Genomic DNA, 144,179 nt, shown 5'->3' with positions numbered 1-144,179 from the left:
AAGATAAACTGAAATATCACATGGTCCTAAGTATTCAGACCCTTTGCTCAGTATTTAGTAGAAGCCCCCTTTTGATCTAATACAGCCAGGAGTCTTTTTGGGAAAGATGCAACAAGTCTTTCACACCTGGATTTGGGGATCCTCTGCCATTCCTCCTTGCAGAGGTTAGTCAGGGCTCTGGCTGGGCCATTCAAGAACAGTCACGGAGTTGTTGTGAAGCCACTCCTTCGTTATTTTAGCTGTGTGCTTAGGGTCATTGTCTTGTTGGAAGGTAAACCTTCGGCCCAGTCTGAGGTCCAGAGCACTCTGGAGAAGGTTTTTGTCCAGGATATCCCTGTACTTGGCCGCATTCATCTTTCCCTCGATTGCAACCAGTCGTCCTGTCCCTGCAGCTGAAAAACACCCCCACAGCATGATGCTGCCACCACCATGCTTCACTGTTGGGACTGTATTGGACAGGTGATGAGCAGTGCCTGGTTTTCTCCACACATACCGCTTAGAATTAAGGCCAAAAAGTTCTATTTTGGTCTCCTCAGACCAGAGAATCTTATTTCTCACCATCTTGGAGTCCTTCAGGTGTTTTTAGCAAACTCCATGCGGGCTTTCATGTGTCTTACACTGAGGAGAGGCTTCCGTCGGGCCACTCTGCCATAAAGCCCCGACTGGTGGAGGGCTGCAGTGATGGTTGACTTTCTACAACTTTCTCCCATCTCCTGACTGCATCTCTGGAGCTCAGCCACAGTGATCTTTGGGTTCTTCTTTACCTCTCTCACCAAGGCTCTTCTCCCCAGATAGCTCAGTTTGGCCGGACGGCCAGCTCTAGGAAGGGTTCTGGTCGTCCCAAACGTCTTCCATTTGAGGATTATGGAGGCCACTGTGCTCTTAGGAACCTTAAGTGCAGCAGAAATCTTTTTGTAACTTTGGCCAGATCTGTGCCTTGCTACAATTCTGTCTCTGAGCTCTTCAGGCAGTTCCTTTGACCTCATGATTCTCATTTGCTCTGACATGCATTGTGATCTGAAAGGTCTTATATAGACAGGTGTGTGGCTTTCCTAATTAAGTCCAATCAGTATAATCAAACACAGCTGGACTCAAATGAATGTGTAGAACCATCTCAAGGATAATCAGAAGAAATGGAAAGCACCTGAGTTAAATATATGAGTGTCACAGCAAAGGGTCTGAATACTTAGGACCATGTGATATTTCAGTTTTTCTTTTTTAATAAATCTGCAACAAAGTCAACAATTCTGTGTTTTTCTGTCAGTATGGGTTGCTATGTGTACATTCATGAGGAAGAAGAATGAACTTAAATGATTTTAGCAAATGGCTGCAATATAACAAAGAGTGAAAAATTTAAGGGGGTCTGAATACTTTCCGTACCCACTGTATATAATATGAGGCTTTTCTTTGGTACACTGTTTTCATACGGCAGCTACCTATTTTTACAATTCTAAATAGTACTGTGCTAATTATAAGTGTTAGAAAAAAAATAAAAAAATATAAAAAACTTTGATATATATACTAATAAACCACAGTGCTCAATACAAAAAACAACGTGGTTTAAATCCACTAGCAGTCTATAAATATATATATATAAATATTCAGATCTGTGCAAAACAATAGTCCATGCAAAAGGTAAAATAAAGAAACACAAAAACAAATAAAGTGATAGTAAAAGAATGGTGAATGCAATCTCCCATTAATAACTGATGTGCTTAACCGCTTCCATACAGAGCAGTTAGACCCCCTTCCTGCCCAGACCAATTTTCAGCTTTCAGCACTCTCACACTTTGAATGACAATTGCTCAGTCATGCTACACTGTAACCAAACAAAATTTTTATCATTTTTTTCACACAAATAGAGCTTTCTTTTGGTGGTATTTGATCACAACTGGGGGTTTTTTTTTCGTGATATAAGCAAAAAAAGAGCAAAAATTTTGCAAAAAAAACACTTTTTTTTAGTTTCTATTATAAAATTTTGCAAAAAATTTATTTTTCTTCATACATTTGGGCCAAAATTTATACTGCTACATATCTCTGGTAAAATTAACCCAAATCAGTGTACATTATTTAGTCTGTGTGAAAGTTATTGAGTCTAGAAGCTACGGTACCAATTACTGAAAATTGATCACACCAGATGTACTGATGGCCTATCTCCTTTCTTGAGGCCCTGAAATGTCAGGACAGTACAAATACCCCCCCAAATGAACCCTTTTTGTAAAGTAGACAGTCCAAGGTATTTAGTAAGAGGCATGGTGAGTTTTTTGAAGTTATAATTTTTTCCCACAATTCTTGGGAAAATGAAGAAAAACATTTTTTTTCTTTTTTTTCCCAAAACGTTGTCAATTTATAAGCTATTTCTAACACATAGCATGTACACAGCAAAAATGACACCCCAAAATGCATTCTGTTACTCCTTCTGAGTATGGTGATACCACATGTGTGAGACTTTTACACAGCCTGGCCACAAAAAGAGACTCCACGTCCAAGTAGCACCATAAGGCGTTTTAGGAGCATAAATACACATAAAACTTTCTTACTACCTATCACACTTTTCAAGGCCCTAGAGCACCAATACAATGGAAAAGTCCACAAAATGACCCCATTTTGGAAAGCAAACACTCCAACGTATATTCTATGAGGCATTATGGGTCCTTTGAACATGTCATTTTTTTCCACAAGTTTTTGGACAATGTGGGAAAAAAATAAAAACTTTTTTTTTTACACAAAGTTGTCAATTTATAGGATATTCCTAACACATAGCATGTACATAGCAAAAATGGCACCCCAAAATACATTCTGCCACTCCTCCTGAGTATGGCAATACCACATGTGTGAGACTTTTTCACAGCCTAGCCATATAGAGGGGCCCAACATCCAAGGAGCATCATCATGCATCCTAGCCACTTGCCTAGGCCTATTTTTGACATTTGGTGTTTACAAGCTAAAATCAGTTGTTTTTGCTAGAAAACTACTTAGAACCCCAAAACATTATATTTTTTTTTAGCAGAGACCCTAGAGAATAAAATGGAGATTATTGCAATATTTTTTATCACACCGTATTTGCGCAGCGGTCTTCCAAACGCAATTTTTTGGGAAAAAATTCACTTTTTTGAATTAAAAAATAAGAAACCAGTAAAGTTAACCCAATTGTTTTCCATAATGTGAAAGATAATGTTACGCCGAGTAAATAGATACCCAACATGTCATGCTTCAAAATTGCGCACGCTCACAGAATGGTGACAAACTTTGGTAGTTAAAAATCCCCATAGGCGACACTTTAAAAATTTCTACAGGTTGCTATCTTAGAGTTACAGAGGAGGTCTAGGGCTCAAATTATTGCTCTTGCTCTAACGATCGCGATGATACCTCACATGTGCAGTTTGAACACTGTTTACATATGTGGGCGGGGTTTCCGTATGCGTTCACTTCTGCGTGCGAGCTCGCGGGGACAGGGCGCTTTAATTTTTTTTTTTTTTACTATTTATTTTATTTTTTTTTTTTTACTTTTACACTGTTTTTTTTTTAAAAAAAAATTGATCATTTTTATTTCTATTACAAGAAATGTAAACATTACTTGTAATAGAAAAAGGCACGACAGGACCTCTTTTTTGTGAGATCTGGGGTCAAAAAGTCCTCAGATCTGCCCTCTCTGCCTCTGAAGGTACAAAAAGTCCTCAGATCGCACAAGTACACTAAAAGATAAAAAAAATAAAAAAAAAATTAAATAAAATGAAAAAAAAAAGGGACCTTTAAACTGGTTGCTAGGCAACAACGTTTGCCGTAGCTCCGGTCCTTCAAGACCATAGAGTCGAGTGAGGGCAAGCTTGCCCTCACTCGACATCCTGTCTGTGAGGATCTGGGACCGGATCGTTTTCCCCGCTGCCGGCGGGTCCGGTAAGCGGGGAAAAGGACCAGAATGCGGCGGGAGGGGGGGGCACCTCTTCCGCCACCCCGGAAGGGTGATCCTGCGGCGAATCCGCCGCTGGGACCACCCTTATCGGAAAGCCAACTGTCCACCGTTTAAAAAAATACCAGGGTTATGGCAGCTATCTGCTGCCATAACACCGGTATTTAGGTTTAAACGGAGGACGTATATAAACCTTTTTGGACTTAGGCATGGTGGCTGTATGAAGGGTGACAGGTACTCGGGTACTTTGCTGGGCAGGTGACAGGTACTCTGGTACTGATGAGCAAGTGGCAGGTACTCGAGTACTCCGATAGGCAGGTGACAGGTACTCGGGTACTCTTATGGGCAGGTGACAGGCAGGTGATAGGTACTGATGAGTAGTACTGATACTGATAGGTGATACTGATACTGTACTGATGGGTACGGATGATCAGTACTGATACTGATAGGTGATAGGTACTGATGGGTACTGATGAGTACTGATGAGTAGTGATGGGTACTGATGAGCAGGTGGCAAGTACTCGGGTACTTCAGGTGTCAGGTACTCCGATAAGCAGGTGGAAGGTACTCGGGTACTCTGATGGGTAGGTGACAGGTACTCGGGTACTCTGATGGGTAGGTGACAGGTACTCGGGTACTCCGATGATGGGTACTCGGGTACTCCGGTGACGGGTACTCAAAGTACCAGAGTACCTGTCATCAGAGTACCCGAGTACCTATCATCAGAGTAGCCGAGTACCTGTCATCAGAGTACCCGAGTACCTATCATCAGAGTACCCGAGTACCTGTCATCAGAGTACCCGAGTACCTGTCATCAGAGTACCCGAGTACCTGTCATCAGAGTACCCGAGTACCCATCATCAGAGTACCCGAGTACCTGTCACCAGCCCATCAGAGTACCTAATAAACAGGCAAAAAATTTGGGGGAGCATACCCATGTATTTCCAAAGCTGCTGCAGCTATGAACCAAAAGACATGTATATTAAAAAAGAATAGCGCGCAAATGCAAAAGAAATTACTACCAAATCTGAAGAGAGTCCATAAATAAAAATGGGGGTTTGGTCCCACCATATGGCCATATCGTGCTCAAGCCCACTACTGCGTCAAAGTACCCCATTATCAGTGGGTCCTACACTATCCATGAAAAAGAGATGAATCCAGCCCTTCTAACCCTTGGAGATAACACTCCTTGCTGGGGAAGATGTGCAAATGCACTACAGGGGACTCCTCCCAAGGAGTGTTATCTCCAAGGGTTAGAAGGGCTGGATTCATCTCTTTTTCATGCATAGTGTAGGACCCACTGATAATGGGGTACTTTGACGCAGTAGTGGGCTTGAGCACGATATGGCCATATGGTGGGACCAAACCCCCATTTTTATTTATGGACTCTCTTCAGATTTGGTAGTAATTTCTTTTGCATTTGCGCGCTATTCTTTTTTAATATACATGTCTTTTGGTTCATAGCTGCAGCAGCTTTGGAAATACATGGGTATGCTCCCCCAAATTTTTTGCCTGTTTATTATGTATTCGGTCTGACCAGACTATCGAGGTTGAGCAGCCCTCCCCACCCCCCACACACACCTGTACTCAATCAGTGTCCACCATCGAGTGGATATGGGAGGAGTCCCCTGTAGTGCATTTGCACATCTTCCCCAGCAAGGAGTGTTATCTCCAAGGGTTAGAAGGGCTGGATTCATCTCTTTTTCATGGATAGTGTAGGACCCACTGATAATGGGGTACTTTGACGCAGTAGTGGGCTTGAGCACGATATGGCCATATGGTGGGACCAAACCCCCATTTTTATTTATGGACTCTCTTCAGATTTGGTAGTAATTTCTTTTGCATTTGCGCGCTATTCTTTTTTAATATACATGTCTTTTGGTTCATAGCTGCAGCAGCTTTGGAAATACATGGGTATGCTCCCCCAAATTTTTTGCCTGTTTATTATGTATTCGGTCTGACCAGACTATCGAGGTTGAGCAGCCCTCCCCACCCCCCACACACACCTGTACTCAATCAGTGTCCACCATCGAGTGGATATGGGAGGAGTCCCCTGTAGTGCATTTGCACATCTTCCCCAGCAAGGAGTGTTATCTCCAAGGGTTAGAAGGGCTGGATTCATCTCTTTTTCATGGATAGTGTAGGACCCACTGATAATGGGGTACTTTGACGCAGTAGTGGGCTTGAGCACGATATGGCCATATGGTGGGACCAAACCCCCATTTTTATTTATGGACTCTCTTCAGATTTGGTAGTAATTTCTTTTGCATTTGCGCGCTATTCTTTTTTAATATACATGTCTTTTGGTTCATAGCTGCAGCAGCTTTGGAAATACATGGGTATGCTCCCCCAAATTTTTTGCCTGTTTATTATGTATTCGGTCTGACCAGACTATCGAGGTTGAGCAGCCCTCCCCACCCCCCACACACACCTGTACTCAATCAGTGTCCACCATCGAGTGGATATGGGAGGAGTCCCCTGTAGTGCATTTGCACATCTTCCCCAGCAAGGAGTGTTATCTCCAAGGGTTAGAAGGGCTGGATTCATCTCTTTTTCATGGATAGTGTAGGACCCACTGATAATGGGGTACTTTGACGCAGTAGTGGGCTTGAGCACGATATGGCCATATGGTGGGACCAAACCCCCATTTTTATTTATGGACTCTCTTCAGATTTGGTAGTAATTTCTTTTGCATTTGCGCACATCAGAGTACCTGTCATCAGCCCATCAGAGTATCCGAGTACCTGTCATCAGAGTACCTGATGGGCTGGTGACAGGTACTCGGGTACTTTGATGGGCTAGTGACAGGTGCTTTTTATTGGGGGGGGGCAATCAGTGTGGTTGGAGTGCACTGTACTTGGTAACTAGCTGCTACCACAATCTCCTCCTCACACAGGATCAGTGTGTGAGGAGGAGAACACGGTGACAGCTAGTTACCGTGTTCTCTGATGACATTTGTGACCGGCTGTGATTGGACACAGCCGGTCACGTGGTAAAGAGCCAATTTCATTGGCTCTTTACCTAGATCGGGGATGGGCTCTGTCTGAGGGACGAGCCTCGTCCCCGATCACCGCGCTGCGTGCCCCCGGGGGGCGCGCATTAAGGAAGGAACGAGCGGCTCGCGCTGGAGCCGCTCATGTGATCGGCTGTGATTGACACAGCCGATCACGTGGTAAACAGCTGTAGCGGACCCCCAGAACCCCCTAGGGCCTAGTAATGACCTTCAGAGGCAGAGAGGGCTACATACCTCCTGTGGGTGTGGATTGTCAGGCATGGTGGGTAGTGATGCAGGTAAAATAAATGTTGGGCGCCAGTCACTTTTATGCTGAAGTAAAGGAATCGTTTATTTCTTCTCAACAGGACAAGAATAAACTGGGGGAGAGAGGGGTAGGGTCCAGGACACCCTTTAAGAACAGTCTATTAGGCAGACTCCCATTGCAAAAGACAGGTATTCAGACAGCAGTACAGGATAGCAGACCTTGAGAATCATTAGGTATCCATGAGCTTCAGATTGATCTGGGAGACATCTTCTCTCCACTAGACACAATCCCTTTTTGGTGGTCTGTACTGTCTGGACAGCTGTCCTCCATAAGATACAAGCAGGTTACTCACACAGGTTACTGGATGTCTGTGAATGATCTTTCCCTTGTGGGTCGCTGGCTCTCCTCAGCAGAATCCCAGGTATCTGACCAGGCCTCAGGCTTCAGGCCTAGTCAGCAGCAAACAGCAGCACACACCCTTCCCCAAGGGGGGTCCGGGCGGGAAGAGACCGATCATTGGACCTCCCATCCTTTAAATAAGATCCCCCACAATGCCGTAGTGACACTGTGATTGGCTGAGGGACACATGGACATTAACAGTTTGTTTAACTGTAATTCTCACTCTAGTGCCAGAGGCTACAGTGCCACCTACTGACGGAAGGGAGAAACGCAGTCAAACAGATTAAGAAGGGAAATCCAATTAATCATAGAATAATTACAGCCAAGCTAAGTAAGGCTCAGCAAACTAAATTTAACAGCAACCTTGCATAAAGACAAGGGTGCTACACACTCGACCTGCCAAGGAGACTACGTCCTCGGAGTCTGCCGAGACAGAGACTCTCAAGCCTGAGAGTGGATGTCCTGGTAAAAATGGATGGGTAAGGGTAAAAAAGGAAAAGGATAAACTTTGGTGTACAAATACGTGTGGCATTCTACACGAAGCAAAAATATGAAACAATATGCACATTACAATACTTCCTAACTGGCTAACTGACTGTCAGTACATCCTACAATGTTATAAGGCAAAAACCATACTCACCAAAGGCACTGTCTCACCTCAGCCGAGAGAGAACACTGTGGGTATGAAAAATTAGCAACATACTCATAATATCAATTACTATACTATAGACATATATACATCTAAAATGTTGTTTAACCTCAGCCGAGGGAAACAAGATTTTAATAAGCAAACACATTTTATCACATCCTAATACTCTACTCAATTTACCATGAATATATACAAAATATTTGCATGTCAAAGAGAAGGTGCCTATCTCTAGGGGTAGAAGAAGAGATAAGAAGCCCCCCAAATAAGGGCACATCCCCTGAAACATACCAACACATCAGAGAAAATAATCCACTTTAAACTACTTTAATAATAGTATAGAATTTTACTGCTCACTAGGATTGACACTCTCACGCCATCTAGTGGAGAAAAACAGAAAACACTTTGCATCATCAGGAAAAAAAACTTTTCAGTCCATGAGTTCCAAAATGCAGGTGAAGGACTTGCTGATTTCTTATAGCACAGCATACCTGACTAACTAACTTATATTACAAGGTCTCTGTGACCCCAGAGTCCCAATAGTCTTAGTGTGGATTACAAATAAGCTCTATACACCAACCATTGTCTTTGCTAGCGAAGATCATTTCTTGCTGGCTCTGTTACACCAAAGTCCAGCAGGCACTTTAACTTATTGCATAGGTTTCAAAAATAGGAAAACACACTCCTTTCTAGGAAAGTTCGAGTTCAGTAGTTTGTACCAAACTGATGATAGTGTTGCAAACAGGCAACACCAATAACTGAAAGATAGCATCAGCCATTTTCTCCAGGGGGCTGAGGCTAGTTTTCTTCACACCTGGATGAGAAGCATGCTGACCATTCAAAGCATAAGCCAGCAGGTACTTTACTTGAGCTTGTTTGCATGGCTACTTCCAGAAACAACACAGCCACACAAAAATTGCAGAGGACTATCATCATCATGAACTTTGCTGATTCACTTTTCCAGAGCAAACAAAGTCCCACTGCACATGTAATTTCATCTCACCTTTCTCATAGCAAGACACACTGACAATAAAGAGTGACAGGTCAGCATGTCACTTTTCAGGGCACCTCCTGTAGCTGCTGGCAATTCAGAGCACAGCCCAGCAGTAGCATAGCACAGACAGGAGTGTCCCCAAAGCAACTTTCAAAAGAAGAACAGCTTCTGGTGAGACAGATACAGCTTCAAACTTGACATCACATAGCTGTATCCCATAGGATTTTGACACAGAAATTCAAGCTTTATACATTACCAGTAGTATTGTGGATCAGGCAGTTGAATAGGCTTCCCAGAAGATCCAATGGTGGTGATGTAATGCCTTGCATCAGCTTGATTGGGCCTCCTTATAATGACACAATCCGGGTATATATGACAACCATAGTCCCAGGTTTTCAGAACTTTAGTGTACTGTTCTGCTTGTCTGGATGACAACTCAGAGATTTTTCGGTATGCAGGAATTCTCAGATAATCTCTGATTGCACTGTCAATCCATTGAGCCCGCTTGTCTTGAATTTCAGCTACAAGAGACTCTGGCACATAAGGATACAAATAGCCATATTCCTCAGCTATTTTCTTCATGACAATTCGCTGAAACTTAGACAATTTTGACAAGATTCTAGGGTCTCCATAGCCAAGCAACACAGGCGTATCTGGAGCACATTTGACAGGATACCCTGCGACTGTATCTGGTCTTGGAGGGACACTTGCAGGACCAGATTCATGACTTGTAGGCAAAGGCAAGGTAGGCCTAATACTGGAGGTCATATTGGGTGAATGGACATCCTCCTTTGTAGGCTCAACTTGCGGTTCAGTCTCACTATCAGACCAATTTTCACATAATGACACAGTGTCAGAGAACAGTTCTGAGATTCGGTCAGACATTATATCAGAGTCTGACTCTGCGGAGAACTCTTCAGCTGGGAGCAGGTTAGGCCGGGAAATTATAGCAACAGACTCTCCTGACTCCGCTCCCAAGGAAGACACTGGCCTCACAGTCCCAACAGGTACGCCACCCTCACCCACATCAGGCTTACCAGGTTCAGGCGATTTCTTTTCCGGTGATCCCATCATTAAAGCAAGTAGGCGACCTCGACCGCGACCACGGCGGGAGGTCACTGGGATGTCCGGCATTGCAGCGGTCACTGTAGCTGAAGAAGTAGAAGGAACAGGAGCTTCAGCAGGTAGAGCAACAGTAGTAGTGACCACTGGAGCCGGTCCGGAATCGGCAGTTGCAACACATTTGAGCCAGTCCACTTGCAGCACCCGGGGTGATAGGGCCGGTGAGACTACTTCCAGGAGCGATTCCCCACAACTTCCGCAGGTGATCCAGGGCCGAATACTAGTAGCCAGTCCAGAACATTTCACACATGTCAGCCCGATCGCTTCGTAGCCTCCAGCCGTGTACAGCACCAGGTTCCCTTTAGGTGTGTACCGCACCCCGGTGTCAGTGATGACTTCCTTCAGCCCAGCGGGGCTAGAACCGATGCCTGGCACAAACACTCTCAGGTCAGAAGAGGGAATTCCAAAGTGCGCCATCTTCACGGCCAGGTAACTGCGCACACAAGCGCGGTTTAATTTCCTCCGCGTGGGAACAGCGACCCCTCCCCCTGCCAAGGGATTGGTCCAGCCGTTCAGCAATATCTTCAGCGCCAGCCTCTTTTCCTTTGCGGCGCCAAAAATCTTCTGGAGTCTGCCTGAACCCCTTCAGCCCTGGCGTAAAGTGACAAAAGACCAGGCTGACACTCTCCCCAGAGCAAAGAGACAGTTAGGTTCTTCCCACGTTGTTAAAAGGACAAAACACAGTCTTTGAGGTACAAAAGATGTTACTTGCCACTCTCCCACGGAGCCAAACGGTGATTCCTGCGCGGTTGCTATAGGCGACCACCACAAAAATACCGCTTCGCCCCACATTGGGCGCCAGATGTAGCGGACCCCCAGAACCCCCAGGGCCTAGTAATGACCTTCAGAGGCAGAGAGGGCTACATACCTCCTGTGGGTGTGGATTGTCAGGCATGGTGGGTAGTGATGCAGGTAAAATAAAGGTTGGGCGCCAGTCACTTTTATGCTGAAGTAAAGGAATCGTTTATTTCTTCTCAACAGGACAAGAATAAACTGGGGGAGAGAGGGGTAGGGTCCAGGACACCCTTTAAGAACAGTCTATTAGGCAGACTCCCATTGCAAAAGACAGGTATCTAGACAGCAGTACAGGATAGCAGACCTTGAGAATCATTAGGTATCCATGAGCTTCAGATTGATCTGGGAGACATCTTCTCTCCACTAGACACAATCCCTTTTTGGTGGTCTGTACTGTCTGGACAGCTGTCCTCCATAAGATACAAGCAGGTTACTCACACAGGTTACTGGATGTCTGTGAATGATCTTTCCCTTGTGGGTCGCTGGCTCTCCTCAGCAGAATCCCAGGTATCTGACCAGGCCTCAGGCTTCAGGCCTAGTCAGCAGCAAACAGCAGCACACACCCTTCCCCAAGGGGGGTCCGGGCGGGAAGAGATCGATCATTGGACCTCCCATCCTTTAAATAAGATCCCCCACAATGCCGTAGTGACACTGTGATTGGCTGAGGGACACATGGACATTAACAGTTTGTTTAACTGTAATTCTCACTCTAGTGCCAGAGGCTACAGTGCCACCTACTGACGGAAGGGAGAAACGCAGTCAAACAGATTAAGAAGGGAAATCCAATTAATCACAGAATAATTACAGCCAAGCTAAGTAAGGCTCAGCAAACTAAATTTAACAGCAACCTTGCATAAAGACAAGGGTGCTACACAGCCAATTTCTATTGGCTGTTTACCTTGATCAGGGATGGGCTATGTCCGAGGGACGAGCCTCATCCCTGATCGTGCCGCTGCGCGCCGCCGGGGGCGCGCACTGGCAGCTAGAACGGGCCGACGTCATATGACGGCGGCCCGGATCGGTAAAGGAATGTTGCCGACGTCATTTTACAATGACTCGGTATTGAAGGGGTTAACCAGTGCTTCTTGCTCCAAATTGGTGCTTAAAAACGAGTGTTCCACTTTCCATTAGTGTTCAAATTCAATCACCATGCCATCGCCAAGTGCTCCCCCCTCTAGGAATAATCTCACCTGAGGGAGTGTGTTCTCTTCACTTAAGTGAGATCAATGCACACCTTTTAGCCTTCACTGGCTTAGAAATCCCCTGTTGTTACTTCCTCACACATGGCTCATGAGGATCCATGATATCCAAAGTGCATGCAGAAAAAACAACTAGCAGTGCTTATATCCTCCATACAGACTTCAATTTATTAAATAAATGCAGGTTACACACATTGCTTAGGTGCTTCTAGCGCACAAAGCTAAAACAAGTGCTGTTTCAAATCAAATCAAAGTTTTGAATATGCCGCTACCCATTTTTAACTTTATTTTAAATGTGTAGCACCCTCTGTGTGTGAACAGTGTAGATAAAAATTTTAGTTGGGCTCCTCTTTAGGCAGAGAAGCCAGGGTTAATTTGTTTAGAGTTAGTTTGACAGAGCTCTAAGGGCCGAGTCTCCGTCGTTTCCCTCTAGCTTCTAGAACTGCTGGAGAGTTCTAGAACTTAGAGGGCAGAGGGGCAGAGATGGAGCCTGAATATTTATGGAGTCTCCTCCAATCCCTGGGTGAGGATGGCCCAAAAGGTAGAGAGATAGCCCATAAGTATTCTGGAGCCTGACCATGTGGGGAGAAGAGTCCAGGGTCCTGTAGCCTTGAGGGAACCCCTATGCTGGGCAGACGGAAGGAGCCAGAGGAAGAGAGAGAGCAGCAACAGTGGAAGACTAACACCCCTTCAGCCTCAGCTATGCTTAGCTGAAGCCATCCTGGAAGCCATTGGAACCCGTTCAGCAGGAGGTTTGTTGGACACATGGCTGGATAAGGCGGTGATTTCCTAAGGTTGAGTCTGTGTATAGCAGCAGTGTGATGCAGAGTACAGGGGGGCGGGGCACAGAGCAGGAGAATTGTGTGTATAAGGCAGCAGAGTGATCCAGGGGAAGGGAGGCAGAGAGCCAGAGAATTGTGTGTATTAGGCCTCATGTACACTACAGCTGCTAAACTGAAGTTTAGGAGTAGTTGGGTGTTTTTTTTTTTAGCAGCCCCTGAACTCTCCTCTATGTTATCTTATGTGTACATGTACACTCAGTCGTTTATAGTTGTTTAGAGGCAGTTGAAGTTACTGACATTTTTTTGAAAGCAGCAATTTAAACGCCAAATGCTTGCAACTGCGTGTAACCGCAGTAAACTGTTTGCGTTTGTAACGAAACCCCCGGGTATGAAAGGGGTTACAGTCGTTTAGGACATTTCATTCCCGAACACAAAGGCAGCTACCAGACACTCCACTCAGCCGAACAAGAAAGCCATACGAATAATCCCCCCCCCCCCCCAAGTACAAGATGAGGCTCTGTATTGAGGGTCAAGCAGGAATCAGACTCTTTATTGAAAAGGAATACACGCTTTATATACACGTTAGAAGTAATGCAGTCACTACATGAACAATGACCCAAATCCAGCCCCCAACATCACACAATGGTTACATAACGAGCCCCCAATACACATTACTCTGAGTGTCAATACATCCCTTAGCAGACAACAGGTGAGTTCATTGGCACACTTAACAATAGGTGAATGGAAAGCCACCTCAGACAAGAATATCACAATTTACTTATTCAGACAAAAGCAATATCGTTAGACAGCCGGTCTCCACATTAAACTTCCTGGAATGCCCATATTAGGAGTTGTACTTCCTGGTCAGAGGCCTCACAATGTACAGGGAATAAAATCTTCATATTTCAAGAGAGACATCATTCCTGAATATCACTGTCCCATTTGGAGCAATCCAAACTATATCCCCAGTGCCCCCCAGTTTCCTGGTCACCCCGCGCCCAAAGTGACTCCCGTTACATTGTTTATAAGCGTTTTTAATCGGGAAAACATTTCTGATACTTTTTGAACATGTAAAAATGTTCATAAATACAAATTTCACCACATGCTGTTGCCTGCATCAATGGATGAGTCCAATAGCACTGAACTCTGGTCCTCTCATGCAATTTTTTATGTCTTTGGAGCCTCAACAACAGAAACACCATGAGCATTTGCATTTCCTCATACATGCTCATGATGGAATGAGTAAATTTAGTCCTTATCCACCAAAGCTGCTAAACTTAAGGCAGTAGTAAACCGCAGTTTAAAAAAAAATCCCCTGCAAGACAATGCATTGCATAGTAGCACATTATGAGATACTTAACTTAAAACAAAGCCATCCAGTGGCGCACTGTCACCGCTGACAGGGATTCCCCTGGTCTACCTTCTGGGTTTGTGGCCTCCGGCTACATGAGTGGCCGGGGCCGCGATGATGTCACTCCTGCAGCTGGCCCAGCCCTCAGTTACAGCACAGAGCTCTGAAGGTCCGGCACGGTATGCCTTCACGTCACCGGCTGCATGCATTGTGAATATCTCCTAAACAGTGCAAGTTTAGGAGATATTCACTGTACTGTACAGTACCCACAGGTAAGCCTTATTGTAGGCTTACCTGTAGGTACAACTTTAAAAACTGAGTTTACTACCACTTTAAGGGCCTGTTCATTATACGCGATTTGGAATCACAGTGATTCTGCTGCAATGCCAAATCGTTGCAAACCGAGCAATGAAAAGTTGAGTGCAGCCTCGGTCACCGCTGGCCATTTTCTACCCTCTGCCTGTATAGGAGCAGACTTTATCTCTGCCACTGCAGCTTTCAATGCACCAGGTGGCCGCTCCCCGGCCCGCACTACCTGCATGCATCCTGGCTCAGACATTCGGGCCTCTCTCCATTTGCACCCTGGATCACTGACGGATTGCATAGAGTCCAGTTGCATAAAGAACCTCAGCACTCCTCTTCCTCGGCCCATGAAAGGTTCCGACTCCGCAGCCGACAGGGCATGAGTGACCCCCAGGTCTCCCAAGACACATTCCATCTTCTGGGCCGACCTCCACACTCTTCCGCCCACAGCAGCAGATTGCCACACACTTGCATCTGCATGGTCACATTCAGACACTGAGGACATACCAGGCCCAAATGTTCCACGCCTCCTCCTGTGTACAATGCCAGTCTCCCGTCGGGCACCATCCACACCCCTGTATCCTACAGGGTTGATGTTGTCGGCTCTCCGGTCTGCTCTGCAGGTTCTCCGTCAGCACGTGGAATAGCCTCTGCGCTCCGGCTCACTCCAGTACTCCCCATCTTGCTCCTCCACACACGTCTCCCTCTCAGCCCCACCCGAAGGCAGAAGTAATTTATAGACTTTACTTCCTTCCCCAGAATGGCTGTGCGTGAGCGGCGTCTCCACCCACGACTCCAGATTGGCGGTGGCTCCTCCAGCTAGGCAGATCTTTCCAGCCCGCGCTTTTCCACGTGGTACAGTAACCCCTCCGATGCTGCTCCATCTCAGCTTAGCCTGCATGGAAGATACTGTAAAGCGGACCGTGCCTCTCAGCTTGCACGCATCTGCCATCCTTGTCTGTACCAGGACTCCAGCTGCGCCTCCATCACTCTGAGCCAGCTGACCCCTTTTGCTATGTAGTAGAACTGTCCCGCTGTCAGGCATTGCACGGTCGACACTCCTATTCACAGCACTTGTACACACAAGACATACTGTACATTGGATGCACGATCAACATTTTCCTGTATAGCTCTGGCACACACATGGCCTGGGCTGCCCTTTTCTCCATTCACACTTACACCTTCTCCTGTTAAGCAAACACAGTCCATTTGTACAGCAAGATGCATTTCTCCCATTCTCCAGCACATCACTTGGGTAGACAATTTGCAATTATGACAAAGATTTTTCCGTTGCCATTGGCAACCATCACTGTGCATTTGATTCTTCATCCCACTCTCACTATCTCCTGTAAAGCAGGCCTCACACTTCTCTTGAGCATTAGAACACAGTTCTTGAGAGAAAAATGACATTTTTGAAAATTGTATTTGGTCATTGCCGTTAGCAACCATTCCGGTAACCCAGGGCAAAATCCTGGATGAGCCCCCAAATGTAGCACTTCCCCCCTAGAGGGCTGCTGAGAATTACACTTCTTGGATCCCCTGGGTTACCATTAGCAACTGACAGTAGATAAATGGCATAAAAAGTTCTTGGCTCAGTTAATGATCAGTCCAGGGGATTTGGTTTTTGTGTTTTATTTAGAACTGGGATGGGAGAAGGGATGAGTGGGATACTCCAACTAGTAACTATGCACAATTCTGAGGACAAATGACTGTAGAATGCGGCAAGGCCGCTGCTTCACTCTGCAACTGAAGTGAAGATAAATTGACTGTTCCCGCTTGAATATTCTCTTCAGGGTTGACAACTTTACTCTCACTGCCTGTGTGCTGACACCCGTCCGCTGACTCTAGCCACTGGAGTGGTCCCCTTCCTGGGCAGACCCTTTGGCAAGCTCCCCTGTACTCACGGACACTGTTTTTCCAGAATCGCTCTGCCTTCACCTCCACAGTCAGATTCCAGTGGACCTCTGGGTTCAGCCACACTTTCTGGTCCACTAGGCCGACTGCCTATGACCACCATCCACAGCAAACAGGAGGAGAGACAGTCGTGACCAAACCTCATAGGACCTGGCTTCCCGCCCAAAGGCCCCCTGTCACATGTGCCCTTGGCTTTTATAACGTATCCCAGGATGCACCACTATTTATGCCAACCCACTGAGATAGTTACAAAAGCCTGTGTGTCACTGGCTGGGTTTCCTCCACTGTCCAACAGGCTCCCCTATTGGATACAGTGGGGACACTCCCTCAGCCCAGATGAATCACACCCTGGACACATGCACCAGGCCTAACTACTAATCAGGCTCCCCTAATAAGCAGACAGAGCAACGATATTTTCCGTGTCCAAGCACCTACCTAGGAGGGTGCTACACTAGAAATAAAAAAAAAAATAATTAAAAATGACATAAATCTTTCCCTTCGTTTGTAGACGCGATAACTTTTGCGCAAACCAATTAATATACGCTTATTGGGATTTTTTCTTACCAAAAATATGTAGCAAATATGTACAAATTTGCCTAAAATTATGAAAAAATTTATTTTTATTTTTTTTATGGTGAATATTATATAGAAGAAAGTAAAAAATATAGTTTTTTATTCAGAGTTGTCGCTCTTTTTTTATTATAGCACAAAAAAAAAAATCGCAGAGGTGTTCAAATACCACCAAAAGAAAGCTCTATTTGTGGGGAAAAAAAGGACATCAATTTTATTTGGGTACAGCGGTGCACGACCATGCAATTGTAGTGCCGTATCGCAAAAAATTGCCTGGTCATTAAGGGGGTAAAACTTTCTGATCCAGAAGTGGTTTATTATTGCAGAAAGAAGGTTTGATGGAGAATAACAGCCTCCCCTGTCAGCCTCCCCTGTCAGGCAGGGGAAGCTGCACAAGCTCCCTGTGCATCCCTCCCTTCCCTCCAAAGATTAGGAGCACCCGGGGCAGGCTCTTCACTGAGCATCCACACTGCCCTTCTTGCTGTTTTGGGGCCCTTCTTGCTGTTTTGGGGCCCCTCCTAGTGTGGCGGAATGCCAGAGCCAGGTCGCAAGTGCAACTGCTGAAACCCTGATAGTTCCGCCACTGGCTGGCATCTGGTGAAATCTGGACACAGGATTGAAAGTTCGGACCCAGAACTACAGAATCCAGAGAAAACAAAAAACACAGCTTTATCCGCTCAGGCGTGATAGGCTTGAACTTCCCATTAACCCTTAATGCAAATCCTGTGTCAAATTCGACTCCATTTTCTAAGTGACATGGTCTCGCTCTGTCACACAAGATTGAACTACAAAATACCCCCAAATTTAAAACCACTTTTTACTCTGAATAGTAGGTACTCCCATTTACTTCTGAGTCCCTATGTAGCAGCTTTCTAACCAGAATGTACTATGAAGTGCCCTCACATTTAAAACCATTGATTTCTACAAATAGCAGATGCTCCCATTCACCCGTTCTGAGCCTGTAAATTAGGGTGACCAGACGTTCCCGGTTTCCGGGGACAGTGCCCGGATTGAGGACACGGTCCCCAGATTCAGGGCCGGATTCAGGGCCGGATTAATGTAGACTGGGCATCCCATGCTGGCTGAGAAACCGCCTGGTGGCTCAAACGCAGACGCCCCCTGCTGGATGATCTCACTGCCGCTCCTGCTGCTGTTCAGTGGAGGGCTAAGAACAGGAGATGAGTAGATGGGGGGGGGGGGGGGTCTGTTTGTACACAGGTGAGGGCAGGGTCAGAGCTGATGCACCTGCATGGAGAGATGGAGAGTTTAGCTCTTGTGGAGGAAGGACTAAGAGGTGGCAGCAGAGATAATCTGTGAAAGAAGGGTGCAGAGGTGAGCTATGGATGTGGGGGCAGAAATGTCCTCTGTGCATAGCAAACCTCTGAACCCTGCACTCTATGCCTAACACCCTCCTGTATATTATGTAGTCCTGTGCCCTGTGTATTATGTAATCCTGTGCCCAGCGCTCTGTGCATTATGCAGTCCTGTGCCGAGCATTCTGTGTATTATTCAGTCCTGTGCCAAGTGCTCTGTGTATTATACAGTCCTGTGCCCAGTGCTCTGTGTATTATGTAGTCCTGTACCGAGCGTTCTGTGTATTATTCAGTCCTGTGCCCAGCGCTCTGTGTATTATACAGTCCTGTGCCCAGTGCTCTGTGTATTATGTAGTCCTGTACCGAGCGTTCTGTGTATTATTCAGTCCTGTGCCCAGCGCTCTGTGTATTATGCAATCCTGTGCCCAGTGCTCTGTGTATTATGTAGTCCTGTACTCAGTGCTCTGTGTATTATGCAGTCCTTTGCCCAGTGCTCTGTGTATTATATAGTCCTGTACCCAGTGTTCTGTGTATTATGCAGTCCTGTGCCCAGCGCTCTGTGTATTATGTAGTCCTATGCCCAATGCTCTGTGTATTATGTAGTCCTGTACTCAGTGCTCTGTGTATTATGCAGTCCTGAGCCCAGCGCTCTGTGTATTATATAGTCCTGTACCCAGTGTTCTGTGTATTATGCAGTCCTGTGCCCAGCGCTCTGTGTATTATGTAGTCCTATGCCCAGTGCTCTGTGTATTATGTAGTCCTGTACTCAGTGCTCTGTGTATTATGCAGTCCTGAGCCCAGAGCTCTGTGTATTATATAGTCCTGTACCCAGTGTTCTGTGTATTATGCAGTCCTGTGCCCAGCGCTCTGTGTATTATGTAGTCCTATGCCCAGTGCTCTGTGTATTATGTAGTCCTGTACTCAGTGCTCTGTGTATTATGCAGTCCTGAGCCCAGCGCTCTGTGTATTATGTAGTCCTGTACCCAGTGTTCTGTGTATTATGCAGTCCTGTGCCCAGCGCTCTGTGTATTATGTAGTCCTGTGCCCAGCGCTCTGTGTATTATGTAGTCCTGTGCCCAGTGCTCTGTGTATTATGTAATCCTGTACTCGGTGCTCTGTGTATTATGCAGTCCTGTACACAGCACTCTGTGTATTATGTAGTCCTGTGCCCAGCGCTCTGTATATTATGCAGTCCTGTGCCATTTGCTAATAAAAAATATATATATATATATATATGTCCCTGGATTTTATTTTAAAAATCTGGTCACCTTATTGTAAATAGCAGTGTACTAAAATATAGAATTATATAAAAAAATATTTTTTATTAGGCTAGCATCACATAAACTAATCTGACAGCAAAATTTCACTTCTATCTTACACTGGTAACTCTTCCCATTCTTACATCCTGATTACCTATAATGTGTGAATTCTGGGCCTTTAGATGACAGGGAGAGGTTGTTCCCTCATCTGTACACTAGGTGGAGCCTCAGGCTTGGAATATATATATACAGTGCTGAATGCTGTCTTGGCCCCCTCTATTTGAGAGGTGGAGATCTCCTTGCTGATGTTTCTGAAGCAGGGAATGACTCTTCTAGCTGCTCTGTGAGATCCCCAAGGGCCTGTGTTGACATGGTTGCAGCTTGTGTTAATGACATCAGTTTGAGATGTTTCTGGAATCATTCAGAATTAATTGACAGGTTTATTGCCTCTGCAATTGACCTCTATCTGATCTGCATTTCACCTGTTTGAAGTGGCCCTTTGCAGGGGACAGCCCATGAATTGAGGAGGATGAAATGTGTCCCCGATATAAAAAATGAGTCCCCCCACCCAGCTCCAGCCTAAATGTTTGTAAACATAAATTGACGTCAGTGCCTGGTGAGAGGAGGAAGGAGGGTGAGGGCTGAGGCACGGAACAGGGTGCCTGAATAAGATGGCTGTGGATGCATTTTGAGGGCTGACCCCTCTACCACCTACCCCCTCATACCTGACCAGTACATCTAAATCCTCATAGACCTAACTAGTCCACCTACCCCCTCATACCTGACCAGTACATCTAAATCCTCATAGACCTAACTAGTCCACCTACCTCCTCATACGTAACCTGTCTACCCAGCTCTTCTTACTTGACCTGACTGTCCACCTACTGTACCTTCTCATACTTGACCTGTCTGTCCATCTATCTTCTCATACCTGACCTGTCCATAGTGAGCTCCCAGGGGGCCACAGCATGACATCCCAACCCCCAATGTCCCCCCTGTGACTGCATATGACTGTTGGGTGCTAAAGTATTGTCATGATTATCAATTTGTTGCCTGTGCATTCTACCATTAGAGTATAAGCAACAAATAAACAATGGCTGTGGCCTAGGGATCTGGATAACTCATCAGCAGATGTAACACAATGCCAAGGTCCAGTGAGTACAATTCAGGGAAAAAGTAGGGATCTGATACTCTGTGCTTTACATATTTCCCGATGTAGCACTGTCCCCTTGAGGCGCTGCTGGATTTCTCACCTTTTTAGGTCCCTCTGGGTTACCGGTAGCAACTGCATGCAGAATCTTAACACTTTACTCTCTAGCTTAGTCAATAAACAGTCTAAGGCTTGTTGTTTTTATTTTATATGGGGATGGGAGAAGGGAAAACTGGGATACAGTAATCCCCCGCTACATCGCGGTTCAGTTTTTGCGGTCCCGGTAATTCGCGTTTTTTTTTTTGAATGTTATTTTACTATATAAATCATTAAAAATGAAATATTTTTGTGTTTTTCATAGCTCTTGCTCTGTCTCTAAGTATCTTTTATGTGTTTAAATGAGTTTCTATTGTTTTAAAAGTGTGTTTAAAGACCTTAAAATGCTTCTACACGTACAGTGACAGTAAAAAAAACATGCCTACAATGCATTTTAATAGGGTTTTTCTATTTCGCGGAATTTCACTTTTCGCGGCTGGGTCCGGAACGTAACCCCCGCAATGGAGGGGGGTTTACTGTACTCCAAAACTTGAATTATTCACAATGTTGAGGACTTCTATCTGAGGATGTGGCTAGGCCGCAGTTTCACCTTGCCACTAGATGAATCTGAGGTAAAGTTCCTGAAAAGACAGCTTGCTTAGCACTTTTCTTCAGGTTACTCGCCTAGCACCCCCTTGCTATCCACCAGCTGACTCCCGTCCTCTGACTACTCTATTCCTGGGTGACCCCCTTCCTGGGAAGGCCCTTAGACATGATTCCCTGTACTCACAATTCTGTTTTTCCAGGTTCGCCAGTGTCTCAACCCCTCTCAGTCAGCTCTCTTGGACCTCTGGGCTCAGCTCCGGCCTTCTGGCTCACCAGACTGACTGCCTGTGACCATACACCAACTGCTGCAGAGGAGAAGGCAGCCACCACCCTCCTTCCAGGACTCTGCTCACCAGCCAAAGACCCTGAGCACATGTGCTCCTGGCTTTTATACCACATCCCACAATGCACCGAGACTATCAGTCTGTGCCAATCACTGGGGTTGTATCAAAGCCTGTTTACTCATTGGCCAGGTTTCCTCCACTGTCCAATGTGCCTCCCCATTGGACCAGTTGGGGACACTCCCCAGACTAGATGAATCACACACTGAGCACATTGAGCAGACCTAACTCACAGATTCTGCTCCATGTTAAGCAGAAAGCAATATAGAATTTACCTTCTGCTCCTCTGATAGGCAGACAGAGCCAAAAACTATATTCACTCTCTAGCACCTACCTAGGAGGGTGCTACACCTATCACCTGTACCTTACTTTATTGAGTCTCATGTCAGAGGGAGCCCATTCACTCCACATCTGCTTGGCTATGTTACTTAACACAGGCCTGGCATTGCAACACAAAAGTCAAGAAAAGGAAAATGACGGATATTAAAAAAAACAGTGTGTGCATTAAAGGAGTACTGCCAAAGCTCATTTGGCTGTACTTCTCCTGTGGATCACAGGAGTGCCATTAGTTCTGTACTTCTGTGACCAGTTTTCAGCTGACAGCCTGACGTGTTGGCGCCGGGCGGCGCCATTTTTAAATCTATGGCGCCTCAGGAACAGGTAAGTGAGACTCCTCCACAGCCGCACTACCTGCCATTATGTGGGGCTGTGGGTATACTACAAGAGATGCAGTGCTGCGGGGATGGTGCACCTGTACCATGCCCGCAGCACTGCATCTCCTGTAGTATGCCCGCAGCCCCACATTCTCCTGTACCATGCCCGCAGCACTGCATCACCTGTACTATGCCCGCAGCCCTGCATTCTCTTGTACCATGCCCGCAGCCCTGCATTCTCCTGTACCATGCCCACAGCCCTGCATTCTCCTGCACCATGCCCGCAGCCCTGCATTCTCCTGCACCATGCCCGCAGCCCTGCATTCTCCTGCACCATGCCCGCCACCCTGCATTCTCCTGGACCATGCCCGCAGCCCCGCATTCTCCTGTACCATGTCTGCAGCCCTAGATTCTCCTGTACCATGCCTGCAGCCCTGCATTCTCCTGTACAATGTCCGCAGCCCTGCATTCTCCTGTACAATGCCCGCAGCCCCGCATTCTCCTGTACCATGCCCGCAGCCCTGCATTCTCCTGTACCATGTTCGCAGCCCTGTATTCTCTACTGCATTTGGAAATGATGATATTTTTTGAAAAATACAATGAATTACAAGGCTGTAGAGAACAGTGCGCCATTGCAAAATTATATTCTGAGGTTTTAATTACATTATTTTAATATAGTGAGTCATGGGCCAGTCTAAGGCATGAAACTCCAGGGCTGAAAATGAGTCCCACTCCTGCCCTACTAATGCTCTTAGTGCCCGCATCACATTCAAATCGCAGGGGTTGTCAATACAAAGTTAATGACACCCCTAGATTAGTTTGCATATTGCAGTGCGAACTGTCAGTTCGGACATGAATCAGATCCCATGCGATCCGATTCTGCTGCGGACCCAAAAAAGGGTCCTGTGCGAGTTGTGTCCGATTGCGATACGAATTCAGCCACAATCTGTATGGCTGAATTCGCATTGCACAGACATCCCATGTGATTTTTCAGAGCAGTGCCCTTCCAATCACATACGATGTCTGACATCGCACTGATGTGAACTTGGACTAAGACTTCAGAAAAGGTAAGCACTAAAAAAAAAAAAGCCAAAGTTCTGAAAAGCAATATTTAGTTATCTCTTTTCATAATCTGGCTAAGCAGCCACTGTCAGGTCTTCAAGCAACAACCCTGCAGCCTCCTGAATGCCCCTTTTTATTCCTATGCTGAACAGCGGCCTGCTCTTTTTTCCTCCCATCTGCTCTGGTAGACTGTCACAACGAGGTGATCCGGTCCGCAGCAGAGGAGACACAGCGCGCGCCAAGCAGAGAGATGGGACTCCAGTAACAGTCCAGTCCCGCCTCCCGCACATGACCCCGTTAGGTCAATCACAGGGCGGAGCGCAGGGAGAAGGAGATGGCGTCAGTATAAATGAGTAAAGACAGAATAACATTGTGAATGGGCGGGCGGCTTCCCCGGCAAATGTGCGCTCTATCTATAGGTAGCGCCGGCCCTGCCTATGTGCATGAGGACCCGATTTAAAAACATGATGAGTTTTCCTCTGATAATAAAAAAAACACTGAACAAAAAAAATCTGGCAGAACGTTGCACTAACACAAGCAATTTTGGTGCGGACTCCCCCCCACCAGAACACACTGATCAGCACTCGCAGGCATTGTCTGCAAGTGCTGATCTTTGTTGGACTTACAAACAAGTTGGACTTACAAATGAGTTCCCAGGATGGAACTTGTTCATAAATAAGGGACTTACTGTATTAAGGAAAAAAAAAAATTCTTATTATTTTGTCCCTTAACAATTACCACGCATAAAAACGTGTTTTTAAATGCACTTAACCACTTCTGGACCACCCATTGTATATAAACGTAATTAATTTGATGTTAAATACCGGGGTTAGGACAGCAGCTAGCTGCCATAACCCCCAGTATGTTTTATACAGTGGGCGATTCGGCGTCCGATAAAAGTGGTCCAGGCGGCAGGTTCACCACAGGACCACTGTTATAGGCAGCAGGAGAGGTGCCCCCCCCCCCCCCCACCACCACTTTCCGGTCGTTTCCCTGCTTTACCGGAGCCATCAGTAAAGGGGGAAGCGATCCGGTCCCCTGGAGCGGTGGGCAGGAAGTTGAGGGCAAGAGGACCAGAGCGACGTCTGACATCACTTCCACCTGAACGGGCCATTTTTTTTTTGGAAATGTAAAATTAATGTAAAATTAAAGTGTAGATGTGAGATCTGAGGTCTTTTTGACCCTAGATCTCACAACAAAGAGGCCCTGTCCTGCTTATTTCTATTACAAGGGATGTTTACATTTCCTGTAAAAGTGATTTAAAAAAATAATTTAAGGGGACAGTGTAAAAACAAAAAGTAAAATAAATAAGAACATTTTTTTTTAAAGCGTCCCATCCTTTCGAGCTTGCGCACAGAAGCGAACGCATACGTAAGACGCGCCCACATATGTAAGCAGTGTTCAGACCACACATGTGAGGTACTGCCGCAAACATCAGAGTGAGAGCAATAATTCTAGCACTAGACCCTCTCTGTAACTCTAAACAGGTAACCTGTAAACATTTTACGTTGCCTATGAAGATTTTTAAGTGCCGTAGTTTGTCGCCATTCCACGAGCATGTACAATTTTAAAGCATGACATGTTAGGTATCAATTTACTCAGCGCAACATCGTCTTTCACATTATACAAACAATTGGGATAACTTTACTCCTCAACCTTGAAAATTTATGCTCCTGCGCTTAAGGGATTGTTGTGCTACTTGCTCTTTTAAGGACACAACTGCGCTGGTTTAGTCACTATTGTGGCTGTGCTGCCACTCCCAACAGGTCGGGGAAACCCAGATAGAACTCTAAAAAGAAAAACTACAGAGGGCGCACAAACCTATGCAACAATTAATTTAAATGAAAACATATACATCATACTCACAAAGGAGATGAAATAACAGGCAAAATGTAAAAATGTGAGTCCACCAGGAGTCTCCACTTTGGCATAGTCCACCTTGTGAAAACTGTAGTGGGATGAAAACCTCCAAATATAGCTTAAGCGTTTCGGGGGTGTTTCCCCCTTCCTCAGAGCTCTGACTATATGATGTGAATCTGAAGACTCTGATTCACAGAAGATTGGCAGATCCTTGTTACGTAAAAAAAAAAAGAAAAAGTAATAATAAATAAAAACTAAAACCATCCCCACCGACCGAGATATCTGCATTTGAACAAACATGCGTAGGGCATGCACGTGTACATAAACGATGATTGCTTCACACGTTAGGTGTCACAACAAACGTCAGAGTGAGAGCGACAATTCTAGAAATATAATTCATTGTTAATTCTAAACTGATGTCCTGTACGGGCTTTTAAATCGTCACCGATGGAATATTTAACCCTTTCCTTCCTTTTTGATCAGTATGATTAGAGTTGTAATCAATTGGATGTTCTGTGTTCTAACCATTGCAGTGTACCATAATGGTTTCTTTACTGTTTAATTAAAAAATAAAAAAAAACTCGCTTTTTTAAGGGCCAGTTTCCACCACATGCAATCCAGAATGTTTTTTTTTTCTGCATCAAAAACGCATGGAAAGTAGGCTATATGGTTTTCAGTGGCATAGTTCATACCAGTGCTTGCAGTTCCAGTTAGGGTGGCCACCTCATCCTTTTAAGCCAGGACACATACTAATTACACAGGTTATGAGGCTAATATAATGCACATAAGGGTCATTTCACACGAGCGGTATGCTTGGCGGACTCCATTTTTCTCAGCAGGGATAAATCTGCAGATCCCCGCTGAGCAGGTGGATGACAGCAAAGTCTCCGCTTACTTTGCAGAGACGGAATTGTCAGATCCCCGCTCTCCTCTATGGGAGATTGGATGAAAACGGACCGCCTGTCCGTATTGATCCAATCCTATCCAATCCGATCTTCCAGATGGATGGAAAATAGGGTTTCCATCCGTCTGGATTTCACAGACAGGATCGGATCGGATAGCAGCGGGTGTCAGCGGACATGTCACCACTGACATCCGCTGCTCCATAGGGATACATGGAGCGTCCGATCAGGTCCGCCTGAAAAGACTGACAGGTGGACCGAATCAAAAAGCCCAAGTGAAAGGGGCCTAAAGCACTAAGTGAGTTTAATTACCAACTTAATCAACCACAAAACCTGTGCAATTAATGTGTGTCCTGGTTTAAAGCGATGAGGTGGCAACCCTAATTCCAGTGCGTTCCAGTTCCAGAAAAAAAAGTAGAACGTGCTGCATTCTTTTCTGCACTGGACTGAAACGTTTTAAAACACATCAAAAACGCACTGGAACAGACCTAAACGCAACAAAAATGCACTGGAACACACATGCCCTTATTTAGGGCCAGTTCACACCACATACAGTCCAGTGCGTGTTTTTTTTCTGCATCAAAAACGCATGGAAAGTAGGTTATATGGATTCAGTGGCATAGTTCACACCAGTCCCTGCAGTTCCAGTGCCAGAAAAAAAAAAGTAGAACATGCTGCATTTTTCCTGCACTGGAACGCTGTAAAATTTTCATCAAAAACACACTGGAATGCACCTAAATGCGCTGGAACACACATGTCCTTATTTAAGGTTAAGAAAAAAGGGGGGGAAATGCTCTTGACTGCATCAAAAACGCATCAAAAACATGCATGCAGAAAAGGATCTAGAATGCATCTGGACTGCGTTTCTATAGTATGAACTAACAGGCTGTCTGTACCTTATCACTGCAGCTACCTGATTGTTGATTTAGTGTATTAAAATACTGAGGTTACTACTTTGCTAACAAACATAAAATTTAAACAAAAAAAGCTGCCAGCACACCAACTGACATCAAGTTGCCACAAAACAAATATAATACAAAGTGCAGCGCTAAGTGATGATGGATACATTGTTACCAATATATCAAAAGTGAAAATATGAATATATAATATTAATCCAAACAATAGTGCAATAAAGTCTTTAGATAGAAGATAAATCAAATGAAAAAAATTCCATGAAGAATTCCAAACAGTGAAGTGTGAATCTTCCAATATTGTGCAGATGATAGAAACCAAGTGAAGAGCCCACACCAGCAAAAGGGAGATATAGATATATATATATGATATATGCTCACCAGACTCTGTGGACCCAGGTGCCTTATAGCAAATGGGTCTAACACGCTTAGTAAGGGCTTTTTCACACTGTGAGTCCGTCAAACGGACTCGGTTTATCTCAGCAGGGGATCGATGCGCCGATCCCCCGCTGAGCAGGAGGATGACAGCTGTTCTCCGCGCTGTGTACGGAGACACAGCTGTCAGTTCCCATGCATCTCTATGGGGGAATCGGATGGGAATGGACCGTCTGTCCGTTCTCATCCGATCTGATCCGCTGGAGGGATGGAAAATAGGGTTTCCATCCGTCCACATTTGACGGATTGGATGTCAGCGGACTTGTCTCCGCTGACATCCGATGCCCATACCTGCCAACTGTCCCGTTTTTCCCGGGACAATCCTGGCAAATAGGAGCCTGTCCCGGGTAATTTACATTGTCCCTGTTTTTTTTTTTTTTTTATTTTGTTCCACACAGTGTCGCTCTCACCCCAGCTAGGAGTTGTAGTTCTGGCAGCAGGTTGTCTCTCTCTCGGTGCCCGCTCACTCTTCCCGCCTGTCGCAAATTTAACGTGTCACCGGAGGCAGGGTGTCAGCATGGTGCACTTTTTGAAATCCGCCAGCAGGGGGAGGTAGAGCACCTTCCAACAAGCAGACACTTTAGAATTGCAGGGAATTGTGATGAGGATTTTAAATTTTAGGCAGAAGTAGTGCAGCTGAATGGGAGAATTATTCCAACTCTGCTACTTTGGCCTCAAGTTTTCAATTCCCTTTTCAATTTCCTGTAATTCTCTCTTTATGAAGTAGACCCTATATTCTGATAAGTAGGCGGAGATTAATTATGCAGAGCGGGCGGAGCTTCGGGGAAGTGGGTGTGGTAAGTAATTGATAGCCGTGCTGCAAAGTGTCCCTGGAAATTTTTTTCAAATGTTGGCAACTATGGATGCCCCATAGAGATGCATGGGGGGACCATTCAGATCCACCAAAAAAACTGACAGGCGGATCTGAACGGTCCACCTGTGTGAAAGGGGCCTAATAATCCACGGCTCCTACAGTATATGGTGGTCCTGGGATCAAGTGATCACACTATGATGATAGATCTCTGGGAATGGATGACTCAGACTTCCAGGGAATCCATTTTCCATATATAAAAGATGATGACACCAACATAGTGTGATACTGCTTAACCACTTTACCGCTAAGTACTGTAATAGTACTGCGGCAAAGTGGCTCGTTCCCGTCTGACGACGTAGACCTACGTCGTCAGACTCCTCCCCTGTAGGCGGCGCTCGCGCGCCCCCGGAGGCGCGCTCCCGCTGTTTTCACTCACAGCGGGAGTCGGGCCAGGGGAGGAGCAGCGGCGATCGCCGCTGCTCTGCCCCGATCGTCGGGGATCTAGTGTGGAGATCCGCCCGCCTGTGTAAACACAAGCGGGCGGATCTCCTCAGTGACAGGGAGTGACAGATCGGAGTGTTCAGCATAGCTGGACATCCGATCTGTCCCTGTCTCACAAAGTCACCTCCCCCCCCACACGTCAGTAAGCACCAGGCATACATTAACCCCTCCCTCTCCAATAAAGTTAACCCCTTCCCTACCAGTGTCATTTTTACAGTAACAGTGCATATTTATAGCACTGATTACTGTAGTAATGTCACTGGTACCCCCAAAAGTGTCAAAAATGTCAGTCAAGGGTCCGATCTGTCCGCCGCAATGTCGCAGTCCCGCAAAAAAAATCGTAGATCGCCGCCATTACGCGTTAAAAAAAAACACCAAAAATGACAAAAATCTTTCCTTTGTTAGTAAACGCAATAACTTTTGCGCAAACCAATCAAAATACGCTTATTGCGATTTTTTTTTTACCAAACATAGGTAGCAGAAAACAAATTGGCCAAAAATTTTAAAAAAAATTGGTTTTTACATCTTTTTTGGGGGGGAATTTCATATAAAAAAATGTGAAAAATATTGTTATTTTCTCAAAATAAACGCTCTTTTTTTGTTTATAGAGCAAAAAGTAAAAATCGCACAGGTGATCAAATACCACCAAAAGAAAGCTCTGTTTGTGGGGAAAAAAAGGACGTCAATTTCGTTTGGGTACGGCGTCGCACGACCGCGCAATTGTCAGTTAAAGTTGCACAGCGCCGAATCGCAAAAAGTGGCCCAGACGTAAGACAGCAAAATGCTCTAGTGGTAAAGTGGTTAATAAATTGCTTTTTGGAGAAGAAAATGTGTAAACAATGCCCAGTGCTCCCAGTAATAGTAATAATATGGGAATTACGATCACTGCCTTGACCCCAGAGGATAAGCCACGTTTTCAAGGTTGGACCTGTGTTTCACCACAAGGTCCCATCAGCTGTCTATTGTTTTACTGGTGGTGACTCATGATTCTTTGACTCAGTAACTGTTCTGGAGACTCACATGATTCTTTGACTCAGTGTAGTTGTGTACTCTTGACTCAAAACTGTTGTAACTTTGTATCCAGTTCTTTATTATCAGTGTGCTGTGAGCTGGCTGATTGGTTGCAGGGAGGGGCAGAGATCTCTCACTTTAGGCTCATATTAACAGACCTGTCTCCTATTGAGTCAATAGTGATTAGTGAACGGTTTAAAATTAATCCGTTCAGTCAGATGAATGGATTCATCCAGTTCACTGAAAAGAATCGATTCAAAAGAACGATTTATTCATGAACTAACTTATCACTAACTGTGTGGGGAATGGATCCACTGGATGAAAAGAGAGATCCGTTTTTCTGCTGAGCTGAAACACAATATCTCTCTTTTACTTCCTGACAGAGCAGCGGTCTGCCTTGTTTACATAGGCAGACCGCCATTCTGCCTTTCCTCCGAACGATTGGCGGGTCCCGGGCGGCCATTGAGTCCGCCTGACCCGCTGATTGGCTCCTGCTGTGTCCAATCCCATGTACGCGATTTTCGCAGCCCTGCCGAAGTATATATGCGGTGGGCGGTCTGGAAGCGGTTAATGCACGTGTATGTGTGAACAGGCCTTTAGGCCTCACTCACACCATGGTGCAGAGACATCAGTTTTTCTGCACGCCTTCTGCAAGGGCACAAAAAATAACAATGGTTCTCTATGTGCCCTGTGCACACCACAACACTGGTATCATGTGCAGATTTTTTCTGAGCAGGAATCTGCAACGCGTATGCAGTTTTCTTCACAGGAAAAAATCTGACAACCTAACCTGGGAAGAAGCCTAATGCCTCGTACACACGATCAGATAATCGGACGACTTATCGTTCGCATTTTGTTGCATGATGCTAGTATCGAATTCAACAATGCGTACAAACGTATGATTTTTCTTCGTATGATTCTGGAAAAGCTTCCTGGTTGTGTAGCTACATATCGGATAGCGCAAAACAAAAACAATGGCAGGCAAGCTTTTTCCGGGTTAGTGATCATGCGTGGTCTTTGTCTATCGATTTTTAGAGAATGCATACTGTACTGATTAAACGATTGTGGTTCGCTAGGCTATCGTATGACAAAAGTTTTCATGTTTGTCCCTTCGGATTTTGTTAGATGAAATGTCATGATCGGCTGTCAAAATCTGTGTCCTAACGATCAAATTATCGTGCAATTTTTTTCATCCAATTATCTGATCGTGTGTATGAGGCATAACCATCAACATTGGTGTGAAGAGGGCACATAACTGTTGTGCATGAAAACTGATGTCAGCATGTATAAACACTCATGCAATAAGGCCTAATGCATACAGGGCATTTTTACAGCTGCTTTTAGGAGCGTCAGACATTTTTTTTGCAGCTTAACAACGCCCCTCCATGTTATTCTATGGCCTTATGCACACACAGGCTTTTAGGAGCTGTACGTGGCATAGGCGTTTTCAAGCTGTAAAAAAACCCAGGACCAGTGCGTTCTGGTGCAGCAGCGTTAACCACTTGCCGACCGCCCACAGTATATTTACTGCGGCAGTCAGCCCCTCACAGGCAAAGTGACGTAGTACTACGTCGCTAGCCCGTGAGCCTCTAGGGGGCGAGCGCGCACCGCCGTAGGCGCGCTCCCGCCCCCCCCCCCCTCGTTCCTGCACATCCCCGCGCGTGTGACCGGCGGACCCGATGTCCTCCGGTCACTCAGGATCGTCCGCTGCAGAGAGAGAAAGGCAGGCGGCTGATGTAAACAAAGCCGCTTGTCATTCTCCCTTGTGTAACTGCAGAGATCATACGATCCTGCTATGTAGGATCATATGTCTCCGTGGTTACATGAAAAGCCACACCCCTTTACAATTAGAAGCACGCCCCTAGGGACACATTTAACCCCTGCATCTCCAATAAAGTTAACCCTTCCCTGCCAGTGTAATTTTTACAGTAACAGTGCATATGTATAGCACTGATTACTGTAGTAATGTCACTGGTACCCCCAAAAGTGTCCAAAATGTCAGTCAAGGGTGCGATCTGTCCGCCACAATGTCGCATTCCCGCAAAAAAAAAAAAAAAATCGCAGATCGCCGCCATTACTCGTTAAACAAAAAAACAATAAAAATGACAAAAATCTTTCCCTTAGTAAACGCAATAACTTTTGCGTAAACCAATCAAAATACGCCTTTTGCGATTGTTTTTTAACAAACGTAGGTAGCAGAAAACAAATTGGCCTAAAATGTTAAAAAATTTAGATTTTTACTTTTTTTTTGGGGGGGGGGGACTTTCATATAAAAAAAATTTGAAAAATATTGTAATTTTTGCAAAATTGTCGCTCTTTTTTTGTTTATGGCGCATGATCAAAAAAATCGCACAGGTGATCAAATACCACCAAAAGAAAGCTCTGTTTGTGGGAAAAAAGGGCGTCAATTTCATTTGGGTACAGCGTCGCACGACCGCGGAATTGTCCGTTAAAGTAACGCAGTGCTGAATCGCAAAATAGGGCCTGGTCAGGAAAGGGGTAAAATCTTCCGAGGCTTAAGTAGTTTTAAGCTGTAAAAAAAACCCCATGGTCAGTGCGTTTTGGAGCAACAGCTTTAAGCTGTAAAAACGCCTGACGCTGCTAAAGGCTGCATACAGCGTTAGGCCACATCAGACATTTTTTAAGCTGTAGTAGTTGGATTTGGGAGTGGAAAATATAAGAGGGCAGAAAAAGGCTGCTAAACACACATTAACGCCAATACAAAACGCTTCTAAAAGTGCGTTTTTACAGCTGTTTTTTCCTGGCGTCAGAACTGGCTTTGCAGCTCCTTTTTTCAAACACCTTGTGTGCATGAGGCCTAAAATTGATGTAAAACTGATGTCTCTGTAAGTGAAATCTGCACAGTTTTCCCATTCATTTTCATGCACATATGGTGTAAACGTAAACGAGCCCTAAGTGTGTGCTAAAATCATTGCATGTGATATGAATCTTGTATACAATGTCGTCATTGTCCTGCGACATGTCTGTGGTGGAGATGGGAGGGAGGGCGTGCGGTGAGACAGACAAGCAGAGTGAGAACAAAATGAAAGCTATTTGAGAAAGGAGAAAGGCACTGAGGAAACGAAACTGAGGTGGGGGCAGGGAACTTGTAATGTATAGGCGTAGCCAAGAGCTTCCACCCTCCCCAGCCGCCTGTAAACACTTGTACACAGCAAGCTGCACAAGTGCCTGTAATCCTAGAGACTACAATCTGATTAGAGCCCTCAGTCCAAGAATCAGACATATATACTGCATATAAGAAGCTCCAGTACACATCAGGTGGTCACAGATCCATAGTCAGGATTGACAAGAAGGAATCTTCCTTCCACAGGCTGTCGTTTCATATGTGACCGGTTATTCCTCATTATTCCTCAGTCCAGTGTCATCTGGGAATATGGCGAAGTGGCCGATGTACACATGTGGCATCCTGTCTTTATTTCTGCTCATCGTCAGCATTGTGCTACTGGTGGCCCACACCTTCATGGAGATGGTAGAAACTGAGGTCAAGCAGGTGAGTGCTTTGTCTATTGTGTGATTGCGTAAAGCTGACCAGAGACATTACAAGGTTTGCACAATATCCTCGAAGCTCACCGCACACATTACAATCTGAATGCACAATGTAAATCTGCAAACGGCTATGTAGTACAAGGGTCTGCCTGATCGGATGCAAATTGATTGGAAGCATCCAAGAAATCCTCATTACATTTTGATCAATCTATTCAAATAAGAATAATCCATAGTCAAAAACTCATTTGATCAATATGCCACACTTGGGGAAGTGGACTTTAATTGCTATTTAAAGGATAAGCTCATCTTTCCAAAAAAAAAAAAAACAAATGCACATTTTTATTTTGCATGTAAAAAAAAAATGCATTTTTGTTTTTGTAATTGAGCTGTAAAACATTGCCCCCACGATCAGTAGAACGTGGGTATAATGCCCCGCTCCTGCAGACTGTCTGGCTGTACCTCTGATACGGCCAGGCAGTTACACTTTTACAGGAAACCTGAATGAACTACCACAATGCTCAACAGCGCTGTGGTAGTTCATTTTGAACTACAAGCCGTTAAGGTTGTCGGACCTTGCAGTTTTCCCATTTAAAGAATTATGTGGCCAGAGCCCCCTCACAGCCACGTTTATTGCAGATTATGAAAGCTATTTGGGGGGGGGGGAGAACCCCCTCCCCCCTCCCCCCTCCCCCCCCTCGCTAGCTGTCAGACTGGGGGAGCGGGGCCGGTGAATCTGTAACAAGGTACATGGTACAATAGGGGTGTAACACACATGTCAGGCAATTTCTGGTGGCACTTGCACCTCTCCTGCAGCTGCGGCACCCCCCCCCCCCTCATCTCTACCCCTCCTTTGTCTCAGCAGTCCGCAGTAGAGAGGAGGACAGAACTCCTCCACCAGATCCTGTGCTTCTCCATGAAGCCGTTGAGATGCTCATCTTAGCAGTCAGCAGCAGGAAGGACAGAACTCCTACAGATCCTGCTACTCTCTGTGTAGCCACAGCAACCCTTTGTCTCTGCCTCCCCTGGTCTCAGCATTCTGCTGACTCCAGCCCTTCTATTGTCCTCCTCCAGACCCTTCACTTTCTGCTTCCCAGCCCCTCCCCCCCAGCTTCTTCTCAGCAGCAGCACAAGGTAAGGGGGGTGCACTGTGATGTAGGGGGAATCTTGACTTTGGATGGTCGGGGGCTCTTAATATCTGATGTAAGGGTGGGGGGTGGTGGGGTGCTCTGGACTTCTAGTCTTACAGACCCAATCAGCCATTTGAGGGAAACTATAATGCAGATGCGGCCCACAATAAAACTTAAAAGTTTGACACCCCTGGTGTAACCGGTTACTAAAGGTAAACTTAAGATACAATTGTAATTTAGAATCGTAATTTAGGATCCTAATCTATCAATCACATCTCTGTTTCCACCATACAATCTCATATTCTGATCAGTTAAAATACGATTTTATTCAGAAACAGTGTATCTTGGTTCTGCCGATCAATGCTAAACAATTGATTATTTTCCACCCTGCCTTGATAAAATGCAATACACTGAGGAGATCCATCCAAGAAATACGAGGTTCATTTGACGTCCACTTCCTGAGGACTTCTAGTGCTTCTTTTTTGGCTTATATTTATCAGTTTCCGGTAAGCGGTACCTGCACCGTTATTTCATCTGACGTGCTGTTTTGCTTATATACGGACTTTCCCAACATACAATCAATTTATGTTTTTCACTCTATAGCGCAACTTATTTCTATCTTGATAAAATGCAGCCTGAATTGATCATAAGGGAAATTGTGGCTATTCATTCAGTTTGTCATTCAATACTTTTGATGGAATCACACATCGATCAGATAAAAAAAAAAAAAAAAAAGTGTGTATGGCCACCATAAAGCAGATTGTAAAAGGATTATACAGTCAGACTGTAACATGCAACTATATATTATAGGGGGCCTGTCTGATTTGGAATGAAACGTAAAGAGGAGCTGTATAATGACTAATACCTGTAGCTGCTGACTTTATAAAGACATTTACTTGTCCAGGGATCCAGGGATGTCCTCGCCCGAGCCAATTCTTCAATCGGCTTCAGGTTCAGGCAGCGGCATCTTAAGTAAGGGAAGCCAGCAGTGAAGCCTTGCAGCTTCACAGCCAATTTCCTACTGCGTGTTGTGAATGGTCCCGCAGTCTTCTGTGATGCGTCCCAGAAGGCTGTGGGGGAAGGAGAAGGGGGACATCATATTACATAGGAATAATAAGCTTTTATCAGCTTGTACAATTAGATTGCCATCCTAAAGGTGTCACCCGATCTGATCTCTATTGGCAAGGTTGGACAGTGATCCTGTAACCATTGGTAGTACATGGTAATCCTAAATGACCACTCTTGAGGAACAAAATTATTGAGAATTTAGAAAAACCTTGCCTAATCGCTTTCCTTTTTCTTCTGCGCTGGGTCTGTCTGTGCATGCGCATCCACCCATTCGATGAGGTCTATGAACAGCTTTAAAGCTGAACTCCAGCTTTTGATATTCTTTACATAGTTCATTTGAGCCAGCTTGACTCAAACAAACTATGTCCCTAAGGCACGCAATTTTGATTGGATTTGAAGCATTACCTGTGTAATCTTGAGGGCGATGGACCTCAAAATGCATCAGTTGGACCAGTAGTGCAGGGACTACTTTGAAGTCGCACCAATATGATTGGTACTCATTGGAAAACATGAGGTACAACTTGCCATGCGACTTTGCAGTCCCAAGTCCCAGGACAAGTCGCACAAGTGTGAAAGGGGCCTTACTAACACGTGAGTCCGCTGAATGTGCGGTATAAACTGTATGTAGCTGAGGCACATATGTGTTCCGGGCGCAACCTGAGACTTCCTGTCTCATACCCGAGCACAGTAGAGTCTATCTGATGGGCGCTCAGCCATTCAGAGAAAGCAATGTATTCTAACAATGAATACAAAGCTTCCTCTGATTGGCTGAGTCAGAGGTTTTGACATCATCAGCCCACCTCTCATGAAATGGCCTTCCCCACTTTGCTAACCATGTTTGTATTTATGTCCTTATGAAGAGATTTCATTTTTACATCTTGTCCCACGAATACGACACGAAGCGAGAAGAAATCTTCTCTAAGGCTGCTTTCACACCTTGGCGTTTTGAATCGCAAGCAGCTTTGCCGTGATTCTGCCCGCAACTTCAAAGTGCCGAGGTGTGACTGACGAATTGCAGAACGCACACTTGATGTGCCATGCACCTAAAATCGCAGTGCTGTTCTGCCGCGTGAGAAATAGCGCTGCAATTGCGGCAACTAACATCACGTGAAGCATGCGGCTCAAAAATAGTTCAGCAGCTACTTTTGAGCGACATGCTTCATGCAGTTGCAGGTTGCCGCTATTGCAGTGTGATTTTACCGCTTGACAATCGCAGCAGAACCGCACCGTGATTTTAGATGCCATTGAATGGCATCTCAAATGTACTTTCTGTGATTTGTCATTCACACCTCGGCTCTTTGAAATCGCGGGCAGAATTGTGGCAAATCTGCCCACGATTCAAATCGCCGATGTGTGAATGCAGCCTAAAGGACACACAAGCAGCACTAGAACACTAAAAGAGGTTAGAACCTCAAAAGTTTTAGCTGGCGTTCCACTTTGAGGCCACTTAATGCTGAAAAATCTTTTGAGTAAATGATGGCATGTTGGAACACATGCTGGTTGCCTATTAATTTCATCTTTGCTTGAATTTCAGGATCTGTTTTTTATTAGGTTATTGTCCTCTAATGCCAAACGTGTTTGTGGGTTGCTTGTTTTATACAGTTGTGCTTGTCATTCCTCTACAGTGGAACACTTTTCAAAGGCGGGTGGCAGGCAGCTAGGAGGCAACATGTCACCTTCTCTCAACCTGAGCTAAAATAGTCACAATAGATGAACGTTCTGGCACACTGGTGAACAGAAGAACACCGCTCTCTGTAGAATAATACACCGTAATGTTATGGAGGATGGCCTTTGCTAAAGGGGTGGTGGTATCTTGTATAATCATACTGAAATGACTCACTGGTAGGAAACCTCCGAAGCTCCTACTTGCCAGGAACCTTTTCCTTTGTTGAGCACTGTCCCTAAACAGTGGGTTCCTTGCCCTAACCTGCCACTTGCTCAAGGTGCATCCAAATGACGTTGGATTTAAAGATTCCCTCATTAAGATGGTCGCCTAAACTCTTGTGGGAATTCGGCATCAAAGGCGTTATCTACCTACCCAGAGAGGACTGACAAAGCCCATAAGGGGACAATTTATCTTAACAGACTCTCCTTCCCCCTGTAGCATTTGCAGGGGTGCCACCTCCAGGAAGAAAGCATGCCTGTACCTACCTACATGATAACCACTTAAACCATGGAAGGTTTACCCCCCCCCCCCCCCTTATGACATTTTGCAATATGGCACTGCGTTGCTTTAACACTGACAATTGTGCGGACATGCGACGCTGTACCAAATACAATTTGTGCCTTTTTTTTTTTTTTTTTTTTCCCCTACAAATGGAGTTTTCTTTTGGGGGTAATTGATCACCTCTGCGTTTTTTTTTTTTTTTTTTTGCGCTATAAACAAAAAAGACCGACAATTTTGAAAAACAAAAAAACTATTTTTTTTCTTTATGCTATAAAACCTATCCAATAAAAAAAATCGAATTTCTTCATCAATTTAGGCCAATATGTATTCTGCTACATATTTTTGGTAAAAAAAAACAAAAACCCAATAAGCGTATATTGATTTGTTTGAGCAAAAGCAATAGCGTCTACAAAATATGGGATATTTTTATGGAATTTTTATTTATTTTACTAGTAATGGCGGTGATCAGGGTTTTTTTTTTTTTTTTATTTGGACTGTGACATTGTGGCGGACAAGTTGGACACCTAACTGACAGTATTTTGGGGAACTATGATACTAATACAGTGGTCAGTGCAAAATAAAAATGCACCATTACTGTACTAATGACACTGACCGGGAAGGGGGTGTTACTTTAGGCCCCTTTCACACAGGCGGACCGTTCAGATCTGCCAAATCTGGACGGATGGAAACCCTATTTTCCATCCGTCCAGTGGATCGGATGGGACCGGATGAGAACGGACCGACAGTTTTCCAGGTGGTTAAAATAATGGGAATGGGTATCTGGTGTATACCTTTTTGAACTGTCTGGTTTATGAAAACTGATCCAGCAATTACTCAAGTTACCCCTTATGCCCCCCAACATGTGCAGTTTGTACAGGTAGTTTTCTTCTATAGCCTTGACTACTAGGATCAAGCAAAGGCATAACAGCAATTTACTCATCTTTTAGTAGTGGCTATAATTTCTTGCAATGGCTGGCATGTATTCACGTCTGTTTTCCTTCCAACTTTACAGCCGTGGCAGTTGTCAGGAGCACTTAGTAGGGTCCCTCAAACTATGGTCCCAAAGGGACTTTCATGTGTTCTTTCACTAGGACACAATCTCCTGGTTGTAATTCATGTGTTCCAGTTACCTGATTTGGAATAGAATCAAAAACAAGCTTGTGTGTCGTAGTTAGTTGCTTGTGCAAGGCAATTACATAAGCAGCAAGATCATTCTACATTGCAGCAGTCTGATGTGGAAAATACAATCCTGTCTTAGGTGAGCTCCCAAACAAAATCTCATAAGGGCTCAAATTTTCTGTCTTGTAGGTCGGGGTAGTCCTGATGCTGGAAATAACCAGACGCAATATTCCTGGACTGACTCTTCCTCTCTTTCCTGCATTAGTTTAGCTAGCCTGTTCTTAATGATCCCATTGTATTTTTCTACCTTTTCTGAACTCTGGGGCTAAGGGGTATGAAAGGCCTGCTCAGTTCCCAAGTCTTTGCATATAATTTGCATGATCTGTCCGGGGACATGTGTTCCACAGTCGCTCTCTATGGTTTCAGGGACCCCAAAACTGCATATTACTTCAGAAAGGAGCTTCTTTGCTGTCGTCTTGGCATTTACTGGTCAGGGTTCCACCCATCCTAAAAACATGTCCACACACACCAAAACATATTGGTAATGGCTTGATTTAGGTAATTGGATGTAGTCAATCTGAAGTATTTGAAAAGGGAATAGTGGCTTGACCAAATGTCTGTGCCACTCTAGTTGGCTTTCGTAGGTTATTTTTAGCACCAATTATGCATCCCTCAACAAAGTCTTTACGTGCATTCCTGGCGTATTGAAATAAACGTCCAACCTTGATCATTTTCTATGTTTTGGGGTGGGTCACATATTCCATTTTCCTTGTACAAGAGTCCATCTTTGTCTTTCCTTGCTCCATTCCTTTCCATGATTTCATACCAGTCATCGGGTGCAGATTCTTGCAGTTTCCTAATTTCGTTTTTTAGCCTTTTGTACTCGTTCTCTACTTTCCTTCAGTCTTTTATGAGCTTTTTCTTCTTCTTTTGAAAAATCTGTGACTAGAGTCCTCATTTTCTCCATTTGAGTTTCAGCAGTCTTCCTGGCAGCATAATTGGCCAACTGGTTTCCTTTTTTCTTCCATGATTTGTCCACCAGTATGTGCCTTGACCTTCAGGATGTTGATTTCTTTTGGTTTCAAAAAGCTCTTGAACATATTTCCAGTTTTGAATTGGTTCTCCTGCAGCAGTTGTGAATCCTCTGTTCTTCCATATGGGTCCATAATTGTGAACTACACCTAAAGCATACCTGCTATCGGTATAGATGTTAGCTGATTGATCCTTTGTGGTCTCAGAAGTCCTAGTGAGTACTACCAATTGGCCAACCTGCGCCTAGAGTGTTAAAGGGAGTAATTGGGTCTCAACCCCTTCCTCCAGTGTTGTCACTGCATATGCCGTTCTTGGGACTCCGTCTTTGTATAGGTGTGAACCGTCTACAAACAGAATCAAATCAGGATTTTCAAGAGGAGTGTCCTTTACTGGGGAGATTTGCTGAATTTTCCTCTTCCATGAGTTCCAAGCAATTGTGATCACCCTCCTCTTCAGGTCTTCTTCCCTCTCTGGGAGAAAGCTGGCAAGGTTGATTGTAGTACATCTTCTCACTTCTACTTCTCCTGATTCAAGCAGGATTGCTTCATATTTTCTCAGCCTTGCTGATGACAAATGTTTGGTCTTTGCTCTTTTTAGGATTTAATTTGCTCCATGTGTTGTGTAGACTGTCAAAGGCTGATTCATCCTTACAATGGCAACATTCTCAGCTAGTAATGCAGCAGCTGCCACTGCGCTTTCATAGGCCACTGTGTGTTCTTGACGGTGACCTCTGAGTAATGACTCTATTGCCTGTAGCTCCATTGACAGAACAATATAATTGGAAGGGCTTGTTTTGATCAGGCAATTTTGAGAGCGGGCACAATCTGGATATCAGCTTTCGAATCGGTTGAATGGCATCCTCCAATTCCTTTGTCCATTCAAAGGGTATAGTTGGGGCAGCATACAAGGGTTTCAACTTGGTGTTAGCATACGATATTCATTGTCTCATCTGTGACACCATTCCGATGAATTCCCTAAGTTGCTTTGGTTCTTCAGCTGAGGCATTTTAATTATTGTCCGGTGTTTTTTTTTTTTTTTTTTTTTTTTCTTTCAATGTCCATGTGCTTGGTTCCAGGGCCTAGACCGTGACCAAGGAATTTTACATAAGGTATACACCATTGTACCTTTTGCTTTGACGCCCTGCAATTCTGTTCACTGAGATATTTCAACAGAGAAAGAGTCTTGTTCTCAATGTTATTTTGTGTCTGCACATAACAAGATGTCATCAATGTACACTTTAATCACTGTGCATTCATGGGCTGGTTGCCATCCGTTCAGGATTGTCGTCATGGCCTTTGAGAATTCACTTGGGGAGGAAACCATTCCTTGTGGAATTGTTGTCTAGGTGTACATTTTTCCCTCAAACTGGAAAGCAAAGAGTTTTTGGATTTCTTTATCCAGGCTAAAGAAAGCATTGGCCAAGTCTAGAACGGTGTACACCCTTGTTCCTGTAGGTATATCATTGAGCAAAGTACTAGGGTTTTGAACAGGAGTGTCTTCCTCAATGATCTGATTGATGGCCCTTAACCACTTGCCTTCTGTGCACTTAAACACCCTTCCCATCCAGGCCAATTTTCAGCTTTCAGCGCTGTCACACTTTGACTGACAATTGCACGGTCATGCTACACTGTACCCATATGAAATTTTTATCATTTTTTCACACAAATAGAGCTTTCTTTTGGTGGTATGTAATCACCTCTAGGTTTTTTTACAAAAAAAAAGAATAAAGACAGAAAATTTTTGAAAAAAAAAAAAAAAGGTTTTTCTTATTTTCTGCGAGTAAATTTTGAAAATAAATTTTTCTCCTTCACTGATGTGCGCTGATGAGGCGGCACTGATGGGCACTGATAGGCTGCACTGATGGGGACTGGTGAGGTGGCACTTATGGGCACTGATGAGGTGGCACTTATGGGCACTGATGAGGAGGTACTAATATGCCGCACTGCTGGGCACTGAGAGGTGGCACTGCTGGGCACTGAGAGGTGGCACTGCTGGGCACTGGTGGATGGCACTGATGGACACTGACGGGTGGCACTGATGAGCACTGATGGGCGGCACTGATGGGCAGCACCATCAGTGCCCACACTCAGTGCCCATAGTGCTGCCAGTCAGTGCTCATCAGTGCCTAGATGAGCAGGCACTGATGGGCACTGACTGGCAGCACTTTGGGCACTGATTGTGGGCACTGATGGGGGGCACTGATGGCGGGCACTGTGGGCACTGATGGGGGGGCAATTTGTATTTGTTTTACCTTTAGTAATCAGGGCACTGGTGATCAGTGCCCTGATTACATCGCTGTGTGTCCCCGACGGCTGACGGCTCCCCCTCCTTCCTCACACTGCAGGCTCCGTGTGAGGAAGGAGCGCCGGCGATGAGAGATGATCTCATATGTTTACATATGAGATCATCTCTCATTGGACGGTCCGATCACGTGGTGAATGGCCGCTGTGATTGGCCATTCACCACGATCTGTGATCGGCTGTGTCCAAGGGACACGGCCGACACAGATTCTCCCCGATGCGCGCTCGCGGGAGCGCGCGGGGAGCGGGTTACTGGAAGGCCGTTAAAAACGGCCTCCCGAAAATTCAAGTCCGCGCTGCAGCTGTATATAGGCTGTAGCGCGGATGGGGGGTGGTTAAATCATGTACCATTCAATATACTGGTTTTTCTCCCTTTTTTTGACAGCTCCTTTTTTTTTTTTTTTTTTTTTTTTTTTTTTTTTTTTTTTTACAGGAAACAATGCCATTTGTGCTCTGCTTTGCTTTCTTTTATAACTCCTGCCTCAAGTAGTTTTTATTTTGTATTCGTATACTCGTGAGTTGATCTACTGATAGTGGGTATTGTGGGATTTGGGCTCCTGCTTTTATTTTTAACGTTTACTGGAGGGACTGGTAGAAGCCCCACATCATACTTTCCCTTGGCCCAGAGAGTGTCAGGTATTTGGGCAACAATTTCAGGTGGACTATTGCCTTCCATCTCTTCCTCTAGTTCCATTGCTGTCAATCCACATGTAATTTCCTCATCTAATTTTCCAACATGTACTTCTACTCCATTTGGGTGTATACTGTTTGCAGGCTTGTAAGCTATTCAGTAAGTCTCTTCCCAATAGATTACATGGCACAGTGTCAGAGACCAGCAGTTTATGAAACATTGTATTGTGGTTTCCAATCCCTATTTGTATGGGGGGGGGGCATTTCCTTGAGAGGGGTGGACTGTCCTCCCACTCCAATTGCTAGTGGCACAGATTGTAAGGGGGATGTCCTTTGGTAGGCAGCGCTGTTAAATCATAGTAGGGGCGGAGCCAGAATCAACTAAGCATGAAATTTCCTGGTCTGTTGGTTGTGGAAAATGTATCCCAATTCGTGATGCTTTGCTAGTCATTCATCACCCCCCCCCCCTCCTTCTTGAGCCATTCTAAAACTTTAATCTTCTTCTGATGAAGCCATTCCTTTGTTGATTTGGAGGAATGCTTTGGGTCGTTGTCATACTGAAAGATGAAGTTCCTCTTCATGTTCAGCTTTCTAGAAGAAGCCTGAAGGTTTTGTGCCAATATTGACTGGTATTTGGAACTGATTCCCTCTACCTTGACTAAGGTCCCTGTTCCAGCTAAAGAAAAACAGCCCAAAAGCATGATGCTGCCACCACCATGCTTCACTGTGGGTATGGTGGTGTTTTTGCGCCAAACATATCTTTTGGTATTATGGCCAAAAAGTTCAACCTTGGTTTTATCAGCCCATACCACATTTTCCCACATGCTTTTGGGAGACTTGCAAAATTTAGCCGGCTTGGTTGTTTTTCTTCCTAAGAAGAAAAGGCTTCTGTCTTGCCACTCTACCCCATAGCCCAGATATCCTGAAGAATACGGGAGAATGTTATCACGTGTACCACACAGCCAGTACTTGCTAGATATTCCTGGAGCTCCTTTAATGTTGCTCTAGGCCTCTTGGCAGCCTCCTTGACCAGTTTTCTTCTCGTCTTGTCATCCATTTTGGAGGGACGTCCAGCTCTTGATATGTCACTGTTGTGCCATATTTTCTCCACTTGATGATGACTGCCTTCACTGTGTTCCATGGTATATCTAATGCCCTGGAAATTCTTTTGTACCCTTCTTCTGATTTGATATCTTTTTAACAATGGCATCCTTCTGATGTTTTGGAAGCCCTTTGTGGACCATGGCTTTTGCTTTATGGTGTGACAAATAAAATGTCAGTAAAGACCTACAAGAACAGCTGAACTTTTCTATTTGGGTTAATCCAGAGGCACTTTAAATGATGGCAGGTGTGTACTGACTCCTATTTAACATGAGTTTGAATGGGATTGCTTAATTCTGAACACAGCTAAATCGCCAGTTGTAAAAGGGTGTGCACACTTATGCAACCACATTATTTTAGTTTTTTAGTTTTACCCCCCCCCCCCTTTAAAAGTCTTCAGTCTGTTTTTTCAATCAAATTGTACAGTTAATAGGTCCCATTAAAGGTGGAAAAAGTTCTGGAATGATTTATCTTTTGTTTTTTGTGTGTGTGTATATATGTATGTATATGTGTGTGTGTGTGTGTGTGTGTGTGTGTGTGTGTGTGTATATATATATATATATATATATATATATATATATATATATATATATATATATTAATACATTTTTTTTTTTTTTTTTTGCACAGAAACCTGACATTTTAACGGGGGTGTGTAGACTTTTTAAATCCATTGTATGTGCAGTTTTTTTCAGCTTAGCCACTGGAGTTCCCTTTCCCCCCCACACAGATCTGTGCAATTTTAAGAAGCACTGACCAATGCACAATAATGCACGACATTCTTTTTCTATGGGCATTTTTTGATACATTAGTGTGCATTTTGTTGACACCATATACTTCAATGGCAAAGCATGAAAAATGTATGTAATGTGCATTTTAGCCCATGACAAAAAACTCCCACCCCTAATAACCTCTACTTTATTTGACTTTCATTTCAAACACAAAATGTATTCAAAGACGTGATCCTAGCCCAAATCTCTTTGAATCACCATGTGTTTGTGTTGTGTGTGTGTGTTTTTTTTTTTTTTTTTTCCCTGTAAGGTCTTGTTCCACACAATATGACTTTTAGCACGCTGCGGGGCCCCTAGCAGGTGATGCGGGCTCACCTAAAGCCGGGAGTCTAAGGGGAGTCTAAGAACCAGCTAGTTTTCACCAGAGCGCCTGATGGGGGAGATGGATTTTGCTGTGCCCTGGTACCAGATTGTAGCCGTCAGGATTGCCCCACCAAGGAGTGGACATGGACAGGAAGGCTACAGTGTGGAGATAGTACACTGAACCTAAGGCAAAAGACTAGTGAGATGCAGGAAAGAGAGCGGTCTAATCCAGGCAAAGAACATAGGCTAGTAGCAACAAAAATGTGGTCCGGTCAAACTGAGTCAACAAAGAAACCAGCAATCAGAACTAAAATATAGCTTTTTTTTTTTTTTTTTTTTTTTTCTTGCACAAAGGAGGGTAGTTGGCAAGAAGGCAGCCCTTCCATCGCTATTCTTAAGCGGGACAGGGAACTGGGCCCTGCCTTTCCAACCAGTTTGTCTATAAAAAAATGCCCCAACCCGTATAGATCGGGTTGCTCCTGGTGTAGTCGACCCTCCTGTACATTCAGAGAGCAGACTGTTCTACTTTTGTCAGGTTTCTATGCCGGTGGGCGTTGCGTAGCCTGCAGACATTCCAAGGTGAATTGCAAAAAACACGAGGAATTCACTGGGTCAGCCACTAACACAACATATACCATCAAAAGTTTTATTGCATGTGCCACAGTAGGAGTATTGTATATGCTAGAGTGTGGCTGTGGCTTGCAATACATTGGGAGGACCTCTAGGCCTTTACAGATTAGGCTTAGGGAACATGTAGGCAATATTAAAAGGTCTGAAAACCCATAATGTGTCACGTCACTTTTGGAATTTTCACAATCGTGACCCACATAGCCTCAAGTTCTGGGGTATTGATAATATCAACACTGGAGGGGTGGCAATTTCATTCGCCAACTAAGTCGTCGTGACTCATTCTGGATTTACGAGACTAAGGTCTCTGTACCCAGAGGACTTAATGTGGAGTTTGACCTCAATTGCTTTATATCGGATCATTAGTTGTATTTATTTTGTGCTCCTCATTTATATTTTTTAGTGCAGCTCTTATGTATGTTTTTGTTTAGTTCAATATGTGGTTATTGCTAATTGCTTTGGAAATGGATGGCTGGTTTGAGGTCCTGGCCCCTCCCTCTTAGTATGATTTATGGGCTTAATTATTGTGGTTATTTGTCCCCATGAGCCTTTTTAAAATCTTCTTTTTTTTTTTTTTTTTTTTTTTTATACTGGCACGGTTTTTCAGTTTCAGCTGGTCTGAATATTACCAGTTTTAATATGCCTTTTTTTTATTTCTAATACTGTCTGAATATGTATTTGGCTATTAGGATAATTTAAGTATATATGATATGTGGCTTCCGGTTAGCGGATCCCTGGTTATACACTGCCTCTGAGTCTGACGTAAGGCTTTCCCGTATCCAAGGCAATGTAATATGCCTTTTCAGGCTGCAGCGTTGATGTGCTTCCTGAATGCGGCTCTTTGCGAGCACTCTGTCCTATTAATGCGGCCGCGTCCCTCCTTCCCCTCTCCTGCTGATGAAGTACCGCCCACGGGGACGTAAGGGGGAAGAGCTGGTGACGTCACCTGCCATCCATCGCGAGGAGTGCGCTTCCAATACAGTTGTGACCGTGCACTGTGTTCAGTGCGTGCTAAGTCCTCTTGTTTGTTCCATGTGAATTAATATTTATCCTGGTGTGGAGTCCCTGGATACATGGAAATTCCTTATCAGCACTGAGTGTGATCCCCATTATAGGACACCTGGTTCCTTGCAAGAGTGTCCTCTACTTCAGGTTCCTGTGATACCCTTGAAAGTGTGTGCCTGTCTAGCCCGTCTGGAGGTGAGAATACAGTGTGGCCGGTGAACACTTAGGAGTGGAGCGCTTTGTTTATCATCCATATGTGCATGCTCACGCTCACTTTGTTTCCACATTGGGACTCTATATATCATCGATTTTAGCTATATACTTGTTTCAGCGCTGCACTGTTTATTCTTTAATGACTTAACAGAGTCCTGGATAACAATGAAAACCCAACAGGGGTTCTGACCTTTTACCACTCTATTCAAAACTAGGAAATAAAGTTTATACTACTCATAATTGAATTCAGCGAGTCATGTTTTTATTTGAATTTGATTAGCTTAGATCTCAGCGATGCCCTGATGACGCCCATGTAATTCAATTTTTCTCAGCAGACATTGAACAAGAATAGCTGTTATTTAGTGTATATACAAATTTACAATAAAATAAACAGATCAAATAAAATGTGAAACCTCTTATCAAAAATCACCCTTTCTTTCTTTAGTTATATATTTATTGTACATTCATAATATTTTCTCTTTTTATTTCCAGGAAACCTTTTTGTGGTTCTACCCTGTTTCCCTGAAAATAAGACCTAGCTTTAATTTTGGGGATGGCTGCAATATAAGCCCTACCCCGAAAATAAGCCCTAGTTAAAGTAGTTGTAAAAACATGCAATCCATTTTGTAAAAAGATTATATAATATGCAGTGTGTCTCCTTTTTGTAACTTTATTGTGGAATATACCTTATTTACAGTGCCTCTGGGTGCTCGCATGACCTGCCGTAGATCTTCTGCTCTCCTCCCGGTTGACGTCAGCGGCCCCTTACTCTGCAGTGCTCAAAGCTGGGAAGATGAGTTCCGGTGGGTCATAAACATAAGCCCTAGTGTGTTTTTGTAGCCAAAATTAATATAAGACCCGGTCTTATTTTCGGGGAAAGACGGTATGTACTCCCTTTATTCCAGCCATTTACTGATCCTCCTGCTCTTGTCATATTAGAGTTTTTTTTTCTTGCTAAAGAGACCCCATCCTCACACCATTCAGATAAGCAACAAGCTTCACTTACCTTTTTATTACACTCCTGTTGAGACTCAAAATGCCTAAGTCTAGGAGCTACCATCTTGGATTTTACATCAGCAGCCCCAGCAAAAAAAGAGCAGTCACTCAAATAATTCTCTATAGCAGTGATAGCAAGCTTTGACACCCCAGATGCTTTGAAACTACATCTCCCATGATCCTCATGCACCCTGCAGTGTAGTTGAGTATCATGGGAAATGTGTTCCAAAACTTTTGAGGTACCAAAGTTCGCCATCACTGCTCTATAGGATTCAGCTTGGCTCCTGTCCTCTGGCGCCTCTTGGGTTTCTTGGAAATTTGTTAAAAGTTAAATGATTTAATAAAAGAAGAAAATGGAAGCAATAGTGTTTATATTTGTCTAATCCAAAAGTACTATATTACCTTTTTTATCTTAATCTCTTCTTGCAGGCCACAGTACTGAAAAATGGAACAGATGCCTATAGTGCATGGGCTGATCCTCCTCCTCCCATCTACATGAAGTTCTACTTTTTTAATGTTACTAACCCACTGGAGGTCCTGGAAGGGGAGAAGCCTGTTGTAGATGAAATTGGACCTTATGTTTACCGGTATGGCACTCAATTAAACACTTATATTGTTTTTGTACACAAAAGAAGTTCAGGGCTGTTCTTTACTATTCACTTTAAAGTGTAAATATTTGGTTTACTTCAGCAATCCTGAATCAAATATTTACACTTTGTATGGCTGAATTCGCACTGCATCGGCACCAAACACGCACATGAGGCATTTTTTTATTCGCAACAGAATCGGATCGCATAGTGGTTCACACTAGTGCGAACTTGCAGATTGCACTGCGATATGCGATCGCAACTGGGGATGTCGTTAACTTTAATTGACACCCCCTGCGTATCGCATATGGCAGTGTGAACTGCCAGAGGTGCGGATGCAATGCGGGATCACGCTGCATATTCGCAGCGTTCCCGCATCGCACAAATGTGAACCGAACCTAAAAGTGCATTTCCACTCTTGAAGCCAGATTGCGACAACACCTACTTTATGTGTGTTACATGTCCCCATTCACATAGCATAAATGAAGATTAGGAGGTAGAAGATACTGTACATCAGAGCTTCATCTGCAAACAAGTAATACTGAAATCAAAATTAACCGAAAAGTTGGTCAAAACAAAATTATACAGATGTTAGTGGGATTTTTCCTTTATTCCTATGATGTATCCAGCAGAGATAATGTAACACCGTTGTGCCACTGCTAAACCTCTGGTTCACAAAATTACCTATATTCCTTGTGTTGAGTATGTTGTGAAGCTGCTATGCTTAACCTCAGATTGCCCATGGAGATGCCTTTTTCTTACTTTTCTTTTCTGGATGTGTGGTTAGAAGCGCCTAGTGTAAATTTCCATATTGCTTGTGTAGCACCCTCCTAGGTAGGTGCTAGAAGAGAGGATATAGTTTTTGGTTCTTTTCTGCTTACCAGAGAGATTGCCGGGTAAATTTTATATTGCTCTCGGTCTACTGGAGAGCAGGATCTGTTAGTGAGGCCTGCTCATGGTGCTCAGGTGCAGCTCAGTTTGTCTGAAGTTTTTCACACTAGTCCAATAGGGAGGCATATTATATTGGACAGTGTGAGGAAACCTGACAAATGGGTGCACAGGCATTTAGTACAGCTCTGGTGAATGGCAGGGGAAAGTGCCTAGGTGCATGCTGGGATACTGTATAAATGCCAGGGGCACAAATGCTTGGGGTCAAATGTTCTGCAGAGGTGACTGGAAGAGGGACACTGGAGAGAATCTGATTCTGCCTACAGTGAGTACAGATCTATGTCATGGGGCCTGTTCCTAGAGGGCCACCCCTTCGGCTAGAAAAGTCAGTGGAAGGGTGTCAGTCAAGGGGATGCTAGAGGGTGTCCTGAAGATAATGTAGTTGCATCAAGTCTGCTGCTAGAGGGAGCAAGAGGACTTAATTCTTCCATACAAGTGGCAGTATGGTTGACAGGTGCCTGCTTCCATAAATAACCTGGTGAGGCCAAATGATTGGCCTCATCTACTGTGAGTAGTTTACGTTGGAGTATCCTGCTATTCCCTTCTCCCATCCAAGTTCCACAATAAATCCCAAAAACCAAAACCCCTGGACTGTTAACTGAGTACCGAGCAACTGGGAGTAAGGATGGATGCGTGAACTGTCCCTTAGTGACTGTCTGCAGGTAATACGAGGAGGCCCAAGAAGTCATCACATAGCAAGCCCTATAGGGACAGTGCTACACTTTAAATTTGTTAGGAATATCAGACCCTGCTAGTGCATTTCAAGGTAAATTTGATATTACAAATCTCAGGGTTATCTTATATGGCATGATCCATATTGATACATGGATATAACTTTTACCATATTTATTCCTGTTAGATTGGATTTTATATAATAATCTATTTTAGCTAATCTATTTTAGCTATTACTACCATATGATAAGGATCATTATCTATCTTAGATGATTATACTGTATATTTGATCTTTATTGTTCATTGTATTTTAGACCTGGAAAAAAAAAGGGGGGTCCTTCCAAAAGCTGTTTTCAATATCTGATGTTTTTAACAAATAAAGATTCTAAACTAATTAAGTGGAAGTTTGTACTAGGCACTCCTAACCATACACCCATAAGTTGTTCACCTGTTGAACCATTCGACTATCATGAGCAGCTTAAGCCCATAACCTTGCCTTTGCCATAAACCAAAATCCAGCAAGAAAAATGCACATGGTCTTGCTTTTTTATTCACTTTAACTAATCTCTACTAACATAAGTCTAACATAAGTCCAACGCTATAAGACACCTAACAGACCTTCCTCTTTTCTGTCTCTGAAGTTTCAGAAGACTTTAGCCACAGAGCTGTGTGCAGTCAGCATAGGCTTTGCACACCCCATGACCAGAATGCCAGAACGATTGGAGACTTTTTGTCTCAGGAAGATAAATCGCAATGCACAGGAGGCAGGCCTGGGTTCTGTTAAGAAAAACAGCACTGCCATTTTTACAAATATCACTTACTTTATGTAGCACACCCCATGTAGGAGCTGCAGATAGATGGGATCCCCCCACTCCGGCACAGCCAGGCACACTGAATCTTCAAAAGCACCCCAGAGAACAATCTGTGGCTTGGTTTTAATGGATGGGGACTTGGATGTGTTTTATAAGGAATCCTCTGGCACCCCTGAGGGCCATCGACCGTCTCCTTAGTACTGCATTCCCATGTTCCACCTAACTGTCCCTGCTGGCATGGCTCATGTCTATTTATGAGGTAAGCTTTTGCCCCTTGCCAGCCCTCTACTGGGGATTGGCTGAGGCCTTATAAATATGCATGCATGGCAGCCCTTTCTTTCTCCCACCCCCTGATTCTGGAAGTTTCTACAAACTTCCAGACCAGGGGGAAGTGCCAAAAAGAGCTGCCAGATGAGTCATCCAGCCCTGAGTCACTGAACCCTGACTCAGATTTACAGCTTAGGATTAGACCTGAGCTAACTAAATTTACCTGCTCTAACTAAACCTACACTACTTCTGGCTACACTCACAAAGTTTAGTATGAAACGTTGAGTAAAAACTTAAGAGTTAAGAGTTCTATCGTCCCAGCTTACCTTCATTTTATAACATCAGCATTGTAATAGAAATACAAACAATAGTTATATTCAGTGGTGGGATTCATAAATTTTAGTAACCAGTTCCTACTTTCCCAGCAATATAACCTGCGTGCCCCCTTTCAGTGCACAGTGACCAGCGTGCCCCCTTTCAGTGCACAGTGACCAGCGTGCCCCCCCTTTTCAATGCACAGTGACCAGCGTGACCCCCCCTTTCAATGCACAGTGACCAGCGTGCCCCCCCCCTTTCAATGCACAGTGACCAGCGTGCCCCCCCCCCTTTCAATGCACAGTGACCAGCGTGCCCCCCCTTTCAATGCACAGTGACCAGCGTGCCCCCCCTTTCAATGCACAGTGACCAGCGTGCCCCCCCTTTCGATGCACAGTGACCAGCGCGCCCCCTTTCAATGCACAGTGACCAGCGCTACGTGCCCCCTTTTCAATGCACAGTGACCAGCGCTGCGTGCCCCCTTTTCAATGCACTGCGTGCCCCCCTTTCAATGCAGAGAGACCAGCGTGCCCCCCTTTCAATGCAGAGAGACCAGCGTGCCCCCCTTTCAATGCAGAGAGACCAGCGTGCCCCCCTTTCAATGCAGAGAGACCAGCGTGCCCCCCTTTCAATGCAGAGAGACCAGCGTGCCCCCCTTTCAATGCAGAGAGACCAGCGCTGCGTGCCCCCCTTTCAATGCACAGTGACCAGCGCTGCGTGCCCCCTTTTCAATGCACAGTGACCAGCGCTGCGTGCCCCCTTTTTAATGCACTGCGTGCCCCCCTTTCAATGCAGAGAGACCAGCGTGCCCCCCTTTCAATGCAGAGAGACCAGCGTGCCCCCCTTTCAATGCAGAGAGACCAGCGTGCCCCCCTTTCAATGCAGAGAGACCAGCGTGCCCCCCTTTCAATGCAGAGAGACCAGCGTGCCCCCCTTTCAATGCAGAGAGACCAGCGTGCCCCCCTTTCAATGCAGAGAGACCAGCGTGCCCCCTTTCAATGCAGAGAGACCAGCGTGCCCCCCTTTCAATGCACAGTGACCAGCGCTGCGTGCCCTCTTTTCAATGCACAGTGACCAGCGCTGCGTGCCCCCTTTTCAATGCAGAGAGACCAGCGTGCCCCCCTTTCAATGCAGAGAGACCAGCGTGCCCCCCTTTCAATGCAGAGAGACCAGCGTGCCCCCCTTTCAATGCAGAGAGACCAGCGTGCCCCCCTTTCAATGCAGAGAGACCAGCGTGCCCCCCTTTCAATGCAGAGAGACCAGCGTGCCCCCCTTTCAATGCACAGTGACCAGCGTGCCCCCCTTTCAATGCACAGTGACCAGCGTGCCCCCCTTTCAATGCACAGTGACCAGCGTGCCCCCCTTGCAATGCACAGTGACCAGCGCTGCGTGCCCCCTTTCAATGCACAGTGACCAGCGTGCCCCCCTTTCAATGCAGAGAGACCAGCGTGCCCCCTTTCAATGCACAGTGCCCACAGCATTGCCCCCAATGATTGCAGAGTGCCCACAGCATTGTCCCCAATGATTGCAGAGTGCCAGCGATTCCCCCCGCGAGACCCATGCACTTACCTCACGGACGGTCACGCAGCTTCTCTTCAGTCCCCGGCTCCCCGCGTCTCCGAGTCCTCAGTCCTCCCGCCTCCTCATCCAATGGCACGGGATTTGCCTTTTGGCCAATCAGGAAGTGGGAGGACCCGCTCCCTGATTGGCCAGGAGGAGGATCCGTGTGCCAATAGCGAATTTTCATTCACTATTGTCACAGAATGGGCGGGTCGGGGGGCACTGCTCTGCTCCCCGGCCGCCACGTCTGCGGCTGCGCGGTCCGAGTGCGGGACCTTCAATTGTACTGCGCGTCCTTAGACGCGCAGAGGGAACAGCCGGTTCTGCGAACTTGCAGAAAGTTAGTAACCGGTTCTATGGAATCGGTGCGAAACGGCTGAATCCCACCACTGGTTATATTTGACAATTCAATAAAAGCTCCGAAGGCAGGCTGTGTGAAATGTGTGCCACAGCCGTGTCTACTCAAAGGTTGTGTCACAGAATTCAAGGAACTAAATGTGTGGAGATCTTCACAAATTGATCAGATTAATAGGGGTAGGCTACTTGAAATGCAATGTGGAAATGAATATGATTTTACATTTTGACCATAGATACTTTTCATTGAACCAGTCTGGATATTTAAACGGGAGCTGTAATCGTTTTAATGTTTCTTTAGGAATACACTTAAAATAGATCAGCTCCGTGAAATAAATTAGTTAGTATATGTTAATGTTTTAGAAGCCTTTTTTCTAGGTAAAGTTCTTAATTATATGTTGATAGAGGCAGCTTTACTTTCTGTATACAGACTTTGCTTCCTGGTTGTACCTGCTGATCCTGTTATTTCACTTAATGTTTAAGTGAAAACAACAGATTTCTTGCAGACTCTGACTTTTAAAACATCTTGTGCCCGCATCTTTTTTTCTAGCAATAATGTGATTTGGAAATGTGGACATGCATTGATTCAGGATTTTGATAAATGAGCCAGTTTAACGTGTTAGATAAAATTTGCGCGGGTTAGCTCAATTACAAATTGATGTCTTGAGACCCGTACACACGATAGAAAATCAGAAGTAAAATTTCATTCGATGAACAATCTGCCGATTTTCCGATTTGTTAGTATGGTGCTTTCGACAGCCGATTACGAATATTTGGATGACCTAAACTAGATGTGCAGGCTATAAAATGTTTATCGTACGTAAACACCGCGTCCGGTTTTTTTTTTTCTTTATATAATTACAGTTTTCGTCCGAAAAAAATCATAAGAACAAGACTACGCATGCTCGGAAATGAAAAAATACATACAAAAAAATTCAACACATGACCTCTCTTCTAAAGTTGAATTCTGTTGTATGAGAATTTTCGTATGAAAGTAACCTCTTCACTTTCGATATGAGATTAGCATGCAGCAAAAAACGGACGAAAATTCGTCTGATAATCTGATCGTGTGTATGAAGCTTTAGAATCGGGTTTAGCTTGTTTAATAATTTTAAGCTCAAAGTAAATCTAGTACATGAAATCTAGATGTATATTTGCAGAAGCTTTATCTGATGAAACGGCATCCCTGGATATCAAATCCCAAAGGTTTCTGAGACCAGCTTGGGGCATATTAAGACTTTCAATTAATAATTCTTCTTGTGCAAGCTATTATTCAGTCTGGTTATTGAAATTGCTCATAGCACATGTCCTCTTTTAAACATCCTTGTCTATATTCCCATCCTACATGTATCTGTATCCAAGGCTCATCTGTAGCGGGTGCTGGTATATCGCATGGCTCAGAAAAGTTGCACTTCTTCTGATGCCATCTCTTTGGAATAAAAGCTTTGGACTGCAATTGAAGATCCGTGATGTGCTGGTGAACATGTGTATTTATCCCATGATTTACATGCATAGCACCTCTTTCACAAGCCCTTAGCATTTCTGTATATGTAATTTTATACCTAAGTAGATATTAAAATGCTCCAGGTTGCTAGTACAGCAAGTTAGAATTGCTCAGTGGTCTACCTGAAGCTAGCCATACACATTCAAAATTCTCTCATTCAGCCCATAGGCTGAACAAGGGAAATCCAATAGAATCTTCATTTTTAACTATTATATTCAGAGAGCCGGAACCCAAAACAGGGACTGTATATAAAGATGTAGACTCTGTTTTGCTGACAACTTCACACCTAGCTCCTTTTATTTTATCATTCAAAGTTTTTCTTGCTGGTTGGGGCCGATAGGCCCACCCATGCTTGCATTTTTGGAGTTTAATTAAGATTTGGATTGTGTAGGCAGACTTTAGGCCAAGGGATCCATATTCCCTCTGATTGGGATAAAGAGGTGAGTATTTTGTCCCTTAACACTCATTTCTCATCTCTCCAGTTTTTGTTTGGCGTTGTTCCAAGAAGCTTCCAATGCAAAACCATGGCTTATATTTTGTAATTATATAGTTAACAGGACCTTAATAAAAAAATACAGAGTCAGAAGCCCACATTGTGGTCCTACTCAAACCAAGCAAAGATTCCTCTCCCTCTCCAACATAGAGATACGTCTGTATTCCAAACTAATCCCCAACCTCCTCACACCTTTGATTGCAAACCTGACCTATTTAAACAAAGTGGGGTTTAATGCTGGGAGAGAGGCTCGGGACAACACCTATTTCACACAGGCATCATCCGTTCAGTCATGTTTTTGCTAAGAAAAAAATGATTTAGTTTATATCCACTAGCTGGAGTTCTTAACCACTTGTCCTGTATGTAAACGCAACATAAAATGCAATCTGATCTTAGCTTCTTCAGTTGCAGAGTCAATGCAGGTGCTATTCCTGCCCCTTTTGTTTTCCTGTACAGTTACAGGAGCCATTGTCTTATGTGAAATTATTCACAAAATACAAGGGTTTTTGTGAATGCGCAGCAGAGGGAAGGGGCTGGAATTCAGCTTTAATGTATCTAGACATAGGGGTGCAAACTTTCAAACTGGACAGCTGTACCTAGTTTCTCGAAACCCAACAGGGTAGAAGGCATCAGTGCACAATCACCTTGTTGTTACTAAAGTTGATTCATTGATTCATAAAGCTTACCATATGGCCAGGCTGGAGCCACCATGAGTAATTGCTGCATATTTAGCCAGAAGTATCACATCGTGGGAATCTTGCGCAGGGGTGTCACTGAAGACAATAGCCAGAACAACCAACTTGTTCTTCAACCAACTTGTTCTTCTATAGCACGTTCCTGTAACACTAGTAATTTGCTCCAGCAATCCTCACTATACCTAATTTGGAAGGAAGAATGTAGCTTCCTTCACTTTCTCTTTTTTTTTTTTTTTTTTTTTATTATTTATGAAGAATATTTGGGGGTATCAGTTTGTCAGAACATTGGCTCAAGCCTGGGACCTCTTCTGTGTCTGGCATTGATTCTTCTCGCTGAGCTATCTGGGATGCTGGACAACTTCCTGCCTGAACTATTTGACAACCCTGCCTGATCTATTGAACAACCCTTGTGTCTTGATTGCTATTGAACCTTGAACTCCTTACTCCTCCCAAGAACTTCCTATATAAGCCTTGCCTCTGCACTTCCTGTTGCCAGATTATTGTGGTTTAATCCTGAATACTACTTGAGCTACTTCTATTGTTGTTTGGAGAACAAACTTGGCTTATGACCTCCGACTATGAAACTCACGGATTATTGGTCTAATAATTCAGACTTTCCTATCTCTTGCAGACCTGAGAACTGAGTTTGCCTGACATTGTCGGCCATTGGTCTCCACTCATTACAGGTATTCTCCTAACAGAATAATCTGGCCACAACATGAAGACCGTCGCAACTCAACAAACCCTGAGTGAACATGTTGTTTCACTAACTGAGGTTGTTCGAGACTTCCAAAGGCAAGTCAAGAGTTACAAGGAGAAGTATTTGAATTGCAAATATAACTTGCACAGCAACGCCAACAAACCGCTATTAACAGTGATTCAAACCGCTTCCCTTTGCCTGAAAAATTCAATGGGGATCCTAAACTCCTATAGAGGCTTCCTGAATCAATGTTGGCTTTACAAAATAATCAGGAATTACTGAAGAAGACTTTACACGAAGTTCAAGAATCCTTTAAGGTAATTGCAAATGGACAGACAAACCATTCCTCCCTATTGATTAGGTGATAAGGTCTGGCTATCCACCTAACACTTACAACTTAAACTTCTTTCTCAAACTTGGTCCTAATTTCATTGATTCTTCTTCTTGCTGAGCTATCTGGGATGCTGGACAGCTCCCTGCCTGATCTATTGGACAACCCTGCCTTGTGTCTTGATTGCTACTGAACCTTGAACTTCTTTTCTCCTCCCATGAACACAAAAAAATGGCTTTACTTACTGGATAGGACCAAGCGGCCATATGAAAAACTTGACTGTTGTGGGGGGCTGAACTTAATTCGGATCAATATCAATTCTGGCCCTGGGAAGGTCCATAAGTATGTAAACCTATAGAAAACACTTCTCCCTAGGAATAATGGGCACAACTGCTCATGAAATGAAAGTTCCTCTTTCAGACTGGTTAGGGGGATGATCTCTGGATGTCACCTTTTTTGGGGGGGTGCTGTAGAGCGCCAGACAACACTTGATCTCTCGCTGGACCTCAGACATCCTGGACCCTTCCATAGCTGGCTCTCTGACTCGGTTGCTGGCCTGATCACTCTAGAAAACTAGAGTTGCCTTTGACCTGTTGCTGGTGCTCTGTTCCCTTGATCTTTATATGTGGTTCACTTAAAGCTGGAGTAGCGAATTGCCATTCGATGAGGTCCCGGTGGTGGTTTGGATGTTACAGGAATAAGGAAGCATCCCACCGCTGCCACCAATGTGATGGACTCTGGATACCCTTACTGGGTATATCTGCCAAGGAGCTGCTTCCCAAGCTCAAGGCCAGTAAATACTGGTAGCTACCCCAAAGAATTAGGCAACGCCAGTTTTTGGAGCAAACCAGAGGAAGAATTTTTTTTTTTTTTTTGAGGCACGCTGAATTTATATAGAAAATCATGAGATATCCCATTAATACACAGAGCATGGCAACCTCAGACAGTAGAGCTAATCACATTATCACAGACAATGGACACCTCAGGCAGTCCTGCACCCCCATAGGAATACATTTTTTATATATATATATATATATATATATATATATATATATATATATATATATATATATATATATATATATATAAAAAATATAATATATGAAGCCAAAAGTAAATTAGTAAACGGCTCTTTCTGGATAACGTGAAAACCAAGTTCTCTGGGCAATGGTTCTCCTGCAGCCCTGAGTTCATGCAGCCTATATAATACCTACTCGCTGCCTATCATCAACTGCCCTCTAAAATCACTTTGACTGGAAGGAAAGAGCCTAAGAAGGGTACAGTGGGGATTTCTGCAGATCCTGACCTGGAGTAAAAAGTAGGTGCACAACTCCTGGAGTTTGCATCATGAAGGATCTAACAAAGGAAAAATGTGGCCGGGTAGCAGAGTAATGAGAGGGCATTGGGAGGTCTCCTAGCAATGCTCCCCTGCCAGAACTGACCCTCCCCGCTGTACTGATCAGCCCCTCTGGCTTTCTCCTTCAATGTCTTGCAGCTCTCCACACAGGACATCTCTCAGCATGCTTCTCTGAGCTTCTTTGCTGAGGAAGCTAACAGGCTCAGAGAGGCATGCTGACATTGAAGACATTGTGGGCCGGATGTGGCCTTGGGGCCGCAATATGACCATATTTGTAAGAAGCTGCACCTATGGATTGTCTATAATGCCAGGATCCAGTGCACAGTGGTCCAGTATTCACTCAATAGGGCTCCAGGGGATTGCCCTCTCCTCTCCGCTTACAGATCCATCCCCACAGGGGAACGCAACCAACTTCTCAGGGCTCCAGTCTATTTATTTAACAGCAACATAGCTCCATCTGGGTACATCTCCCCAGGGATTGGTTAGGCCCTGCTGAATATTCAGACTGGATGTTTAAATCCTCCTGCCCTACTGTCCAGAAATTTCTTCTAGATCCCATTGTGTACAGTTTGTGCTTCAGGGGACTAATCTATTACACTCTCTAGATCAACCTTTTCAACACAGAGGAACCCTTTAAATAACTTTCTGGTCTCAGAACACCTGCTAAAAATTACTTTGTCTACAACTCATGATACACTAGTGTGATGGTCAGTGGGAAGAATGCTCCTTACGCTTATGGACATTGGGAAGAATTATCCCCTTTTAAAGATATCTAAAATGATCAATGGTGTCAGTGGAAACCTATCTGAGAGGTAGATCATCGTGCAAGGAACTTCTAGCAACCTCTGGTGGAACGCTAGGATTCCATGGAACCCTGGTTGAGAAACCCTGCTCTAGATACTACCAAATATTGAAAAACCCTCAAAGATGCCCACTCACATTCTAAAGGGGAAGTGGGAAAACCATCAGTACATCTGGGTGTCCTAGGCTTTAGGGAGTATATCCCCATATGAACCATTTTGGGGATTCCTCCATCCACTTAATTTGTATTTTTGTTTTTGTTGTTTTTTTTTTTTTTTGTTCAGCCCACTAGCTGAATGAGAAAAAAAAAAGAAAAGCTAACCATGTCTGGCCAGATTTATACCCTGAAATTCTCAATTTAAAGGGATTTCTGTGGTGGAAAACTGCTGGTATTCTTACTATCCTCCAGCAAAATGCAGAACCTTACAGTCTTTTCAACAGCTGCAGTCATATTTAAATTTTATCAGAAGCTCTGTTATCAATATTTACAGCTTCAATACGCATTCCAGGCTTACATAATTTAAACATTGCTGCAACTCCTTTGTTTGATAGTCTTGTCCAAGAAGACCACTCCAAAGGTTTAAATTCTCTATCCCCTGCTCAGCCGCTTGCTAAATGTCTGCTTAAATTCCCATTACTCTGCAATTTAAAAAAGGAAAATGGATCTTGGTCCTCCAACAGACGACATTTGGGATGAAATACTTAAGTCTATGCTGCTTGTGTCTTTATTGCCCTCTTATAGGCTGACGCAACCATTTTCTCCTATAGAGTATATCGCACCTCCTTAGTCAATACATAAAATAGGTCTTTTTGATAACTATTTGAATGGATTTTATTAACCTCAAGGAAATCTGGTATATTTCCTTAGCAGTGCCCAAAATTAAAGATATGCTGCAATAAAGTAATTGTAACCGTTAACAAGGTTTTTGGCACAAATCGGTGCGCTAATCTTCTCCCCTGCATCTTGGATCACTTTGACTCTAGATTATTTAATGTCCCTGGTATATTCAAGATCACTGGTTATTGCTCATAGAATATTAGTCCTAAAATAGATCCCTGCAATCCCTCCTCCCATTAAGGAGTTGATGATTCCTCCCGAACAGGAGTGTTGGTATATTTCTGCTCGATCAGCGCTTGTAGCACATTGGAGTCCAGCTGCCAGAATAAAGTAGTGCAGCAGGGGGATTCTCCCATCCACCTCAAATTTGTGGATAGCGGAATCCGTTTTGCTGGCTGATCAAAAAAAAAAAAAAAAACCCACAATCTATCCATGACCAGCATTACTGTTACTCTTAAGTAGTCACACGCAGCAGTATTATCTTCTCTAATCCATGATGAATACAAAAGTTTATCAGACCAAATACCAGAATCAAGAAATTATTTAACCCCATAAGAAAAGTTAAAATTATCAGCAGGGCCCTACTAATACTTAACTATTATTACTATAGTCCAAAAAAATATAAAGCCAAGGTGAAAAAAAAAAAATCCTTTTGAAGCAATGTAATGCACAATTCTCAAAACAATGTTGGCTTCCACATATATCTTTCTCCAACTAAAATGTAATCCTTTTGCTTTGAAGTTGTCAATTTCCTTAACCACTTTAGCCCCGGAGGATTGGCTGCTCAATGACCAGGCCCTATTTTGTGATTCGGCACTGCGTTACTATAACGGACAATTGCGCGGTCGTGCAACGCTGTACCCAAACAAAATTGACGTCCTTTTTTTCCCCACATATAGAGCTTTCTTTTGGTGGATTTTTTGCGCTATAATCAAAAAAAGAGCGACAATTTTGAAAAAATTACAATATTTTTCACATTCTTTTATTTAAAATTCAGTGGCGTAAATAGAACCTTCAGGGCTCCGATGCAAGAAACCATAAAGGGCCCCCCGGACGGGCTCTTCCCTCCCAGCCTGGTGGCGGAACGCCAGGGCCGGTCGCAAGTGCAATGTTTGTGTGGTAGTTCTGCCATTGGTGTCAGTAGTTTTTTTTTTAATTAAAGTTTTCTACAATTTGCTTTATTCATATTTTTTTATTATTATTTTTTTTTTTTTTTTTTTTTACAAGATTCTTTTTTTTAAATATTTTTTTTTTACAATTTTTTTAGGAGAAATATGAGGAGTCTAAACAGACCCCTGATTTTCCAACTTTGTGACCCAGCTTTCCATCTCCTTTTCTGAAGCCTCACAGAAGCTGCACAGAATAAATGGATAGGAATAGCTCTGTACAGAGCTTCCCATTCATTCACATACTGAAGCATTGTAAATACAGTTTACTATGTTTCAGTTATGAATAGACAGTCAGTGATCAGTATGGATCACTGACTCAACATTCAGAAAAGGCTTCATCCTGACAGATTCCCTGAAGCAGCCAGTGGGAGAGGGGAAGGGGGAACCTTGCAGAGCTGTAGGGATGAGGGGGGGGGGCAGCAGAAAGAAGCTGCATAGGAGGAGCTGTGGAGGTAGCTGCATATAAAGGAACGAATCTCTTCATCCCCCCCCCCCCCCGATTCTCCTCCTCTCCTCTCCAAAATGGATAGACGAGTTCCACTATGCTGGTGTTTCTCCATCTTTTTCCAGTCAGGGCACCTTGAAATTCTTTTCAGTCTGGAGGCCCCCCAGTCTAATGGGCCATACACACTATGAGATTTTCTGAAGACTTTTTCCTTTTAGACTTACCAAAAACCATATAATATGAGGTCAAACCTAAACACTTTCAATTTGTATGCAATCTAGCAGGCCCTTGCACTACATAGAAAAGGTAAATCTGAGGGAAATCTAACCACAAAAGTTGGATAGTGTGTATCCAGCTTAAGGCTTGGTTCACATTACTCCGTGTCACAGAATACGCAAAAAATTGCATGTTACCTGACCGGCAGACAAACATGCAGGGGTGTCATTCATTCTTAATGGTACCCCTACACATTGGCAAACATGTTGCATTTTTGCTGCAGCACAATAAAAAAAAAAAAAAGGGAATTCTTTTCCCTGCGTTTCTGTGGGACGGCCCACTGAAATTAATTTGCTGCCCTATACACAGCACACAGCTGCACAAATGTGAACCAAGGGCCTGTTCACGTGTGAAGTTGAGGGGTGGTAAAACCACACGCTTTAACTGTGTGTTTTTACCAACCCCAGCTGTTCACCCTGTAGCTGCAGAGTATACCCCCTGGTGAATGGGGCTGCACTACAACCACCCCACAATTGTGTGCATTGTACACAGTTACAGCATAGTGATGATACATTAGGGTAGGGGTGGGGAACCTTTTTTCTGCCAAGGGCCATTTGGATTTTTGTAACATCATTCGGGGGCCGTACAAAATGTATGCATAAATGTAATAGGCATTGCTTTGCGGTAAAAAATTGCGTGACTTTGAGGTTACGAAAGTGTGAAAGGGGCCTTCAGTAATCAAGGTATAGTGTGCCCCCTTTCAATGCAGACTGACCACAGCGTGCCCCCTTTCAATGCAGACTGACCACAGCATGCCCCCTTTCAATGCAGACTGACCACAGCGTTCCCCCATTCAATGCAGACTGACCACAGCGTTCCCCCTTTCAATGCAGACTGACCACAGCGTTCCCCCTTTCAATGCAGACTGACCACAGCGTGCCCCCTTTCAATGCAGACTGACCACAGCGTGCCCCCTTTCAATGCAGAAACCAGTGCACTTACCTGCAGCGGCAGCTTCTCCTCGAATCCTCCCGCCTCCTCCTCGACCAATGGCATGTGTTCGCCTTTCGGTTATCCTACATCATGCCCGTTGGAAAGGCATGAAGTTTGTATTTTCTATTTGTGTTTTTTCATATGTATTTTAATATAGCTACTTAATACATTTTTGGAAAATAAATTTTCCTTTTTAAACTATACTTTGTGTCTCGACAATCCTTATTCTCTCAATGGAGTAAAAATCCGCACCCTAAATGTCCCACGATACTCTGTAGTTGGTCTTTTTTCCATCAAAATACTTAGTCTATATGTGGATTGGTACACTTATTCCAGAGTGCCCTTTGCTGTACACATTTTTAAACCTTCCACAAACGGCCCTCGTTGTATTCATGAATATGCCCATTTTGTGTTCAATGCAGTGTTTTATTTATATGCAAGCCAGTGTGGTCTTTCCCAAATAAAGTACTTGCATAGTTTGCAGAGCTTAAATACTATGTGCCCCACTCTCCTGAAGCCGTTTGAAAAAACAGCCATGAGAAATGCAGTTATTAACCTGAATTGCACTTCCATATACCAAGCGCTGAGTGCAAGCGCAATAGACTTCCCTAGGGGGTCTTGCCATCTAAAGTCAATAAGTCCACGGACTTGCATTACAATCCATCAGGGCAGAGAAGGGCTTCCAACTGTAATTAGAACACTCATTTTACTGCAGGACTAACTTTCTCAGAAGCATGTGTCTAAAGATGATTGTAGCTGTCAGTGTATATATTCACTTGCACTTCCTTGAAAATAGATTTATTTGCACGGTTTGATTTTGTAATAAAGAAGTATGTGTTTTCTTCAATCTCTTTTATTTTAGGGAGTATAGACCTAAAGAGAATATTACGTTTCTTGAAAATGGAACAGAAGTGTCAGCTATCAACCTAAAAACATATGTATTTGAGCCTGGTTTGTCTAAGGGAGACCCCAATGCTGACTTAATCCGAACTGTCAATATTCCTGTTGTGGTAAGATCTCAATCGAAAATGAAATATTATATATTGTTACATAGTAGTTGAGGTTGAATAAAGACAATAGTCCATCCAGTTCAACCTGTGTAGGGGTGTATGGCCGTAATAATTTTCCATATCCCTGAATGTTTTGATCCTTGAGGTGTACGTCCAAGAGTCTTTTAAAAGTAGCCATACTCCCCGCAGTTACTACCATTGGTGGTAGAGAATTCCACAGTCATGTAGCCCTTACTGTAAAGAACCCACTGCGTAGCCTGAGGTTAAAACGCTTCTCCTCTAATCGCATTGTATGGCCTCGTGTCCTCATGCATTCCTTGCGACTGAATCGTTTTTTTTTTTCGTTTTTTTTTTTTCTATGCTGAGATCACTGTTGAGGTATTTATAAATTGCTATCATGTCCCCTCTCAGGCGTCTACTCCCAAGGGAGAATAAATCAAGCTCTTGTAATCGCTCCTCATAATTAAGTTTCTCCAATCCCCTAATCAGTTTAGTTGCCCTTCTCTGGACTCTCTCCAGCTCCAACACATCCCCTCTGAGGACTGGCGACCAGAACTGGACAGAATACTCCAGATGCGGTCGGACCAGTGTTTTATAAAGTGGTTTTGTATAAACGAAAAGCAGAATAACTCCACTATGCACTATGATGGACATAAAATAAATCCATAATGTGAGCATACCAACTCTTTTTATTAAAAAGCACTTACTGTTTTGTTTATGGCTCTAACAGTCATACACAAGTCAATGGATGAGTAATAAGGAAACGAAGCATCAAACTGTAATATTAAAGTCCAAACACAAGTTTATTCCATTAATATAATTAGAATGAAATTGTGTTTAGACTTGAATTACAGTGAATTACTCTTTAACTCTTAAAGCAAAGCTCCAGTTTCTTAAGGGAAAATTAAAAGTCAGCAGCTACAAAAACTGTAGCTACTGACTTTTAATAAACGGCCACTCACCTGTCCCACAATCCAGTGGTGTGCTCATCCCAGTTGTATTCTCCCTGTTTCCTCCCTCGCCGGCATCTTTACTATGGCCACCCAGCTGTGACTGCTTGCTACTTCACAGCCGGGTGCCCACTGCACATTCGCGAGCAGTGCTGCGCTCTGTGACTGGTCCCGAAGTCTTCTGGGACCTGTCATGTGTCCCAGAAGTTTTTGGAAGGGTGGGGGAGGATAACATTTTCGCTTCCGATCGCCTAAGGTGATCAGAGCAGGAGTGGGAGCGAGTGCCTGTCAAAATAGGGTACCCACTCTCCCCAGCCCTCCCCCAAAAGCTCAGAATACCGCTACCCATCAGAAAATGCAGTGGAAGTTTCTTACTGCGCATGCGTTATGCGTTCCAACTTGGCCGCTATAATTTCAATAGGTTTCCTAATCTGACAGAATACGAAGGCAGCAGCAGAGATCTTCTTACACCCAAGCAAGTCTTAAATGTCACACCTATTTTAGCAGTTACCTCACCTTCTATAGTAAAATGGATTATTTCACCACAACCGAGTCTTTTTCACTATTTTTCACTTTTGAGCTAGACAGAATGCCAAGAGTCAAGTGTTACTACAGTCCTGGATCTTCTGAGTTAACCAAGGAGTTCAAATCGAAGTTTCAGCATAGTTCAGCAAAACAGTATTTTCAAGCGCCAGGAAGCGTTGGTCGGCATTCAGCTGGCATCAAGACAGCGCTAACAGGCATTTTTCTACAAAGTGTCCCAGTTAAACCTAGTTGAGCCAGAGGAGTATCCTACTCATTCCCTTCTCCCATCCCCATTATAAAATAAACAAAACAAACCATAGGTGCCGAATGGTCATTGTCTCAGCTCTCACACTTGGGTTTTCAACTTAAATGTGTTGGAAATGTTAGTGGTAACAATGGCAGACCCATATCAGGCCCAATGCCTGGAAATATTGCTACATTTTGTTTTTTTCCCTGTGGCCTTCAGTTTGTTTTTCAACGCTTAAACCGCAATAAAAATACTCCTTATAGTGTTGGGTGAAAAGGTTTGAACTTCTTCTGTTAGACCCAAAAAAGATAGATGGATACAAAAAAAATCTGTCACACCAGGGATACCAGGGTCTCTGGCAGCAATTTGGCAGTGACAGAACACTCACCTGCTCCTTTTGGCACTGCTGCCTTGCTGGCTGAACCTTCGAAGTGTTGCTCTGTCACTGCTTTCTAGCTAGCAAGCGAAAATCTGCAGCTTTTCGGCCAGTGAGGGAACAATCCTGGAGAGTGAGCAGTCTCTTTTGCAATCATGTTGCTGGTGATTTGCTGCCATATGACAAGATTGCTTTTGTTACATTGCAAGGAGATATTTTATCACCTCCTAAATAGAAGCATAGCAATAAAACCTGATAGAGGGTCTAACCCTTCCCAGCTTTGTTCAAATCCTCCTCCTCTTTTGCTGAAATATTTGATTTAGACAGGTTTTGGATAATATTTAATTTGTGTATGATCTTTTTGAGGCTGACAGATATTAATTTTTTTTTGCACTTGTACATTTCTTATTAAGGGTTTGAGATAAGTCTGTACAACAAAAGTATACATTATAATCATGTAATTTAACAATGTAGGAAAAAGCAGGGTTCTTACATAATTTTTAATACAAATATATAGCAATCACAATCTCTTATCCCAATTTATCTGCAGTACCCTACTTCTATTCCTATACAGCCAACTTGTCTTCATGATAAAGCTACACATAGTACAGTCTCTTCCCACCCCAATTTTCCTTTTTTTATACCTACATAAACAACCCTCAAAACCCCCAAAAAAAAAAAAAAAAGATATGAATTTGATTATCAAATGGCCAGGGTGCAAAATGCATTGGTATGAAAGCTGAATTTGAGCACGTAAAGTGTTTTTGCACATCAATTTTAAACATGAACTGTTGCTCAGTGCCAGCTATGACATTCTGCATGAATTCTGAATGCCATATCTATCAGATTTGGCCAGCTTCACCTAATGTGGGGATCTTCAAACTATGGCCCTCCATTTGTTCAGGAACTACAATTCCCATCATGCCTAGTCATGTCTGAGAATTGAGAATTTTACAATGCATTATGGGATGTATAGTTCTGCAAAAGATGGAGGACCATAGTTTGAGGATCCCTGACCTAATGGGTGAGCAGCTATTGACGAACATGGATAAGGGAGGGGACATTTTTTTTTTTTTTAATTTTTTTTTTTTAACAGAACATCTTGAGAAAATGTTCAAATACAGTAAATATGATTTCCAGATCAAAGCAACATATCTGTATATCAAAATACTTCACTCTTTGGAGGTTTTCAATGTGTAAAAAAAGATTAATGTGCAAACATTTTCTAATTATTGCATTGATCATTCTTACTTCAGACACTGCTGGAGATGCTCTTAAAGAACAAATACGTTGACCTTTTAAGACCTATAGTTGAAGCAGCACTGAAGACTTACAAGGAAGGAATATTCACCACTCGATCTGTTCAGGAAATGCTATGGGGCTACAATGACTCACTTCTTTCCTTGGCTCATAAAGTGGATTCCAACATCAGTAATTCGTTTGGGTTGTTCAACGATGTAAGTTTTTTTAGGTATTGATATAAATGAACAGACATTCACATTTTATTGATAAAGTAATGTATTTTACAGTCCTGAAAACAATATACATTCTAGATTGCATTCTTTGCCTCCCCAATACACAGAGATTTTTCAGTTTATGGCACAGCAATCTACAGCCATGGCCAAAAGTTTTGAGAATTACACGAATATTCATTTTCACAAAGTCTGCCGCCTCAGTTTTTATGATGGCAATTTATATATATATATATATATATATATATATATATATATATATTCCAGAATGCTATGAAGAATGATCAGATGGGTTGCAATTAATTGCAAAGTTCCCCTTTGCCATGAAAATGAGGTTTAATCCCATAAAAAACATTTCCACTGCATTTGTGAAGAAGGCTTAAGGGCGCCCAAGAAAGTCCAGCAAGTGCCAGGACCGTCTCCTACAATTAATGCAGCTATGGGATTGGGGCACCACCACTGCAAAGCTTGCTCAGGAATGTTAGCTGGCAGGTGCGAGTGCATCTGCATGCACAGTGAGGTGAAGACTTTTGGAAAATGGCCTGGTGTCAAGAAGGGCAGCACAGAAGCCACTTCTCTCCAGGAAAAACATCAGGGACACACTGACATTCTGAAAAAGGCTCAGGGAATTTGACTGCTGATGACTGGGGTAAAATAATTTCTTCTGATGAATCCCCTTTCTGATTGTTTGGGGTATCCAGAAAAAAACCTTGTTCAGAGAAGAAAAGGTGAGCGCTATCATCAGTTCTGTGTTATGCCAACTGTAAAGCATCCTGAGACCATTCATGTGTGGGGTTGCTTCTCAGCCAAGGAGTGGGCTCACTCACAATTTTGCCTAAGAACACAGCCATGAATAAAGCATGGTACAAAAACATCTTCCAAGAACAACTTCTCCCAACCAAAAACAGTTTGGTGATGAACAATGCCTTTTCCAGCAGGACGGAGCACCTTGCCATAAGGCAAAAGTGAAAAATAAGCGACTTGGGGAACAAAACATTGGAATTTTGGGTCCATGGCCAAGAATCTCCCCAGATCTTAATCCCATTGAGAACTTGAGGTTAGTCCTCAAGAGGCAGATGAACAAAAAAAAAAACACAAATTCTGACGAACTCCAAGCATGGATTATGGAAGAATGGGCTGCCATCAGTCAGTATGTGGCCCAGAAGCTGATTGACAGCATGCCAGGGCGAATTGCAGAGGCCTTGGAAAAAAAAAAAAAAAGGGTCAACACTGCAAATATTGATTCTTTGCATAAACTTAATGTAATTGTCAAAAGGAGCCTTTGACACTCATGAAATGCTTGTATTTATACTTGAGCATTCCATAGTAACATCTAACAAAGAACACTAAAGCAGCAGACTTTGTGAAAATAAGATTTGTGTCATTCTTGTAGTGCCGGTTCACACTAGGGCGACCTGTGAGGTGACCTGGTCGCCTCACAGGTCGCCGCAGGTCGCCTCCCATAGGGAAGCTGCGGACCCGTTCTAATAGGAGCGACACAAGTCGCTCTGACCTAGAAAAAGGGTCCAGAGCTTCTTTGGGGCGGCTCAGAGGCGACCGCCATAGACTTCAATGTTATGAAGTCCGTGGCGGCCGCTCCAAGGTCGCTGCTCGCACCGCGACCTAGGAGGTCGCGGTGCGAAGTAGCGTCGCTGCAGTGTGAACCGGCGCGTAACCTTTGGCCATGGCTGTAAGTGCCAGCAGACATTGCCACCGTTTACATGGCCAATAACACACACAGAGTTTCAGAAGCAGGAGTCCTGTGGTTGGTATTGCCAGATGTGTGCGAATAGCTGTGGCCATCAACAGCCTACCATTGCATTGTACAGACTTAGCGGCTGCATCGATTCACACACCCCTCTCAATTCCAGCTGCAGGAAGCCACAGAGGCAGCCATCTTTTCTGGTCCCTGAGCTGGAAACTTACAAAAATGGAACGTCCAATTAGAGGGGCCTGAGGAGGGTGCTGAGAGTGCGTTCAAGTGTTTCATAATAGTTTGATGTCAGTTTTTGTAATTGTATCAGTATTTCCACATGCCCACGCTTTACAGAGAGACAATAAACCTATTGCATAGCATTTAGTCATGATAGATAGACCACAAACATGATATAGATTTGATGCAGATTCACCTTAGCAGATGGAATGTGTTTAATCTGACTCCTCCGACTTTAATATAGGGGTGTTTGGTCTTAAAATGATTGTTTATACATTTGGGTGAATGCTTGTTGCTAACATAATTTTATCTAGTGGGGCCCCGAAATGAAAATTCCTGACCGAAACTGAAAATTCAGGATGCATTTGGCCAAAAACTGAACCTGAAATGGACAAGTGTTTTTTTTTTTTTTAAATTTAACCACTTCTGGACCGGAAGAATATACTACCTTAATGACCAGGCCATTTTTTGCGATACTGCTCTGCGTTACTTTAACTGACAATTTTGCGTTTGTGCGACGATGAACCCTAATAAAATTGATGCCTCCCCCCCCACAAATAGAGCTTTCTTTTGGTGGTATTTGATCACCTCTGTTCATTTATTTATTTAGCGCTTTAAACAAAAAGGGGAAAAAAAATATTTATTTATTTATATATATATATATATATATATATATATATATAAAATTTTATTTATTTTTTTTTTACTTTCGGCTATATAACATTCCGAATAAAAAAAAAAAAAAAAAAAAAAAAATTAAAAATCAAAATGTTTCTTCATAATTTTAGGCCAATTCGTATTCTACTACATATTTTTGGTAAAAAAAAAATCCCAAGAAGTGTATATTGATTGGTTTGCACAAAAGTTATCGCGTCTACAAACTAGGGGAAAGATTTGTCATTTTTTCTTCTAGTAATGGTGGCCATCAGCGATTTTTTTTTTTTTTTTTTTTTTTTTTTTTTTTTTTTTTTAGCAGGACCGCAACATTGTGGCGGACAGATCGGACACCTAACCTAACTGACATTTTTGACACTTTTGGGGGGACCAGTGACATTACTACAGTAATCCGTGCTAAAAATATGCACTGTTACTATACTGATGACACTGGCAGGGAAGGGGTTAACACCGATCAAAGGGTTAAATGTGTCCCTAGGGAGTGCTTTCTAACTGTGTGGGGGAGGTGGACTTGCTACATCAACACAGAGACCTGTGTTCCTAAATAAGAGGAACACCGAATCCCTGTGTTCATAACTAGCAGAACAGCGGTCTGCCTTGTTTACAGCAGCAGACCACCGTCCTGTCCCCACGGGGAGCGATCGTGGGTGACCGGCAGCAATCACGGGCACCAGCCCCGCAAATTGGCTTCCCCTGTGGCGAATGGGAATGCGTGCACCCCCGCTAGCTGTCCCGCGAAGCGATGTACAGCTACTTCGTTTCGTTGGACAGGGCCGACCTGCCGTTTTATATATGGCTGCTGGCCGGCAAGTGGTTAATGTGGCTGGCGCTTTTGCATTGAAGTCAATTTTTATCAGCAAAACTCTGATAATACTTATTTTCTGCCCAATAATTTTCAGCAGCCAATATATCGTTGCATCCCTAATTTTATCATATCAGCATTAATGAATTATGTTTAGAATTTGGTTTTGGCATTGACACAAAAACACTTCTCCTAACTGCATACTAAAATTTTTAAAGTGGTTATAAAAGGCTCAATGTTTTTACCTTTATGCATTCCATGCTTGAATATAGTGAAAAACACCTGTAGTAATTCCCTGATGTAGTGAGTGAGCGGTCGATGCACTGGCTTAGAGTGTTCTTCTAGTATTTGAGCAAACATGTAGATGAAGGAAAGCTGGAAACTCTATCTATATTCATTAATCCGGGTGTGGTACAAAATATTACAGGGCTTAAGCGTTTTAATGTGTAGCCTTTGTCATAGCCTTTGACTAAGGCTACAAGCCGAAACGCATAAGCCCTGTATTTTGTACCACACCTGGATTAACTAAATGAATTGCGGAAGACCGAGTTCCTTCATCTACATTCATGCATTCTATGCATGAAGGTAAAAAACCTTCTGTGTACAGCAGCCCTACCCTAATACTTATCTGAGCCCCATCTTGATCCAGCAAAATGCACAAGAGCAGCGACTCTCCTGAGTCTCCTCCTCCTCATTGGCTGAGACAGCAGCAGGAGCCATTGGCTCCCTCTAGTGTCAATCGCAGTCAGTGAGCCAATGAGGAGAGGGCGGGACCAAGCTGCTTTTCATGTGTGAATGGACACACAGAGCAGCGGCTCGGGAGCAAACCTGCCCAGGTGCTTCCATAGCAAGCTGCCTGCTATGGGGGGCACTCTGCAGGAGGGAGGGGCCTGGAGCGCCAACGAGGCACCTGAGAAGAGGAGGATCAGGGCTGCTCTGTGCAAAGCAAAACCACTGCACAGAGAAGGTAAGTATGATAACATTGTTGTTTGAAAAGAAAAAACCTCTGCCTTTTTAACCACTCTACTACCGCTCACGGTAATAGTACTGCGGCAGAGTGGCTCGTTCCCGTCCAGTCACGTAGTATTAACGTGACTGGACTCCTCCCCTTCTGGGCGGCGCTTGCGCGCCGCCGGAGGCTCGCTCCCGCTGTTTTCATTCACAGCGGGAGTCGGGCCAGGGGAGGAGCAGCGGCGATCGCCGCTGCTCTTACCCGATCGTCGGGGATCTCCATAGTGACAGGGAGTGACAGATCGGACTGTTCAGCATAGCTGGACATCCGATCTGTCCATGAATCACATAGTCACCTCCCCCCCTACACGTCAGTAAGCACCAGGCATACATTAACCCCTCCCTCTCCAATAAAATTAACCCCTTCCCTGCCAGTGTCATTTTTACAGTAACAGTGCATATATATAGCACTGATTACTGCAGTAATGTCACTGGTACCCCCAAAAGTGTCAAAAATGTCAGTCAGGGGTCCGGTCTGTCCGCCGCAATGTCGCAGTCCCGCAAAAAAAAATCGCAGATCGCCGCCATTACGCGTTAAAAAAAAAACACCAAAAATGACAGAAATCTTTCCCTTTGTTAGTAAACGCAATAACTTTTGCGCAAACCAATCAAAATACGCTTATTGCGATTTTTTTTACCAAACATATGTAGCATAAAACAAATTGGCCAAAAACTTTTAAAAAAATTGGTTTTTACTTTTTTTTTGGGGGGAATTTCATATAAAAAAATGTTAAAAATATTGTTATTTTTTCAAAATAAACGCTCTTTTTTTGTTTATAGCGCAAAAAGTAAAAATCGCACAGGTGATCAAATACCACCAAAAGAAAGCTCTGTTTGTGGGAGAAAAAGGACGTAAATTTCGTTTGGGTACGGCGTCGCACGACCGCGCAATTGTCAGTTGAAGTCGCACAGCGCCGAATCGCAAAAAGTGGCCTGGACGGAAGACAGCAAAATCCTCCGGTTGTAAAGTGGTTAATATCACTTTAAACCCCGGATTAGAACCTGTTAAGGCTCTATTATGACCCAACAATTTTACAACAGGCTTGATAAAAAAATACTTTGCTTATGTGTTCTAGCTTTACCAGACTTCTGCTAACGATTGAGTTATAGTCATTTAGCCATTTGTGACAGGGCTTATAAACACTCTACAGCCCTGCTAACTTGATTTAGATTGTCCCCTGATCTGGCTCCAACTGTGCCAATGGAATTTATGATACTGCTAGGAATATTACAATCTTCTGCTATGGAAGAATAATGGGATTTGTTCTAGCCTGCTTGTATCTGAAGCTCAACTGTTCAATGTTATCATCTGGTAGCTGAATTATAAATCTGAAGGAAAAAAAAGTGCCACTGTGCAATATGATGACGATCATTCTAATGTAGAAAGACTTATCCAGTAGAACTTCAGCTTTTAGAGAATAGGCTTTACACTATTATCAAGCATTTTTTGATATGATGCAAAATGTATAGTTTGACTCGATGACTGCCAATTGCCGAGCCTTGAATTGGCAAAGCAACCCTAAACCATAACTTTTTTACCACCATGCTTCACAGTTGTTTTATGGTTCTTCTCCTGAAGACAGTGGGGTTCTTCTCCTGAAATTCTGTCTTCAGTTTGTGACGGATTTGCCTACTGTTACTATGACCAAACAACTCTTATCTTTCATTGATCAATCTCTATCACACTGTTCCAGATGGCCTATGCCTATATGTCCAATGGCAAACTGTATTCTTGCTCTGTGTTTTTTTTTTTTTTTTTTTTTTTTTTTTTTACAGCAAAGACTTTTTCTTAACACACCTCTCTTGCAGGTTGAATTAGTGCAATCTCTTTCTCATTTGTAGATGCATGCGGTTTGACCCCAACTGTTGTAAAATTACAGAGACACCACATAATTCAATTATGGTGTTATTCAAACTTCTTTTGGGCTAAATATGCTAACCTAGCCTGTTATAGACAAATTAGCAGTTGATTGACTTTTCCTCCACTTGTAGACTTCTTTTGTGCGGATAGATTGAAAACTGTAGAAGGGCCGTAAAGAGCTCTATTGACCTTGGCATAATGACACCACTCATGTCAATAGCAAAAGGAACACTAGAACCCAGATGTCTGAGGTTTAACCACTTTAGCCCCAGAAGATTTGGCTGCTCAATGACCAGGCCACTTTTTTCAACTTGGCACTGCGCGACTTTAACATACAATTTGCGCAGTCATGCAATGCTGTACCCAAACAAAATTTACGTCCTTTTTTTCCCACAAACCAAGCTTTCTTTTGGCGGTATTTGATCACCTCTGTGCTTTTTATTTTCTGCGTTATATTAATAAAAAAGAGCGAACATTTTGTGAAAAATTTACATTTTCTACTTTGACAGTTAAAAAATATCCAATATATTTAGGCCAAAAATGTTTTTAGCTACATGTCTTTGACAAAAAAAATTCTCAATGAGCGTATTTTTAACCACTTTAAGACCGGAAAATTTTAACCCCTTCCTGACCAGGCCATATTTTGCGATTCAGCACTGCGTTACTTTAACAGACAATTGTGAGGTCATGCGACGCTGTACCCAAATGAAAATTGCCTCCTTTTTTTTTATTCACAAATAGAGCTTTCTTTTGGTGGTATTTGATCACTGTGCGTTTTTATTTATTTTTAATTTCTAAAAAAAAAAGAGCGACAATTTTGACAAAGAAAAAACAATATTTTTCACATTCTGCTATATAACATTCCCCAAAAAATTTACAAATCAAAGTTTTTTTAAACATTTTAGGCCAATTTGTTTTCTGTTACATGTTTTTGGTAAAAAAAAAAATTGCAATAAGCTTATTTTGATTGGTTTGCGCAAAAGTTATTACGGGAAAGATATGTAATTTTTATTGTGTGTGTGTGTTTTTTTTTTTTTTTTCTAGTAATGGCGGCTATCTGCGATTTTTTTTTTTTTTTTTTTTTTTTTTTTTTTTTTTTTTTTTTTTTTTTTCAGGACTGAGACTTTTTTTTTTTTTTTTTTTTTTTTTCAGGACTGAGACATTGTGGGCGGACAGATCGGACCCCCTAACTGACATTTTTGACACTTTTGGGGGGACCAGTGACATTACTACAGTAATGAGTGCTAAAAATATGCACTGTTACTGTAATAATTACACTGGCAGGGAAGGGGTTAACACTGTTAATGATCAAGGGGTTAAATGTGTGCCTCATGCTTACTGACGTGTGTGGGGGGAGGGGGTTCTGTGACAGAGACAGAGATCGCAGGTTCAGCTATGCTGAATCCTGTGATCTGTCCCTGCCTGTCACAGAGAAGATCCGCCTGCTTTGTTTACACAAGTGGGCGGATTTTCTCACTCTTTCCCTGACGATCAAGGAAGAGAGATGGTGATCACCGCCTCTCCTCCTCCGGCCCGACTCCCGCTGTGTCTAAACACAGCGGGAGCGAGCCTCCGGCGGCTCTCGTGCGCCACCGAGACAGGCAGGAATCCAGCGACGTAGGTCTACGTCGCTGGACCCAGGGCTGCCACTGTGCTGCAGTAGCAGCAACGTGAGCAGTCCAGAAGTGGTTAAAGGGTAACTCCACTTTCATGGGGGAAAAACATTCCAATTTTAAAAAATATAGAATATTGAATGTTAATACAAATTACCTTTTTCATTTTCAATCTGCAGCACTGTAATTGTAAAGTGCAATGCAATATGGCTACCTGGAGGTGTTCTGTACACAGAATGTGTACAGAACACCTCCCCAGAAACATAATTTCCTGCTTGTGTGAATGGCTCACTGATTTTCCCAGGAGTCTATACTAAGATACCAGTCAGATTTCAGGCATCACCTGCAACAAAAATGTAATTTTTGGTAAGATACTCCCAAAAGGAAATGACGTCCAAAGGGATGCAGACCCTGCTACTTTCCTCAATTAGAGCCCTGATTCTGCAGCAGCTGATTGATAGTTATGAAACCACTCTCATTGAACTCACTCTGCACAGAGGAACAAACAGTGATTTTCTTCAGAATAACAAAGGGTAGGAATCTGCAACAAAGGTTGTTAAATCCTTGCAATCTACATAGATCACCCAGAGGGGAATGTTTTTTTTCTCAACAAAAGTGGAGTTATGCTTTTAAATAAAGCAATTCCCTGTGAATGCTCCCTAGGGAGGGTCTTATCATGATCACCTAAGCTGGAACACCTGATTCTAATTTCATTGAATTAAAGTGGTGGTAAATGTAGGGGTGCACATACTGTCATTGGTTCACATATGTCACCTTTTTCTGTAGGCTCTATATGAATAAAGATCCAATGTTTCAAATATGTTGAAAAAATGAACAATTTCCATGGGGTGTACTTACTCATTTTTTTTTTTAGTGTATATCACACATGCATGTAGCCCTTCCTTACATAATGATACTAATATATATAATATATATAATTCTCAGGTATTTATACATCTTACCTTTAGTAAAATCTGTTTTCAGGGCCCCATGGAACTCACATTATAAGTGCAAAAAATATTATAATAAAGTCCTAAAACAGTATCTCCGTTGTCAGGATACGTTGTCATTTAAAATCCAAAGATGATTAACTTGTTTTGAACATTCTTAATACATTAAATAGATATTCTTTTAACATGGTCATCCTTATAGTCCAAAATATTTTTTGAAATATTTTTGTAATCGCGTACATAATTCTCATAGAAAATTCTCTGGACATGACTAGTTTGCTTTTTTCATACAAATACTATATTTATATGTATTATTTGTTGTTTAATGTGATCAGTATATTGTTATGGGTATATTGTTCCTTAATACACAAAAATACATCAAATTGATTGATAAAAATTAGCAGTATCCATAAAGATAAGCAAAATCGCATGTGATTCACACAGGAATTGCACCACATTACTATGCAAATCACGTGTGATTCTGTGCAGCGAGATTTTAGCCAATTCATAATGGCTTAAATCGCACTGCATCAGCGTGAAAAATGTGCGGGCAGATTTTTTTTTTTTTTTTTCCCACACTGGAACAGCATTACATGGGTGTCCATACCCATGCGATTCAGTTCAGTCAAGTTGCTTTTGGGGTGTCATTAACTTTTAAGTTGGCACCCGCTGAAGTTTGAATTAACACAGTGCAATTGCTTTGCAGTGTGGGAAACGCCAGGGCTAAAGTATGATGGTAAAATCGCATATAGACAAAACATGTCATAGGCACAGGGTGCATACAGTAAGGTTAATTCAGTGAGGAAGTACAGTTTTAAAGAAGCTGTATTCACTGCAATCACCCAATTATGTGCAAAGGAAAAACCTTTTTATTTCCTCTGTACAGGTTTGGGTGTTCATAGTGAATTCCGGTTCAGACAGCCAAGTAAAAAATGTACTCTTTTTAATAAATCGTCTGAAATACGCCTTTTAAATTAAACTAAAACGAGAGCCAATGCACTACCACTGTGCTATAGGATGTGGGGAGACGGTGGGGTGGTGGTGATGAATAAGTAAAAATGCAAATATAATTGGACAAAAGTCCTGTGGGAAACAGCCAATTTTGTACTATCACAAAGTACTATAATAGTGAATAAAGGGGGGGGGTTGAATCGGCGCTAGTTTCAATAAGTGTTCTAAAAAGTTGTAAAAATAATAATAATAAGGGGATTTCCAACGAGCACGAAATATTCCTACCACTGGATATAACAGTCAGTGTGTGACGTGCAAAATCACATAAAATCACAGTAGTAATGTGCAAAAATGCATAAAGTGACAAAATTGTGCAAGAAGGCTTCAAGTGGCGGGTAAATGAATATGTGTCTTGACAAAACTAAAATAAAATGTTCCTGATAAGTGACGTGTAAAATCGCATGAAATGACAATCAAAGTTGTGCAAAATCGCATAAAGTGACAAGTGGAAAAGATGTGTGTCTTGACATAAATACTTATGATGTTATAATCATAGCAGATGTAGAAAATTGTGTGTGAAAACACTAGATGAAGTAGTATGCAAAACACAAAGGAATGTGTGTTTCGCCACTCTTGAGATAATGTGCAAGACACAAAGATAGCTAAGTATGTAGAAAAGGCAATGTGTATATATAACAATACAATGATAAATCATCAGTGGGAACTGCACAAATACGAAGTGCTCAAAAAAACATAGGTGACCTAACATCAGAAGTAATCATGAATCCAATAATAGAAGTGGGGTGAAGATGGAACGAATAGTCCATGTGCAATAAATGCTTCACAGTATGTGACTAATGGTGATTCTTCACAAATATTCAATGTCCATGTGCAAATACTGCTTAAGTTAAGTGACTTATAGTGATTCTCCACCAATATTCCAGTGACTTTTGTGACATTCCAAATCGTGTCAACAGAAGTGAGCTAAATCCCAAAATAGGTGCAGTGGCCGCTCACCTCCAATTACACCAATAAAGGGGTTTTAGTGGTAATAACCACTTAGACTGGCGATAGTATATTCCTCCTCCACAGGTGGGGGCTTCTAATGGGGCCTCTTTGGTATCCACTGCTCATATAAGGTATTGGTATGCTAGTATATAATACTCCTCCGGATGTTCCCAATACTACTCCAGTGGCTCAGAGAGACAAATAGGCACTCATGGTGAAGTATGTAGGGTAAATTTTATTAAAAAAACAAGTAAAAACTAATTTAGTTATGAAAAGACAAGCCGCTGCAAATGCGGTATCAATCAGGAACTTCCGGTCTCGGCCGTAGAACGGAAGTGACGTCATCCGGCTCCTCCCTATGCGTTGCATCACTAAACACGTGACTTTATCAAGGGTAAGGCCGTGGGTGACAGTCTCCAGGTTATCTTTATTTTACTTATCCCTGTCAGGAAAATGGCCGTAGGAGAACTGGCAATATTGCCAGTAATAGCAATGGACGCTCCTGGCTCAATCGACACAGCCCTCTGCTGGCCCATCAGGGAAATGGCCATAGGAGAACTGGCAACATTGCCAATAATAGCAATGGTCGTTCCTGCCTCAATTGACACTGCCCTCTGCTGCCCATAAAAGGTGGCCATAGGATCAGACTCATTGCTGGATTATCTCTTAGCTTCCTGTGCTTCTTGTTTCCTGTTTGGACTTCCTGTTGTTACCTCGGCTTGTTCCTGATTCCGTTTGATCTCCTGCTCCTGGTTTGACCCCTGGCTTCTTCCAGTGACCGTGCTTCTGTTACCTACCGTGTATGACCCTGGCTTGCTGCAAGACCTCGGCTATTCTGGTTGTCTCCCGTGGATGACCTCGGCTTGTACCACAGTTCCCGCTGTCTGCTCCAGTCCCAGACCTCTGCCAGTTCCTGTCTCCGCTACCAGAGACTATTCCTTGGCACAAGGTAGCCTGCCTACCCCGGAGCCCTTGAAGACTCCTACATTGCTGTGGTTCCAGCCTGCTCCAGTTCACTCTCGGATTGCTCCTGGTTCTACCTACCTGCCTGCAGCTGGTAACCCGTGCCACTTGGGGCGCCACACCGTCTGTACCATCTCCAGGGGTGTGCCACACTGAGCCACAAGGGGAGCCCTCTCAGCGCCTCGGATCAGGTAACCCTGACAATCCCCTTCTTTCTCCTTTACCTGTCATAACATGACTCATGTCTCATATCTCTGATATGTTGACAGAACAGGCGGGGGATTCCTGAGATATGATTACATAGGAGATTCGTATCTGCATATTTATTTATCAACTATTTTTCATGGTCATGTTATGCCTGATTGTTAACATACACCTCCCATTTTATATTCAAATGTTTTGTAAGGGGAATAGTTTCATTTATTATTGTAGTGATTTACTTCACTTACTAGTTCAGCTTCCAGCAATGTGGGAATCATCCTTTTATTTTTAGCATCATTATGTCATTATTTCATTACATCCGATTCATTGCTTACTTGCCGGGATTTTCATATTATATGTATAGTGGCTACCCTGCCATTTGGTGGGATTACCGACCGTTATTTACTTTACTATCCATCAGTTATTTGCATTGTTTACAATAATAGGAATCATTCATTTTATATTGCTTTTATTAATAATAATCAGAATGTTTATTGTTACAATCTTGATTTTCTACGGCTATATATGATGTTTTGCCGTACAGCTGTATTATAATTTAGTCAGTCCAGCGATGCATGTGTTAACTATTCTCATGAGATGGTTACCATCCAGCTATTTAACCCGGAGACTGTCACCCACGGCCTTACCCTTGATAAAGTCACGTGTTTAGTGACGCGTCGGGAGGAGCCGGGTGACGTCTCTTCCGGTCTACGGCCGAGACCGGAAGTGCCTGATTGATACAGCATTTGCGGCTGCTTGTCTTTTCATACCTAAATGTGAGTTTTTACTTGTTTTTTTAATAAAATTGACCCTACATACTTCACCATGAGTGCCTATTTGTCTCTCTGAGCCACTGGAGGAGTATTGGGAACATCCGGAGGAGTATTATATACTAGCATACCGATACCTTATATGAGCAGTGGATACCAAAGAGGCCCCATTAGAAGCCACCACCTGTGGAGGAGGAATATACTATCGCTAGTCTAAGTGGTTATTACCACTAAAACACCTTTATTGGTGTAATTGGAGGTGAGCGGCCATTGCACCTATTTTGGGATTTAGCTCACTTCTGGTGAGAGAATCACTATAAGTCACTTCACTTTTAAGCAGATTTGCACATGGACATTGAATATTTGTGAAGAATTGCCATTAGTCACATACTGTGAAGCATTTATTGCACATGGACTATTCGTTCCATCTTCACCCCACTTCTATTATTGGATTCATGATTACTTCTGATGTTATGTCACCTATGTTTTTTTTTTAGCACTTAGTATTTGTATTCCCTAAATATTCGTCTGTAACAATTTCTGTTCAATCCAGGCCTCCCACATACATTTTGTACATATGTACAATAGAAGATGTAGCTTTTAGAGAATTTCAGAGGGCCTTGCAAGTTAATGTTTTACTTGCATTATTCTAGGAATTTATTTAATAAATTAAATTGTAGTCCGTATCCATATTTATTGGAAGTGATGAATTTTTGTAGGAGTTAAAAATTGGTATCTTATTTAATAGGGCTTCGTGGTTTTGCATTCATTGAGCTACAAATAGAGGGAGAAACTGTAGCACTTGTTGGGAATTTTAGGAGAATTTAATTTTAACCCATGGTGTATGCTCTGTGAGATCTCCAGCTGTTAGCATTATTGCATTTTTATCTTTCTTTGCAGATGAACGCAACAGATGATGGGAAATATGTGTTTCTCAGTGGTTCAAAGGAATACATGGACTTTACTCAGATTGTGGAATGGAAAGGTGAAAGGTAATAACTGTTTGAGTGGCTAATGTGATTTTACATATTTTTATTACTCATAACTGTCCAGTTTTAAACAGGAAGGTCATAGTTGTCTCGCATCAGTGTCATACGCAATGTTTTTAATTTGTTAGTCACTGTTGACACATCTGTGTCAGATATGATCAGGAAACAATCTATCATTAGATTTTATAATCTACCTTTTTTTGTAAAAAAAAAAAAAAAAATAGTAAGGTTGCACATGCATAGTCCAATAAACGTTTCAAAAACGTCACCATCACTTGCAGCAGTCAAATCTGTGTGTGTGTTTCAACTCCTGTTCCTCTGCATTATTGTACTGCTAACCGATCTAAAGGATAAAAAAATGTAGCTACTATTAAATAAATGGAATTTCAGTTAAGCTTTGTGTAAGCTGTGTTAATGAAGATGTGCGTAGTTGAGGTAGCAGGCTGACAACGGCTACTGCCAATTGCGATGCAGTGGCTTACTGTTGTCAGCCTGAAACAGGTAAGAATCTGCAACAGATTGACAAAAAATGATTTCCTTAAAGTGACTCTGTCAGAGGTCTACAAAAGCACAGAGAGTAAAAGTCCTCCTCCATGCGCACAGAAACCACTTTATTTCTGAGTGAGAGGATGACGTCACTGGGAGAGAAAAGCTAAAATTCTATTAAAAGACCCTTAAAGGGACTAAGGAATCATGGAAATCTTAAAGGAGATGGCTACTACCTAAGGGGAACCAAGGACCACCATTTGCTACAGGCATGACACACAGATGGAAAAGCGTTATTTGACTTATTTTAACTTGGAAGTCAATAACATCTGGTGAGTGCGGTGTGGGTGGACGGTGTGTGTGTTTCCTAAAGTCCTGGAGACACCCACTTTGGTCACAACACACATTTTTATGGATTGATTATATTGTATGGATTGATACTTTGCACGAGCACTTTTGATTTACATTGGATTTATGATAATATGGTAGCGCTGTCTTTTTCCTTGAAGGACTTTTATCTAAAAGCACCCCCTCTACACTTTCAGGGTCCTCTCACTAGGCACCCCCTCTACAATTTCAGGGTCCTCTCACTAGGCACCCCCTCTAAACTTCAGGGTCCTCTCACTAGGCACCCCCTCTAAACTTCAGGGTCCTCTCACTAGGCACCCTCTCTACACTTCAGGGTCCACACACTGGCACCCTCTTTGCTCTTCAGGGTCAACACTGGCACCCCCTTTACACTTGCTCCTGCACTGGCTAGCTAGCTCCTGGATCCCTCTGACCTTCTCCGGAGTGGTCCCTCTCACTTGGCAGACCCCCAGGGGCAGTTTGCAGTACTCGCGAACTGGGAATGCTTTCCTGAAATTCGACCCCCTCGGCACACCGGATCCTCTCTGCAGCTCAGCCCTCTGTCCCCTCAGGCAAGCCGCCTGGGACACCCGATTTCTCTGACAGGAGGAGAGACAGCCGTACTCTCCCTCCTGGGACTCTGCTTCCCACCACAGACACTGCATCATGTTCTCCCCCTCAAACTTATACCCACTCTCAGAATGCTGTGCGGCAGAATCTGCCTTTCTGGGGTAGATACGGCCCTGAGTGTGCCATTGGTTGGGTTTCCTCCACTGCCCAATGAGAACCCTCTCATGGAGAACAGTGGGGAGACTCCTCAATCTCAACAGCCACATCTGGGAGACATGGCAGCGCAGCTGAAAATCATGGCCCTGCTGATAAGCAGACAAGGCCCACTATACTTTACCTAGCACCTACCTTGTAGGGTGCTACACTAAATCTAAAAAACATGGGTACAATAATGCGTATTCATTTTTCCATATCCAACAGTAGCGGTCCTGTGCTTATTTGTCACACCATTATGTAGTTGTAAATGAAGATCAAAGACATTTTAAAGGGATGACTAATACATAATATGAAAGTACGCATTTGAAAATAGAACCATCTAGTGCACTTGGTTAGAATAAGTACTTAGGTTTAGACATAGCCCAAGTTAGGAAACCTTGTACCTTTTTGTACTTTCCATTGATTTAAATAACTGATTAATCAAAAAAGTTCAAAGTTCAGTCTGTTCCAAAGCTTACACAAAAGTGAGGCTGCTGCCAGTTTACACAGACACAAAATCCTTCTTGAGCTTATCAACATTGGCAGATTTAATTCTTAGAATAATCACACTCTAAGTCCAAATCATTTGGTGGAAGGGGTTTATGGTGGGTTGTGTTTTTAGGGGTTGGGCTTGGCCCCTTTGTTCCAGTGAAGGGAAATCTTAAGGCATTAGCAGACCAAGACACTTTGGACAATTTCATGCTCCCAACTTTGTGTGAACAGTTTGGGGTTGGTCCTTCCTGTTCTAACATGATTGCGCACCCATGCATAAACACATCAATGAGCGGGTTTGGGGTGAAGGAACGGGAGTCCCGACTTCAATCCGATAGAACATCTTTGGGATGAATTGGAGTGAAGTCTGCGAGCCAGGCCATCTCGTCCACATCAGTGCCTGACCTCACAAATGCACTTCTGGAAGAATAGTCAAACATTCCATAGACACACTCCTAAAGCTTGTGGACAGCCTTTCCAGAAGAGTTGAAGCTGTTATAGCTGCAAAGGGTGGGCCAACTCAATATTGAACCCTACAGACTAAGACTTGGATGCCAAGTTCATGTGCGTGTAAGGGCAGGCGTCCTAATACTATTGGTAATCTAGCGTAGAATATCTATCTGACCTATCTATCTGAAACTGTACATTAAATTTACCAGAGGTACTATAAAGATACCCAGAGACATTAGAAAGAGGTGGGTTTGGCTGGCACAGTATGGACGTTTTGGAAGATTTGTCCATCTGCATACTTATTTGGTCACCTATGAATAAGACCGCAAAAGTATACACTGAGCCAGTTTATCTTGAGGAAGAGGCAATATGTGTTGCCAACCAGCAGTATTTTTACTGGCAGTCAGTAAAAAATGGACACTTTTTTTTCCTGCCAGTAAATACCAGTGACAGGAAAAGGTTGCCAGTAAAAACTATGGCTGCGACGGTCGGGTGGGCATGCGCAGTTCTGATCTGGCGCCAGCGGTGGGGGGGGGTGAGTCTGCTTGAAAGTGCCATGTGATGACATGGTGCAAGGGAGCTGAATGGAGTGACCGAAGCCTAGTGTGCGGGTCTTCGGGATGTGAGCAAGACAAGTCGGGAGCTGTTTGGACTGGAGTGAACTGAAGGGACCACCTGGTGTGGAGAGACTGTCACTGTGACTCAGGAGGGGAGGTGTCGTGTGGGTGAGGTGTCATCACCATCTGTGCTGTCCTGTCCCTGAGCTACTTACTATATTAAAAATAGGAAATATGTTTTTTGCCTTAATATCTACCCTAAATCACATTGCTAATTGCATATTGTATTTTGTTATGCATTCCCCCGCTTCCCCTCACTGTTTAAGGGCAGCTGACAGGTGAGGCAAACTAAAACTTCCACACCGTGCCTGGTAGGAGAGAGTGCGCAGCATTCGGAAACAGAAGACCGGCATTTTAAAAATCCGAATCCCCAGTGGCTGGAGATTTGGATTTTACCGCTCCCCCCTATCCTAGCTCCCTAAGGTGGCTACCTAAGCAATCTTATGCTGGCACCAGCCCTGATACCATGCAATAGTTTCACAATCTTTGCTTAGAAGACAATAGAAAAATTTAATTGAACAGTTTTTTTTTTTTTTTCAGAAATCTATCGTGGTGGTCTTCAGATACGTGTAATATGATTAATGGAACAGATGGGACATCTTTTCACCCACTGATAGATAAAAATGACATTATTTACATGTTTTCATCAGATCTCTGCAGGTAAGGAGGAAACATTTGGTAAAATGAATCTTGATAGATACTGTAACCTATAATTTATTCTGTTGTGTTCCCTGTGATCCTTTGTGGTATTATACCACACACGTCTTCTGGCTCTACCTTGAAGAAGCTAACATAACAGGTGAGAGGATGTCATGAACTGAAAGTCCAAAGGTGATCATCAAGCCTTAAGTTAACACTAAACTTTATCAGTCACTTGATGTGTATTAATGGAAACTTCTATCAAGAGGAATGTGGGAGCTGCCATTGCTAGGTTACTTATAAAAATGCTAGTTGCCTAGTAAACAATCCAATTCACAAAGCCATAGTGAACCTGCACAAAAAAATTCCATATACTACAGTATCACAATGCATTTGACAAGAACCATAATTCTGGGTAATTAAAATGTAAGTTCAGCCAAAAGTTTCTAACATAAAATCTACTCTCAGCCACATTTTAAATTATATCTAGCCCTGTAGATAAGAAATAATTTTACATACCTTTTCTGATGTCGATCTGGTCCGTTCCCTAATGGTGGATGGTGTGTGCTGAAGAGAACCGACAACAGCTGGTAAATTCCTGGGAAGTGATAGCACTCAAAGACTTACTATGAGGCTTCAGTTGCCAGCTGCCTCTCCTGCACACTCCTAGAAACTGAAGCCGCCACTGACAGCTCAGCGTGGGACCGGACCAGAGTAGCTGTAGAACAGGTAAGTACATGATTTCTTCTTTACAATTAGAATGTGGCTGCAAGTAGATTTAGAGTTAGTTTTTAGGTTTTGGCTGAACTTCCACTTTAACTAAGCTTCCTTTGCCAGAAAACTTGTAAAGGAAACTGTCAGAGTGCCATGCAGCACCACCTTAACTAAGCACATTGACCTGTTTTAGGTCTGTCTGCACCACCCAGGCCAGTTTCTATTTTGGAGTGAAAAAGGAACTTTTATGGGTTTTGCAACTAATTAACAAAGAGGTTGTGACAGTTTTCAGTATAGAAATCTCCCACAGATTCCCAACAGGGCAGACTCGGTGAACAGAAAGTGAACTGTTAGCAGCCTGTACAGCCCTCCTCCAACCTTCCTGCACTGAGCTAAGTGGAGGGGGGGGGGGGGTGGCGTCAGAGGAATCCGGAGCATGCAGATCCAGCTGTACTGTTCTGTGCTGTGTCTCTGACAGACACAGCATGGTACAGAGTGCTCCTAATTAACAAAAGATTTTTGTTAATTGGAAGCAGCATCTGCTCTATTTTCTGTGTTTAAGAGTGGTGCAAGCATTGTGCTTGCACTATTCTTTAATTCCCTCAGTTTGCTCTAGTGCAAAATAATGTTATACTTTAAATTGGAACTAAACTTCTTGGTATAACTGTTTCCCAAAAACTGTTTTACGTGCAGCACCATGACCACTACAAATCAAACTGAGACTAGCATGCCAGCTTCCTTAGCTGTAAAGGTTAGGTGGGTAGAGTTCTGCTTAAGTCATAGATAATTATGCAACCAGTTGATCACAAAGCCCAACAATAGCAGTCATTATGACATCGAAGAGCTATTTCACAGTGGTTCACACTTCCACTTTTCAGTAATGTTTGAGTTTAAGTGCATCACAACACACATGTAACCCATCTTGCATTATGATGCGCAGGATTAAAGAAAGTTGCAGGTTTGTTAAAGGGTCCAGTCACTTAATGGAATGGCAAGCCATGCAAAATTAATCAGCTGACCCAATGCAACGCACATCAAAGTGCGTGTGCGAACCCATTGCAAAGGTGTGCCCCCAGCCTTAAAGTGTATCTCTAGTTTTGGATGTTTCTATTTAACTCTGGATATAGTGTGAAACATTTAAAGCCTCTGTCAGTTTTTTTGGGAGAGTTGCCTACTCTTTGTCCTGGTGACCACTATCATCAAATTTTACTTTATTTTACAAATTTTATTGATGCATCAACCCTCTCTAATTTGTCCTGGTGACCTTTGCCATCATTGTTGGTTGTAACTAGATTTAAAAGAGAGCGGAGATGTTCCAACAAGGTACTCTCCAGCCTGTGTCTTTAGAATAGGAGGGAGACGAAGCCTCCATTAATCTACATGTAATATCCTGCTTCCATTGTGTTTAGCTGGCTAGAGGGCATGGATGAGGAGGGAGGGAGTGGGCTGTCATTTACCACTGTGTATATGCCCACACGTGTGGCTCTATAGTCACATGGGCTGCTCAGATGTGATAAGGAGGAAATGCTCAGCATAGAAACTCACTGAAAACCTGAGCATGTGCAGAGTTGCCACTACAGCTGCAAAACCCCTAGCTGAATTGGTTACAGAAACAGAAGGTGTAAGTATGAACAGCATGTAATATAGCATTTGACAGTTGTTTTGTTTTTATTTTATGATGTGGGTTTAGGGACACTTCAACCTTTCAAATAAATAATTTTTTTGGGAACATACAAAAAAAAGAGATTTTAACCCTTCCCTATTCCTTCCCAAAAACAACTTTTGACTAGACCTAAACCGATAAACACACATTTAAAGTCACTCTCCTATATGAAAATGTGCTGCAGCAATGAATTATGAGTGCATCTGTATTGTCTGTTTTTTCCTTGGTTACCTATGCAAGGTTCACAAATACCTGTTGATCTTGGCAGTGAAGCCCACCTAATGCAGCTTAATGTAATGGTGTGGCAATAATGCTGCACTGCTCCTGAATTTAGAGTATAGTTGCCACTTTCACGTAGGCTGTGTTTGATTGTACTACAGTGGTATAAAAAATTGTTGTGAGGGCACGGTTTGTACCCTCACCACTATTTCACAAGCCTGTAGCTTGTCAGTCAGCACGCTGCCACACCTAATCCTGCCTTTTCTGTATTAATAGCACAGCGTCTGTTTCTGAAACCCTCCCACTGTGATCTTCAGTGCCTGGGGGGGGGGGGGGAGGAGGAGTATGTGTGAGATATACAGTGGGGAAAATTTATTATTTGATCCCCTACATATTTTGTATGTTTACCCATTTACAACAAAATAAAGGGTTTATAATTTCTATCATAGGTGTATTTTAAATGATAGAGACAGAATATCAACCAAAAATCTAGAAAAACACATGATACAAATGTTATAAATTGAGATGCAGTTCAGTAAGTAAAATATGTATTTGATCCCCAAGCAAAACTTGACTTCGTACTTGGTGGACAAACCCTTGTTGGCACAGAGGTAAGATGTTTCTTGTAGTTGGTTACCAGGTTTGCACACCTCTCAGGAGGGATTTTTGTCCACTCTTCTTTACAGATCTTCTTTAAATCCTTAAGGTTTCTTGGCTGTCGCTTGGCAACTCAAACTTGCATCTCCCTCCATAAATTGTCTATAGGATTAAGGTGTGAAGACTGGCTAGGCCACTCAATGACCCTAATGTGCTTCTTTTTGAGCCACTCCTTTTGTTGCCTTGGCAGTATGTTTTGAGTCATTGTCATGCTGGGAGATCCATGACCCATCTTCAGTGTTTTGGCTGAGGAAAGAAGGTTCTCATAGAAGATTTTACAATACATGGCCACGGCCATTGACCTTTCAATGCGGCAAAGTCGGCCGGTACCACAAGCAGAGAAACAGCCCCACAGGATAATGTTTCCACCTCTGTGCTTGACTGTAGGGATGGTGTTCTTAGGGTCATAGTCAATATTTTTATTTCTTCAAACACAGTAAGTCAAGTTAATGCCTAAGAGCTCCATTTTGGTCTCCTGTGACCGCAGTACTTTCTCCCAATTCTTCTCTGAATCTTTTAGATGTTCATTGGCAAACTTCAGACAGGCCTGTACATGTTCCTTCTAGAGGAGGGGGACCTTGCGGGCGCTGCATGATTTCAATCCTTTGCAGCTTATTGTGTTACCAATGGTTTGTTTGGTGACTGTGGTCCCGACTGCCTTGAGATCATTCATAAGCTCCTCCCCTGTAGTTCTGGGCTGATCCCTCACTTTTTTTCATGATCATCCTTACCCCATGGGGGTGAAATCTTGCATGGAGCTACAGACCGAGGGCAATTGATGGTTATTTTGTATTTCTTCCATTTGCAAATAATCGCTCCAACAGTTGTCTCCTTCTTACAAAGCTTCTTGCTGATGGTCTTGTAGGCAGTGTTGGAGAGTAACTAGTTACATGTACTAGTTACGTAATTTAATTACAAAATAAATGTAACAGTAATTTGTTACAGTTACTGAGAAAAAATGAGTAATTAAATTACAGTTACTTGTGAAAATGTTAAAGATTACAAATAGGGTTACACCTGAATATTTTCTTTAAAAACCTAGGATATGTTGAATAATAACAGAGGATGTGGGGAGAAGGAGAAGAGAGAGGAAGTCATACCCTGTGTGCTCCTCATATGACAAGCCCAGCCTACTCGCGGTCAGATGAGAGATGAGATGATAGGGACCACGGGGCAGTACCATGATCACAGAGCCAGATTGGGGGATCAGAGAGACCTTCAACTGCTCTCTTCTACTACCAGTTGACACAAGGACGTTCGTCGGCACCGGCGGGCGTAGCATCATGAACCGCCGGCCTCACACAGGGACGCGCCGCACCCGGAAGTAAGATATCATGTAAGATATACAGAAGTGCCATGGCTAAATGCTTATCTATCTGGAATAAAGCACATAGATCTTCATTGGCCACAGCAGTGATCCTGGAGATTGCCAATATGCATTTTACTGTCCCATCAGTCACAAGATGTAACTCGGAGTTCAGGGCTATCACAAAACTTGCAGGGCTCCCAGAAGAAAAGCTGAGGGAGATCTGTGATAAACTTGATGTGCCAAAGCTTCACCCACAGGAGTCTGCATTCCTTAAAGAGTGTACAGAGGTTCTGAAGCCTCTAGCTGTTGCCATTGACATTCTCCAGGGTGAAAGCAAATATTACCTAGGATTTTTAATTCCTACTTTGCTTAACCTCAAGACAAAGCTTTTTGAAAAGATGCCTCATTTGCTCTATAATGCACACACTGTCACCAGTATCAGTGAGGCCATAGAACAGCGCTTTGGATCAGTGTTAACCAGCCATGAAGCAAAGATGGCGACCACAACCCTGCCAAAGTTTCGCTTAAGCTGGCTTAGCCCTGAGAAGAGAGAAGACCTGAGGAGAACCTCATTGCAGGAAGCTATTCCTCTGGAACCACTGCACAGTCCAGCTGCAGTGAGAGATGACAACTCTGTGAAATCTGATGAGTCAGAGGAAAACCTTTTTGTCTTTTTAATAATGCCAAATCAGCATCTGATAGCACAACTCATGACGAAGTCAGAAAGTACTTAGAAGACTCTGATGACAACAACCTGACGTCTCTTAAGGCATTTCCCATAGTTAAGAGACTTTTTATCAAATACAACACCACATTGCCTTCCAGTGCTCCAGTGGAGCGTCTTTTGTCATGGAGGCAATCTTTTCATCTCATCTTGAAACAGAATGAGTGATGACCACACCACATTGAACTGGTCTTACTGCTCCTTTACAACAAACGGCACTGTCCCACTGACCTAGCCCAAGATGACTGCTGTGTGATGTGGACACTTTATCTGTCGCTCTATTGTCCAGTTTGATTTTTGGAGGATAAAAAGCACACACACACACAGACCCCCAGATTTAAATGTATTTCCCTAATTGCATTGATGGCTATGAGACACCAGTGTTTTTTCTTTTAGTAACTGTTTTAATAGCTGTTTTATTGCCTATTTGGGTTTATGTATATGCTTTAAGTTTTTTTTTTTCAAGGCATTGTTACTTGCCAGCGTGTCCTGTTATAGCTATGCAAAGAGTTGATTCCTAAAACAGTATTCAACAATTTTTGTTATGAACTCTGTTTTTGTGATGGCTGTGCTTTAAAATTAAATCAATATGATCCTTATTCAAGTGAGGAAAGATTTTGAAATTCTAAGGGTCCTTTCACACGGCCGCTCCGTGTGAAAGGTCCGCTGCGGGACTTTTTTTTTTTTCCACGGAGCGGATGACATTTCTGTCATCCGCTCCGTGTGCCCGCATATCATCCCATCCGTTTGCGGATGATATGCGGACATAATGTAAGTATATGGCACTGCGGATGTCAGCGGATGACACCGCTGACATCCGATTTTCCTTCCTTTCCGTTTTTTACACGGAAGGAAAAATGGGGTTCTGTTCCATTCGTAAAAACGGAACAGAACTGACAGGAGGAAAATCGAGTGTCAGCGGATGGTATTCCGCTGACACCCGCAGTGCCATTCACTTACATTATGTCCGCAAATCATCCGCAAACGGATTGGATGATTTGCGGACACACGGAGCGGCCGTGTGAAAGGACCCTAACAGTAAACAGTTGAGTACTACTATAACATTAACCCAACCTGTTATAATTGTTTGGAAATAGTTTCGTTGAAAATATCTATTAGAAACTTAAAAGTAATTAAAAAGTAATCAGTTCCTTTTACTTTTATAAAGTAATTGGAAAGTTACACTACTTATTACATTTTTAAATAGGGTAATTTGTAATCTGTAACCCTATTACATTTCCAAAGTAACCTTCCCAACACTGCTTGTAGGCCATTCCAGCCCTATTCAGGTCTTTAATCTTGTCCCTGACATCCTTTGGCAGCTCTTTGGTCTTGCTCATGATGGTGAGGTTTGAATGGAAGAGAAATTCTGTGGACAGGTGTCTTTTATACACATAATGTGTTGTTGTTAGGAGCACCTTCTTAAATTGATAGGACTAATCTCTGTATCACCTGAGTACATACCATAGCCAGTCTGTGGGAGCCAGAATTATTGTTGGGTGGTAGGGGATCAAATACGTATTTTACTCACTGAACTGCAACTCAATTTATAACATTTGTATCGTGGTTTTTTCTGGATTTTTGGTTTATATTCTATCACTATCATTTAAAGTACACCTCTGATAAAAATTCTAGACTGTTAATTTCTTTGTAAGCGGGAAAACTTATAAAAACTGCAGGGGATCAAATATATTTTCGCCACTGTAAAAAATGGAGGATTTGGTGTAGTCAGGGAAGGTAAAGGAAGTTTTTTGTTTACTATGAGGCTTGTGCATCACATAGTAACTGGATTGGATACTTATCTAGACTGTCATACAGGAGCCTTTATCACCATAGTACTTTAAAATGGAACTGGACTCAAAGTGAAGACATGCTGTGTTTTTGGGAATGGCCACATGGCATTTTAGGTCATCGACATGAAGAAGCATTATAAGGGTACCTCATAATACCAGCCCTATCCGTCAGGTTTCAGTTACTTTTATTAGTGGAATTCCATAATCTGTCATTTTTAAGTGCATCATTTTGATTAGAATTAGTTTCTTATACCTATATGGAGTACAGCTTTTAACAGACTATTCTTTAGTTATATTTGATATTCTATGGTGATTTTTCTTTTTCTCTAGGTCTTTATACGCGGTTTATGACTCCACAAAAAGTGTAAAGCATATTTTGGCCTTCCGTTTTGTCCCACCTGCAAAGGTTTTTGCTAATGTAACCATCAATCCTGACAATGCTGGTTTCTGTGTTCCTGCTGGAAACTGCCTGCCATCTGGACTGCTGAATGTCAGCGAATGCAAACAGGGTATGTAATTCTACTGCATACTATGTTAAAAGAAGCTGAAGGCAGTATGTATTCCACAGAAACATTATTCATATGCCTGCAAATAAATGGCCATCTGCCACAAAAGATCCGGAAGTTGCACATTCATACTAGGTTTAGAAAATGTACATTCAAATTCATACTCCTTAACAGCTCACACCCTAAATAAGTGTGATTTTATGTGACCAGATCCATGAAATATTTCACAGGATGTTGCAGAAGTCTTATCTACAAATGCTACCCATTATCACTTTTTCCAAATGTCTGTTAGTACTTGTTCCTTAGCGATTGGTATATATGTCTTGATTGTTTCAACTCACACATCAAATCTGTTTAATCATTTGTAAAAAAATATATAATGTATGCAATATACTACAGATGCCAGTTTGATCGTTCTCAGTATGCTTGATATGATTTTATAGAAGGATTTAAAACCAGTTCCAGTTATATTGGGTCAATTAAGCCATAACTAGTATAGCAACCCCCGGATGAAAACCGATGGATTGTATGTAATCATCAACTGATTATCATGATACTAAAGTCTCATGTTCCCTATGGTGTGGCTTAGTTAAAGACCAACTCAAGTCAAAACTTTTTGTCTCTATTTTTGGATAAAATTAGAATTAGAACCTTTTTGTCAAGTATTACTTGTCTTTTGTGTCTCGCTGAGATTTTTCAGGCAGGCTTTAGGCCTGTTTCACACAGGCTTCAGCTTGTATAAAAGTGGTGTGAACAGCAAACTTTGACAAAGCATTTGCAGAGCTTTCAGCAAGCTTTGTGGAAGCGTTTATAGTACCATTCCGCTCTGGTTTGTAAATGTTGAACACTGATCCTAATGGGAGTGCTGATTTGCCATTTTAAACAAGCTTCTAGAAGTGTTGAAGCCTGCTAGTAGCTTGCTTAAAATGGCAATCCACCATCCATTTAGGATCTGGAGCTAATTGGCACTTTAATGCTGGTTTCATACAGGCTGTCTGATCAGGTCCGCCTTTCAGTTTTTCAGGCGGACCTGATTGGCCATCTATAGCTCTCTATGGAGTGGCAGATGCCAGCAGCCCTTTTTTTTTTCGAACACCAATTAAAAGGACAAGAATTGGGGAGATTTTACCTAATTTGCTGTTCTGATGGAGTAACCTGAGAAATCTCCCAAATGTGTACACAGACAGCAATAGCAGTAAGTTTTAACTCTTGCAACCTCTATCCAAAACTAAGCGGAGTCGGCATGTCTGCATCACATACAAGCTCTCCTGTTTGGAACACAACCCCTAATACATACAGGTACAGAATGCTGTGTCTTCATGCCCCCACCAAAAAGAAGGGTGGTACATTACCAGCTCATGATATTCAAAGCAGCTTTCTCCAGTGAGTGTGAATGCAATCAACGTGACTGATCTATATAAAACAATATTGCATTGTGGAAAACTCAACTATTGAATTGTTGAGGTCAGCCGCGTTTGCATACAGTAAACTGGGATTTTACTGCCCCCCCACCCCCCCCCAGCAGAAAGGGGCACGAAAAAGCTAAACTCTGCAGCTATGTATAATGCGCTAGAATTCGTCTACAAGTTTGTTGGTATGATTGGTTCTCTTTAAGTGGGATCATACAGTGCATCCATAAAGTATTCACAGCACTTCAGTTTTTCCACATTTTCTTATGTCACAGCCTTATTCCAAAATGGATTGAATTTATTATTTTCCTAAAAATTCTACAAACTATACCCCATAATGACAACGTGAAAGAGGTTTGTTTGAAATCTTTGGCTGGGCCACTCAATTCATAGAGTTGTCCTGTAGCCATTTCTTTGTTATCTGGGATGTGTGCTTAGGGTTGTTGTCCTGGTGGAAGATAAACCTTCGCCCCATTCTGAGGTCCAGAGCGCTCTGGAGCAGGTTTTTATCAAGGATGTCTCTGTACATTGCTGCATTCATCTTTTCCTCAATCTTGACTAGTCTCCCAGTTGCTGTCACCACCATGCTTGACTTTAGGGATGGTATTGGCCAGGTGATGAGCGGTGCCTGGTTTTCTCCAGACATGACACTTGCCATTCAGGCAAAAGAGTTCAATCTTTGTTTCATCAAACCAGAGAATTATGTTTTCTCACGGTTTGAGTGTCCTTCAGGTGCCTTTTTAGCAAATGCCAGGTGGGCTGTTATGTGCCTTTTTCTAAGGAATGCCTTCCGTCTGGCCACTCTACTATACAGGCCTGATTGGTGGAGTACTCTTCTGGAAGGTTCTCCTCTCTCCACAAACACTGGAGCTCATCGGGTTCTTTGTAACCTACCCGACTAAAGCCTCATACACATGATCAATCCATTGGACGAATAGTTGTCCGTTTTTTTTGTTGCATGCTAGTCTCATATCAAAAATGAGGTTACACAACATACGAACATTTTCGTACAACAGATTACAACTTCAGAAGTGATGTCCTATTCAGAAGTGATGTCATATGTTGAATTGTTTTGTATGTATTCTTTTATTTCTGAGCATGTGTAGTCTTGCTCTTACAAATTTTTTTTCGGACAATATGTTCACGTACAATAAAAATTTTCTAGCCTGAACATTCTGCTTTTGTCGTCTGAAAAGTCAGAATCGGCTGTCGAAAGCACTATACAAACAATCAGAAAATCGGCAGATCATTTGTCGTTAAATTTTACTTACGATTTTCTTATCCTGTGTATGGGCCTTTAGGCCCTTCTCCCCCAATCTCTCAATTTGGCCGGGTGGCCTGCTCTACGAAGAGTCCTGGTGGTTCCAAGCTTCTTCCATTTACAGGTGATAGAGGCCACTGTGCTAATTAGGACCTTCAATGCTGCAGAGATTTATCTGTACCCTTCCCCAGATCTATGCCTGGATACAATCCTGTCTCAGGGGTCTACAGAATATTCCTTGGACTTCATGGCTTGGTTTGGGCTCTGACATACACTGTTAACTGTGGGACCTTAACCACTTTACCACCGGAGGATTTTCCTGCTTTACGTCCAGGCCACTTTTTGCGATTCGGCACTGTGCAACTTTAACTGACAATTGCGCGGTCATGCAACGCCATACCCAAACGAAATTTACGTCCTTTTTTTCCCCACAAACAGAGCTTTCTTTTGGTGGTATTTGATTACCTCTGCGCTTTTCATTTTTTGCGATTATTAATAAAAAAATGCGACAATTTTGAGAAAATAACAATATTTTTCTACTTTGACAGTTAAAAAATATATCCAATATATTCAATTTTTGCCATATATTTAGGCCAAAATGTATTTAGCTACTTGTCTTTGACAAAAAAGTTCTCAATGAGCGTATTTTTAACCTCTTTAAGAGTGGAAGATTTTACCCCATTCCTGACCAGGCCATATTTTGTGATTCGGCACTGCGTTACTTTAACGGGCAATTGCGCGGTCGTGCGATGCTGTACCCAAATTATAGAGCTTTCTTTTGGTGGTATTTGATCACCTGTGCGATTTTTTACTTTTTGCGCTATAAACAAAAAAAGAGCGACAATTTTGAAAAAAAATTTTTTTTTTTTGCGGGGCTGCGACATTGGGGTGGACAGATCGGACCCCTAACTGACATTTTTGACACTTTTGGGGGTACCAGTGACATTACTACAGTAATCAGTGCTATAAATATGCACTGTTGCTGTAAAAATGAAACTGGCAGGGAAGGGGTTAACTTTTTATTGGTGATCAAGGGGTTAAGTTATGCCTGGTACTTACTGACGTGTGTAGGGGAGGGGACTGTGTGACACAAGCACAGATCTCTGTCTCTGCCTGTCACATAGGAGATCTGGCCGCTTTGTTTACTCAAGCGGGCGGATCTCCTTACTCGATCCCCGACGATCGGGGAAGAGCGGCGGTGATCACCGCCTCTCCTCCCCTGGCCCGACTCCCGCTGTGTCTGAATACAGCGAGAGCGAGCCTCCGGCGTCGCCCACAAGGGGAGGAGTCCAGTGACGTAGACCTATGTCGCTGGACGATAACGAGCCACTTTGCCGCAGTACGATCCATGTGAGCGGTCGGCAAGTGGTTAACCACTTGCCGACCGCCGCACGACTATCTACGTCGGCGGTCAGCCCCTCACAGGGCTACGTTGCTTGCTTGTGAGGGTCTAGGGAGCGAGCGCGCGCCCCCCGGGGCGCGCTCCCGCGTGGTCACGGACCCCCCCGCGCGTGTGACCAGCGGACCCGATGTCCGCCGGTCACTCGGCGATCGGCGGGGGAGAGGGAGAATGTCAGGCAGCTTGTGTAAACAAACTGCCTGTCATTCTCCTCGCTGCAAAGACACTGATAAAACGGATCTGGTATGTAGATCCGTTGATCAGTGTCCTTACAGCTAGAGCCACAGCCAATCACAGTAGAAACCACGCCCCTAGGGACACACACAGCCCCTCCCTTCCAAATAAAGTTAACCCCTTCACTACCAGTGTATTTTTACAGTAACAGTGCATATGTATAGCACTGATTACTGTAGAAATGTCACTGGTAACCCCAAAAGTGTCAAAAATGTCAGTCAAGGGTCCGATCTGTCCGCCGCAATGTCGCAGTACCGCAAAAAAAATCGCAGATCGCCGCCATTACGCGTTAAAAAAAAAAACAACAAAAATGACAAAAATCTTTCCCTTTGTTAGTAAACGCGATAACTTTTGCGCAAACCAATCAAAATATGCTTTTTGCGATTTTTTTTTACCAAACATAGGTAGCATAAAATAAATTGGCCGAAAATTTTTAAAAATTTTGATTTTTACATTTTTTTTTGGGGGAATTTCATATAAAAAAATGTGAAAAATATTGCTATTTTTGCAAAATTGACGCTCTTTTTTTGTTTATAGCGCGTGATCAAAAAATCGCACAGGTGATCAAATACCACCAAAAGAAAGCTCTGTTTGTGGGAAAAAAAGGACGTCAAATTCGTTTAGGTACAGCGTCGCACGACCGCGCAATTGTGCGTTAAATTCACGCAGTGCCGAATCGCAAAATACCCCCTGGTCGGAATGGGGGTAAAATCTTCCGGGGCTTAAGTGGTTAAATGGACAGGTGTGTATCTTTCCAAATCGTGTCCAATCAACTGAACTTAATCCATGTTGGAATAAGGCTATAACATAACAAAATGTAGATAAAGTTAAGCACTGTGAATACTTTCTGGATGTACTGTATGTACATTTCATTTTTACAGATGGTTAATAAACCAGACTATAAAATGCATTAATAAAGATGCAGTACAGTAAAGAGGTATATAATAATGAAGCATTCTGAAAAGGGGGAAATTCCTCGGCACAGGAAGAATGAATTCCGCTATCTGCCAGGAAACCGATAACAATGTAAACAAGCATATGGGTGACAGACCAGCTGCTGTCAGCTGCTCCATGTTGGGATTTCAGTAGGAATTTGTGGACACACCCACATAGGGAGATGCACCTGCTTGGCACTCACTTAAACTTCATTTAAACCGATCACGACAAAAATAGAGCAACTTCCTTTGCTAAAGTTTGTAAAAAAAATGCTAGTTGTTTAGTTGTGCTGATCACTGGTTTTAATACATGATACATTATGTATACTTATGGGCATACATGTCTTGAGTCAATGACTCTATATTTCCCTCATGACAAGTTTCATGTTAAAGTGACCTTGTTGGGTTTTATAAATTTTTTTTTTTTCTATCCCAAGGGCTGGTCCCGGTTTCTGGCTGTCCGTGTCTCCTTCCTGCCCCCTGTACCAGCCCTGCAACCTCCAAAAAGCGCTTTGGGCATTTTGAAAGCTCTAAAACTGTTGGATGCCTATGACCCCTGCTGCATGTTGTGGCTCCATTCTCCTACCTCAATGCCACTGCAGGGCTTAGCAGTCGAAGAATAGAAGCGTGATGTGCAGCAGGGGACACCGGTATCAGACATCTTGGAAATGTCAAATGCTGAATAGGACTACTGAGGCTTTAGTGCTGGAATAGAGGGGGAGGTAGGAGACCCAGGCTGCTGGAGAGGTAAGTATAATAGCTTTGCTAAAGCAAGGACTTGCTGTTGGGAACATTTGTATAAGTTTACTTAAAAAAAAAAAAAAATGCACCTATGAATTGTTGCACGCTATACTGATGCATAATGTTTTTTATTATTTTATTTTTTTGGGGAAAAATCTTTTTTTACAGGTGCTCCAATCATTCTCTCATCTCCCCATTTTTACCAAGCGGATAAATCCGTAATTGATAGCATAGATGGAATAAATCCTAACAAAGATGACCATGAAACATTCCTGGATATCAATCCGGTAAGAGAAATATGTAATAAATCAGTATGAATTGGTATTTAATTGGTAATTGAATTGGTATTGGTAATAAATAATAAATGGTAAATAATGAATATACCATAAGAAATGGCTGCAGGTGTGGTGATCTATGCACACGAGTCATAAATCCGCTGTGGATGTGGTGATCTATGCACACGAGTCATAAAACCGCTGTGGATGTGGTGATCTATGCACACGAGTCATAAAACCGCTGTGGATGTAGTGATCTATGCACACGAGTCATAAAACCGCTGCGGATTTGGTGATCCATGCACACTAATTTTAAAACGGCTGTGGATGTGGTGATCCATGCACACACAAGGCATAAAACTGCTGCGGAGGTGAGGATCCATGCACACATTGGGTATAAAACGGCTGTGGATGTGGTGATCCATGCACGCACACAAGGCATAAAACTGCTGCTGATGTGGGGATCATGCACACCCTAGATATAAAACTGCTGCTGATGTAGGGATCATGTACACCCTAGATATAAAATTGCTGCTGATGTAGGGATCATGTACACCCTAGATATAAAACTGCTGCTGATGTAGGGATCATGTACACCCTAGATATAAAACTGCTGCTGATGTAGGGATCATGTACACCCTAGATATAAAATTGCTGCTGATGTAGGGATCATGTACACCCTAGATATAAAACTGCTGCTGATGTGGGGATCACGTACACATTAGGTATAAAACTGCTGCTGATGTGGGGATCATGTACACCCTATATATAAAACTGCTGCTGATGTGGGGATCATGTACACCCTAGATATAAAACTGCTGCTGATGTAGGGATCATGTACACCCTAGATATAAAACTGCTGCTGATGTGGGGATCATGTACACCCTAGATATAAAACTGCTGCTGATGTGGGGAACATGTACACCCTAGATATAAAACTGCTGCTGATGTAGGGATCATGTACACCCTAGATATAAAACTGCTGCTGATGTAGGGATCATGCACACCCTAGATATAAAACTGCTGATGATGTAGGGATCATGTACACCCTAGATATAAAACTGCTGCTGATGTAGGGATCATGCACACCCTAGATATAAAACTGCTGCTGATGTGGGGATCATGCACACCCTAGATATAAAACTGCTGCTGATGTGGGGATCATGTACACCCTAGATATAAAACTGCTGCTGATGTAGGGATCATGCACACCCTAGATATAAAACTGCTGCTGATGTGGAGATCATGCACACCCTAGATATAAAACTGCGTCTGATGTGGGGATCATGTACACCCTAGATATAAAACTGCGTCTGATGTGGGGATCATGCACACCCTAGATATAAAACTGCTGCTGATGTGGGGATCATGTACACCCTAGATATAAAACTGCTGCTGATGTAGGGATCATGCACACCCTAGATATAAAACTGCTGCTGATGTGGAGATCATGCACACCCTAGATATAAAACTGCGTCTGATGTGGGGATCATGTACACCCTAGATATAAAACTGCTGCTGATGTGGGGATCATGCACACCCTAGATATAAAACTGCGTCTGATGTGGGGATCATGCACACACAAGGCATAGAATGGCTGCGGATGTGGTGACCCACGCACACACATTTTGTGTGTGTAAACATGCACACACCCTTTTTGCACGGTACTTCATGCAGAAGTAACCTCGACAACTTTGAGTTTGTGAAAAGCAGATATCCTCGCGCTTATGGTAAATATAAAGTGATAAATTTAATTATATTGTGTTGTAGCTGCTGCTGAAAAATTAAAGTGCTAGTGCCTTTAGTGAAATGATTACCACGGTTTACAAACTTTGAGTTTGTACTTTGCCCTAGTTTGAGCAATAGAGCTAACCACAAGAGCACAAGGCAGATATGTCATACCTTACTTAGGTGATCACATGCTCATCTTCCTTAAACTTTGACTTTTTTCTAACTTCGACAAGCAGAGGAAATGGAATCTATAAAATGTGACAAGTGTGAATGTTTATGATGCAAAGTGAATGGTCATGTGGCTTGGCAAATAAACTAAATGTTGTACCCACTTCAAGCATTCAGTTGTATGCAAATAAAAATCCAGTTTCTTTAATTTCCCCATACACACTACTGGGTTTTCAGCTGAACACATTTTAACCTTATTGGTTAGATTAAGTGAGCTTTTAGTTTGCAAAAGTAACAGTCTATAACACAAGTACCAGTCTACTCTGTAGTAATAAGCTGCACCTAATAATTTACTAAGCACTTCCTGTATTTGCTAATCTGCAATTCTCTATATTTAATTAAATGACAAAAAATATGAAAGATCATAAAATACACTTTAAAGTGGTTGTAAACCCTTACATATACCCAGTGAAGTGACTGGTCTCAGATTATATAGATGACACATCCTCCTACATATGTTTATATGCAGTCTACATCCATTCTACATATGTTTATCTGCAGTCTACATCCATTTAAAGTCCAGAAGTTATAAAGCTTGTCTGAAGTGTTAGAAAAGCAGGGGGCATAGGGCTAAAGTTGCAGAGCTCAGTGAAGAGATCTCTGAGAGCTGATTTGAGGGAAGAGAACCCCCCCCCCCCCCCTTCACATAGCACACAGGAACAGAGCTGAAGCTGTCAATCAGCTGGAGGTCCCTCCCCTGTCACCTTTTTGCTCTTGGTGTCAGGAAAACTTGTCAGAAGTGATCTTGTGCAGACAGAGGAATGAGGCAGCAAACAAATTACACTTCTTGCTCTGGATGGAGACGAGTGTACACACTATAGAGGTATATGCTTTGCTCATATTTCACGTTTGAGGTTTACAACCACTTGAAGGTTAAATACATTTTATAATGTAAAATATGCACTCATAAAAAGCATACAGCATGACCTAAATATAATAAAATATGGCTGAAGGTGTTTCATGTTCACGCACTCAGTACAACAAACATAAAAAATGGGGGGAGGGGAGTGCTCAACCAAACTGGTCTGTGCGCAATAAGGGGGACACTCCCCAAGTGAATAATACAAAAAAAAATCCTTCGCATTTGCCCTACTAGTGAGGAAAAAAAGACTTCTGTAATCCATCTCTAGTTGAATGCCCAGCTCCACCTTTTCCATTCCTTTGTGCCCACCACACACACATTTATTTTGTTTTATTTTTTAAAATGTCCTCTTAAATTCAGCTGTTTGCCAGTCACATGACACCTTTCTTCTCCTTCAGCAATGGCTTTACTCCTTAGTCCTGTACAGGAAGGCATGTAATAAAGGGAGTACCATTCTGTGCAGAAGTACTATGGGCCATGGAGAAACATGTCAAAATCAATCAGATGTCTTCGTTCCAAACATTTATAAATATGTGTGGAAAGATGTACTCTGCGTTATGAGAGCAATAAAAAGTATGTAGCTTGAAAGTTGGAGACCAAACCTAATTTAGGAGAAAACCACCCAACGAAATCCAAAATGTTGGACCCCTAAGGTGCTGTTTTTCATTATGTAGAAGCATGTGCAGCATTATTTGCATATTATGGCCTACTTACCTACTGCTGTGATGTCCACCCTCCCTGCCATTGTTGGCACTTCCATCTTCACTTAGTCTTCTTCCGAATTCAGGGTGTTCAGCCATCTTGGTAAGCCATCCAAGGATGATGTAACTACTGCAGCTCAAGAGTTACTTTTGTCCTGGCACAGTTTTATGCCAAGATTGTACATGCATGGCTTAATGTACTCTCGGGAAAAAAAATGCTGACACACAGGGAGAAGCATTTACTGTATGGGCCCTTTTACACTTGTGGCTTTCAGTGCCACCCCTCTGAAAAGCAATCCAATGCAAATTTTTTCTCAGAGGGCATTTGACAGGTGGCGTGGCTGTGAGGTGATACGTTACCTCCTCACCGCTTGTTTTAACCCTTGAAAGCCCACAGTACCACACTTCAACAGCTGTGGGGCAGATATGGCACAGTTCCACTCACTTAAATAGGTCATGTTCTGCAGCGGTACTGCCCACCAAACGCGTAACAAAACAAACCTCCTGCGCATGAGTGTGATTGTCTGGTAATGGTTGTACAACAGTAAGGCCCCTTTCACCAGGGCGTTCCTTTTGTCCATTTTTCATCCATCTGTTAACAGATGAAAAACTGACATCAATGCATCTCTATGGAAAAACTGATGTAAACTGATCATCCATTCACATCAAAGCCCTTTTTTTTTCTTCTGTTAAAAAAATTGTAACGGACTGAAAATGGATGTAAACAGACTAAGGCCCCTTTCACACAGGCGAATCCTTCAGATCCGCCTGTCAGTTTTTTTTTTGCGGATCTGAACGGTCACCCCATGCATCTCTATGGGGCATCAGACGTCAGCGGAGACATGTCCGCTGACGTCTGATCCGTCAAATCTGGACGGATGGAAACCCTATTTTCCATCTGTCCAGCGGATCGGATGAGAATGGACAGAAGGTCCGTTCCCATCCGATTCCCCCATAGAGATGCATGGGGACCTGACAGCTGTGTCTCCACACACAGCGCGGAGACACAGCTGTCATCCCCCTGCTCAGCCAGGGATCGGTGGATCGATCACCCGGTGAGAAAAACCGAGTCCATTCAATGGACTCCGTGTGTGAAAGAGCCCTTACGGTCTGTTTTTGCATTGGTAGTGAATGTAAAAAAAACTGATGTTAACGTGATGGGAAACTGATGAGAAAAACTGATGTAAACGGATCTGTTTTTTCAAAACGTGACTGAACTGATGAAACGTTCATGTCAAAGGACCCTTACTGCTTCTCAACACAGGACAACTCCTTCAAGCCTTGCTGCCCTCTGAGTACTGGGGGAGTCCTGAAACCAACTATGCAACACAGGCTAAAGAGAGTGCACCAGCCTAGTGCATTATCCCATGTGGGATTTATTACTAATCCACATTAAAATATACTCACAAGCCATGTAAATAAAACAGCACAGCAAGCTACACCTCTGTAGCACCGTTGTACACAAGAATCAGCGTACTCCAAAGCTCAGGAGAACTTCACCGGGATCCTAGGTGCCTTGCGTGTTTTCGAGGGCTATACCCTCTTCAGAGCCAACCTTGAGTAAACAGGCGGTTCCCGGGTTACAAACATCTGACTTACAAATGACTCCTACATACAAATGGAGGGAAACAACAGGGAGTGAGGAGAAATCTACCCCTAGGAAGGGAAATTCACTCCTGTAAGAGTTCTCATGTGAAAAAGGTGTCTCCACTGAAGCTTTATCACCAATCCTTGTTTCCACAACAACCCAAAATTTTCAAAATCCAGTTGTCAAAGGGACAGAAAGTAAGGTGAAATCTTCTGAACAGGGGTACAGACAGCAAAAGAAATGGTACAGGGGTGTTAATTAGTGATATCTGTTTTTCGTTGCCAATGCATATCGTTATTGGCCGATATTTTTATAAATTTAAAAACATTTTTATTTATTTTTTGACCGGTACTTTTGTGAAGGGATCTGGGGGTCTAAAAGACCCCAAACCCCTCCTCTGCACTTAAAAGCATTCAAAACGCTAAGTTTGGCTGTTTTGAATGCTGTCATTTTTTTTAATCCGGCACCAGACAGTACCCGCAAGTGATGTCACTCATGACATCACTTCCGGGTTTTTGCATGGAGACCCAATCGGAGCTGAATGCGGCTTTGATCAGGTCTTCAGAGGCTGTGCAGGTTGGTTGCCCGGGTCTCCTGGTGGGACGGGAGACCCGGGCGAGCCGCGGGAGGGGGGGGGTGTCCCCTCCCGCTCCTTGTAATGACAGCCGAGCGGCTTCTCAGCCGTATCAGTTGTCATTACAAGACAGCTGACCGTCGGCTATGGACACCGGTACTGGGGTGATACCTCTATCTTCAGACATCACTCCGGTACAAGCACTTTCCTGAAATATCGGCAATATTGGTCACCTCCGGGGCCGATTCCGATGTATTGGGAAAAGTGCATTTGCCGATAATCGGTCGATCCCTAGTCTTAACCCTTCCCTATGCTATCCAAAAAAACTTTCAAATTTATTCTTTTGGCTGGAGCTACACTTAAATAATTTACCTGTTCCAACTTACAAACAAATTCGACTTGAGAACAAACCTACAGTCCCTATCTTGTTTGTAACCCGGGGACCGCCTGTAGTCTTTGAAACGCAGAAGCCAGCAGGGATCCCGGTGAAGTTCGCCTGAGCTTTGGAGTACGCTGATTCTTGTGTAAAACGGTGCTACAGATGTGTTGCTTGCTATGCTGTTTTATTTACATGGCTTGGGAGTATATTTTAATGTGGATTAATAATAAATGTCACATGGGATAATGCACTGGTGCACCCTCTTTTTGCATGTGTTTTTTTAGTTGCCCTCCAAACACAACCTGTGGTCATGGGCGTCCGCAAGTAGGGGCAAGGGAGGGCGAGTGCCCCCCCCTGGAATGTCAGCTTCCTTCCTTATCCCTGTTTTAATCCACACTGTCAGTGTTTCTGCCGATGCACTAATCAACGCCAAGCTCCCTCCTCTCTCTCTCCCCCAGGGGCAGACTGACCATTCACTTTGATCTACCTGTCAATCACAGCTAGGCGACGGGTAGATCGGGTCCCTGCTAAGAGACTGAAGTGTAAATAGACCTCTCCTGATGAGCTCCTTCCCGCCAGCCCCTCCTTCCCTCCCATCCACCCTAGGGAGGGGGCGGTGGGGAGGAGTGCTGCATGAGAGGTTTAATGAAAGCTGCTTCCCGCGCTACTCTGTATGGAGGAAAGCGCAGCCTGCCTGTATGCTGCTGTGTGCCCTGTGTCCCGTGTCCACTCTATCTGCCCAGCGACCTGTTATGTGCCCTGCTGTGTGCCTCCATCACCCTGTGTGCCCCCATACTGTGACGTGTGCCCCCATGCCCTGCTGTCTGCCCAATGCTCTGTGTGCCCCCATTCCCTGCTGTGTGCCCTTTGTCCCTTGTCCCTCTATCAGCCCAGCAACCTGCTATGTGCCCAGCTGTGTGCCCCCATGCTCTGATATTACCCCATTGCTCTGATGTGTGTCCCCATTGCCATGCTGTGTGTCCCCATTGCCCTGATGAAAGCCCCCCCATGCGGTGATGTGTGCCCCAATGACGTGATGTGTGCCCCCATGCCGTAATGTGTGCCCCATGCGGTGATGTAAGCCCCCATGCCGTAATGTGTGCCCCCACGCGGTGATGTAAGCCCCTTTGCCATGATGTGTACCCCCATGCCGTGATGTGTGCCCCATGCCGTAATGTGTACCCCCATGCCGTAATGTGTGCCCCCATGCCGTAATGTGTGCCCTAATGCCGTGATGTGTGCCCGCACGCCGTGATGTGTGCCCCTATGCCGTGATGTGTGCCCCCATGCCGTGATGTGTGCCCCCATGCCGTGATGTGTGCCCCCATGCCGTGATGTGTGCCCCCATGCCGTAATGTGTGCCCCCATGCCGTGATGTGTGCCCCCATGCCGTGATGTGTGCCCCCATGCCGTAATGTGTGCCCCCATGCCGTGATGTGTGCCCTCATGCCTTAATGTGTGCCCCCATGCTGTAATGTGTGCCCCCATGCTGTAATGTATGCCCCCATGCCATAATGTGTGCCCCATTGCCCTGCTGTGTGCCCCCATCACCCTGTGTGGCCCCATACTGTGACGTGTGCCCCCATTCCCTGCTGTCTGCCCCATGCTCTGTGTGCCCCCATTCCCTGCTGTGTGCCCCCATTACCCTGCTGTGTGCCCCCATTACCCTGCTGTGTGCCCCATTGACCTGCTGTGTACCTCCATGCCCTGCTGTGTGCCCCCATGCCCTGCTGTCTGCCCCCATGCTCTGTGTGCCCTCATGCCCTGATGTTTGCCCCCATGCTCTAATGTGTGCCCCCATTCCCTGCTGTGTACCTGTGTACCCCCATGCCCTGATGTCTGCCCCCATGCTCTAATGTGTGCCCCCATTGCCCTGCTGTGTGCCCCATTGCCCTGCTGTGTGCCCCATTGCCCTGCTGTGTGCCTCCATCTCCCTGCTTTGTGTCCCCTTATGTGTGCTCCATAATGTGCCATATGATGTGCCCTGTGATATGCCCTACTGTCTGCCCCATTCCGGGTCGAGGAGTCAGTCAGGAAGGGCGGAGCTGCGGCTCGCAGAGGAGAGGAGCCTGGAGGAGAGAGGCAGCAGGAGTCGGGACACACGTGAGCAGCGACGGTGAAGAGTAAGAGTCTAATTGATTGTCAGAAGATGTAGAACTAATGGCAATGGCAAGAAAAGACACAGTCAGGGGCAGTGCCACTGTGGGGCACTGTCACTAACTCACAACATGTTGATTTGAAGGGAAGGATATTAATCCTAGTGAATGGGAATGGGATATTGGTGGGTTATGCACCAGACCAGAGGCAGCAGGAGGAGTACATTGCCTGCGCTTTATGTGATCATGACTAAGTCCCTCCCCTTTATGATATTGTCAAAAAGGGGCGGAGCACGGGTGACCTTAAAATTATGCCCCCCCTAAAAAAAGTTCTGCGGATGCCCATGCCTGTGGTGTACATTTTGACACTACAGTCAAGCACCGCATCCCTGCTGAGGCTTGTGTACCATCCTCTCCAGCTGCCATGTTAGGTTAAGTTAGGTGATTGGGGGATGGTAAACTCATGGTTCATGACATACAAAGTTTACTCTGTTGAAAAAAGCATATGTATAAGCATTTTTTTTTTTTTTTAACTTCTGCTTGGTGGGGAGTTACCCCTTCCCTTTCTATGGGTCAAACCCCTTAAATCCTCTACATAGCAAAACACGACAGAAGGCATATTCTGCACTCGATACAGCAAGCAGAGAACAAATCTCAGCCTCCATGTACAGGGCATGGCAGATTGCTTTATTTTGTGTTGTCTCCTTATTCCAGTGACACACAGTGTGCATAGTGCATTAATCACTTTGGGGTGACTTTAGTAATAACCACTTCCTTCTCTCTAGCTTTTGCCCAGTAATTTCCATCTTGCTCTAATGATAAAGAGAGCACACTGGGACACATAACGTAAACTGTGCTCTTTATACAGCTTATGTCAGGACTTCCTTTATTCTCTCTCTAAAAATGCTGTAAGGGTTAATCCAAATCTGCAAGACAAGTGGTTCCACATCTGTGACCTTTTTCCTGGATTATTGAAATAATGTTTCCTTTTCACAATCGTGAATCTGTCACCACATATTACTGCTGATCACATGAAGTTTGTGATTCAGCAGAGTTAAAATTGTTTTCAGTTTTTACTTTCTCCCCACAATTTAATTTCTAATTATTGCTAAATGTAATGATTATTAAACCTATGAAATATTGTTTCCAATTAAGGCATATGAATAGGACAGTAAAGTTAGAACATAGCAGTATCAACTATTGCTATATTCTTCCATTTTATTAGGAAAGAGCTGTGATTTTTCCCTGCAGCACCACCTGTTGGTGAAATATGTCATTGGAGACAATGTGATATACAATAATGCCTCACTATAAGTGCCGGTTCACACTGATGCGGCTGCGGCGATCGCATGTAATGTCGGAGCGCACTGCTTCTTCATTACATGCGATCGGCTGTGCGGTGCAAGTTTAGCCATACACTTCCCGCATCGCATAAGTGTGAACCGGCACTGTATGGCTAAATTCGCACCGCACCCGCAGCAAAGACGCACAGGACCCTTTTTTGCAGCCGCATCAGGATCGGATCGCACAGCGGTTCACACTTGTGCGATCCGATCCTGTGTGAACTGCAAGATCGCACTGCGATATGCGATCAAACTGGGGGTGTCGTTAAGATTACGTTGACACCCCCAGCGTATCGCATATGGCAGTGTGAACTGCCAGGGGTGCGTTTGCGATGCGGGAACAGGCTGCGAATTCGCAGCCTTCCCGCACGCATCGCACAAGTGTGAACCGGTGTAACGTTAAAAAACCATACCCCGTGGAGAAACCATACCGTCGTCACTTCCGGTCTGAAACAGCTGAGCAGCGCAGCAGTGCGCATGCTCAGAGCCACGGATACGTAAATGAACATGAAAGAATTTGACAAGTGCGCATGCTCGGTGGGCATGAAATTCTCACGGCACTGTGTCTAATGTAATACTTGCGGCGGGTACATTAAAACACTTCGGCTGCAACATAAATCATCTCCTCTGCTATCGCTGTAACTTCCCTCATCTCCGGTAATAAATATAAAAGCGGCGGCGGGAGTATGAGATGTAAATGTGACGGCGATCGCGGCTCCGTGATCCGCTTTTATATTTATTACCGGAGATGAGGGCAGTGACAGGGGAAGGAGCGGAGATGATTGATGTTGCAGATAAGCTGTTTTAATGTAAGTGCCGCAAGTTTAACTACCGTGAGAAATCCATACCCTCCGTAGCGGAACTGGAAGTGACGAGGGTATGGTTTTCTCACGGGTATGGTTTTTTTCACGGAACACCGGCACTAACCGTTACATTTCACAGTGCTACTCATAGACTAAAGAGAGAATTTGTCAGGCTTATGAAAGGTTATATTTGTATTGTTCCATAAACAGTACTGATCTTGTTAGAATGAATCCTATGTTTGCAAAATGCACAGGTGACAAAAGCAAATAATATCAAATATAAAGCTTTTGGGTACAGAAAATGGGCATGCATGTGGCATTAGGTTATGAAGTTAATTTAAGATTAATTACAGACATGTAAAAATTGTTTTTATTTGACAGAAAATGTCTTCATAGTTGCAAGTCTACAAATCGATTATACAGAGGGCATTTGACTTGATTTCACTATCTGTTTTAACAGTTGAAAGCCCACAGTACCACACTGCAACAATTGCTGGGTAGTTATGGCATGATTACGTTAACTTGAATGGGTCATGATTTGCAGTGGTACTACCCACCAAACAGGACCTGTGGTATACATTTTGGCCACAACCATTAAGCAAAGCATCACAGCTGTGGCTTGTGTACCATCCCCTCCAGCTACAATGATTTTTTTTTTTTTGTCTGTTTTTGTATGAATTTTTTTTGTTCTTTTTATTAAAAAATTATTTTGGAAATAAAAAAAAACGTGTTTCCTAGGTTAATGAATCATTGATTAAATTATTTTTTCATTAGACCATAATATGATGTCTATTGGAAATACCAGTCACCTGTACCTGGGATTTTCAAGGCATAATTAATGGGTGCAGCCAAACTCAAGCCAACTTTTTTTTTTTTTTTTTTCTTTTTTTTTCTTTCTGCTCAATCTTTTATTAGAACATTTTTAAGTAGAAAATACTAGAAAGGTTGTATAATCAGGCATCAAAAGTTTGCTTGTAGACAATGCAGTCATGATAGGGGTTGAAACATAGGATGCATAAACCATAATAGTGAGGGAAGAGGGGCTTATGGAGAAGAGTTCTAAAAAAAAAAAAAGGGAAGACTGGGTTTAGAGAGAGTAAAGAAAAGACTAGGTACAGTCGATAAAGAGGATGTGTGTGTGTGTGTGTATATATGTATGTGTGTGTGTATGTATGTATGTATGTATGTGTGTGTATATATATATATATATATATATATATATATATATATATATATATATATATATATATATATATATATATATATACATACACACACACAGTATCTCACATATTTTATAAATATTTTATTATCCTTTCAAAATATTTACAAATGTACTCTCACTTTTGCGAGATACTGTGTGTGTATGTACTGTATGTATATATACAGTGCCTTGCTAAAAGTATTCGGCCCCCTTGAACTTTGCGACCTTTTGCCACATTTCAGGCTTCAAACATAAAGATATAAAACTGTAATTTTTTGTGAAGAATCAACAAGTGGGACACAATCATGAAGTGGAACGAAATTTATTGGATATTTCAAAGTTTTCTAACAAATAAACTGAAAAAATGGGGCGTGCAAAATTATTCAGCCCCTTTACTTTCAGTGCAGCAAACTCTCTCCAGAAGTTCAGTGAGGATCTCTGAATGATCCAATGTTGACCTAAATGACTAATGATGATAAATAGAATCCACCTGTGTGTAATCAAGTCTCCGTATAAATGCACCTGCACTGTGATAGTCTCAGAGGTCCGTTTAAAGCGCAGAGAGCATCATGAAGAGCAAGGAACACACCAGGCAGGTCCGAGATACTGTTGTGGAGAAGTTTAAAGCCGGATTTGGATACAAAAAGATTTCCCAAGCTTTAAATATCCCAAGGAGCACTGTGCAAGCGATAATATTGAAATGGAAGGAGTATCAGACCACTGCAAATCTACGAAGACCTGGCCGTCCCTCTAAACTTTCAGCTCACACAAGGAGAAGACTGATCAGAGATGCAGCCAAGAGGCCCATGATCACTCTGGATGAACTGCAGAGATCTACAGCTGAGGTGGGAGACTCTGTCCATAGGACAACAATCAGTCGTATACTGCACAAATCTGGCCTTTATGGAAGAGTGGCAAGAAGAAAGCCATTTCTTAAAGATATCCATAAAAAGTGTTGTTTAAAGTTTGCCACAAGCCACCTTGGAGACACACCAAACATGTGGAAGAAGGTGCTCTGGTCAGATGAAACCAAAATCAAACTTTTTGGCAACAGTGCAAAATGTTATGTTTGGCGTAAAAGCAACACAGCTCATCACCCTGAACACACCATCCCCATTGTCAAACATGGTGGTGGCAGCATCATGGTTTGGGCCTGCTTTTCTTCAGCAGGGACAGGGAAGATGGTTAAAATTGATGGGAAGATGGATGGAGCCAAATACAGGACCATTCTGGAAGAAAACCTGATGGAGTCTGCAAAAGACCTGAGACTGGGACGGAGATTTGTCTTCCAACAAGATAATGATCCAAAACATAAAGCAAAATCTACAATGGAATGGTTCACAAATAAACATATCCAGGTGTTAGAATGGCCAAGTCAAAGTCCAGACCTGAATCCAATCGAGAATCTGTGGAAAGAACTGAAAACTGCTGTTCACAAACGCTCTCCATCCAACCTCACTGAGCTCAAGCTGTTTTGCAAGGAGGAATGGGCAAAAATGTCAGTCTCTTGATGTGCAAAACTGATAGAGACATACCCCAAGCAGCTGTACAGCTGTAATCGCAGCAAAAGGTGGCACTACAAAGTATTAACTTAAGGGGGCTGAATAATCTTGCACGCCCAATTTTTCAGTTTTTTATTTAACAAAGTTTGAAATATCCAATAAATTTTGTTCCACTTCATGATTGTGTCCCACTTGTTGTTGATTCTTCACAAAAAATTACAGTTTTATATCTTTATGTTTAAAGCCTGAAATGTGGCAAAAGGTCGCAAAGTTCAAGGGGGCCGAATACTTTCGCAAGGCACTGTGTGTGTGTGTGTGTGTATGTATGTATGTAGTGTGTGTGTGTGTGTGTGTGTGTATATATATATAATGTGTGTGTGTGTGTGTGTGTGTGTGTGTATATGTGTATATATATATATATATATATATATATATATATATATATATATATATATATATATATATATATATATATTAGTAAGGCCTAGCATCAACGTTAGAGCTTTAAGGACTCAGCCACTCCCTTTCTTCTGCTTTCGTAGGACTTTTCTTGTCCAATTTTAATAAAAGAAAGTTAAGAAAACCACCATTACATGACTTTCCCTTGCAGGAGTATTCAGCGTTTTTATCTTCCATTCAAAAAAAAAAAAAAAGTTACACAGTACCACTTAGTTCCTTGATCCTTAAACTTGGAAACCCATCTGGCTCCTGTCTGTACTCCTGGACAGAGACCTTCTCTGTCTACTAGGGTGGAGTCCAGAACCATGGTCAGGTCTCTGAAAAAATAAAAGCCCAGCACAGCAGACCAATTGGCGTGCTGTTGGTTAGAACCTTTGACCCAGGATTGGAGATTTCAACCCACCCTGATCTCTAAGAAATCTCTGGGCTCCAGGTCCCAAAACAAACTTTACGAAACAATGAGGAAACTGAAAAGCCAGATTCCTCTGCATTAAGCAAACCCCCTGGAGCCCCTCAACCTGTATGGTCCGTGACCGAGTAATGAGACACTCATTGCCTATCCTAAGGACATGTGTGCTTGGTAGGGCTAAAGCAGCCCATAGATGAATCGATTTTTCTTCCCCCATCAAGAGCCAGTGTTTATGGTGTCTCCCACAGCACTATTGTGTTCTGCCAGTGGGCGGGCATAGAGACTTCCCAGCCGGCAGAGCACAACGATTACTGATAGCAGCTATAGCCACCGGCAGTAATCGCATGTAAAAAGAAAATCTAACAGGCTGGTTGTACCAAAATTGATCCATCAATCAACTTGGGTGCAATCAGCCTGCCCATAGATGGATCGAATCTGTCATTGCCTGTTGAACAAGCTGAATTTCAATCAATGAATGTGGTTGACTTAAGGGCTTTGATGGCCCAGGACCAGGACCATGAACCATACATATACAAGCAATGTTTTAAAGTGTATGTGAATCCTCACAATAAATTTCTCTTATCTGATCCATTTTGGTCATGCATGTTGATCATCTAACATTCTGTGCTCTGCCTGGGCACATAGGTTATAGAGCTGAAAAGCTGTATTTCTTCTTTGTAATGCATCAGCAATAGAGTAGGAGCAGCTGACAACATGTGCTTTGAAATTTTAGAGCCAAGAATATGCTGTGTCAAAGAGGAAGGTAAAAGCACACTATGGCTGTGGTCACACTGGTGGCAAGTTTATCATTAGCAGGTGTTCAGGAGGCGATACTGCCACCTCCTGAATGCCTGTTGTTTTTTTTTTTTTTTTGTATTTTTTTTTTGTTTTTTTTCCAGATATGTTGGATCATACTTTGCTGGGGTTTTTCGCTTTCCTCTGGATCAACTGTGGGTAAAGGATTGTGTATATAGGATTGTATAATTGTGGCGTCTTTGTTTTTTTTTTTTTCTTTTATTTGTTGAACTAGATGGACTTGCGTCATTTTTTTTTTTTTTTTTCAACCTGACTAACTATTTAACTAAGATCCCAAGGGGGATTTTGCATTGCAAAACCCTGCCATGGCTTGCCATGCAATCAAAGCACTGTCCCATTGACTTCAATAGGAGCTTTTGGCAAGCTTCACCACCTACCAAACCTTACCTCAATGACCCCCATGTTATTTTGTAGGTGGGCAATTGGGTAGATGATAAAAATGTGGATCAACCGACTTTTTACTGCTCCTTTTGCATGTGTGTGAACAGTTATTTATTTAACAGATCTGTTTTAACATTGTTCCTAATCATGTTTCCCCTTTTCTTTTCAGCTTACTGGAATACTACTGAGAGCTGCCAAGAGAATGCAAGTCAACGTCTACGTAAGACAAAACCCTAAATTTAGGTAAGTATCTGCAGATGCAGTGATGGCATGGACAGGAAATTTGACAGGAGTGCCAAAGCAGGTTCGTGGCCCAAGATCCAGACAGTGTTCATTCAGGGGGTTTCCTGCTCCACACTGCCACCATTTAAAAAAATGCCTTGTATTTTCCTCAATGAAGACTTTCTCTATTGGATAAGGTGGTGATCGTGACAATGCCTCTCTACCTCATCCAATCAGGGAACGCCTTCTGAATGGCCGCAGTGTCGATTGAACTACCCCCTGTGGTTATTATGCAGAATTGCAGCTGCTTTCCACTGGACTCGAAAGACTGCAGCAATCACTGTAGTATAGGCAACTACTACAGTGATTTGCAGTTGAGACAGAGATCGGTCCAGTATGAGATATGCAAACTTACATTAGTCTAAGCTGGACCAATGTACCTATGCAAAAAAACTCATACCAACAACTCCCAGCCTAAAGTATAACTTAAAAAGAGAGGTTTTGCCTGGACTAATGCTAAACCTGCTCTGTGCCACATTATAAATGTAATGTATCTAACCCTGTAAAGCAAAAATCGCTATGCTTGCCTATTCTGCAGCCAATCCAGTCCCAGCTGTCTGTGGTGGCTTCAGTGTGGAGGTGGGTGCAGGAAAGGCAGCCGAAAATAGAAGCCCCATAGTAACTCTATAGGTGACTTCACTTCCCATTCATTTCACAGCTGTTGTCGGTCCTCTCCTGCACACCACTTCCATCGCCGGACACCGTTCAGATCAGCTGCAAAATGGGTAAGTAGAGTGATTTTTGCTTTACAGGGTTAAATAGATTAGGTTTAGAATGTGGCACAGAGCAGGTTTAGGGTTAGTTGGGTTTTGCCTTGACTGCTACTTTAAGGTTGAAGTCAGTTTTTGACCTATAGCATAAATAAACCCAAACCCTAAAATGTAGCTTACCAGTCTTTAGATCTGGTATCTCTTTTATCTGTATAAGAACATTCTCTAATTACAGAGAAATGTGCCAGAAATGCAGTGTCCTTGTCCTTTCCTATGAGCTATACTGGAAGCAGAAAACAATCTCATTTTTTCTTTTGTAGATTGTTAATTTCCATTTTGTGAGGGATGGGGAGATAAACAATGGCAGGCATCTCCAGGTTATTAGTATCCGTGTTCAGCACATCCTCACTCAGTAGTAGCCCCCAGCTCTGCTTATCCTCCCCTAGGTCCCTCCTGTTCCCCTGTTACCTCCCGTTTATATTGCTCCCATGCTGCTTATGACTTGTGCCATCTGCTAGCTTCTCCTGCTCCGGTTCCTCATCTCTGCTGATCCTCTGCCACTCCGTCCTCTTGCTCTCCAGTCCCTGCTCACTTTCTGCTATAGTGTCCCCATGGTACACACCACGTGCAGGGCCGTCTTAATTATGATTGGACCCTGGGCAAATATTTTCTTGGGCCCTCCCAAAACCCACTTTATTACCTATTTGCAGCCAGTGCTGGCTCAAGGGGCAGCTGCTTTGGGCCCCACAAGAATGACTGGACCCAGGGCAGCTGCCCCTTTTGCCCTGTGTTAAAGACAGCCCTGACCACGTGTGCCATCTGCTAGCTTCTTCTGCTCCGGTTCCTCAGCTCTGCTGATCCTCTGCCACTCCGTCCTCTTGCTCTCCAGTCCCTGCTCACTTTCTGCTATAGTGTCCCCATGGTACACACCACATGTGCCATCTGCTAGCTTCTCCTGCTCTGGTTCCTCAGCTCTGCTGATCCTCTGCCACTCCATCCTCTTGCTCTCCAGTCCCCGCTCACTTTCTGCTATAGTGTTCCCATGGTACAATACCACATGTGCCAACTGCTAGTTGCTCTGCTCCAGTCCAGGCCCGGCTCACCTTCCTGCTACACACCAGATGTGACGTCTGCACCAGACACTTCCAGAATATATACATATGAACCGGAAGTGACTGCTGATGACGTCTTTCCGGTTTAATTGTTGGTTTCCCAGTGCACCCTGGGATATTTCATACCTGAAAACAGTAAAGCGAACGCTGAATTAAAGCCCCTCAAAAGCTTCAGATGCTGTAAGCGAGCAATGTCCCAGACCTTTATGCAGGCTTTGGAGATGCTTTGAAGCACCAAGAAAGTGACATTGGGTTTATTTTAGAGTGCTTACATTTTGAAGCAAGTGTAAACAAGCCTTTTGTGTGGTATAGTTTTATTTTCTTGCACAAGATGTTTAAAGTCCATCCTGTGTTGTCGCGCTAGTGTATCTTAAGTACAGGGCCGGCCCTACCATGGGTCCCCAGCCGCCTCTTCTCTTCTTCGGCTCAAGTAAAAAAAAAAAAAGGTCCGTGGCAGGCCCGACATGCACACTGCGCATGCGCCGCCGCCGCTCGGGAAAATCCGTACATGTTCAGCTATTTCTGGGACTAGCCGAACATGGGCGGGCTTTCCTGAGCGGTGGCATTCTCCTGTACCATGCCCGCATCCCTGCATTCTCCTGTACCATGCCCGCCGCCCCGCGTTCTCCTGTACCATGCCCGCCGCCCCGCATTCTCCTGTACCATGCCCACTGCCCCGCATTCTCCTGTATTATGCCCCCAGCACTGCATTCTCCTGTACCATGCTCGCAGCGCTTCAGGGCATTGTGGCACTATAGACAGGAGAGAGCATGGTGCGTTCATCTGCCCAGTGTCTACTGCTGTGTCCTGCTCCTGCTGTCACTCCGTACACACTCACACTCCTCTCTGACTGCTTTCATAGTCCTATAGAATGTGGGGGCCTCTTGGAGGGCGTGATTTTTTTTGGGGGGGGTGGGGGGCAGCATTTCATTCTTGGACCCAGGCAGCACAATGTCTTGGGCCAGCCCTGCCTAAAGATACACTAGAGAAATGAGTGTAGCCACATAAGTAGGAGGATGGTGCAGCTCAAAGTGAGATTTTGAAATCAGTCTTACCTACAAGTTTTTCAAATTTTTTTTAACTGTTCTAGCACTGAAATATTCATCCCTCGTAAGTTCTCTACTATGGTGAACTTTAGACAGATCTTTTATAGCTACAGTTATAGCTAAATCTTTACATAGTTAATAAAAGACTGTGATGTAGATGGGTCTTTTGTTATTAATGAGACCATGGAGTCAGAGAAAAGGCTAAATAGAGTAGAAAATGTGTATAGATTGTAAACCTTAAAAGGATGGAAAAATAGCCAGAACAATGCACAAATCATTTGGAGTTGATGCTTATGGCTCAGGTTCTAATTGATACGTTTGCGTAAAACATATTTTGTAGTATACATGATATTCTAGTATTCAGTAAATGGGATTCCCTTTTTTTTTTTTTTTTTTTTTTTTTTTTTTTTATTTCACATATCTTTGTTTCATCTCTCCACGTTTACAAACTGACTAAGCTGCTCTGCTCTGCAAACGTGACAGGAATGGGGAAAAATAATACGTCACAAATTTGTTGTTGCATCTACTTAAGGGGGTCCATTTATACATCACTTGTTGCAGGCATCCCAACCTGCAAAAACTCATTTCAGGGAGGTGGCAAACTCATTTCAGGGAGGTGACACTCCGCGCCGGCGCCACCGCCCCCCCTCCACGCCCTTCCCGCACCAGGACTGCTCTATTTATTACCCCCTCCCCCTTTTCCTAATCCTATGCACTGCTTATTGGCTTGTCATCCCAAAATCACTATGATTAATACTACTACTTCCTACACTGTTTCAACCCAGTTTAATTAAATGACATTTATTAACTAACACACCTCCTACTTAATTTCTGCTTTCTAATGATCTGACCACTTAATAATAAGTTGTACTACAGGAGGAAGAGAGGTCCTATGTGACAGGTACAAAGATGCCTGCACCATTGAGGACACTACAGACGATATCACTACACCTTCTAGAGCCATATAAGATTTATAAAATATGACCAATACAACTTCCCAGAAGCAGGAAGCACCACAGATATGACCTGGAAAGGATTGTACTCCTCACAAATCACCAGCATTATTACCTCATATCTCTGTATAGGAGGAGGGTAGAGGAGAACAGATCGCACAGTCCGATCCTCTGCCGCTGCTTCCTGTGGCTCCTGTCACAGGCGGAGGAGGGGTGCATTTCATATCACTCCGCCTGTGACAGAGCCGGAACTATACAGGAAGCAGCGGCTCTTTCACTGGCTCAGCAGACATCCGAAGTCTCCCGCCGCAGCCGGGAGATCGCACGGCGCTTGCGGGTGTCCGTGAGCCGCCCGCCAAATGCGGGAGACTCCCGCAAGTTGCGGTAGACTTGGGATGTCTGTTGTTGGATGAATGTCAAGCATTTGTGCAGGCAAGAGTTTTGGTTTAAATTTAGGTAATGAATTTACGGTAGTCTCATGTTCGTCGGCTCCATCTAGTGGCCAAAATGTGATAGTGAGAAGAATTTCACACCCCAGTGAGAAGAATTTCTACTGTATACTGAATACAGCCATAGCTAAAAGTTTTGAGAATTACACAAATCTAAATTTTCACAAAGTCGGCTGCTTCAGTGTTTTTAGATCTTTTTTGTCAGATGTTACTATGGTATACTGAAGTATAATTACAAGCATTTCATAAGTGTCAAAGGCTTCTATTGACAGTTACATTAAGTTTATGCAAAGAGTGAAAATTTGCAGTGTTGAACCTTCTTTTTCAAGGCCTCTGCAATTCGCCCTGGCATGCTGTCAATCAGCTTCTGGGCCACATACTGACTGATGGCAGCCCATTCTTGCATAATCAATGCTTGGACTTTGTCAAAATATGTGGGGGGGGGGGGTGGGGGTTGTTCACCCGCCTCTTGAGGATCGACCACAAGTTCTCAATGGGATTAGGGTTTGGGGAGTTTTCTGGCCATGGACCCAAAATTTGATGTTTTGTTCCCTAAGCCACTTGGTTATCACTTTTGCCATATGGCAAGGTGCTCCATCATGCTGGAAAAGGAATTGGTCCTCACCAAACTGTTTTTGGATGGTTGAGAGAAGTTGCTCTCAGAGGATATTTTACATTTTTTAAAAACTTTATTGAAAGAGCAGTGTACCGCAGTGTGGTGACCTCCAGTGTTTCCAGCGTTCTACAGAAAAATGCAGCAATTCGAGTTTCCTTTCAGACGCAGCCTTTTATGCAAATACAGTTTCAGCAGGTAGTGTACACCAGTGTTTCTCAACCTTTTTTCAGTCAAGGCACCCTTTAAAATTATACACAGTCCTGAGGCACTCGATTCTAAAATGTAATAAAACGATTCTAATAGCTTTACAACATGCAGCAACATCCACACGTAGGACACCCAACGTTGGAGGTGATTTATTATTCTAAAGCAAATACACTTTTGCACACTGGTACTGACTAGTATTCCAATGTTTCTCTTTTCCCTCAATTTCTCTCCATCTGTCAGCTATAGTCACCCCAGTGCTGAGGAAGAGGGGCAAAGGAGGGCCAAACAAAGATGCTGCGGAGGCAACAAGACATCTTCCTTATTAACTGAAGATGTCATTGTTTGTTAGGACACCATGGGCTAGAAGATTGTAATGGTGCACAATGGAAATCTGTTGCTTTGTGTAACTAAAAGGCAGGCTTTATCCACCTGCTGACTTGCATACAATTTTTAATACATTTTTAGGCATTTTGCCAAGGCATTCCTGAAAAAGCCTCAAGGCACCCCAGGGTGCCCGGGGACCCTAGTTGAAAAAGGCTGGTGTACACAAATATTAGATATTATTAAATAATATTATAATTTGGACATAAACTGCACTAATTAGAATTTCTTTCTTCATTTTTAGTGTCACAAAAAATATACAGACTCTCTACTTCCCAGTAATGCACCTCAGTGAGGTAAGAATGACTTTTACTTTTATTTTATGCTCCATTTTTATTAGCGTTATTTCTACCTACATTAATAATGATCATCAATACTCCCCAACTTAATTCTGAAGCAGGCAGAGAGAAATGTCTATTAGCAGCGGATGATGTATCTGGATAGGGAAATCAATACAGGGGTTAAGGTGGCTGGGGGAATGAGGCAGCCAGGACGGAATATTTGTCAGCTGAGGGGGGTTGTGTTGGTGAGGTAACTAGAGGGGTTGAGGTGGCTAGTTAGGAACACCTGTCGGTGTGAGGGTGAGGTGGATAAAGTGTCCTCTGTCAACACCCCATCCAGGACTTTACCCGCTTCCCTTTGAGATAGACCTAAGCTGTCCTTGGCCTGGTGGATGGTGGATTGTGGCTTACTCCCAACCTGAAACTGAACTGAGCAGTGTGCCCCCCTCCTCCCCGGAGGGAAGAGTCAAACACACATCCACTGACACAACCCTACCTTCACCTCCTGCTCATATTTTGTTGCTCTTAAGGCCCCCCATCTTCTACTCACTACCTGCATGGGTAGGCCCTGGGCAGAATCCACCAAGCCACACCAGGAAGAAAGATCATTAGCACAGTGAGTACAGCAGATCAGGTTAATAGTATTAGGGCTCTTTCACACGGTCCGCCTCCGTAGGCGGATCCGTGCTGCTCAGCGGGGATCGATCCGCGCTGAGCCGGCGGATGACAGCTCCGTCTCCGCTTGCAGAGCGGAGAGGGAGGTGTCACAGCTCCCGCTGCTCTCTATGGGGGATCGGATGAGAGCGCTCTCATCCGATCCCATCCGATCCGATTCCCAGGACGGATGGAAAATAGGGTTTCCATCCGTCCGGATTTCACAGACAGGATCGGATGCGGATGTCAGCGGACATGTCACCGCTGACATCCGCTGCTCCATAGGGCTGAATGGGGCATCCGATCAGATCTGCCTAAAAACTGACAGGCGGATCTGATCGGACCGCCCGTGTGAAAGAGCCCTTAGTATTATTATTAGGTCATTCATCTGATCCTCATTAGCGTACAGGTGCCTTGTGGCAGGGATATTTGGGGATTCTTCTAAGGGTACTCATGCCCCAGCTCCTTTGGGAGGACCGTTTCATTGTTTTAGTGGAAGGGAGTGAGGTTTTTTGTCTGGGTGGGCAACTTATTGTAGGGGTGTGTGTGTATGTAAGGAGGGACTGTTTTTTGTGATACTGTTGTTTTTGATTAGTTTATAATACTTGAGGAGGTTGCTCTTGGGTGTTTACATGCCTACTGGTTTTCTGTGATTACAACCGCCCTATATGCCAGGGTAGCACCACCTCTATACTAATTTCACTGTGGGGCTCCTAAGACCAACAATTTTTTGGAGTACAGTATATCCGATAATGAAGGGAGTACAGTGTTTCAAGCACAGCAAGCCACACACTAACTCCAGCAGGCTGCACCTCTAACTAAGGCTCCATTCACACCAGGGTGTTCTGAATTGCAGGTGAAATTGCCGTGGCATGTCTGTGAGGCCATTACTTCCTAATGACACCCCAATCGCAGTAAATTGTGGAACATGTCGCTCAAAAAGGAGCAGGAGCTTCTTTTGGGTGACAGCGTTGCATGTTGCAATTTGCTGCGATTGCAGCTGAGGGTTTGCAGATTGGGGTAAGAAGTAATGGCATCGCAAACGGGTTGCGCATTTTGCAGCAATTCTGAATTGCGGGCAGAATCGCTGTGATTGCGCCCATGATTCAGAATGCCCAGGTGTGAATGGAGCCTAAAAGTGTATGTTCTCCAATAAGTGCACAGTTTCCCATGTCACTTTAATAAAAACTGAAAGTACTGAAAAATACCCATTGACCCTACCAGAAATGTAGTCCCGGTCTAACTTGTCTGAGTTAAAACAGTGCTGCTCTGCTGCACTGAAGTAGAAAGAAGGGGGAATTAGCAGGTAGATGGTACACAAAGGGAGCAAGCATTGGGCAACATGGAGAGGAGGAGAGAGGAATGTGATGATGTAGTCAAGCAGACAACACTGCTTGGAATTTCAGTGCAGCAAGAACAGCACTGTCAGCTCACTGCAGAAAGTTTGAAACGGACTGCAATTCTGGACAGATTAACAGGTGTTGTCACTTTATTTAAAAATGATTAGTTGTCATCGGCAGCCATGGAAGAAATCGCTGCCAATGGTGTAAGCTTCACAAGTATTATACAGAGGGACACACGATTGATGCACTGTGTGGTCAAAGTGCCAGTATGTTTTTCACCCAATATTTGCTTCTTGACTAGTTTAACAAGTTATGCTACTCTTAAAAATGACATGCTATTAATTTTAGTACTGGGATTGACCTAAAAATCTCCCATGTAGCTGTAACCAAGAAGACTTTTCCAACAGATTGTTCACAGATAATACCAAAGGCAATGTGGACTTGCAACTATTTTTTTTTTTTTTTATTAATTTACATGAACCCCCATAGGTATACATATGTTTCTATAGTTCCTGTCTTTTGCAATTTGGTGTTGGCCCCCCAAAAATGACATCTAATTTATTTTAGCTGTAATGACATCTATGTGTAATTCTATTACAGACGGTTCTCATTGATGACGACTCTACTGCCAAACTTAGGACCATTCTGTGGAAAGCCAGAGTGGTAGCCAATGTTCCCTTCATCATTATGGGACTAGGCATTTTCTTTGGTATAATATTTGTTGTTATGGTATGCCGTCCACATAGAACAAGGGAACAGGTATGTAAAGTGTTAAGTATACTGTGTATTTTTCCATTTCATTCTTCTAAATTATACTTTATTACCCATTATTATGGCATTAAAGATGTAAAACTTAATTACAGTGCATTTAAAGGAGAAATTCACTTTTTCAGGCAGAATTTTACTTTTCATAATAAAAAGAAGCGTTTTCAGTGCCATTTATGGCCAAGCCATCCCAATGTGCTTTTCTCTAACTTTATCCAAAGGAGGTTTAAAATCTTGTCAGTTTATTCAAATTTTTAAAATTAATTTTCAGATTCCATCACTTCTGTAGATCGTCCCTTAGCATTTACTTCCTGTTCGGTCATCTAGAAGCTTTCACTTCCTTGTTGGATCACAGAAGAGGGTGTGATAGGGTGTATTCACACCCTCCCTCATTACAATGCTACTTTCCACTCACTTTTCTATACAATCTGATTGTACAATCTCCTTTTAGATCTCTCATCAGCTTACAATCTCCTTTAGATCTCTCATCAGCTATGTACAGCAGCGGCCGCTTCATAAGGAGCGTCGGCCCCTAACCTCCATGCGGGGTGCCGGACGTATAGAGGTTTTTGATGGGTTTTTTTTAAGCGCATTAATAGAGCCAGAGGCTCTAATTGGCTTCAAAAAGGTTGGGCTCGGGGTGCAGTGACATTTGCGAATGAACATTCGCTATGGTCTTCCTGCTTCTCCTTTCAGCCAATCAGGACAGGAAGTGGGTCCTAACACCAGATTGGCCAGGAGGAGAAGCGACCGGATTGGCCTGGAAGAGAAGCCAGGGAAGCTGCCCCATGACCTGGATGGGGTAAGTGCGGGGTTGGGGAGCGGGACAGGGGTTTTGCTTGCTTCTGTGTTTGGTGTGCTGTTAACAAATAATAATACTGAAAGCGCAACAAGTTCATTTTACGCATATAAATGTGACTATATCCAGTTTTGATAAATCTAAAGAAGATTGTACAATCAGATTGTAGAGTGATTGGATAGATGGTGTGTCCTATTATATAAACAGGCAGGCTCTTGTACTACATCAGGGGTGTCCCGTGGGCTGCATGGAGCCCCAGGGAGTTTAGCATGCAGCCTGAGCCCATCTCAAGGAATGCTGGGGAAGCCAGGCAAATGCACATGGGGAGAGATGCTGGGGATAATGTGAAAACATAGTTAATGCATGAAGTGTGTGTGTGTGTGTGTGTTAATGCGGTCAGCTGGTAAACTCCTTCCTTCCTGTGTCTGGCTTACTGTCCTACATCTAATGACGGGATGTGATGAAGCTTTCTAAGAAATATAGCAAGGGCTAAGGTAAGGCCTTGTTCTCAAAATTAAAGAAAGCTTATATTTCTCTATCGCTCATTGACAGACGTAGTCTTCTTGATTCTCAAGAGCTGGGTTATGTTGTCTCCGCAGGAGTAGGACTAGGCAGAAAGACAAAACGTTCTGGCTCCACCTTAGGGGCAGTCCCTGAGGGTATATCCTCCCTCTCTCTGCTACAGGGAATCAGTTTTTTTCTGTCTAGTCAGGAGTAAGGACCTAAGTTCCTTGCTGGGATCTTTTTGGTCCTGGCAAGATTTTTTCTTTAGAAGAAATATTTTTTAGGTAGTTTTTCTCCAGTGTTTTTTTCCTGTGAGATCTTCAAGCAAAAACGCCGGACTGGGCGACACTAGTGGTCACCCCAGCCGGCCTACGAGCGCGCGCAGACCATTGCATTGCGCTTGGTCGGCCGCGACACATTCAAGTAAGTATGCGGGGCCGGGCGACGGGCTGGATGTTGAGATCCAGTGGTCACCCCGGTTTCTGCCTACGAGCGCGTGCAGACCAGAGCTCCGCGCTGGGTCGGCCGCGACGGAGTCCCAGTGGAGGGACTGACCTTGCGAGTTAAAAGTCTCGCTTGGACGCCAGGAACCAGAGAGTCGAGGCGTCCGGAGTGGTCCACAACCCCCCACCCCGGTGGAGAGGGTATTGTGAAGAGAGGGTGCCCGTCGGTTCGGTATGGTGAGTAAACGTTCCCTTTTTTCTTTCCTCGTTATGAGGCAGTATGAATTATGGGCCCCTCCATACATGGTCAGTATATATCTGACACTAAAAGTCCCCCTTGTAAAATACAGTATGTGTTTGTGGGAAGTGGTTTGAGAGCTAACACTCTACCCAGCAGACTGTAGCATTACAGCAGACATAGGAGGTATAATCCTATCTTATTTGTAGTGTATCTCCTGTAGATCTATCAATCGCCACTCAGCAGAGATGCAGGTGGATGTGCTGGGAAAAACGATTTCGGCGGTCCGCCGCCATTTTGCCGTAGACCAGGTGCATGCATGTCCTCAGGTCACGCCGGCCGCCATGTTTTTGGAGTCTAATGTCTCCTGTATGGGGGCGGCCATGCTTCATGAGCCCAGCTACCTCGTGGAGAGCTGGGAACGCCGGAAGGCGTACACAGGGGGCGGAGCCACGTCCTTCTACCCGGGAAAAAGCAACAGCTCCTTCCAGTCTGTAAGACAGACGCTGACTGCAGTTGGTTGGAAACTTCACTGCATCGGTTGGTGAGCCTTGGGGGTCCCTCTCTCTCTCTTTGGGATCGAGAAGCAGGTACTCTGAGGGGCGCTATTGCGCTAAGGGGAGACACATAAAAAAAAAAAAAAAAAAATTTTTAAAAAAGAAAAAAAAAAAGAGGTATTTTTTTATTTAAAAAAAAAAGGTTTTTTTTGTGTTTTCTGGCAAAGGTGTCCTGAATTAACATGGACCCTGCCACTCATGTATCTCCTCCAGATCCCCTCGAGGGGTCTGCGGGATCCTCCAGCACCCCACTGACGATTGAATCATTGTCCGCTATTATGGAAACTTTTGTGTCCCGGGTGGAAGTGGCTTGTCAGGGACAGGGCGCAAGTAAGCGACCCCCGCCTAACCCCTTATTATCTGAAACCTCGGATTCAGACTCTGAGCCTATTTCTGCAGTTGCAGGTACTTCATCTGGTATTGGTGTCTCGTGTACTGTCTTTTCAGACAGTGAGGAGGATGTTTCGGCATCAGCCATAGCCAGAGAGGAAGCGTTGGTAAACGCACTCATTGTATCTGTTCAAGAAACCTTAAGATTACAGGGTATTCCATCAGAAATAGCTGTAACTGAAATCCCTTTTGGGACTAAAAAACGCATCAAAGTGGCGAAGGTTTTTCCATTGCCCAAATGTTTTGGCAATCCAATCAAAGAAGAATGGAGTCTGCCAAAACGCATTTCTACTATTTCTAAACGCATTAACAGGCGTTATCCGTTTGAGGAAACCCTCATTAAGAAATGGACAGAACCACCTGTGGTGGATTCACCAATTGCTAGATTGAATAAAGCCACGGTTATTCCTCTAGAAGACGCTCTGTCTTTTAAAGATCCAGTGGATCGCAAGATAGAAGCTATGTCTCGCACCATGTTTGCCTTGATTGGATCAGCTTTCAGACCTATAATAGCTATTGGTCTGTTTTCGCAGGCTGTAACTGAATGGACCTAGTGGTTACGCCGGGACTTAGAAGAGGTCCCTCAGGCGGTATCAGATTTGTTGGAACAAATGATACAGGGGTTACAGTTTGTGTGTGATGCGGCGTTAGACGCCACTTCATTATTGGCGCGAGCATCTGTCTCAGCGGTGGTTCTCAGGCGTACACTGTGGCTAAAAGGTTGGTTAGCCGACCAAGGTTCCAAAAAGCATTGGCTAATATCCCCTTTTTAGGAGAGCGTCTATTTGGAGCCAACTTAGATGAGATCATTAAGGATCTCACGGGTGGAAAGAGCACCTTTTTACCGCAAAATTTTAAAGGTAAAGGAACTCGTCAAAGACGAGGGCCTTCTTTTTCTGCTCACAAGAGGTTTTTTTCGTCCCGCAGGTGAAAAAATTAAGTCCTCCAAAGCTCCTGCAGGAGGCGTCAGGGGTCGTTGGTCGGGCAAGCAAAAGCCCGCCCCCTCTAGACCTGAAGATAAGCCGTCCAAAGCCTGAAGGTGCGCCCCCACCCATAACTGGGGTGGGGGGACGTCTTCGCCGGTTCCCGGATCCATGGCTTTCCAGAATCCCGGACAGATGGGTTTGCGAAGTCATAAGGTCAGGGTACAAGATCGAGTTTCGATCTCTCCCACCGGCGCGATTCTTCCCTTCCAATATCCGACTATCCCCAGATCGTTTAGAAGATCTGCGGAGAGCAGTCACAGATTTACTACAACAAGGAGTGGTAGTCCACGTTCCTTGGACAGAACGGTTTCTAGGGTTTTATTCAAATCTATTTACAATACCCAGGAAAGAGGGCAAAGTGCGTCCAATTCTGGACTTAAGGGCACTCAATTCTTTTGTCAACATAAGAAGATTCAGAATGGAGTCCATTCGCACAGTAGCAGCCTTTCTGCATCCAGGGGATGTCCTAGCGTCCATAGACATCAAGGATGCATATCTTCACATTCCCATTTTCGCAGGACATCAGCAGTTTCTACGCTTTTCCGTAGAAGAGAACCACTATCAGTTTGTGGCATTACCTTTCGGTCTCGCCACGGCTCCGCGGGTCTTCACGAAGGTGTTGGCCCCAATGTTGGCACTTCTGCGCCAAAGAGGCATATCGATTCTAGGTTACCTAGACGATCTTCTGCTTCATGCAGAGTCTCCTCAGACCTTGCTACAAAACATAGAAATTACTATGATTTCTTTACAGGAATTCGGGTGGCTGGTGAACCAGCAAAAGTCATTTCTGGTTCCCACCCAGAGGCTCGAATATCTGGGTCTAATTCTAGACACAGTCAGGACAAGAGTTTTTTCTTCCGGTAGGGAAACTCCGAAAGATTCAATCAGCAGTCCAGTTGTTACTATCCAACAGCTGGTCTTCCCTTCGGACTTGCATGAGGGTTCTGGGGTTGATGGTGGCTTCCTTCGAAGCAGTCCCATTTGCCCAGTCCCATACCCGAATTCTTCAGCAAGAGATTCTTCTCAGATGGAATCGGAATCCGGAATCCCTGGACAATCAGATCCGATTGAGCAAACAGACCAGAGAGCTCTGGTCTGGTGGCTTCGGTCTCCGATGCTCAGCCAGGGAAAGTCATTTCTGCCAATATATTGGACGATAGTGACCACGGATGCCAGTCTATCCGGATGGGGAGGAATTCTCGGTCAGTTATCTGTCCAGGGACTTTGGTTCCCGGAAGAATCCAGGTTGCCGATAAATGTATTGGAACTGAGAGCGATCAGACTTTGTCTGATTCACTGGACCGAGCAGCTCCAGGGCAGCCCGGTTCGGATCCAGTTGGACAACGCCACGGCCGTGGCTTATGTCAATCACCAGGGGGGCACCAAGAGTGTCCGAGCGGCCAAAGAAGTGGCTTGCATTCTTCGCTGGGCGGAACGATTTGTTCCAGCTATCTCTGCGGTGTTCATTCCGGGGGTGGAAAATTGGCAGGCAGATTATCTCAGCCGTCAGACTCCGGATCAGGGGGAATGGTCCCTCCATCCAGAAGTTTTCCACCAGTTGTGCCTACGTTGGGGCACCCCGGATGTGGATCTGTTGGCATCACGATTCAACAGAAAAGTACAGAGATTCGTGGCTCGCTCCCGCGATCCTCTAGCAGAGACCGCAGACGCACTGGTCACCCCGTGGGGGCAATACCAGCTAATGTATGCCTTCCCTCCTCTTGGGTTACTGCCAAGACTTCTTCGCAGGATAGAGGAGGAAGGAATTCCAGTAATCCTGGCAGCTCCGGACTGGCCTCGTCGAGCTTGTTACGCCGACTTGGTCAGACTGATGGCGGACGTCCCATGGAGACTTCCTCTCAGGGAGGATCTACTGTCTCAGGGACCGATCTTCCATCCTGCTTTACGATCGCTGGTTTTAAACGGCCTGGTTATTGAGACCCAGGTGCTGAAGGACAAGGGATTGTCAGCTTCAGTTATTCCTACTCTAGTTAAAACAAGGAAAGCGACTTCCAGAAAGATTATCATCGTACATGGAAGTCTTATATTGTGTGGTGTGAATCCCTTGGGTTCTATCTACATCTTTATTCGGTAGTCCGAATATTGGCTTTCTGCAACAGGGAGTTGAGCAGAAGCTGGCCTTGAGTGTTATCAAGGGTCTGGTTTCAGCATTTGCTATCTTCTTTCAGAAGCTTTTGTCTACTCATTCCTTGGTGCGGAATTTCATCCAGGGGGTGCGACACCTGGCTCTGCCAGTGCACGCGCCGTTACCATCCTGGGATCTTAATTTGGTGCTGTCGGTTCTTCAGACACCTCCCTTTGAAAATATCAGGGAGATTCCCTTGCTTACTTTATCCCAGAAGGTGGTCTTCTTGGTGGCTATCACTTCTGCACGCAGGGTGTCAGAACTGGCTGCATTATCCTGTTGTTCCCCAGATCTGGTGGTTCATAGGGATAAGGTTGTTCTTCATCCGAATCCATCCTTCCTTCTAAGGTGGTTTCAAAGTTTCATTGAATAAGGACAGTGTATTGTCCTTCCTATGTCCTTAGCCCAATCATCCTCGAGAATTTGCATGGCATTCCTTGGATGTAGTTCGGGCGATCAGGATATACTTGAATACTACGGATTCAATTTGTAAGACGGATTCACTGTTTGTGATCACGGATGGCCCTAAGAAGGGGTTGCCTGTTCTGCTGCGACCATCTTTAGATGGATCAGACAGACGGTGGTATAAGCTTATTTTATCTAAGGGTCGGGATCCCCCGTTCCCTGTTAAGGCGCATTCTACTCGGGCGCTTAGAGTTTCCTGGACCTTCCGCCATCAGACGTCAGTGGTTCAGGTTTTCAAGGCGACTGTTTAGTAGTCGGTTCATACCTTTACAATATTGTATAAGGTTTATGTGATGGCATCGTCAGATGCCTCTTCTGGCCGCAAGGTTCCTGCAGGCCACTGTTTGAGGAGACTGTTGGTCTACCTCGAGGATTTGAGGGGTAGGTCTCATCTGTTTACTCGATGAGTCCTTTGATACTTCTGGTTGGCTCCGGTTGGGCCTTCTAGATTGGATTTTGATTCTGTCAATCCCACCCCTCATTTTGTGGCACTGCTTCTGGATGTCCCAGCTCTTGAGAATCAAGAAGACTACGTCTGTCAATGAGCGATAGAGAAAAATGGATTTTTGTAAGATCTTACCGTAAAATCCTTTTCTCTTAAGCTCATTGACAGAGGTAGTACCCGCCCCTCTATCATTGAGTTGGGTTGGGTTAAATTCTCTGTTACTGCTTTAGAACAGAACTGATTCCCTGTAGCAGAGAGAGGGAGGATATACCCTCAGGGACTGCCCCTAAGGTGGAGCCAGAACGTTTTGTCTTTCTGCCTAGTCCTACTCCTGCGGAGACAACATAACCCAGCTCTTGAGAATCAAGAAGACTACGTCTGTCAATGAGCTTAAGAGAAAAGGATTTTACGGTAAGATCTTACAAAAATCCATTTTTTTCTGCAACCAAGGTACATTAATGGTATATTGGTACTTCGGGGGAAAAAAGACAAACTTGGCCTTTAAGGGGGTGCACGTTCAGAAAAAAAAAAATGTTTGCTTTGGAATGAGTGAAAAGAGATTAGAACTCCAGTCTGGTTTTTAATGCTATCTGGGGCTCTGTTAGAAAGATTTCCCCTCATTGCTGTCTGTGATAACAGATTTATCAAATAGGAAATCCAATAAAAATCTGAAACGGAGACAGAGCCAAAAACAAAAAAAAGATGAATTCTACTTCACAACAAAAAAAAAACAAGTTTGTCTTGCCATCCTGGCTTGGTCTGTAAATTTAATTTCCAGTTTATCATGCCCAACACTTTCCTATATTATGTGGATTGTAATTTTTCCTTTTAACTTTAAAAGTAGTGGTTATATCATCATTGTGCTGCACATAGACTGTAAAGAAAACAGAGATATGGGAGGGGCAAAGCAGGTCCACCCACTACAGACTGCCAGCAGAAAACTCCAGGATGGTGAATACAAGACTAGTGATCCTTCTCAAGGAGAAAGCAGCAGTGGCTTAAAAGAGAAGTGCAGCATTAAAAGAAACCTTCAACCTCGCCTATATGGCTGCAGCATTGGTCAGATGCTGCAGCTGTCCCCCACCAGCTCTAAGACTGAGAACTGAGTGATCACATCACCTCTGATTGCTCAGCTCTCGGTCATCACTGAGCAGAGAGCACCACACTGTGGAGGTGACAGGAGTGGCTTGATCAGGCTCTCAGTGATGTGCTGAGAGGCTGAGCCAGCTACGGGTCAGGCATCTGGGTGAATCCCGTCAATATGGTCGGGATCCTTCCAGAGCCTGGCGTGGTTCTGTGACGTTAGCCGACAGAGATCTGTTGGTAAATCTGGGTCACAGAATTGCAGAAATAAGTGCACTCCTTTTGACCCACATGAAAAGTATGAACAAAAAAGCTTTGGCAGTACTTCTCATTTTAATACAGTTGAAAACTTCTGCACAGAGGTAAAGTTATACATTGTATTAGTGCACAGATCTGGAAGAAATACATAAACTACAGCAAAATTCAAGTAAGAATACACATGCTGTTTTGTATTTAGACGATGCTCAGCTTTAAAGCGGAACTTCACCCAAAAGTTTGCATCCTGCCCCCCTCCACTGCTCCATTTGTGTGGAAGTTCGGCTCCTCTTCCTTCCCCCGCAGCCTTCTGGGACACATCGCAGGTCTCAGAAGACTGTGGGACCACTCACAAAGTACAGTGTGGCTTACGCACGTGCAGTAGGAAATCGGTTGTAAAGTGCCAGTTTCCCTACCTAAGATGCCTGCACCTGAAGCCGATTGAAGAATCAGCTTGGAGGAGGACATTGCTGGATCCCTGGGCAGGTAAGTGTCCTTATAATAAAAGTCAGTAGCTACAGTATTTGTAGCTGCTGACTTTTAATTTTTATGGGGGGGGCGCGCTCCTCAAATTCTTTATGATGTCATTGTAAAATGTTGCTGATATTAAAAAATATCTGCAGCGTCTTTTCAGGCGTTGTGTTCAAATAGTTCATTAGCCAGGCTTAAACAAAGTGTGATTTTATTCAAACACACTTGGCACATCAAGCATAAATACAATGTAAAAAGTATAACAGTTCAGTACATTGTAAGTAAATAAGAAGTTTGTGTCCTGCTGACTCTGCTTCCAAAAAGGTGACTGAGAAACAGCTGTTGTAGTTAGGTTGAGTGTGTAGGCCTAAAGAAAACAATGAAATGAGGTTTCAATATGTATGTGTCGTTATTCCGTGTGAAGGAGGTGTGTCAGTGTCTGTATGTGATGTCCTACCATCTGTGCTCCAGGACACTGTATACTGTTTCAGACCGTCAAAACTCATAATGCAGTTATGACCTAATACAGTTTAAGCTAAATGTGTGATGCCCATATTAGTAATAATTCCTAATATGTATATGACCAAAACGCTGACTTAGACTTGAACTACTTTGATTGACAGAAACATATAGTAGTATTCTCGAAATACACCATAGTATGAAATGACCTGTTCTACAGTCAAAATAGATAACCTTTGTGACATACATTCTTTTACAACTGTAACCAAACTTACAAATGGATAATCAATTTCAATATTATGTATGTATATATATATATATATATATATATACATATATACACATATCACAACACACAATTCTTTACACTCTATTAAACAGTTAATTTACTTAAATAAGTAACTTAAATACTAACTTTATTATAGATAACCCACTATTCTTGACATAAAAGATATGTTCACGTGTCTAGTTAAGTCTCAAATATCTCTGAAGCTATATTTGACAAGTTAGCCACTGACCTATTGACCTCTCAAGCAATAAACTCTGGACAAGAGAGAAGGGAGACAACTGGACAAAATGACATTCAAACTCCTATATTAGGATCTGACCTTATGCCTAGGCTCCCAGTAACAAGGGTTAAAGAGAACCTGCATAATTGCAAAATCCATGATAAAGCCGAATTAATAAAATAATTCTACAGTCATTCTCGCTATCGTTTCTGTAAAGCTAACACACACATACATTTGTACAAGTATCTCAAAAAACATCTGTCTGTATGCCATATGATTGCCCATATATCCCTCAATTGCTGTAATGTAATTGATTTGCTTTAACATATCTGCCTTTGTTTGCTTAGGGGACAGAAGAGGAAACCGCAAACCTTATCAGAACCTAATTCAAGAATGTTTTCATATAAAGAATATAAACTATGCAAAATGTTTACGGACTGCTCAGATTGCGAATTGGATACCTTTTGAAAGAAGCAGAGCAAAGAAAAGCCACAATATGCTGTGCAGTAGACATGAAGCAGCACGGTTACTACAATATTGTTTTACCATTAAGTTGAAATAACAAGCACATTTTACTTAATTCATCTCTGTGGTTTTGTCGTTATGGACTATCTCATTTGCTATAACCTTTATGTATAATTAGTGCAATGACAATGATGCAGTTAATATTATTGGTAAAGGACCCCACCCTTGCTGATCACGTGCCATGTATTTTCAGAAGGATGGATTTACACTTGGGTTTGACTTTTATTAACAGCAAGGCCTTGTTTCCAATATGGGCATCTTGCATGTAACAAGGAGGCTCGTTTCAAAAGCATTATGTGTGATTTCCAAGAGACTAATATTTGTGAATATTAGCAGCAATGAGTGTGTCCAAAATAATTCATGACATCTATTCAAAAATCATATTTCTAATTAGGACTACAGTAAAATGAAATCTTGTGTTTTTATGGGTTAGCGTCCTTTATACAACATTACGGCACTTTGCATTATCAAAATAGTCTTATTATGTTATACTCTTCTTTTCTGGTAACTTGTGAAATTATATTGATCATTGGGTCTTTAGATGTATAAGGCAACACTATTCCCATAAGAACATTTTTTTTTTTTGGTCTGTCAGGTAGAATACTGGGTACATAGGAGAGTGATGTATCTTTTCACTTGAGCTGCCGCTGCTCCCCTTGGGGAGTATTACTTGTCAGCTATGTGTTCTGGAATAATGGCCATTGTAACTTTTTTTTGTGCAGGTGGCTGCAGCATCACAATAGTTCCTTACAAATAAGGCCATATCTATGTAGAAGGGTTAGATCTCAGTGTAGTTACACCATTTTAAATGGGGTTCTCTGTTCTAAACACACTCACTAACAATTTGTTTATGTAATTTAAACATTTTTTTTTTCCAATTGTGGTAAATGGACAGCTTTCATGAAAACCATACTCCTGTATTCCTACTAATGAAAGTCCTTGTCAAGGAATATGAAATTGAATTAAAACTGTCTCTCACTTACACTCTTGGCATTGGTATTGGTTAAAACTACAAGCGGCCATGCCAGCACACATTACATAGGCATGATCCACTGTTCTCACTCAGTAAACCATTCCAGAGCAATGATGTACAGCAGACGCTGATGCAAGATATTGTGTTTTACTTAAAGAAGTAAAATGGCAATTGTTTATGACACAATGAGTGTTGACATATTAAAAGTAGTCCAAAGAGGGTTTAGATCTACTGTAAATATATAATAAATGTCAAACTGCTACAGATCCTTGTGTGACAATAGGGAGAGGTCATTGTTTCCCCAACCCACCAATATTCAACACTGGTACAACTTTTCTACCATAGTTTTCATTTCTGCTTGGACTGGTTTTAGCATTTAGATACAATTAGGCTCATGCCTCAAAAACTTTTGTTTTTTTCTTTTATAAATGAGTTCCGTAGTACACATGTTAATACAACGGAGTATGAAATTCTCTGTAACTGGTTAATGACTGTTGGTTCACCTGTTTGGTACATAGAGCTTTGTAATTTACTGCTTTCAATTTTAATGAATGTCTCCCAAACAGTTACTTTCAATATGAATCAAATGCTTCATTAAAACCTCATTTTTTCACATACCCAAGAGGACTAAAAATCTGTCATACTGCTATATAGCTTAATAAAAATGTTGTTTATTTCTGATTTACCTAGAACTAACAAATTTAAAAGGCATTACATTAAAGGAAACTTGTCCTTAGACCCTGAATCTGAAATAGCAGAGTTAAGTGTTGCTTTCAGTGCATCAGCAAGACAGCAGATTGAATAGCATTGTCAGATGAAGTCCAGCAAGTGTAGCTCCTTTAGATCTCTCATGACCGGTGTACTTTAATTTTCTAGCTAAAAAATGGAAATGTATTTTCTAACTTGTGACTCATCCATTTTTTCAATCAACATAATACACTTTTGCACGCTGGTACTGACTAGTATTCCAATGTTTCACTCCTCCCTATGTTTTTCTCCATCATTCAGCTAATGTGACCCCCAACGCAGACAGAGAGGGGCAGGGGAGGGTCATTGGTTGTTAGCACGCTGCCAGCTAGAGGGTCGTAGTGATGCACAATGGAAACCTGTGGCTTTGTGTAACTAAAAGGCAGGTTTCATCCATCTGCTGGCTTGTATACAAATTTTGGTGCAATTTTAGGCATTTTGCCAAGGCGCCTTGGTTGAAAAAGGCTGCCCTATGGAATGAGAACATTAATAACCTGCCAGCAGAGAACTAGGAAAATGCAACTATGTGTGTAGTTCTCAGACCTGCTGTAAAACAAATTATTTTTAGAATTATTTTCAAGGTAAGCTTGGTCTGGATATCTTTTACAAAAATCTTTGTTCACAAAAACAGAAGTAAACCTAAGCCCAAAAAACAGGAGAAACGTAAGCCCAAAAATGGAGTATCCAAAAAGCAACCTATTTATATTGTAAAAAAATCAAATAAGCATTCTGACTGCTGGTCATTTTCCCCTAGTTTTATTGCATCAGACCAATTGTGGCTGTTCACACTGTGCAGTCATAGTCCTACACAAATCCATTCTGAAAACCACTAGCTTCCCAACATAGATAGGCTAGCTTCTTCAAGTGGTTTTGATGCATTTTGTTTTCATGTGTGTTGTACAGGTGTTTCTCAGGCATTTTCATCTTTTAGCATTTTTGTTTTGACCAATGGAATGCTAGTTATTATAAGAAGATGCAAGAATTTGTCAAAAAACGCACATTATGCACATTTTCAGGCACTCCTATTTAAGGCCCTTTTCACACATGCTGTCCGTTTTTCATCCACCCGTTGACGGATGAAAAACGGACATCAATGTATCTCTATGTAAAAACTGATGACAACGGATGATCATCAGTTAACATCCGTTTTCATCTGCTTCCGTCAATGTCCGTTTTTTTTGAACGGATGAATGCCCTATTTTTCATCCGTTAAAAAAACGGATCGGACAAAAAAAGGATGACAACAGATGAAAAATGGATGAAAAACAGATGACAACTGATGAAAAACGGATAACAGCTGACGAAAAATGGATGGAAAACTGATACATTTTGATGTGACTGAACTGAAGAACTGAACGGACCGTATGTGTGAAAGGGGCCTAAGTCTATAGGGATCAAAATGCCTGACTCTGCCCCCAAATAAGCTTGAGCTTTGAGCAGCAGGCTTCAAAGAACACATCTCATGTGAAAATGTAATTGGAATTGAGTATAATGGGAATCTTGAGCGTTGAAGCACTTAAGATAATGCACTGATTCAAAACTTGTTAATTAGGTCTTAGTGAATACCATAACCACCATCCCCAAAGATTGATGCATGATTGGCGTTTCTCTTATCAAAGTATTATTTTCTACATGGGCCTATGTCTCCCTGAGGTGTAGAATGCCTTTCAGGTCAACATTTCCTTTACCATTGGAGGAGTAAAGCCATATTAAAAAGGCTTAACATACTTCTACAGCATTACTACACAAGCATGTTACATCTTTATTTCAAGAAAGGATTCTGCTTTAACTTAGAACAGCTCTTATGACAGCTCTGCTTCAACGTACGCCCAGCTGTTCCATAGAACATGTTGGTTGTGCTAATTTAATCTTTCTCAACCAGGGTTTTGTGGAACCCTAGGGTTCCTCCAGAGGTTGGTTGGGGTTCCCTGAGCAATTTCTACCTCTCCGATAAGTTCCATTTGACACCACTGAGGGAGATTCTTCCCAATGACACTAATTTACCATGTACTGTAAATAGTATTTTTTAGCAGGGATTCCCTGAGACCAGAAAGTGGATGCAAGGGTTCCTTCTTGTTAAAAAGATTGGGAAAGGCTGTGCTAATTAATGCTTATTACTAATGACTTGGTACTGGCTGACTTTTGTCCCTATGTATGGTATTATATTTGTCTGTTAAGAACATTAATTGGCCCAAATTACATTGCTGCTACGTGTTTTTTAATACTACAAATCAATGTTCTTATTACATTATACAGCGTGAGGGACATTTATTAAACTTGACTTGGCTGAAAAATAAAAAAAAAAGAAATACTCTTTTACCAAAATAATGACTGTACAGTTGTGCATAATAAATTCACATTTCAGGGGGTTTCATTGCCCTTCAAAAAAGTATAATCGGTGTAGACAAACTGTCTGCTCTCAGCATGAGCACATTTTTTCAATATCCCCTTCATGTTTTAATGTGTATGATACTCAGCGTGACAACTTTAACATTGCTAAGTTTACTGTATTGCTTGATAATGTTAATACCAAATCGTAACAAAAAGAAATATGAATAAGCCATGTTTAATTTAAATAAAGGATTTGTGGTTTATGTTTAATTTTTTTCTGCATTCAGATAATAAAACAATTGACTTAAAAATGAAACCAGAGAAATGAGCAAATAATGGAAACAAAACATTCAGGGGTCAGCCAAAAATATGAAGACACTACATAATTTGAAGGTGTGAAAGTGACGGCATGTTTCACGTGATGTCACATTCTTTTGCTTCTGCTGTGTGATGAAACACTTAAGGCTCGTACACCCGATACGAAAATCGAAAGGGAAATTTCATGCGAAGAACGATTTGTTGATTTTCGGATTGTTAGTATAGTGCTTTGGACAGCCGATTACAAATTTTCGTACGACAAAAACTGGATGTGCAGGCTATAAAATTTTTATCGTACGTCAACACGACGTCCGATTTTCATTTAATTAGTATAGTTTTCGTCTGAAAAAAATCTTAAGAGCAAGACTAGGCATGCTCAGAGACAAAAGAACACATGCAAAGCAATCCAACACGACATCACTTCTGAAGTAGAATTCTGTCGTATGGGAAAATTTGTATGAAAATAACCATTTTACTTTCCACATCAGACTAGCATGCCACAAAAAACGGACGACAGATCGTTTGATAATCTGATCGTGTGTACGGGGCTTTAGCTAACAGATGGGAAGCCTCACTTTCATCATTCACTGCATGTGCTGCTAATAAAGCCCCATACACACACGCAGATCGTCGTCATACAAATGTTCGTCTTTTCTCCCCGGGATGTCGGTGTCTGTTGAAAAGTGCAAAGACAGCACAAGGACAGCACAAGAATTTTGTCTGCAGACTTCAGCTGACTGCAGAAGTGATGTCATGTAATGGTTAACTTTCCCTGTGTTTTTTATTTTCTGAGCATGCCCAGTCTTGCAAATCTGCGGTCTGTCGGCTGATTTCTGTACTGACAGGCAAACAATTGTCCGTTCTGGTGTCTGCAGACAAAAATTTTCATGTTTGCAAGAAAGACTCTTGTCCGCAGATTGTGTGCAGACATCTGTCGGAGGCACCATACTAACACGCATACAATCGGCAGATCTTTCGTCCGCAGACGTTTGTATGAAGACGATCTGCGTGTGTGTACGGGGCTTTATACAGACTCATGTCAGAGCTTATTGATTTTTAAAGAAGTCAAATTAAATTGTTGGTGCCCACTTAGCTGGTGTCTCTGTTATTTGCAGTGTCATAGGGTACAGTATCAAAAGTTATGACAGCATATACAGTTTCTGGTGCAACGGCATCTGATAAGCATAAGCGCAGTCGACATGGTCAGCTGACCGAATTCGTCAACAGAACATTGCGCAGGATTGTGGCCTGGATCTTTGCATTAAGTGTGGTATCAGATTCCATTGCCCACTTTCCAAGACTATATATGTTAAATCCCAGGAAAATTTAGGCTATCTTGGATGCCAAAGGCGGTCCAACACCATATTAGATAACAATTTCATTATTTTACCATACTTGTTTTTATAATTTTGTCCAACCCCCTGAAATTGGCCTAGCATAAACATGAATGTGTTTGAACACATTTTTGGCCTGGATTTTTCTGCATGGTGAATCCATCTGAAGGACAGTACACCCAAGATTGACATTTCAGTTTTTGATGGAGAATTACAGCTGAACTCCAGAAAAATCTACTCTTGCAGTGGGCTCCCCCACACTTCAAGTATTAACTGCTCGTTAGATCTAGGGGTGCAAGAATTTAGGTGTAACACCTTTTGCCCCACTGTGGCAGGTGCCTTAGATCCATGCTACCAGTCCGACACTGCCTTTTCTCTAAGGTGCTCCAGCCATGGCTTCATTCCAGCCTCCTTCACGTGCAATAGCCCTGCATTGCACAAGAGCGAGGCTTCAGGAAAAAGAGCGTTGGAGCCTGCCAGACTTGGGGCAGGGTAAGTAATACAGCCTCTTTTTCTCCCTCCTTAGACATAACTAGTATTTAAAGCGGAGTTCCACCCCCCCCCCCCCAAAAAAAGAAAAAATTAAAGTTCAGTAGCTACACATATTGTAGCTGCTGACTCTTAATATTAGTCCACTTACCTGTACTGGAGCCCTGCGATGTCGGCACCGCAGCCGATGTTTCCGTCGGGTGCTGCCACCATTGCCAGTCAGGGAACCCAACAATGAAGCCTTGCCGCTTCGCGGGCGGGCTCCTACTGCGTATGCGCAAAGCGCGCTGCGCATTCGGATTGGCTTGGCTTGGCAGCGGGGGAAGGAGGAGAGGGCCAAACTTCAGAGGGACAGCGCCACCTCCCAGAAGTGAGGAAGGGTACCTGTCAAAAAAACAGGTACCTATTCCCCCCTCCCCCCCTGAAAGGTGCCAAATGTGGCACCAGAGGGGAGGAGGAAGCGAATAAGTGGAAGTTCTACTTTTGGGTGGAACCCCGCTTTAACCCTTACTAATTCCCAGATATTAACTTTAAATCAACTGGCAATTTCTTACATCTCTCGAAGACCCTTTTGATGAGACCTCAGCTCCTGACTTCCTGGTCCAGCACATCTGCTGCAATGAGTAACGGGCCCTGCTCTCCTTGTTGGATTTTTAAAATTAATTTCAACTGACAAAAAATTGTGCCTGTTTGTTGAATAAACTAAATATGGATGGACGTGTTACTGCAGTACAGGGTTCGTACGGTCATTAAAAACCTGGAAAAGTTATGGAATTCTGAGATGACACTTTCTAGGCCTGGAAAGGTCATGGAAAAGTACGATTTTACAAATGTTTTGGAAAAGTCATGGAAATCTGGGGAGGAGCGGGGGGGAGCGGCGGGCAGCGGATGCTTAAAACTTTTTTATTGCAAATTAATGTATAATTATTTTATGCTTGTGCACATTCCCGGGTCCGCAGCAGCCGAGGAGTAGATCATACACCAAGCACCAATCGCTGGCAGCGGGGAGGGCCGGGCCGCGGTTTGCCTGTATGTGACTGGCCAGCAGCAGCAAACCAATCACAGGCGGCGGAAGCGTCACTGGAGGGCGGGCCGCATGAACGTGATGACGCGGAAGGGGCGGTAACCGTTTCAGTTACCGCACCCCCGCGTCATCACGTTCATGCGGCTGGCCCGCTCTCCAGTGACGCTTCCGCTGCCTGTGATTGGTTTGCTGCTGCTGGCCAGTCACATACAGGCAAACCCCGGCCCTCCCCGCTGCCTGTCATTGGTGCACGATCATTTCCTCGGCTGCTGCTGGCCAGTGACCGACCGTAGGGCAAACTGCGAGCACCTACTGTACCAGTCCTACGGGAATGTTAAAAATAAATGTAAATAAATAATTAAGCATCCAATCCTGAGTCGCCTTAGTTTCTGTGAGAACTCTTTTCTGCCTCATGGGACTGTTAGGTTCGGCCTAAGAATAGTAAGCGCCGCATTTTTTCCAGCTGCACCTTCATGACTCACTGCCACCTGAACAGCTTTATTTGGGCAAGCAGGAGCACCACTGTTCTTTCTCCCAAAAGTAAGTGCCGCATTTGTGCACCATCAGATCTGTGCCATCCATACCAGTCTGCCTGCGCCTCATGACTGTCGCTTGGGCCTAAAAGATTGCTGTGCTTCATTTTGTGCATCTCACTGTCTGTGCCATCCATACCAGTCTGCCTGCACCTCATGACTGTCGCTTGGGCCTAAAAAGGATTACTGTGCTGCATTTTGTGCATCTCACTGTCTGTGCCATCCATACCAGTCCGCCTGCACCTTATGACTGTTGCTTGGGCCTTAAAAGATTACTGTGCTGCATTTTGTGCATCTCACTGTCTGTGCCATCCATACCAGTCCGCCTGCACCTTATGACTGTCGCTTGGGCCTAAAAAGATTAAGTGCTGCATTTTGTGCCATCCATACCAGTCCGTTCACAGTTACAGCAATGCCAGGGAAATGCAGCTTTAAAAATGTATGGCTTCATGACAAAAAGTATGAGAGGTGGCTGGAGAAAGATCAGGACCCGGGACGTGCTAAATGTACAGTGTGTCGTAAAACATTTGACATTTCGAACATGGGAGAGGCAGCGCTGTCTAGCCACGCTAAAGGTGCAAAGCACCAGTCTGCAGCTGCGTGCTCGACAGCTTCCAATCCGATCGCTGGCTTTTTCACCCGTGCGCCTGAAGTGACACCGGCTCCCAGCTGCGGCAGCGGTGCTTCCACCTCATCCTCTGTAAAACAAGGGACCATTTTAAATGTCACGCTGTATCCAGAAACGAAACTCTAACAGCAGAGGTACTGTGGGCTCTAAAGGTGGATAATTCACACTATTCATACAAGTCTTGTGAAGACACAGGTCAGCTTTTCCAGACTATGTTCCCAGACAGCAAGATAGCGGCCAGCTTTGCATGCGGCGAACGTAAGTGCTCATATTTATGTTCAGAACAGTGTTGCTGGACACTTTTATTTTTTAGTTGCTTCCCCTTGATTTATGTTATATCTCCTGTGGATTACGTTAATCCATTTCTAAGCGGTTCTCAGGGTTTATGTTATGAAACGTCGTTACTGTGCAAGCATTATTTAAATAAATATTTCATATTCCACTGTACACTACAAAGCTGGTCATTTATATTAGTAAAAATATGCTAGGTGTGACAGATTTTCTTCTTATTTAACACGTATACATAGACATTTCATGAAACATTAGGTCATGAATATTTACGTGAAGTCATGGAATTTCATTGGTGAAAATGTGAATGAACCCTGGCAGTAGTAGTGAGCACAGAAGTGAACATTGGTACAGAGCTGTCAAGTGCAGAGATAATTATCTGTGCAGTGGCAAGTGAAGTGGGGGTGGATGGAGATCAAATTGTAACAAACTTACCGGTTGCAGGGAGCTCTCTGGATGTGATTGTTGCTTGGTATGGCTGTTGTGGATAACGCTGGACTAATTTTAAATGTTGATGCTAACATGCATGCGCAGCAGAGTTTTAGGGATAAGTGAAAAGGGTGCCGATACCTGGTAGGTGTGTGGTAGCAATACATTATAAATTCTACACTTCCCTAAAGTGGACCTGACCCCCCCAAAGACTGGGTTTTGCTGCACACAAGCAGACAGTAGAAAAGGAAGAATGGGCCGGCAGCAGGTAGACATTATGGTGGAATTTGGATAGTAGCAGAGGGGAGGATAACTTAGCACTATGGGAGTTCAGTACTATGTGTGTTAACCACTTCAGCTCTGGAAGGTTTTACCCCCTTAATCACCAGGCCATTTTTTGCAATTCGGCACTGTGTTATTTTAACAGACAATTGCGCGGTCGTGCGACACTTTACACAAATACAGTTGACGTCCTTTTTTCCCCACAAATTGAGCTTTCTTTTGGTGGTATTTGATCACCTCTGTGGTTTTTAGATTTTGTGCTATAAAAAAAAAAAAGAGCAAAAATTTTGAAAAAAACAATATTTTTTACTTTCTGCTATACAAAATTTTCCCAATAAATTTGTTTTTAAAAATCTAATTTTTTTTTTTTATCAGTTTAGGCCAATTTGTGTTCTGCTACAGTTATTGTGTTTACAAATTGTGGGATAGATTTTTGGACTTTTTATTTATTTTTACTAGTAATGGCAGCGATCAAAGATTTTTAGCGGGACTGCGACATTGCAGCGGACAGATCGGACCCCTAACATTTTTGACACTTTTTGGGAACCAGTGACATTAATACAGTAATCAGTGTTAAATAATATGCACTGTTACTGTATAAATGACACTGGCAGGAAAGGAGTTAATAATGGGGGTGATAAAGGGGTTAAATGTATGCCTAAATGTGCTTGCTAACTGAGAGGGGGGGTGGACTCTGACAGGCACACAGAGATCGGTGTTTAGCTGAAACACGCGATCTCTGTGTGCCTGTCTGTCTGTTTCTCTGAAGAATGCGGGAGGCCGGCGGCGATCGAGCGCGCTCTGGCTCCCGCTGTGTCTAATTACAACAGGCGCCGCCAAGACTGCGTGCATATAATCACGCACATGATTACGCGCAGCCGAGCCACCCTGCTGCAGTAAATCTGCGTGGGAGCGGTCGGCAAGTGGCTAAGGTAATGCATGATAAGTATACATTACCACAATACAGATCTAAAAGGATAACTATAATTTCAAATAACAAAATTCTAATGACTCCCGCACCATGCTAACTGAACCGCTTTGTAATTGTACATTATATGAGAGCAATGTGGTCCAGGAGCCATACAGAAGGCACTCATTTGAGATTTACAAGTTTTTGCATTCTGGCCTATGAAAAACCCAGTAGACATGAAAATTGGCACCCTAATATTGCATCTCCCTGCCACCTAGCACAGTTACCACTGCACTCCCAACATTACCTCCACCGCACGTTTCAGCCACTGGGTACACCACCACTGTTCTCCCTTATCAACTTTGCATGCCTCCCTTATAAACTTTGCAGGTGCATGCAGAGTGGAGGTAAGGCTGAGCCTAGGATTTCTGTGCTCCATGCCCACTTCCTCCTCCCTTAAGTGACAATCTCCCCAGTGCAGCCTGTTGCTGCAGATCATCCTCCAGAGACTCAAAAGATTTGCTTTAACCAACGAAAGGCCTCTGAGAGGACCTTCAAAACTGTGTGTCTCCCAAGTTTGTGGTGTGAATTGACAGCTATACATTTGGTATCTATACTATATAGTCAGGCAGTCAGTCCTCCAGCCTCTGGAGTACTG

General features: G+C 43.4%; 1 protein-coding gene across 1 annotated transcript; it reads left to right on the top strand.

The window, feature by feature from the left end:
- The first annotated feature begins 33,437 nt into the window (after positions 1–33,437).
- SCARB2 (scavenger receptor class B member 2) lies at positions 33,438–133,429 on the top strand. Its single transcript, XM_082255543.1, has 12 exons — positions 33,438–33,610; positions 48,515–48,672; positions 64,005–64,152; positions 67,507–67,707; positions 81,361–81,452; positions 85,148–85,267; positions 92,656–92,834; positions 98,979–99,097; positions 114,331–114,404; positions 120,162–120,213; positions 122,796–122,954; positions 133,058–133,429. The coding sequence occupies exons 1-12, from the start codon at positions 33,494–33,496 to the stop codon at positions 133,094–133,096; spliced, it is 1,458 nt and encodes a 485-aa protein (XP_082111669.1). The 5' UTR covers positions 33,438–33,493; the 3' UTR covers positions 133,097–133,429.
- The last annotated feature ends 10,750 nt before the right edge of the window (positions 133,430–144,179 follow it).

This window comes from Pelophylax lessonae (genome assembly GCF_965119305.1).
Source record: "Pelophylax lessonae genome assembly, chromosome: 1".
Taxonomy (NCBI): Eukaryota; Metazoa; Chordata; class Amphibia; order Anura; family Ranidae; genus Pelophylax; species Pelophylax lessonae.
Note: the sequence above shows the minus strand (reverse complement) of the source record. Positions and strands in the feature narration are given on the sequence as shown.

What these genes read in the sequence shown, in the direction of transcription:
- SCARB2 (XM_082255543.1), top strand. Translation starts at nt 33,494, where the DNA reads ATGGCGAAGTGGCCGATGTACACATGTGGCATCCTGTCTTTATTTCTG. An exon ending in ATTGGACCTTATGTTTACCG is followed by an intron (nt 48,673 to 64,004) that starts GTATGGCACTCA and finishes CTTTTATTTTAG; the next exon opens with GGAGTATAGACCTAAAGAGA. An exon ending in GTGGAATGGAAAGGTGAAAG is followed by an intron (nt 81,453 to 85,147) that starts GTAATAACTGTT and finishes TTTTTTTTTCAG; the next exon opens with AAATCTATCGTGGTGGTCTT.